This window comes from Taudactylus pleione, unplaced genomic scaffold (genome assembly GCF_031769625.1).
Source record: "Taudactylus pleione unplaced genomic scaffold, aTauple2 ptg000562l, whole genome shotgun sequence".
Taxonomy (NCBI): Eukaryota; Metazoa; Chordata; class Amphibia; order Anura; family Myobatrachidae; genus Taudactylus; species Taudactylus pleione.
The window spans coordinates 2,890,972-3,033,676 of record NW_028284964.1 but is presented as its reverse complement, the minus strand read 5'-3'; the positions used below and the strand labels follow the sequence as shown (position 1 = coordinate 3,033,676).

Genomic DNA, 142,705 nt, shown 5'->3' with positions numbered 1-142,705 from the left:
GGGAATCTCAGTATGTCTGAGAGGGGTATAACTTTGCACCTTGGTAAAAACCTTGCTGCACTGAGGATGTAAAATGCTGGATATGAGAGGGGCTGTGTCCTAACTGAAATCTAAATTGCAGTGTGGAAATAAAAGGCTGTTCAGTATTCGTGGGCTCCATGCAAAGGCAGCAGTATTTACCCTACATGCAAAAACCAATACATGTATTTGCACCCCCCATTGCAACATGGTTTGTCCAGGTACAAAGTTACTTCTTGAGCTGTATATGCTTTAAATATCCCCTTGAGAAACTTTTTTAAAGCTTTGTCTTTTTTGCAAATAAATACACCTTATACATCCGCATAAATCCCTATCCTAATATTGTGATTTTATTTATGTATTTTATTTACACATTTGTTTTTGTGAAGTACCGGTAGTTGACTTCAGCAGCTTTCTGCCAACCTGCAGGGGACGATTCAATGAACCTCGTGAGCCACCTGTATGGATTCTGCAGCTTTGGGCATTACATCATGGAAGCTCGCAGCCTTTGGAGGTGTGAGGTAGAATAAGCCTGCTGTAATTGTTTGACATGGGTGCAACGTAGTACAGTTGTTTTTTTTCAGTTTAAAGTGAGGTTGGCAATACCGCTTATTGTACTGCTGCCTTCCTTTGCTTAGCGCTGGGTACAACTTGTTTTTTCTTCCCAAGGGCAATGGGCTGACATTTTTGGAGGTGTTGCGAAATCCTCTTTTTAATGTCTCCATTCATGAAAATGCTTACAAACTGCTTTACTCCTGGTACTGCCACCCTACTGCCTAAGGTGCCTATTGGATGAATTGCAGTAAGCAGAGGTCTTTTTTTGCATGTCTGGTGGTGCGGCCCCAAATCACAACCATTTTTGAAAGGAGATCATTTACCTGCCCCCCCCCCCCCCCCCCCAAATGCTCTATCTTCAGGTTCCACTGATCAGATGGAAGTTCTCCCCCCCCCCCCCCCCATCCCAGACACCCCTACAAAATTATTCTGACATAATATAAATACTGATTCCTGCCACATAACTGCCTCCTAGAAGAACCAGCTACTTCCCGTGGTCACCTTGCTCTGCGGAATCTTTGGTGAGGATCATTGTAATTTGCAGATCCACCAGACTAGCATACGCTAAGGGGAAAGGAGACTTATGTCTTGGCTGTTAATTCATTTTCTTCGTAGGGGATGCAGGGACTACGCTGGGGTATAGGCTGGCAGGCGGATCACCAATAAGGTCTTCCAAGAATAAAGCTACCAAGGAGGTGGTGACTCCAGTGCTGCATACTTCTAAAAAAAAAAAAATGGGATTTCTGCAACTCAGGATATCCAGAAATAAGATTAACTGAGGTAGGCGCTACAGTATTGTGCGAATATACAAAGTATGTTACTGTCATTTCTCCTCAGGGTTTAGGCACACTGATCCCCGGGGCATGATGGCCTTTGTTTCACCATAACAGGTGACTTCGCCCTTTGAATCCAGTTCTTGAAAGGAACCGGCTTTGACCAACTTAACACCGGTAATGTTACAGTTTGTAGACAGGAAGTTCCATACTCCCTGTCACCGGTCTCCGCTTTCCATGGCGGAGATGCCCGGGATGCAGAGTTTTTCAACAGTCAGTCCAGGAGTTGGCGTCACGCCCTTTCAGCAGATGACCCGCTGAGACTTTGCACAGGCGTACTTGGAAGATTCTGCCATTTGCAGCCAAACTTGGGAAGAGGGTTATTGTGTGAAAACCCAGCTGATCAAGCATCAGACGATTTTCAGAATACTTTCCTTGCGCGTTTGCAATCTATACTTTCCTTTTATTCTTCCCTGCACGTGATCATGTTCTAATTACCATTTATTGGTTACCTGCATACCACTGATTGCCTCAGCATAATAACAGTTCCTAGTATTGCCAGCAGGTGGCGCTAGTGTTTTTTCTCTTATAACAGCAGCTTCAGACTGGGATCACTGCCTCAACATGAAGGATAATGTTTAGCTTTTTTTGGCCAGAGAAATCTCCGACTTCTCCTTCGGTCCCTCTATTGTTGCAGTTTTCCACGTCCTCATAGCCCACTGTGGTGTTTATGTAAAATATATCAAGCAGCAAAAAGCTATTATTTTTCTATGCTAGGTAATGCCATCTTGAGATGGCGCTACCTATACCTGGCTTTGCTGGGTCCCATCTGCGTCAAATCTAAATACACTTGCGCGGCCAGTCTGAATATTTTGGAATTACTTGTCAGCAATGTTAGGCTACAGGTGAGACCAAGAAAACCACTGCTTAGTATAAGGGTCTTTGCCAGTACTCCCAAAGGATCTCTGGATTGATAAATAGGGGGCAAACTGCATTTTGTAGCATCTACCCACCAATGATAAATAGAACCCATAATATAATATCACCTCTGTCTTTAACTGTAAAACAAGTAACTTGATATTGATTAGGGATTACTTTGAAACTACTTTTGTCTACATAATTCATTTACATTCAATTAAAAATTAGAGGCGGTAGCGTCACTGCTGTCAGTGACTCCCAGAGCGCAAAGTAGCCCCCCCATGCGCGTGCCTTTTGGCGTGCATGACCGAAAAGGGGCTTGGTCTTGCGGGGAAGAGACCAGCATTCCTTTAGATGGCAAGCTCCTCCCAGAGACTCTCCCCGCACTGCCAGCTCCTCCTCAGTGATCGGGAGCCGGGCGCTGCACAATAAATCACAGTGTAGTAACCAACTCCCAGTCACGGAGGGGGAGCCAGCATTTTGGTATCACCCCCTCGGAGAATGACACCCGGTCCGATCCGGACCCCCTTAGTGATGTCACTGATTAGAGCACATTTAATCTTATCAATATACATCACGAAGGAGACTAGAAGGTAGAGGTTGAACTAGAAGGAAAGAGATTATGTAATTGGTTTTGGACTTGTGGAGCTTTAAGTTGTGTTGGGGCATCCAAGTAACAATGGCGGATTGGTAATTAGACACATGGGATAAAAGAGAAATGGAGAGGTCAGGGAAGATGCATTTGGACATAATCTGCATAGAGTTGTTTTGGGGGCTCAATGAGGTAAGGGGTATAAAGGTTAAAAGCAGATACAATAGAGCCCTTGGGGCACCTTGGCTGATAGTATGAGTGGAGAATGTTCCAAAAGTAGAGAAAGAAAAAGATAATAAATATGCTGTGGTCAGGGCAGGTGGCAGACAAGAAGAGCAGGGAGTCACAAGCTATGGTCAGGGCAGGCAGCAGAAAAGGTGGTGAAAAACAAGCAGGCTCAAGAAACCTGCAGGTAAAGAGCGCAATGCCTGAGCAAGTTAACACTATATCAGGGCAATGAGAATGTGCTGCCGAGAGCCTAATAAATCACTTGTAACCGTGTGGTTCGTGTTTCTAAGCGCCTGAGTGCCAATGAAGGCAACCAGTGTAAAAAGTGGAAATTGGCAGAGATGTAGTGAAATGCCCCCAATCTGTTTCTGCTTCTATCCCAACCTCTGTTCACAATTCTGACACGTTCCTTTTATAGTTTTACATTCTTATTTCCTTTCTACAGAAGTGTCCGGTGTGATTAGTAAATGTACATTCCCCATAGAACGCTGCTTATTTCTAATATTTTTATTGCTGAATGTTTTTTGTGAAAAAAGGTGTGAATGTTGCTTGTGGCCACTGAATCCATGTGGTTTTTGGATTAATGCAGTGGTTCCCAAACTCAGTAAGGCCACCATAACAGTCCAGGTTTTCAGGATATCCATACTTAAGCATAGGTGACTTAATTAGTACCTCAGTCAGTTTGATTACACCTTTAAAACCTGGACTGTCATGGTGCCTTGAGGACCGAGTTTGGGAACCCCTGGATTAATAGTATTACTGAACATACTATGAAATGAGAAACTGTTGTGTGCAGAATTTGCATTCCAGAGGTTCTGTTCTCACCTGATAACGAGCAGAAGATTGATGTAATGTGATATAATTATTTATAAAAACTGGTAATAGATACCAAGGGTAGAAGTTTTATTTGTATATGAAAATACTCGTAGTATGAAATAAGGAAGTATATGTATATGAGGGAGCTTTGCCTTTTTTTTCTATAAAATAATATGCTAAAAACCTTGGACCTGTTTCTGTGCTGTATGCTAATGCTCCTGTAGAGGCGTTTTTCAGAGCTGTGGATGTGCGAAAATATGCAAATGCAGCAGTAGGCGGGACTTCTACTAAGATGTCCACCTGAGGCATCGCAGCTGTGGATATGCGAAGATATGCAAATGCAGCAGTAGGCGGGACTTCTACTACGATGTCCACCTGAGGCATCGCAGCTGTGGATTTGCGAAGATATGCAAATGCACCAGTAGGCGGGACTTCTACTAAGATGTCTACCTGAGGCATCGCAGCTGTGATTATGTGAAGATATGCAAATGCAGCAGCGGCCGGCACTTTTACTGAGACGCCCACCTGAGGCATCGCAGCTGTCAGCAACTGCGTACTACACATACACAGCATCGTACACAGCCTATGGTCACTCAGAATGGCCGCTGTAACTTGAGACACCGGAGCCATGTTAGTTGCGTAAGGGATTGCAGACGCAGGATGTGATGCCGAACGGTTGAGACACGTCTGCCTTATTAGCGGACACTCCCCATTGCCACCCCCAAGCGCTCCAAGCTTGTCAATCACCCTGCGATTAAAGACATGCAGCGTACGAGTACGGTATCGACGCATGCGCAGTGGCAAAAAAACCCGCTCTATTTGCAAAAACATCCACTGAATCAAGCCCCTTGTCCAAGTGACAGTCCAGCAAAATAGGGCGCCGGATTCAGAGTTGTACGCTAATGCCATAACTCTATGGATGCGGGAACGGAGACGCCTGAGCCATTTTTACGGCACACAGGATCGCAGCTGCAGCTTGAGACAGGTACCGAAACACCTGCGTTTTCATTACCAACACCCCGCTGCTGCCCACAAACAGTCCCTGCCTGGAAATCACTTTGTGAATAAATCCTCACTGCAAATGTCTACGAAAATGAAACTTGTGCGACTCATGCGCAGATTACGATAATCGCACAACTGCGTAAACATCGGCATTACGTCCATCTTTGAATCAGGCTTCGAGTTTTTAAGCACAAAACTGGTGCCAGCTGTTAATATTACTAGGACGTGCCCCTCTGTTTAAAACAGTAATTCACATAGAAAAACTTTCCATTAACCTTTTCAGATATTGGTCACACTAAAAAGATTTGCTAAAAGGCCCATTTATAATGTCACACTAAACTACCGTTCCTTGGATTAACTTGGGTAATTGTCCTTTTGCATCGTTCGTGTTCAGGGGGTGGGAAACCACAAGTTTGAAGAGGAAATTGTGAAAGCAGACTTGTGCGTTGGCGCAGTGTACGAAGAATAAGTTCATTGGTTAACAAAACTCAAACTATGGGAGGAGTAGGAAGCGGATAGAAACACAGAGCGCCTGATTCTGACCCGCACGCAGCTCCCTATGCATCTAGCGATTTTATTTTTTTAGCATACTGCGCACGCTCAGCAGAGAGCATACGATGTGGACGCACCTTGGCCGCTTCCCTCCATGCCTGAAATAGCCGACTGGTGTCATGAGCGTGTAACCCATGGTCTGTCCTGTGTATGAGGAGGAGATGCCTGTTTCAGTTGGATCTCTTGTATCCAGCATGGGATAGGGGAATCGGTATGATATACCACTAGACCCGTGCCCGGCTGTTGGAATCCCAACAGCGGCATCCCGGCACAGGAGGAAATCCAGATCGTCAAAGGTAAGTATATACTAACCTATTTCTACCCCTAACCCTCCCTTAGGGGTGCCTAACCCTAACCTTCCCCCCCAGTGCCTAAACCTAACCCTCCCCCCCCCCTTCCCCGCCGCCTAAACCTAAGTACCCCGAGGGGGTGCCTAACGCTAGCCCCCCCATCCCCTAGCCTAAACCTAACCTCCCGGGGGGGGTGCCTAAGCCTAAGTCCCCCCCTGGGAACCCTGAACCAAACCCCCCCTCCCCTCGGCTATCCGCGCTTGGCGCCCGGCGTACCTTCAATCGGGATGCCGGGCGTCGGTCTCCCGGCATATGTCTAATGACAGGCGTCGGCATATCGACGCCTGTCTTTAGACCCTCGCCAGGATATGACAGTCGGGAAGCCGGCTGTCGGGATTAGGTCCGCTGGCTTCCCGACTGCGCAAGTCCTGCGGCTGCTGATGGAAAAAAAAGTGGGTGGTGTCATACACCTGAATACGTCCCTATTCACTGCAGGTACACGCATTAGGAAGGGGATGCAGTCAGGAAGCCGGCGGTCGGCATTTCGACTGTCAAATCCCAGCAATGGTCTAATGATAGGCATCGAAATCTTGACGCCTATCATTATACCTAGGCCGGGAGCCCGACGCCTGGCATACCGAATGAAGGTAAGCCGGGTGGCGGATGCAAACTTGCACGGGGGGGACTTAGGGTTAGGCACCCCCCCCGGGAGGGTTAGGGAAAGGGGGCGTTAGGGTTAGGCAACCCACGGGGGGAGGTTAGGGTTATGCACCCCACCCCCAGGAAACTTAGGTTTAAGCTGCGGTGATGGGGGGGGGGTTAGGTTTAGGCACTTACGAGGAGGGTTAGGGTTAGGTACTAGAGGGGAAGGTTAGGGGGTGGAGAGGGTTAATTATACTTACCTTTTTTAGCTGTCGGGATCTTCACTGCTGCCGGTCTTCCGGTATCGGGATTTGAGCCGCCGGACATATCGATCCCTTGGGAAGCCCACAATAATCTTACTGATGTTTGTAAAAAAAAAAAAAGCCAGTGACCCAGCAGCAGACAGGACTGTACTTATCGTGATCTGTCATTGCATTAAGCAGATTCAGAAACAATATCTGCCATTGTTAGCAATCTTTGCTCACCCTGGAACTCCTACAGTTACAGGTCCTGACCTGGAAGCAGTTGCACACGTCGGGGCTGAGTCACACACAAACGCGAGCGTGGCAGCGTGTATTGGCGGTCGCCCGTCTGCAGCTTTTTTCCTATGGGCTACAAACATCTGTGTGGCCAAATGTGCAAGGACTGACATGCACGCTTCTAGTGCCCACACACGCTGAAATATCGTTTGGTGCTTCCTTATACGCCATCGAAACTTGCACCAGCCCTATGACAGTCGCAGTTTCTCCGTCTGACCATCACCTGATCCTGCGCCTGTGCGGACGCGAACACAACCACTTGCATTGCATGTCCCATAATACGCTAATTTTTGCGTGCACTACTAGCCACCACCCAGGAGGCATGCGCATGCATCTGAGACGTACTGTGTTCGGCGTTGGCAGAACAAATTTGGATGCATAGAGAAGGAATTTCGGTGGGCATGTCTGAGAGGTAACAGGGAGGGGGGGGGTGGCTAGCCAGAGGCGGGAGTGTGACGGGCATGTCGTGACCAGTGACTGCTTCTTTTTTCACAGTTGCGCCGGCGGCCATGTTCAGACGGATATTCTGAGCAACCATAGGCCTGCTCTAATGTCCGATGGTGCGAGCCATGTGCGTCCAATGATGCGGCTTGTTACGCAAAGAGGCTGACTAGAGCCGCAGCCGGTTGGCATCTCTGTACGAAATTCCATTGACTGCGGCATAAGCATAAATTTGCAGTCGCGCTGCGTAAAAAGACGCAGTCATATCGGCTTTAGCATCTGCCTGTGAATCAGGCCCACTGTCTGAATCGATCGCCTTTGTGCATAGACGCCGTGTAACGCATACGCCGTAGGGGTTTCCAAAACTTTTCGCGCATGCACATTTGCAAATACTGTAATGGCACAATTACGTGAACAATCGGCAGCTGTGTGTGACTCAGGTTCAGGCCCTTGTTGAGCTTTAGGGCCCATCTCAGGCCATCGTCGACTTAACTTACAGAGCTGCTTCCATCACTTCTCTAAAAATCCCTTCTCATCTTACTCATCACAGCTGCCAGAACCCTCATCTGTAGCAAACCACACCGTTTCCTCTGCATCGCTGCCTAGGCCACAGCGGCTGACGTCATATGTCAGCTATAGAAGTGTTTCTAATTAGGAACATACTAATAGGTCCATCTGGGATTCCTGTATCACATTTAAATCCCCCCCAAGAGTATATCTGACACCTATATAATGGCGGTGATCTCACAACCCCAGCTCTTGTGTATAACGATCATTTTGTTATGCAGTCTAGCAGCGAATGTTAATACTGGAAACTGTACTGTTTGTACTTTGCAGACTCCTACTGTACCTTCTTTATAACCCCCTACTATATACATAACACAGTCCTGCCTCCCCTTACCCAGCCGTGTCTAGCAGGGTTTATATTGGCCTGTCTTGATGTAGCCACTAATGAATATTTAAATAAAATCAAATTAAATACAGTTATTCCCTTCTTGCATTAAGAGTCTGAATTCATCCATGCCTACACTCCCGGAACGGCCAGGAGGTTCCAGAAAATCGGGTGGCACTCCCGGCCGCCTGGAGGAGTGGGCAAGTCGCCCTGCCGGCTGCCTCCCACCGGTGGAGCTGTTGATGCAATTTGCACTGAATCGCGTCATCACGGCCCTGCCCCCTGCTGCACAATGCCAGTAATCTGGACATTGTGTAGCGGGGTTGGGGGACGCGTTCGCACAGTTATGCCCCCAAGCTCGTTTCTCCTCCCAGGGGGCAGCTAGATTGTCGGAAAGTACAGTATGCCTGAATTAGTAGTGGACGCAGTTTGCCGATGTTTTTTGTACCGCACATGCGTCCGATTGTCACTGCGCATGCATCCTGATGGTTACTGCCAGGGGACGCATAACGAAATTTGTTGCAGAATTTTTGTTGCCGCCCCCCGACTAGAGATAGAGCCCTCCGCAGCGGGAGGGGGGCGGTGACTTAATTCGCGCTGAATCGTGTCATCGTGGCCCCGCCCCCTGTTTCACAATGCCGTTATTTTTGGCATTGTAAAGAGGGGGTGGGGCCATGATAATCCGATCGTGCAGCCCCAACCCCCAATGTGGCATCATTACCTGGCCACGCCCCCCGCTGTGCGCAGACATTCTGCGGGAATCGCGTCACCGCCCACCCTGCGCGGGTTTCTATTAGTAGTCCGGGGGGTCAGGCGGACTGCGTTTTTCGAGGGGGGCGGGAGTGGCACACGATATTCAGGAGGCTCCCGGACAAGTCGGGAGGGTGGGCAAGCCTGATTAACGTCCACCTCTAAACCAGGGCCTATATTATGTTTGGGTTACCTATGACTGCAGGAGATATTTGTCTCTTTAACCGATCAATGAAAAAAAAAATACCAGCCACAAAACGCTAAGTGCTTGTGTGGGACACTCTCATTCCCACACTGCAATTGCACACGTCATTTCAGGAGAGGTCTGGTCTTGTCTGCACTGAGTAATGGAATTCCCGAGGTGAATCATCCTGACGTACTCATGCATGGAGCTTCCCCGTGAACACAATGATCCTAACACTGGAAGCAGGGATAATGTATTCATTTGCGGAAACTGGAAAGATGAAACTGAAATGAGCACATGTGGCTGTACATGAAAGCTCGCACTTCATAGTGTTATTACTGTACGGTATGCCGATTATTTCCTGCTCCCCTCTCCCCCATCCAGTATAAGCACATTTGAAACCATTAATAAAATAACATTGTTACATTACAGGGAACTATTCTCAAAATGATTCTCCCCACTGGCATGGTTCCGCTCTGACTATAATGGTGCATACACACGGTCAGATTTGTCAGATGAACGATTTGAACGATTTTACCAAAGTTTTGAACGATTTGAACGATTGAACGATTTTTGACTGCATTAAAATGAATGGAATCGTCCAAGTCTGACTGCAAACACATCAGATGTCAGATATCGTTATCTGACAAACGGGAACGCGCATCGTTGATCGTCCATCGTTCAGGCATGTCAGATATGTCAGATTTTCCTTCAGATATGAACGGCTGAACGATTATTAAATCGTTATCGTTCATATCTGAAGGAAAAATCTGACCGTGTGTATGCACCATATAACATACTTGCCTACTTTTGAAAGAGCATTTCAGGGAGATTGTGAAAGCAGCACCTATGAGTGCGGCGGTAAAGTGGGCGTGTCCTGCTACATCTGAGAGGCGTGTCATAAACCTGATGGGTGCAGGGTGTGCAGTGCACATAGGCCACTGGGTCCAGATGGGCTCACACCGCACCGATACATATTTATTATACTTACCTCTCCGGAGTCCCGCGTCAGCTGGTTCTGCCTACTGAAAGCACTGGGAAAATGGCGTGGGGGCCATTTTTCCAGTGATTCGCGCATACGCACTAGAGATGTCATCAGGAACATGGGGCCTGATTCATTACGGATCTCAACTGCGAATACGCACGCAATCGGACGATTGTTGCATTCTTCGCATGCATCGCAGCACGCGTGCGCAAATTAGCCACTGCGATCACAGAGACTACGCAGACCCATGGCAGAGTGACTGACAGGAAGTGCCGTTTGGGGGGTGGTGACGGGGAGAAGGTGTGGTCAGCAAAACGCAGGCGTGCCAGTGTGCTCGAATGCCGTTGCATGGGCGTGCACAAATTATCCACTGCGATGCCCTACGCAGCTCGAGTACACAGTGCGTGCGTGGAAGTTAGCAATTCCTGGGTAAGGTCAGACCTTGTGCAAGTGTGCGTGAGGCTGCGATGGTACACGATGTTACCGATGGTTTCACAATCTTGCTAAACAATACTGATGTGTGTGAGGTAATGTGGGCGTCCTTAAGTAGTGCTGCGACGGCATAGCGATCGCAATGGATTAGCATATCATCGCAGTCAGACTGCGTGCGTAATTGCAGCCGCGAACGCAGTTGCGATCTGTAATGAATCAGGCCCATAGTGCGGATGTCATATTTCCAGAGAACTGATCTGGCACAAAGCCATGTTCTACTGTGCTGCTGGAGAGGAGGGGCCCTGTATGGAGGCTGCACACGGGCCCCCTCCTCTCTTAAAACGCCCCTTGTATTGTTATCATGTTTTGCCTGCATTGCCTTCAGTGACTACTCAAGGTGGCTATGTGGCACAGGTGGGATGGCCCATATCTACAAGGGTAACTAGGCCGTCCCTGTCCCACTTATGTAATTTGGCAGCTTATGATTGGTCATCCCGTTTCAGGGTGAAGACTGGGTGGTGACCTAAAGTGATCGCAAAAAGAGGAGGTGGCATGGGCGTGTTATAGGAGTTTGTGGGCATGTTATAGGAGTGTGTGGGCGTGTTATAGGAGTTTGTGGGCGTGTTATAGGAGTGTGTGGGCGTGTTATAGGAGTGTGTGGGTGTGTTATAGGAGTGTGTGGGCGTGTTTCGGCATGCGGCTGCATTCTCTTTCGCAGCACCGCAGCCGCGGTGGCCACATTTTGAAAAAGTTACAAGGGAGTCTGTGTGCAGGGCCAACAGAAATCTTGGGGCCTGGCATACTCATATTTTTGGGGCCCCTCGTCCCTTCCCAGTAGGTTCAGGACATGCAGGTTGGCCACTGTGTCTCATAGCCTCGGCCCCTGTGTCTGTAAGCCTCAAACCCAGCCCCTGTGCCTCACAACCCCAGCCCCAGTGTCTCACAACCCCAGCCCCAGAGTCTCACTGCCCCAGCCCCAGAGTCTCACTGCCCCAGCCCTAGAGTCTCACAGCCCTAGAGTCTCAGCCCCAGTGTCTCACAGCCCCCTTTAATCTCACAGCCCCAGTGTCTCACAACCCCAGCCCCAGAGTCTCACTGCCCCAGAGTCTCACAGCCCTAGAGTCTCAGCCCCAGTGTCTCACAGCCCCCTTTAATCTCACAGCCCCAGTGTCTCACAGCCCCATCCCCAGAGTCTCACAGCCCAAGCATCTCACAGCCCCAGCCCCAGAGTCTCACAGCCACCACAACCACCGCCCGACCCGTCCTTTTATCCCCAGCCGCCATTTACCTGCAGCCTGCTCCTGTTCCCTGGCGGCTCGGACGCACCTCCTCTCTGACCCAGCGGCGGTGGCCCCTTGCAATATCGGGCCCGGTACATGTGTGCCCTTTGTCGTCCCCCCCCCCCCCCCTGTCGCCGGGCCTGGCTGTGTGCCAGGCAGGTTCTGATGTCGGAGTCGATGTTGTGGCCGATGGTACGCCGATGGCAGAGCGACCGGATCCATCAATGCAGCTGAGCATTGCTCACATACTGTGTGCAAAGTGGGCGACGCAGGGTTACCTCAGTCCATTGCATGAACGTACACAAGAGGAATGCTGACGCTGACGTTTACATATTTTCGCTCTTGTGAAGCCGAGAGAAATCGCAGCCGTGCATGAACAGCGTGCACCACTGAATCAAATCGAGAGAACCACAAAAAAAAAAAAAAACGCAATAAAATGACTGATTTGCGCCACTGAGTCTGAGCTGATCTCGTTTCGATCACTGATCAGGCTGACGCCTTACGGAGAATGTTACACCGATATGTAACTCTACTTTTCCTCGTGTAGTTTATAGTTGCCTTTGGACTTTTTTACAAGCTGAAATAAAAAGTGAAGTATCATTTTTGCGCTATATTGCATAACTGCACAGTGAGTCAGAAAGGGCTGAAGGCCAGAGAGATACGTCTGGCGGCCAACAGCAGGGGAAGCTTTATGGGAAAAGTGACAGAATGAAGGCATGTGACTTGGGGTTAACCCTTTCGCTGCAGGGATCGGCTCTCTACAAAACACGGAGTAATAAAGAGAGGAAGCACGGTGCAGCACTATATAACTACATTGCTTTTAAAGGGGACTTAAATTCAGTATTTATATTCTAGGACCCTAGAAGGGTGACAATGACAGTTCTTTCTCAGTATAGGTGACCGATTATCCGCAGATTTGTAATCCTATTGGTTGGACATTTATAAATGCTTTTCCACGGGGGAGTAGAAATCGTGGCATTATCCACTACAACCAATCAGATGTTTTCTTTCATTTAGTATATTGCACTAGAAAACTGACACTTCTATGTGATATTGTTTTGTGTTTTTTCTTTTTTTTTTACCTAGTCCAGTGCTGGGACAGTGACCTGATTCAGTGATCTACGCAACCCCCGTTGATTTACGTACATGTCCGATGGTGTTAGATCTGTGGATAACCAGATGCCGTGCTGCTCATGTGCAGATCTCGTTCTGCAAAATCGCATGCGGTGTCCCCCAAGCAGCAGGATGGCTGGCCTGCAGCGGCTGTGTTGGGGCGTGGACAGAATGGCGACGGGCAGCATGTGTCTGCATCTTCCGATGCAGCTGTAGTGATCCCGGCAGCATGAAAACACCGGCTGTTCTGAGTAACCTGAGGGTCACTCAGATGAGCGATGTTCACGCAGATGATGGGATGCTGCATCTCTGGACGCAGCATCGGATGAGAGAAGCTGTCAGGAGGCGTCTATTCACACAAGACGCCTCCTGTGGCATTATTATACTATTGCATAGCCGCTGTGTACAAATAAAGGCTTGCTGACATCTTGGCAGCCCCCTTTCAGGACAAGCAGGGGGGGCGTTGTGCGGTAGAGGGGGGCATGGCCATGAATACTACCCAGCAATGGGTTCCGCCCCCGCTATACAATGCTGATATTTTCGTCATTGTGAAGCAGGGGTCGGGCCACGATGACGAGATTCAGCGCAAATCAATTCAGTTGAGATCGGAGCACCCATTACCATTATATGATCTTGCGGACATGCTGAGGATTTTGTATGTCTGGCAGATGGATAATTACTGCTCACAGCAATACACCGTTCAATTCTCTGCCCAATCACCTGATTATCGTGCTGATAACGGGTGATCGTGCTGATAACTGTACAGCCCATGCCCAGCTTTAGCAATGTGCATCAATTCAACTTGACTTAGTGGTCACTAAAATGATGTACAGTAGCTTTGTTCTTCCTGCCCACACTTCCTGCCCCTACACCAGTGCTCAGACCGTCAGGGCTGGGTTACTAACACAGGGCAAATGTGCAGTAACAAACAGCAATCAAGAGCCTGATTCAGCAGTGTAAGCAATGGAGATCACGGACGCAGATCGAGCGATTGTTTGCCATCGCGCATGTGTATATGCCACACACTGCGTGCGTGCAGCGATCGCATTGTAACTGCAGATGCACAGATTAACCCATCGCAAAGTGACAGGCTATCAGCATGGGGATGTGGAGGTGGTTATCGGAAGAACGCAGGCGTATCTCTCCGTTTGAACGCCGTTTCATAGGCGTGTATAAATTAGCCACAGCGATTGCATGCGCAGCAGGAGAGCCGTCGGCGTGCGACGAGACTTGCAGTGTATGCGGCTGGCCAGACCTGGTGTAAATGCTGCATGACTGTATGATGTGCGCCGATGGTACCGATGTTTACGCAGAAGAGCGACATTGGACGGATGTGAGAAGGCAGCAGTGGGCGCCTTTACGGCGGCTGAGCTTTGGCAGGCATTAGCATATTTTAGCAGCTGCGATCCGTTGGCGATTGCAGTTGCGATTGCATTTGAGGCCGCTGCTGAATCAGGCCCTACGTTTCCATTGATGTAGTTGCACAATGAAGGCGAATGTCTTATTTGCTACTGAGGACCGTCAATTAGACCCTGTAAAAGAGCCATGATCTAAACACTGTTTAATTACGTCGCACAGCCGGGAACAAAAGAAATCGACATCAAAGTATCAGCCCTGTTCCTGTCTGACGGCTGAGTAATCCCTGGCGCTTAAGAAGGGACGTATCCTAAATGTAGGCTACTAGAGGCAAGTATGTGCTTGTTCTGGAAATGTTTCTCTTCCAGGAACTGTGTAAGCAGTGATCCGTGGAACTCACAGTAATAGCTCTCAGGTGCACCTGCCAATACCCTACGGTCCAGGGGAATGTGCAGAAAAGGTGCAACTGGATGGAAGGAATCTTTGATGTTTAGAGGACAGATATAGAGTTGAACGTATGCCGGTTTGTGGAGCTTAACTTACGTGTTTTTGCGGAGCTTGTCTTACGTGTTTTTGCACTGTTCCGGAATGAAGCGTATACAAATAAGGGTGATGCAGAGTTAGATTACTAGATGTCAGTCGCACCTACACTTGCAAATTGAGGGGTTTAATGTGGCATTCTCACGTAGACAATGTTCAGCTTGTCGATGGAAGTGCGAGTTATGCAGAGTCGTGAGGAAGTACAGATGGCCGCCACCCATCGATGGTTAACAACCGCTGACGGTTTGCATTTGGTGGTCGATAATTTTTCCATTGATAGTGGAGATCCAATGGTTCTCCATCATTGATGGCTGAGTAGGCACTGCCCTGTCCTACTCCCTTAACTAATTGGCCCATGGGTTAGGACCGACCCATTCAGTCTGGCCCCCCTTCTCTGATTGGCGAGTTCTCAAACTCGGTCCTCAGGATCCCACACAGTTAATGTTTTCCAGGTCACCCAGCAGGTGCACAGGTGTAATCATTATTCACTGACACATTTTAAAAGAGCCACAGATGGAGCTAATTATTTCACTTGTGATTCTGTGAGGAGAGGTGGAAAACATTCACTTTTGGGGTCCTGAGGACCGAGTTTGAGAACCTGTGGTATATACCATCTCGTGTGCATATCTAATGCACAGTGGGTCTGATTGATGCAGAGGAGCACGTAATGTCGATGCCAAGCTGACGACTGCTGTTTTCAGTCGACGCATGCCCCTACCTGTGCATGCGCCCCATCAGCGCTTTTTTGCGCCCTGTGCCAGCCACGCCCCCTGAGTGCATGACATCATGTGGAGGGCCGCCAGCTTCGGGAATTACAGCGCTGCAGCAGCGATTCTGGCTGCAGGGTGCCGCACATCATTCCAGAAACCGACAATGCTACAGCAGCGATATGAGCACCTGGTTTCAATCGTCTCCCGCTCCACTGCGCATGTGTCGACTTTTCCTAACTTTTTTTTTTACTGAGCACGCACATTCCTTTCCTAACGCCCTAACAGTGCATGCACCAAAATAATATCGATCTTAGATAAGATTAATCTTCTGCATACCTCCCATCATTCGGGAAGTGTGTAGAGGAACATTGGGCCTGAAGAGACGCAACCTAAAAAGGGCAGCTTTGCTATACAGGGGACGTGGCTTTGTGACACACACGAGGGCGGATTGGCCATAGACCTCACCTGGAGTTTTCCCGGTGGGACGGACTGTTCTGGGGCCACTGACATTTTGCTGTTTTTTTTTTTCAATATGTGACCCGACCCACCTAACGTGAGCTGGCCCTGGCATATTAATGGCTGAAGCCGACATGATTTGTTCATGGTGATTTGTACTCCCTTGGCTCCCCGCTGGTGGCGTCAGGTGCTGGAAAGTAGGGATGTGAGGTGAGCGGCACAGGCAGCGTCTCCAAGCAGGGCTCTAACACACACACTGACTGCCTATCTGCCTGTGGATCTATTCTGTGGATCTTGGTATTGGTATTAAACATAGAAACAAAGAATTTGACGGCAGATAAGAACCACTTGGCCCATCTAGTCTGCCCTTTAAATTACGCCAGGGTATATATAGGCAGGCAGACTGGAAGTATGGTAGGTTATAGGCTGGCAGCGTATGTGTTCCCCTCTCTGCCCTTAAAGGACTTCGTCAAACTTTAAGGCACCTCTGGTGCTGGGTGCCCTCTACTCCTGGTAATCCAACTCCTGTAGTGTCTGCAAATACGTGTGCACAAGTTGCGACTCCTGTTGTTAGCGCAGAGGGAGGCAGCCCCTTGGGCACCCACTGCTGAGGGTTACCTATAGTAAGGTCAGCCTCCTGGGCACTCATGCCGGGAGGTACCAACACTGCATTCAGCTCCCTTGGCACTTACTGCTGAAGGGTGTACCTACACTGGGACTAGCCCTCTAGGCATTCACTGCTAAAGGGGGCACCTACACTGAGGCCAGCTCCTTCGGCACTCACTGCTAAAGGGGATACCTACCAGTGGCGGGCTGGGCCGGGGGGCAGGGTGCCATGTGCCCCCCGGGCTGCAGCGTCATGCGGGCCGCAGGCAGTCTGTGTCACTGTGACACAGACTGCACCGCGTGTGTAACGCTGACCGGACGGAGTTCGGTCAGCGCTACACAAGTGACAAATACACAGCCGCCGGCTCCGGCAGCTGTGTGTTTGTTTTGATCAGCAGCCAATGAGTCTGTCAGACTCTCATTAGCTGCTGCTGCACCCACTGCAGGAGACGCTCCATCTTCCGGAACCCGCAGTGGGCAATGGGAGAGGCATCATGACGTCATATGACGTCTCTCCCATAATGCAGAGCGGCCCGACCCGGGAAGGACAGACGGAGGAGCGGATAGCGACGGCGGGAGCGGGGATTCAGGTAAGTGTGTTTTTTTTTTGTTTTTTTTTACTACGTGTTCTACTGGGGGGGGAGGCTGGCACTACAAGGGGGAGACCACTACTGGGGGCATCACAAGGGGGGAACCACTACTGGAGGCACTGCAAGGGGGAGACTGCTACTAATGGGGGCAATACAAGGGGGGGACTACTACTACTGGGGGCACTACAAGAGGGAGACCTCTACTGGGGGTACTACAAGGGGGAGATCACTACTGGGGGTACTACAGGGGGGAGGGCACTACAAGGGGGGAACCACTACTGGGGATTATAACTGGGGGCACTTCAAGGGGGGGACTACAATTACAAGGGGGGACTACTACTAGGGGCACTACAAGGGGAGGGGACAACTACTAGGGGCACTGCATAGGGGGGATCACTACTGGGGGCACTACTGGAGGCCTGCATAAGGGGGTCCTCTCCTGGGGCACGGGGGCACTGCATATGGGCACCACGCTGGGGCTGTTCCTAATCTTTATTTTTACTTTACATTAATCCCATATGGACCCGCCTCCTCCCTGGAACACTTGAGGGGGGGGGGGGCGCCATAGCACGCACGTTCTTCGTGCACCCTGGCTACACACTACCCCTCTGCCAGGGCCGCCTGCATGCATTTGCCCCCCAGGCTAAAAGTTGGCAGCCAGCCCCTGATACCTACCCTGTGGTTAGCTCCCTGGGTACTCTCTGCTGAGTGGGCACCTACAGTGGGGCAGATTGGCCATAACTTCACCAGTAATTCCCAGTGTACTGTTTTGTGTTATTTTGGATATACTGTAAATAATATTTTGACGCTGCCCAGTGGTGTAACTTCCCTATGTGCAGCCATTCAAATAGGCCACATAACACAGTCTGCACTTACTGTGTACTGTGTAAATGTCTCTGCCCCCTCCAGGCACACGGGCTGAAGTTCCACCACTTGCCCTGCCCCCTTTGAAGAATAAGCTGCCGAAACAGTCTTGCTACTCCTACCCATGGCTGACAGGCAGGGCCGAATTAAGGGCTAAATGAGCCTGGGGCTGTAAATGTTCAATGGCTTATATTGAGAAGGGGCGAATCTGTGACCTGTACCATGTGGGTGTGACCAGTGCTGTGTGGGTGTGACCAGTGCTGTGGGTGTGGCCAGTGCTGTGTGGGTGTGGCCACCCCCTACACTCTCAGCCCCACTGTCTCCCTAAATACATAAAAATAGAAAAATTGCAGAATTTTGTGGGAAAAAAAATATAAAAAAAAACATTTTAATACTTGAGCTTTTAGGCCGCCTATTTGATGCAGCTGGACATAATGATGATGGGCCTATTTTTATGTGAAGGCCTGGAGCTGTAGCTACATCTATTCCACTGTTAATCTGACCCTGCTGACAGGAGGAGAACAACCGCCCCAAGTCCAGCAGCTGGGAAACTCCCTCTCAGAGAGGGAAGTCCCATCTACTTGGTTATACCCCTTTCACATCGCAAAAATAACCCGGGATAATGTGCAGTGTGAACGCATAATGAAACAAGTTCTCGGGTCGAGCAATTTGGCATTTCAACCCTGCAATTGAGCAGGTTTGAACACGGAAACAAGTCGGGTTGAAGTGCAGTGTGAACAGGCCCTACCCGGTTATCCAACCCGGGACTCAGCAAACAACTCTGATTGGATGTTCCTGGGTCTCACTTGATGATGTCAGCACCTGGATGCTCAATTTAATGTGTGGCAGTCTCTGGAATGATCTCTGTAGTTTATGTTGGTAACCAAGCTGGTCTCTATACCATACTTGCCTACTTTCCCGATTCGTCCGGGAGCCGGATGAAAATCGGGTGCCGCTCCCCCCAGCCCCTCCCCGGAAAACTAAGCAAGCCTCCCAGATGGCCGCTGCAACCCCCCCGCAATTTCTAGACAAACCCCCACAGCGGGGAGGAGGCGATGACGCGGATCGCATCATCATAGCCCGCCCCCCCTGCTTCACAATGCTGATAATCTTAGCATTGTGTAGCGGGGACAGGGCCAAAATGACACGATTCAGTAGACACGCCCCATGCACCGCCTCCATTACCGGGTAATATGCCCATACACGAGCCCCCTATGCAGCGCCACGCCACCCCGGAGGGGGCTGCCAGAATGTCGACAAGCATGCTCTATACTTGTGGAGGTGACTGAGATGCTCTCTGTACCATATGGTGATCACTGGGATCAGGGGTGTGGCAAGACCTATGGGGGCCCCATAGCAAATTTTCCAAAGCCCCCCCGTGCAAATTATTTAGCAGTTTATCCAGTTTGTTTGTAAATTATCTAATATTTAAACTACCTGCCTACTTAGCTGACATGCAGGATTAAATGAATGGTGAATAGCATATAGTAAGAATTATAAACAAACAAAAAAACTATATATATATATATATATATATATATATATATATATATATATATATATATATATAGTCTCCCTAATCCTAAATGTTTATAATATAACATGATATATAAGAAGGCTACGATTCACTTTTAATCAGCTAGTGAGGAGAGATGGAGGCAAAGACAGCTGAGCCGGTAACAGCAGATGCCCTGCAGCAACACTCAGAGGCAGTCTGGGCCCAAAAGTAGCCCATTATCTGCACCTACTGACTGAGATCTGCTGCAAAATTGGACAGGTGCATAGGCATATACTGGGTGAATCTGGGTGAAGGTCTCCAGTAGGATTGTGTCAACAGTCTGGTCTGGAGTTGGATCCTCAGAGGATTGGACAAGTGTGCATCCATCGTAAATCATGCAGTCATATCAGATGAATAATTTGCTTTATCCATTATAAAATGGAGGTAGGTGTCTGAAGAGGTAAGGGTGACATGCCAAAATTTGTTATAAAGTACATACCTACAGATGTTATTCAGATTCTTTTTCTAAAGAGGTGCTGCTGTTCAGGACCTTATTGGAAGATATAATCCAAAATTCTTATCAGTAGTCGTTATCCAAAGTTGCTTAAATTAAGTAAGAACTACTCAGAGATTATCAATGTAGGACAAAATGTCACCACAAAATGGCTGCCAGTTGCTGGGCATCCTTTATATAGGTCTGTGAACTGCATTGTGACATCACTATGCATGCAGGCAGCAGCTAGAGATGGCTGTAGCTTGGATCAGCTCTGGGCCCAGATGCAGGGGCGTATTTATAATGGGTGCAGGGTGTACGGGTCTAGGGGGCCCACACCGCACACCCTGCACCCCTGGTCTCATACTTACCTGTCCGCCGGCTCAGCGCTACAGAGCAGCAAAAATCACTGGGAAAATGGCGACGGACATTTTCCCGGTGACTCATGCATACGTAGTACTGCTGTCCCCGGGAAAACGGCACAGGCGCCATTTTCCCAGGGAACCACGCATGCGCAGTAGATTCTGGCACTAAGCCAGAATCTACTCCACCGCTGGACCGCCAGAGAGAGAGGAGGTCCCGCACTGAGGGCCTGATTCAGACCCGGACGCTATTTGCGGCCGCTCGCTGGCTAAAAGGGGCCGGCTATTTAAATCATGCGCTCGCACTGCGTCGCGTAAAGCCGCCCACTAAGTAATAGCGAGCGGCCGCACTATGCGCTCGCGCCTGTATAATGATGCCCCTTTGCCACTCGCAACACACGTCATCTCCGCCAGTTGTAGGATTAATCGGGAACATTGAGAGCCATCGGAGCTGCTCACAGCGCTTGTGGTAGCCTTTTCCCACCACAACATTGCGAGCAGTTCAGTCTAAAATACAACCCAGTCACGTGTGTAATGACGCTACTTTGCTAATTATGCACACCCATTAAACGCCGTTCTGACGGTCGGGCATGCCTGCGTTTGCACATCCACACCCCCGTTTACAAGCACCTTCCCCTGTTACAACCCAAAAACGGCACTATCTGTCACTCAAAATAGCGTCCCAACTGCGGGCTACGGGTGAGCACTTTCCCATTGCAATGACTGGTTCGCGCACGCGCATTGAGAATCATACGCATGCGCAGATTGCGAAAAATCGCTCAATGCGAGCGAGCGCAGCATAGCGTCCGGGTCTGAATCAGGCCCTGAGTCTGCACACGGGCCTCCTCCTCTCTTAAAACGCCCCTGCCCAGATACCCTGTACCCTGGTGAGAATAGAAAAGCCGGGCTCAGGAGATGGCAGTGTAACTCAGTGCAGGGAATGGGTTGGGCCCCAGAGGCGGACTGGGCCCAGTAGCAGCTGCACTCTCCGCACCTACTATAGCTATGCCGTTGATTGGGATGCTGTTTGTGCTGTATGGCAGGCACAAAGATGCTCTCTGTATTGTATGGCTGACAAACTGGCCATTTGCTAGCACCACTTATGCTTGTGCTGGGGCACCTACAATTTAAATTTGAATGAGGCCACTCTCGGAATTTTTTCCAGCTCCACTTTAAGTTCCCAATCCGTCCTTGGACACACTGGGACCACCGATTGGCCGACCCTACTCCGAATTCAGAAGTATGTAGAGTGGGGAAACTATTATAAAGCTCGTATTAACCTGTAACTTTAGGTGAGTACTGGCACCATTTTGCTAAGAAAAAAACCCCCATTGCCTGTATGTATATATAATTGTCCATCCCCACCCCATGCCCTAGTACACCACTGTAATGCGGAGGAACACAGTGGGTGCGGTATTAGGTAGGTATTAGGTAAAACTACAACTCCCATGAGTATCACACAGCTCTGCCGGCAGCTAAGGCTCATGGGAGTTGTAGTTCCTTCACACTTGGAGCTTTGGTAGTTGCTTGGAGAGTTCAAAGCCCACTGTTACTGAATGTCCGGGAAGACCGCAGTATTATGTACTATCATGAGTTTTTATTATCCGCCTCTACAGCCCTGAGTCCTCACAGCAGGGCGGGTCACTGACTCCTGTGTGCTTAGTGTGTCCCTCCGCCTAACACGCCGTGACTAGTTTGCGGAAGGGAATTGGGCCGCCAGGGGGCGCTGCGCTGCCCGGAGAACTGTCAGTCTGTCAGTGCCAGCCAGGCTGGTGGGGCAGAGAGGCGGCTGCGGGCTATGGTGTAGGGCACAAGCCGGCGTATGGAGAAGCGGAAGATGGAGTGCCCGGCGCTGCCTCCGGGCTGGAAGAAGGAGGAGGTCATTAGGAAGTCCGGGCTGAGCGCAGGGAAGAGCGATGTCTACTACTTCAGGTACTAGGATGGCAGTGGCTGGGTGTCATGTACTGGGCTAGTAGTGGCTGGGTGTCAGGTACTGTTCTGGCAGTGGCTGGGTATCAGGTACTGGGCTGGCAATGACTGGGTGTCAGGTACTGGGCTGGCAGTGACTGGGTGTCAGGTACTGGGCTGGCAGTGGCTGGGTATCAGGTACTGGGCTGGCAGTGACTGGGTGTCAGGTACTGGGCTGGCAGTGGCTGGGTGTCAGGTACTGGGCTGGCAGTGGCTGGGTGTCAGGTACTGGGCTGGCAGTGACTGGGTGTCAGGTACTGGGCTGGCAGTGGCTGGGTGTCAGGTACTGGTCTGGCAGTGGCTGGGTGTCAGGTACTGGTCTGGCAGTGACTGGGTGTCAGGTACTGGGCTGGCAGTGACTGGGTGTCAGGTACTGGGCTGGCAGTGACTGGGTGTCAGGTACTGGGCTGGTACCGGCAGGTTATCGGGTACTTTGTTGTCACCGGCTGGGTATCAGAGACTGGGCTGTCACCATGGCAGGTTATCAGGTACTGGGCTGGTACCGGCTGGGTCTCAATACTGGGTTGTCAATGGCTAGGTACCAGGGACTAGGCTGACACCGGCTGGGTAACAGATACTGGACTGGCATTGACTGGGTTACTTGTGCTGGCATACAGTACTTGTCATGGGAATGGGGATACTCTATTCTGCAGAAGATTTAGGGACTGTCTATGTTTATGGTAGGAAAAGTGGGGTGCCGAGGTAAAGTAGGTGCAATAAATGTTGAGGGTGCTGTTTCTCAGATCAGCGCTCGGGGTGCCTTGTGTGGGGGGGGGGGTCCTGAACTGTGTCTCAGAAAACAGGCTAGGGCAGTGGTAGCCAACCCTGGTCCTCAAGAGCTACCAACGGTGCATGTTTTGTAGGTCTCCTCACAGAATCACAAGTGATATAATTAGCTCCACCTGTGGATCTTTCCAAATGTGTTAGTTAGTAATGAATACACCTGTGCACCTGCTAGGTGGTCTGGAAAACGTGAACTGTTGGTAGCTTACGAGGTCCGAGGTTGGCTACCCCTGGGCTAGGGGGTCTGTGACGCCCTGTGGCAGGTCAGAGCTGGGGCGCTGTCTGTCAGTACAGAAATGGGGGCGCTGCAGTGCTCTGTGGCAGGGGAGAGCTAGAAGGCACTGTGTGGCAGATTAAATATGGGGGCACTAGCACTGTGTAGCAGACAAGAGCTGGGGGTGCTGTATGGCAGATAAGCGCTGTGGGCGCTGCAGTAATGTGTGGCAAGGAACAGTGAGGGGTGCTGAGTGGCTGAGGAGAACTAGAGATGCTGTGTGCCAGGGGAGAGCAGGGGCGCTGTATGGCAGGGGAGAGCTGGGGGCACTGTGTAAAAAGCAGTGGATGCTTTGGTAGTGCTGGGGGGTTCGTGGTGCTCTGTGGCAGGGGAGAGCTTGTGGGGCAGCCTCGCTCTGGCAGTTAGTGACCGTTTGGGGGAGGCAACAGGATGTGCCGGCAAAAAAACGCAGACCTGTTACGGATGTTTTTGGGGCGTGTCTGCGACCCCACGCGCAGATAAAGTAGTTCCGACGCCTCATTGCAGACGGCCATTCTGCATGACAGTAGGGCTCCTTGGATGACCGAGTATCGAATGATCTGCAATGCAGGCTGCCTATTTGTACGCACTCGCTTGGATCTGCGAGGCCGCCGGTGGACGTCCCAATACATTTCCCAGCCGGCTACAGCAGGGCTTTACAAATTTTTCTAAAATCTAGGAGCCATGATGAAAGTGTAGGAGCCAAATCACTGTCCCCCCAAAACAAATTTACAGGAGTGAGTGAGGAGCACAGCTCTGTGTGTTATACACACTATACTAGTCCAGAAAATGATCACAGTTGATTGGATACAGTAAAATGGAGGCTCCCTCACTGCTCTGCACAGGGCCCCTGCTCCACCCTCCAGTAATAACTGACCTCATTTCACATAAAACAATGGTGCAAGAAAGTACAAACCCCCCTCCCCTCATGGTCACACCACTATCCCTCTGAAGTCGCTCCACAATCCCTGGCCACGCATAGACCCTACTACCGGAGAGCTCTATTCAGCCAGAGATAGGAGACAGTAGACCAGTGATTCCCAACCTCGTTCCTAAAGGCACACTAACAGTCCTGGATTTAGTTATATCCATAATTGTGCTCAGATGGTTAAATCAAAATAACTGAGACACTAATTAAGTCACTTATGCTCAAGTATGGCTATCTATAAAACCTGGACTGTTAGTGTGCCTTGAGGACCGTGGTTGGGAACCCCTGCAGTAGACAGACGGGACGTACAGGAGGATCAGCATAGACTGGAACAGACAGCAGTGATCCGAGCAGGCCAGGATGGAGAGGAGTCGTCAGCGCAGGCCGCGATGGACACGGGCACAGCAGTTACCGCAGGCGACGCTCAACACATTCACTCCTGTGCATGAAATGAACACCGCAATACTATAGGCACAAATCTCCGCCAGAGCTGATGAGGATCTGCTTCCTCCCTCACTGCAAAATCTGGTAGCCATGGCGACCTGGCCCCCGGGATTTGTTGAGCCCTGGGCTACAGCATTAGCATATATTGTGTGGGATTGGAGTTGCGAGTGCATTAGCTTACATCTGTGCATCAGGCCCAGTGGTCACACTGTGTATCGCTGTATATAAAATTCAGAGTTGCATAAAATTGGATTAAAAAAAATAAAATAAAAATCAAAAATTGATTTATTTGATTGAAATCAGACTTTTTGGGATTTGAATGTTTTTTTTTTTATAATTTTTTTTTTTTAAGTAAACGTTTTTTAAACGTTTATTTAAAAAAAAATGTGATAAAAAATCCTATTTAAATCAAATAAATCCAGTTTTTAATTAAAAAAAATAATAATTTTTACGCACCCCTGAAATAAATGTACTAGCATCACAGTCTGTGAATTAGTCATCCAGTGTGGTGTTGGACAGAAGAGCACGCTGAGAGACGGAAGAGCTTCCACTGATTTAGAACCTATGCTCTAAGTGAAAGGGTATATTTTAGGGTTATAGAGTATATTCCTGAGGAATATGTAGGATGGTAACACATTACAGCCACCCATATACTGGTCGATCCGGCTGCTTCGCCCGAATAGTGGGCGTCTGCATCTCTGTCTTATTCCCTCCTACTCGTACAAAGAAATGTATGGCTAAATCTAAACATTTTCTTTGATCTAACGCTGCTATATTTGTGCGTTTGAACACTTGTCACATATACAGTCAGATGCAGTAATTGTTCATCACATCTACCGTCCATCTCGTTGTGTCTTTGGCTCATACACACATCAGATTTTAGCCTGGATAGATGGTGGGGCTTTTTACGCAAAACGGCAGATTAGCGCCGCAGCCGGAGGGCGTTTCTGTACGAATTCCATCGGCCGCGGCATTAGCATTCACCTCAGAATCAGGCCCTCAGTCTTTATCAGTGAAGTGACTGATTTATAATAGCATTATGTGTACTTACTTGACTTGTACATTTAACACAAAGCGTTGGGTCAGTGCATTTATAGTATAAAAAGTAACAGCAAAGTGTCCTCTCCGTTATTTTTTAAAATTTTTATTTTGTCTGAAAATCAGTGTTATACATGTACGCCGCAGATTTTGTACAAATGTAATACTAGACACAGTGGATCCATAACCAGGCAAGGGGAGGTTTACTGATTAGATATTTAAAGCACTAAGGGGGTCATTCAGACCCGGTCGTTAGCGCCGATGCGCTCGGACCGGGTCGATGGCCCCCCACAGAGCATGCGCACGACGGCGCCGGCGCCGTCGTGCGCATGCGTGAGACCCGCTACGACCGACAGCGCCGGTCGTAGCGGGTCTCGATCCAAAGGGGGCGAGCTGTCGATGTTGATTGACAGCTCGCCCCGTTTGGAAGGCGGGCCGGGGGGGTGGCAGCCCAAACGGAGGCTTTCCCATGGGAACGCCTACCATTTGGGGGCGGCCCCACTGACCTCACTAGTGATGTCAGTGGAGAGCTTCCGGCTCAGACAGAGCCAGAAGCTCTCCGGGGCTTACGACAAGGGAGACCCTACCCTAGGGTCTCGTCGTAAGCCCAGATGGTCGCGATGGTCTGTGACCATCGCGACCATCACCGGAGCGGTCGTTAGAGCTGTGGGTGTTAACCCACAGCCTAACGACCGCAACAGAGGCGGGCGGTCAGGATGCAAGTGGCCGCCCATTCTGAGCGACCGCTTGCATCTTCCGACCGCCTCTGAATGAGGCCCTAAGTCCACGTTAAAGGGCTTTTTTTTTGTTTTAAATAGAAAAAAAAGAACCTAACTTGTTCTTAGCTGTCCTCCTAAAAATCATTATCTCCTTTTCAAAATCTCTATGTGGGTTGCAAAATATGGCTTCCATTACAAAGAGACATAGGCTGACGGGTCTCGGCATGTTATGTAGTGTTCCCGCTAGGCTGTTTTAGTGGGGCACCTTCGTAAGTGCTGGACATGCCCCCCCAAGAGTGACAAATTGGGGGTGTGTCACAAGGACTACACCCCCTTTCAGGAGTAGCCCTTTCCACACCTCAGCACCCTGCCCCGCCAACGGTCTATCATGTAATGGCAGTGGGCATGTTACAGAGCCGAGAGATCTCAGAGGAGTGTCCCAAAGCATCTCTGCTCAATAGGTTGTATGTCATGTGACTGTGGCTGCCATGGTAGTCCACGATGCGGCAGAATTGTAAAACTTTAAATAGCAGCCTGGAGAAACCAAACAAGGGAAACATTGTAAATACTAGCATTCTTCTTGTAACCTACCAAAGTGATCTATGTTAGAAACACATTTTTTTTTTTCCCGCCTAAATATATCACTGTGACGTGGGAGGATCTGTAACCTGCACACAGTGGACAGGCATCCATTTTGTCAGCTGAACCAATATTCCTCACAATGCAGTCTAATCCATTCCCAAGGGACCGGTCATACGAGACAGGAAATGGCGCTGGCTTCAGCTGTACATATAACTGGTTACTATGGTAGTAAAGAGAGAATTTTTTTTATTTTGTTGGCACCTCTTTGGGATACAGGCAAAAACAAGGGAGGTTTTCCGGCCTGGATAACCCGCATAGTATTAGCGCAAGAGGTTCCGAAGCGCCGTCGCAGCTAATATGAATAATTGAATCTGCCCCCTCCATTTATTTTCAGGGTGGTATGAGCAGCACATTTACAATATAGTACTACAGATCAGATCAGTGAATTGAAATAAATATATTAATTATTATTATTATTACCTTTTCTATGATGCCACATAGCAATAACGTACAGAATTACATGGGTATACCGTGAACACTATAGACAGATACAGGCCAGAAATAAATGACCACAGATAGGTAATTACAACCACAAAATGCATAATTACGTAACAAATCTTGAGGAGAGGGGGCCCTGCTCGTGAGAGCTTACTTTCAAAATATTTATATTTATTTTTTATGTGTACTAATCTGGCCATTTAGTACTATGCACGCTACAAATCAAAGGTGTACTGTGGCGTGAAAATGGTAATTCATAGCGACACGCCTAGCAATTTTTTTTTTTTTTTTTGTTCTTGATCACCTAGGGAGGGGGCGGATAATGTGTTATGTTTGTGATTCAACTGCTGCTATTAGGAGAGAAATTGTTAATGATCTTATTCCCCCAGCTACTTGTGCAACAAAGGCTGTGCATTGCAACATGTGCTGGGATAATTGTATACTGCAATCATAGATGCGGGTGTATGAGTTATTAGCAGCTATTCGATAACCCTTATGGTAATAGCACCTGTAACTCCATGATATAGAAACTGAATGGCAAATTGTTACTGTGCCAGTGATGGTGATAGCAGAAATGGGCAGTAGCACCTGGCCACCCCTTAGTTTAACGTGCAGTAAATTGACTTAAGTTAATTTGTGATTGGTTGTGTCGATGCTCATTTGTGATTGGTTGCTATGAGTTCCCGCTCATTTGTTATAGTTGCCATGGGTCCAAGCATATGAATAAGGAAATGCAGTCTACAGATGTATCCTCGTACCCCCAGCCTTAATACGCCAAGCAGCGCGCGACCTGGCACGAGTGCAAACGACAAGCCGCTTTACGGGACTGCACTGATCAGCTTGATATGCGACACTTGTATATCTGTGTGCGGCGACTGAATCTGTATACGAAGCACAATGGAACTTGGTGTTGAAAAAAAGCTATGGCTGCTGCATTGTAGCACTTCGTATACAGACTCGGGGCCTGATTCAGACCTGCTCGCCAGCGCTATGCGCTCGCAAGCGGGTCGATTGTTAGGCAGTGCGCACGCTCGCCCCGGAGCGAGCGCACAAAGCACTCGCTCCGGCGCTTTCATCCAAAAGGGGCGGCTGTCGATGTTGATCGACAGCTCGCCCCGTTGTGGAAGGCGGGGCAGGGGGGGGGTGGCTGGGCAAACGGAGGCGTTCCTGCAGGAACGCCTGCCATTTGTGGGCGGCCCTACTGACATCACTCTATTAGAGCAGGAAGTCCACTGGGGCTTGCGGCAACGAGACCCTACCGCAAGGGTCTCGTCGCAAGCCTGATGGTCGCGATGGTCTTGACCATCACGACCATCACCTGGCCGCTCACATGAGTTGTGGGTGGTAACCCACAGCTATGCGAGCGGCCAAGAGGCCGCAACTAAAAAAAGCGCCTCTGAATCAGGGCCTCTGCACTTTATTCAGAGTCGGTCGTGAGCGAGCGCCTCTGAATCAGGGCCTCAGGACCTTATTCAGAGTCGGTCGCGAGCGCCGATGTGCTCGTAACCGACTTGATTGTTAGGGCTGCGCACGCGCAGCGGCCGCACTGCGCACGTGCAAGCCCCGGAGCGACAGAGAAACTGTCGCTCTGGTGCTCGCTACCAAAGGGGCGGCTGTCGATGTTGATCGACAGCTGCTCCCGTTTGGTAGGCGGGCCGGGGGGTGGTTTCCAAAACGGAGGCGTTCCTTTACGAACGCTAGCCGTTTTGTGGGCGGCCGCACTGACATCATCAGTGATGTCAGTGGGGAGCTTCCTGCTCCATCAGAGCAGAAAGCTCCCTGGAGCTTACGAGTGCCCAGACCCAACCTTAGGGTCTGCTCGTAAGCCCCGATGGTGATCACCATCGCGACCATCAACCTGTTCGGTCGGGTGGTAACCCACAGCTTAACGATCGACAAGGAGGCGGCCGTTCAGGATGCAAGCGGCCGCCCTGATTCAGGGCGACCGCTTGCAACTAACGACCGCCTCTGAATGAGGTCCTCAGTCCCAGTCGCACACAGATATACAAGTCTCACATATCAAATGAATCAGTATAGACTCCTGGAGCAGTTTTTCACACCTGTTTGTGACTAGGGCCCATATTCAGTTAGAGCCGAAAAGTCAGAAAAGTTTTGCCTGTCCGACTTTCTGCCTCTTTCGCCTGTTTCAGAGGCGAAAACTTTTCTTGCGCGTCCCCACTTTTCGCCCTATTGAATTCCTAAACACGCGAAATCTGCGAATGCGGAACAGGCGGAAAGTACTGTCAGAATTGGGGAAATCAGTCTGTACCCCCCCAAAAAATGCAGTAACATAGGGAATCAATGTAGATGTGTGCTAATAGCCCTAATAAAAGTGTTTGGGGTACTTAAGTAGTTTAAATTGCTTCTTATTAGAGTCTTTGTAAAAGTGGTGAAGAATGGCATAAAGCTGTATTTTTTGGAGAATATAAGTAGTCCTGTCAAATTTGGGGTACTTGAAAATGGGTGCTAGCTTATTTATATGTCTCTAAAGTGAACTTTTTAAAAAACTTCAAACTCACCTGCAATCCTAAAAACACCTGACCCATCCTTGCAGACCCCCAAGAAGTCTATTTAGCTAGTTTTTATATTGTCCCCCCACTTTTTACTTTTTCGGCCCCAAAACGAAAGTACTTTTTTCGGTGTGTTCCGAGGTAATTTAATTTTTTTTTATGATTTGTCCTTTGGGGGGGGGGGGGCTGTCCCGAGAGTTCTGAGTCGTTTCCCCACGTTTGCACCCCAAAATAACGATTTTGCACTTTTTTTCACCTGCTATTCATAGGAGATACTTTTCCGCCTATTACAATGCATCGAGTTTCCTCTTAGGCGAAATCCTCCTGGAATTGAATATGGAGATACTTTGGAAACAGGCGGAAAAAGTCCGAATCCGCGGAAACTTTTCGCCAAACGGCACTTTTTGCTTCTAATTGAATACGGCCCTAAAATGCATTTTCGGGCGAATAGACTCAGCGCAAACCGAGCCACACGGGACCTGGCACGCTGAGAAGGGCTGTTTGGCACGATGGCAGCAATGGTGTATGAGGACACATCTGTACTAAATGCTGATATACAAATGTCCGTATAAACACGTCTTCCGGAGTACCGGCGTGGTGTGGTGACAGTATTGTGTATAACGTGATGGTACCGGCTCTATTACAGATGTGCTGACATAGGGCCTGATTCAGAGCCACTCGTAAGCGGCAGCTCGTTCGCTCTGAGCGATGTTTGCCCAACTGCGCATGCGTACGGATCGTTATACGCATGCGCGAACCAGTCAGTGCGGCCGAAATTCATGTGCTCGCAAAATAGCGAATGCCTGCTAATTTGAGTGACAGAAAGAGGCGTATGTGGGTGGTAACAGGGGAAGGTGCTTGAAAACGGGGAGTGGAGATCCGATCGCAGGCGTGCTTAAAGGTCAAAACGGGCGTTTTATGGGTGTGCATAATTAATACAGCAGCGTCATTGACCACGTCACTGGGTTTTTTTATAGGCAGAACTGCTCGCAAAATTGTGGTAGCAAAAACCAACCACAAGAATAGCGAGCAGCTCATACGCTGGTCGATGTACTCGATTAATCTAAAAAATAGCGGACATGACGTAGGATGCGAGCGGCCAGGGGGCGTAGTTTCCTAAAAAACGACCGCAAGTTTTATACGCTCGTTCAGACCTAGAGGTGTGAACAGACCGCAAACAGCGAACGGTTCATTTGAATAGCCACCCCTATTTTCTGGACGAGCGAGCGCTAATTGCGTCCGGCTCTGAATCAGGCCCATAGTTACCTCTTTGTTGTATATGTGTTTGTGTTCCCTCTGCTGTGCTTTCTGCGCCTGGTATGGGGGCACTAAGTCTCATTATAATGCAGGGTTGCAATGTTGGGCAGTTATGTAGCAAGACCCTCGTAAGGTTGTCCAGGCAGCATTGAGTAGTTCATCCATATGGCCTCCATGGCCGATCTGTATTGGGCCCTGGACATGATATCGCTTTAAAAAATAAAAATCTGTCCCTACATGTTTGTTACTAACCTTTTTAAGGGTCTTGGGGGCCGATCCAGCGTCACGTGCTGCTGCGACTGCTTTAGTGTCTCTTGTAGTAGTCACGTAATGCTAGTGTCAGCCCTTCGCCTTGCGTGCGCCTGAATGTGCAAGACTGAGATGCTCGCTATGTGCGTCTTTAGACGCCACCATGGGACGCACCTCGGAGACTTGCATCAGCCCCTATGCCCAGTGCCGATTCTTCATCAGAGTATGGCCTCCAGTGTCAGCTATTAAGCGTCTGAGTTTGCCACCAGTTCAGCGTCATTGGCAAGTCCCTCCTATAACACGCCCATTGGCACGTCACTCCTATAACACGCCCATAAGACGTTACATCTCCGTGTGTCTGAATAACCACCGCCCAGTTAGTGTTCACTCTAGCTCCGGCGGCAGGCAGGGCACCGGAGCTAGATAAGGCACTGCCGTGGGCGCACTCGAAAAAGGGTCGTGGCCATGGAAAAGGGGCCGTGTCTATAAGACGCGTCCCCTTTTCGTCACTCTTGGGGGCGTGCCTGGTACTTGCGGACACACTGGGCAGCCCCCAAGCGCTACTGACAGGGAAAATAGATGTCGGGCGCATGCACTCGGTGTCTATTCACCGGTGGTGACCGGGTCACCGCACATTTCCCGAGACGCATGTGCCCTGATGGTTACCGCTCTAAGACGCAGATTGAAATTGTGCACAGAGAGATGGATTGTCGGGGGGGGGGGGGGGGGCATTTCATGGAGGTAACAGCCGCTGACGCGTCGCGGTTAGAGACTGCGTCCAAAGACCCAATTACACTGACACTGGCGACCATGTTCATACGGAGATTCTGCGCCTGGTGCAATCTCTGACGGTGCACCTTCATACGCACAGAGATGTATTAGTGCCGGCAGCTGGTGGGCGTCTCAGTAGGAAACCATCGGCCACGGCCTTAGCATAAAGACACAGTAGTGGCAAAAGCCACAGTCCACCTCTGAATAAATGCGAGAGACCATTACATTCCATTATGTGCATGAACAAGGAGAGTCAGGTGTCATCAAAGGGATTTGCAGCTCCTACTTTAATTACAGGAACTGGATATCCCCACCTGGGGTCGGGCAGTTGTTTTAGATGGGGTGCCACTTGGCAGGTTTTGGTCAACACTCGGGGGCTGCATGCAACCGTTTCAGATACCTGTCATGGCTCCCTCATTGCGTGATGACTCTGGCTCCCCCAGGCAGTTTCGGAGTGGGGTGTTGGTGAGTGCACTGCTCATTGCGGCTTGCAGCCCGTGGAGGTGAGGGCAGGCATGAGCTGCCATAATTGATGTTCCTGTATGTGCGCAGCACACATGTAGCAAAGCTGCTCGCGTGTAATTGAATCTGCCTCTAAGGTGTTTCTCCATCGCATGCTCCAACCAACTGTAGGAGACGTAAATGTGTTACCCATCTAGAGCCCAGATTCTAGATCTGTTGGAGCAAGCAGCAAGCGCGCAGTGCCATGGTAACCTGTGGATCTTGGGGCGATTCCAGCAATGCTGCCATAACCACGCCCGGTTAATCATTAAAGTTTAGTTGATCGTCTCATTCCAATAAACTTTATCAGTTTCATCCCAATTAGCATGCGGTGCTGTAGTAAGAGCTTGCGGCTTCCTGTTGGTCCAGTGGTCAGGACCTGGTCTGGCAGACATGCAGTATTTTGCTGGATAACACTTTTGAGTAGCTGAATGAACTGGGACCTGTACACAGCAACATTGTATCCCCAGGAGGAACTGAGTGCAGCACCCAGGGCCACTAAGGCTGGGTACACACTAGGCAACCCGCCAATGTACGAGGGAACAATATATTGGGCGGTTGGTACACACTGCACGATCCGGTGAATGACCGCCCGATATATCGCTCACCTGTACCATTCACCCTCCTGGCTTCGGCAGCCGGGCCGCTCTTTTTCTAGAAAATCGCAGGCATGTCTGACCGTTTAAACGCCGTTGCATGGACGTGCATAAATTAGCCATTGCGATCTCCTTCGCACGTGTCAGGAGAGCCGCGGTGTTTGAGGCACGTCAGACAGGACTCAGAGGTTGCGTGGTGCCCAATCTGTATCGATGTTACCAATGTTTATGCGGATGCACGTCATTGGATGGATATGAGAAAGCAGCAGTGGGCCTTCCTATGCTCGGGGAAGCTTTGGAGACATTAGCATATTTTCGCAATTGCGATCAGTAAGACAGCGTCTCCGGCATACATGCATAGACCCATGCGGCTGACCACTATAATGTACGGGTGCGGTATAAAAGAGCGACAATAAGAAAAGGACGACCGTCAATAGGTAGACACCAAATGGCAGAGACAAAAGGTCGACTGACAAAAAGTTGACAGTGCAAAAGGTTGGACAGGGTTAAAAGGTCAACAGAGTCAAATGGTTGCCAAAAAATGGTCGACACATTTTAATTTTTTTTTGTAATTTAACCCTAACTCTTCCACTAGTGCCTAACCCTAACTGTCCCGACCGATGAGGCAGATGAGTCTAGCCAGATGAGGCACCCTGCTAGAATAGCACCCTGCAGCCAGAATCCATGCAGCAGTGCCGCCTGGAGCGTCCTTAGGATGCTTCAGACAGTCACACCACTGCCCTTACAGCTCCCTGAAGCATATGCTTCGGGCATTGCTGTAATCACCGGCGGTTGTGGCCCCGCCCCTTGTGACATCACATGGAGGGGGCATGGCCTGCACCAGGCCCGCAAATAATGTTATATATCAAAATGGCCCTCGGCAGAAAAAAGGTTCCCCACCCTTGCCCTAGTGCCTAACCCGAACATTCAACACTGGCAGCCTAACCCTCCCCCTAGTGCCTAACCCTAACCGTCCCCTCCGGCAGTCTAACCCTAACCCTCCCCCTAGTGCCTAACCCTAAGCCTCCCCCTAGTGCCTAACCCTAACCGTCCCCTCCGGCAGTCTAACCCTAAGCCTCCCCCTCGTGCCTAACCCTAACCGCCCCCTCCGGCAGTCTAACCCTCCCCCTAGTGCCTAACCTAAACTGTCCCCTCTGGCAGCCTAACCCTAACCGCCCCCTTCGGCAGTCTAACCCTAACCCTCCCCCTAGTGCCTAACCCTAAGCCTCCCCCTAGTGCCTAACCCTAACCGTCCCCTCCGGCAGTCTAACCCTAACCTTCCCCCTAGTGCCTAACCCTAACCGTCCCCTCCGGCAGTCTAACCCTAACCCTCCCCCTAGTGCCTAACCCTAACCGTCCCCTCTGGCAGCCTAACCCTCACCCTCCTACAAATGCCTAACACTAACCATAAAAAACACATTGACTATTTTTTGGTGTCAACCACGTTTACCTGTGGAGCCTTTGTCCCTGACGAACTATTGCATGTCCACCATCTGGTGTCCACCTATTGACTGTCCACCTACTGATTGTTAAACTTCTATCCGGATATCATAATGTCCAATCTGTGCATACTGTGGGATATATTTACTAAAGGTCAATTTGTAATTGATTTCATATCAATCAACATTGATGTTGAGTTTCTGGGGCTAAATCACACATTTTCTGACAGCCAATTTTTTTATTTGTATTTTTAAGGGGGGAATTCAATTGTTTGTGCCGGTGACTTTCATTTCTGCTTACACCTTCCAGGGGTGAAAGAGTCAATTGTTTTGGGGCGCCCCGACCAGGACTTTAGACGGGTTTAGCCGCTATACAAGGTTAAACCGTTTCTATATGGACGCGATAATGGGTGCCCAAAACAATTCAATTGCTCCCACGGACCCCCATTAATTATCCTGGGGCTCAAAACAATTGAGTTACCCTCTGTTTTTTCAAATGTATGATTTAGCCCCAGAAACACAAAATCAACCTTTAGTAAATTTACCCCTGTATGTCTGATAGCAGATCCCAGGAGCCAATGTGACTTAAATTCCCTGCTGGCACCTAACATTTCGTAGCATTCCATGGATGCGTGTGGCATGGCGGTCTGTCTCCTCCCCCTCTGACAGCCATCATACAGGTCATGTGATCCGGCTGTGTGGTTGTATCTGGTACGATCACATGACCCGACCATTTGCAGCGTTCGCCTTAACCTTTAATTCAAAGGAGCATCAATTTTACTTTTGTCATTACTAATTTTGTAGCGCCACCTCCAAATACATAGCCCTGTACAGAGAAAATGTGTTATTCTATTTGTTTTTGGAGTGTGGGAGGAAACCCACACAAACACAAGGGAAACATACAAACTCCGCACAGATAGGGCCATGGTCGGGAATCAAATTCCTCATGAGGAAGCAATGCTAACCACTTTGCTACTGTGTAGTATGTCACCAGCAGGTAATTAGTACTTTTTGCTATTTAATTCAACAGATGTTGCTAAGCTACACATTGAGGGGTATTCAATATGAAACGTTAACTTCACTGTCGAAGTTAACGTTTCATATCGGAGTTTTTACCTGTGTTAAAGTATCGGGCGCGCGCCCGCTTATCCCCGTATTCAATATAAAATTAACGAAGACGGGAGCCTCCGAAGTTGGATTTGCGTAAAGTTACGAATTTTTCCTTAAAAAAATTGTAAGACCCCCCTAAAGTTGTAAAAACATGGGGGATCACTATGGGTCCCCCCGTTTTAGCCTTTAAATGAAAGTCGGGGATTTAAATAGCCGCAGCAGATGTTTTTTCCCGACATTGAAGAAGTGATGCAGAAGAGCACTTAGGTTACTTTTTTCGTTTTTTTAAGTGGTCAGATCAAATTTGGGGTACATGAAAATGGGTACTAGCATATTTTTAAGTCCCTAAAGTAAGTTTTTAAAAATTCTGCAATTGTGCACCTGCCGCTATAAATCTATTCTAGAATACACCTGCCGCATACATGCAGAATAGCCCTGAACCTATTTCCCTATTGTTATACAATTTTTTCCCATTTTTTTTTTTTTCACCCCAATTTTTAATTAAATTTTTTGGGGTGTCCCTATTTTTTTTTTTTAAAACTTTTTTTGACACAGTTCTTTTTTTAAATGTCATTCCCAGGGGTGCAGGCTATTTGTTTTAAGCCTGCACCCCTAAACCCCAATTCTGCACTTTTTTTCGACACCTATTCAATGGGGAAAAGTTATCCCCGTTTTTTATCAAAGACTTTTCAAAACTGCGATAAGTCTTTGAAATTGAATACGGTGTAAAAGTAAAACCTCCGATAATGACGTCATAGCTCCGATACTAACGCAAAAAAGATGTTTTCGCTTCCATATTGAATACCCCTCTATAGTATTTGCAATATTAAGGCCTTTGGTGAATGGTGTATTGTTTGGAATGTTTCATTATTTGTTTAATTCAAAGCAAAGTTGTTAGTTGTTTTATTTGTTTTTTCTGTGTGTGTCACTTCCTGTGCTCAATAGACACCCTCGTTGTCTTGCAGAATAGAAATTTGAATGTGTGGCTGGCTAGATTACAATTTTTTTAATATGCTTACGGGCAATACACCGCTCTAAGCTTGTTTGGTGGTTTGTGTAGCCGCGATCTTACATCTTAAAAACGATTGCGTTGTTTTCTGTCACTTTGTGACTTCATAAAACACGGTGCTGCAGATATTTTGTTTGACTTCGTGTGAAGTGGCTGAATTAATTCTTCCATAAACTGGGGTGAAGTTAATGTATAACCAGAAATATTAAAGTGCACCTGTCACCTACACCATTACATAGTTTGTAGGGTTGAAGAAATCTTCTTGAGTTCAACCTCTCGTGGATTCTGATTGTGTTTTCCACAGAGGAGGCGGCCATTTTTATGGGTTTGTCCAATATTCACGAGAAAACCTTGTGACATCACCAAGGCAGTTTGGGGGGTAGTGCCGTGTATACATGACTCCCAGCGTTTTCTCAAGCAATGTAGGGACAAAATAGGCCCCATTTCTGATCCCTGCAATACCTGCCCACATTTCACACAAAGCATGGCCTAAATTGAGGGCAGACTAGATGGGCCAAGCACTGCCCTTCCAGGTTACCAAACGAGGGTCATTCACAGATGCTAACGTTACTGCTAGGCTTCTTTTGCGGGATGTAGGGCCCCTTTTCCAGCGCCCTGCTGGGATTGCCACGCGGACAGCCTACAGAGCTGTCTCAGCTCTTCCCGGCTGCATGTCTCCCCCTGCGAGTGAATAGATGACGTGCGCATGCGCACGGCATCTTTTCACACTGCAGGAGAACTTGGGGGGTCTCTGTGAGTGCTGGGCACGCCCCTTACAGTAATGAAAAGGGGGCGCATCTTAAGGTCACGCCCCTTTTTCAAATGCGCGTGCAGTAAAATGCCCCTGACTGAGAGCCGCCCTACAAGGAACACTAGTTGCCACTAGGACAGGGCCACCTAGTGGCCGTAATACAGGGTGAGCCACTGTAAAACCAGTAGGGTACCACTAATATGGTAAGGAAAGAAAACCAAGAAACTACTGTAGTACAGATATGTTCTTGCTCATCTAGCCTCAATACGCCATACGGCGCGATTTGCCTGGAGTGAGTGAGTCGCCAAGTCCCGTGCAAGTCTGCTAGCGTCGGGCATCTTTTTTTATTGAAAATCAGACAAGGCTGCACCAGCACACTGTGCTGATTAATTTGATATGTGACACTTTTATATCGAGTGTGCAACTGAGTCTGTATATGGAGCTTAGCGTTGACAAAAGACGCGGCATCGTAGCACTTCGCATGCTAATTGAGAGTCTCATTCGAACACAGATATACACGTGTCTCATATCATATCATCAGCAAAGTCTCCAGGTGTGTCCTAGTCACATCACTTTGTGACTTAACCACTTTTTCTGCAAAGAAAGACGCAAAAAAGTTTCCCTGCGCTAGCAGAGTCTCACAAGACTAGGCGTGCCAAGAGGGGCTGCTTGGCGCGACTGCAGGAAAGATGAGTGAGGACACATCTGTATTTACTTTTAGCCACCAACAGTTAGACACCTACATTAGCCACCAACAGTTAGACACCTACATTAGCCACCAACAGTTGCGTTACGGGCTTGAGTCGGTTCATTTTTAAGTGGCTCAACCTGTATGATGATAAATGCCTGAATGCCTGTCTGCTACTAGGAAGAGCGCAGACAAGCCCCTAGATGAAGTGTGCAGAGAGCGCAGCCTGTAATTCTCAAAACTCCGTCCTCATTCTCCCCCTGCCTGTTGGGAAAGGCTCATACCCTTTTTCCACTGCCGCAATAACCCAGGTTATTGCCAGGTCTACACGGGTTGTGGCTTAGTGGAAAAGGGTCCATGAAAAATAACCTGGGTGGAGTGACCTGGGAATCTGAAACTGGTCGCTACCAGAGTCGGACCCCGGAATGGCCCAGGTAACGGTGCTGTGTAAACGGCATGACCCGGGTCACACCTGAAACGAACCAATTAGGTGCCCTCAGACATCATTTCCAAACGTCCACTGTAACGCCGGAAGACCCGGGTCCAGTGTAACACCCGACTCAGACCCGTGGTCAGTCTGTGGTCAGTGTCTGTGGAGCCAGTTTTTGGTGGAAAAGGGGTATCAGTCTGTCCATGTGCTGGGACCTCTCTGCCGGCTGGGGTCGAGTAGGAGGGGCCGTGTGCTGTGAACTCTCTGCCGGCCAGGGTCAAGCAGGAGGGGCCGTGTGCTGTGAACTCCTTGCCGGCTGGGGTCGAGTAGGAGGGGCCGTGTGCTGTGAACTCTCTGCCGGCCAGGGTCAAGCAGGAGAGGCCATGTGCTGTGAACTCCTTGCCGGCTGGGGTCGAGTAGGAGGGGCCGTGTGCTGTGAACTCTCTGCCGGCGAGGTGGGTGGGGCGGCCAGGATCCTCCTTTCGGCAGGGCCGGCTCCGCAGTGTACTCTGTAAGTCCGGCCAGCCCTGGGTGCCGGGCGTTGTAAGAAAAGTACTGGGCGGAGCACCCATCAAAAAGCCCTGGGGACAATACTGTATATAATATTTTCACTTTACCATGCATTCTGGACGCCAAATTCAGATGGATCTCCGCGGCTGTGACACTGTAACGTAGCATTTCGCGTGCAGATACACCCGCAGTCACACACAGAACATAGGCAGTATGCCGCATATCATTTTATTCAGCAGAAGCTGCTTGTGTGACCTGTTCGCATCAATGTGCCAATAAGAGGCATTTGAAGGTAAACGCGCAAAAAGACGCTCGGCGCTACCGAGTCACATGGAGCTTCTGCGTTGTGTAGCGCACAGAGGATAGATGTATGTGGACATATCTGTACGCTATGCTGCAGTCACGCCAAACAGCCCCTCTCGGCACGCCAGGTCCTGTGTGACTCGGCTTGCGCCGGCCGTCATTTTCGCAATGCGACTAGGACGCACCAGGAGACTGCACTGGTTAATTTGATATGCGACACTTGTATATCTGTGTCTGAGCCTGAATTTGGACACAAAGTGCTATATGCCGTGGCTTTTTCCCACGCCAAGTTCCGTTGTGCTTCATTTACAGACTCTGGGCCTGATTCAGACCCGCTCGCAAGTGGGTCGATGGCCGGGCAGTGCGCACGCGCGAGCCCCGCAGCGAGTGAGAAATTCACTCGCTCTGGGGCTCGCTACAAACGGGGCCGCTGTCGATGTTATTCGACAACTTGCCCCGTTTTGTAGGCGGGGAGGGGGGGTGGCTGACCAAACGGAGGCATTCCCGAAGGAACGTCTGCCATTTGTGGGCGGCCCTACTGACATCACGAGTGATGTCAGTAGTGAGCTTCCTGCTCTATTTGAGCAGGAAGCTCACTGGGGCTTGTGGGAACGAGACCCTGCCACAAGGGTCTCGTCGCAAGCCCGATGGTCGCGACCATCACCTCTCCGCTCGCAAAAGCTGTGGGTAGTCACCCACAACTTAACGAGCAGCCAGGAGGGCGGGTGGAAAAAAAAAAAAAAGCGTCCGCCCTGATTCAGAGCGCGCGCTCTCTTTTTGCGAGCGCCTCTGAATCAGGCCCTCAGTGACCCATTCATAGATATACAAGTGTCTCATGTTAAATGAATCGGCGCAGTCTCTCGGTGCGTCTTTGTTGCTTCACATTGCTGCCAAGACGCATTTTCAGCCGAAAAGGACGCTCGGCACAAGCAGAGCTGCACAGGACCTGGCGCATCACACACGCCTGGCGTCTCACACCGCATGGCGTAATGAGGCTAGCTAGGTGCATGAGGACACATCTGTGTTTAACAATTATGTATATAGACTATATAATTCTCATGAATTTATATCCAGTTAACCAGGTATTTTAAAGTATGCTAAACTAGTGTACGGGGAGAGAGTCGCTGCAGTACATGTGGCACTCGCACGAGATGATTTTACCATGACATGTCAGTACCGCGCCTTAGGGCAGAGAGCCGTGTCAGTGATCTGTGTGACGTGTCTATGAGTAATACTGTGGCCTGGCTCAGGGCAGTGTGTGCCTGGGAAATATACGAGCACACGCAGCACGTACGACAGTAAATGCTTGTGCAAATGTGGCAGGGCTGGTGTGAAAACTGTGACACTCTCTTCCCTGTGACTAAGAGCTGAGTCCTGTCTCTGGCAAGCGCATACTAATGAGTCCTGTCCCCGCAGAAGGTTCCCTCTGTCTGCCGGACGATCATTACCAGGGACGTCGGCTACATGTGGCTGTGTCGTCTGTCCTAGAGCTCGTGGTCTTTGCATGTATAGCTTAAGATGCCCAGCCGAAGCATGTCCTTAGATCTGCAGAGGTGGACACAGGATATTGGGAAATACAAATATATGTTGCAAGAATGTAGAAATACTGAGAGCCTGTGCAAAGTGGCACGGTGCCCTTAGCAGATGCCAGTCACTGGTGGGATTACTATTCCTCCCTCGCTGCAGAGGGCAATGCAGTGGCTCATCTAGCAACGCGCTGTATGGGCATCGCTGAGAGGTCTCAAAGGCAATACTGAAAAAGAAAACCCAAATGAGTGGAAAAAAGACGTCTGAATGGCAGGACCACCAGTTCAGTGAGCAATTTGGGTTCAGAGACTGGGAGATGTACGAATCCTTGGAGAGTGATAAAGTACCAACCAATCAGCTCCTGTCATTAATCAAACACCACCTGTAAAGTGGCAGTTAGGAGCTGATTGGTTGGTACTTTATCACTCTCCAAGGCTTTTTATATCTAACCCCCCAATGTCCAAGGGTTACACTGAACAGCTGAATGAAGTTCAGAGAATGTCTACCGGCACTAGCTGACTCCACTGGATGGTATGGAGAGGAAGGTGCTTTCATTCTTCATTTCCACCATAATTGTGTAACAAGCAATTAAATAGGAAGATTTTGGTAGGGATGTGAAGGCTCGGATAGGTTCGAATTTGCACGCCGAGTTCGGATTTTTCCCTCCAAAAAACGGGACTCAGAAAGAGGCAAAACGTCATCTTGCATGGACGAACATCATCATTCCTGTACTTTGAGGGAAAAATCCGAACTCTGCGTGCAAATTCGAGCCTATCCGAGCCTGCACATCCCTAGAAAATGGGTGTAAACACGTCTTCTTTTTTTTTTCAGACGGATATTTTGCACCACGGATAGGGCTGATGCAAGTTTAGTAATTGTTATTATTATTATCCTTTATTTATATGGTGCCACAAGGGGATTGCAGCACCTGACAGAGGATATAAACAGAACAGTATGAAGAAAAACAATAAAGAAGTGACTTGCAGCACAGAACATTGCAGGTCAAACATTGCTGCATCGGCTGTCATAGTACCCAAATAAGCACCCAAAGATTTGGTGCTGCTGTTAGCACTGGGAGGAGATGATGGTATAAGTGAGGGAATGATAAGCTCATGAGGGAAGAGGGCCCTGATTAGGAAAGCTTAAGGCCCTACACACTAGACGGTAGCTTGAGCGATTTTACCGATTCCGATGCATCGGAATGGCAAATAGTTCATATCGTCCAGTGGGTACGCACGATGCCGACGCACGCTCCCACGGGTCGTCTGTCACATCCTCAGACCTTTTGTACATGCAGAAAAATCTGAGGATGTAGCTAGCAATGCCATACTGCGGGGTGCAGCATGGCCCCCGCTACACCCTGGCCTTCGCTCCGCCGCTGCCGGCATCAGCTAGTGTGTATGGACTTTGCGATGCCGGCACCCCCGCCCAGGTCCTGTCGCTCACAAGATCGTGCTGGGTACTCATCGTCTAATGTGTACCCAGCTTTACAGTGTAAAGGGGAGGGGGCATGCAGACGGGAGAGACAGTGAGCATGGAGCAGTGGATTAGGATGAGAGCTTTGATAAAGAAGTGGGGTCTCAAGAACCCATTTAAAGCTTTGTAGAGAGGCAGAGAGTCTGCTAGGGGGAGGGAGACAGTGGTGGGGAACAGCACGGGCATCTTGGAGGCGGGAGTGGGAGGAAGTAATTAGTTGGCAGGGGAGGTGGCGCTCATTTGTAGAGCGAAGCGGGTGGGCGGGAACATGATAGGGTAGATAAGGTCATAGATGTAAATAAGAGAGGATTGGGTGAGGGCTTTGTAAGTGAGTGTGAGGAATTTGAATTGGATTCTGAAGGGGAGACCGTGTAGGGCTTGTAGGAGAGTGGAGGCCGTGTAGGGCTTGTAGGAGAGTGGGGGCAGACATAATGAGCTTGGAGAGGAAGATGATCCAGGCAGCAGCATTGAGGACAGATTGGAGCCGAGAGAGGTGTGGGACAGGGAGGCCAGATAATGATGACAGCTGTGAAAGCAAGCGTACAGATGAGGGAGAACCGACTGCAGAAATACATACAAATACTGGCAAACGTATACATTTAGTTCTGTGCATACAATGCAGTAGCAATTACAGCTGACTTGTGTTCTGGATTAGTCCCAGTGTGTAGTGGTTGGGCCTCCGTACCGTCACTAGTCCTTAAGTTGATTTATAGGCGGCATTCACATATATTACTGTGGCCCATAAAATCTCTGCCACCACTGGACGTAGGTAAAAGGAGCACTGTGGACATTCCTGCTGAATACAAAGCTACTCTTGGATTTCTGTTGATAAAGCCCAAGGCCCGGCCTGGATAATTTACAACAATTATTAAATCAGCAGTTATTGTTCCCGTATTGTGTGGCCAGAACTGGATATAGAGTTGCAGGCACCTCTGTACGCACTTTACAGCACCAGTGAGTCAATGACATCATCAATATGTCGCGCAACAGTGTCCACTGTCTCCATTCGTCCCACCAATTGTTGACTAAAAGTTTACTTGTATGTTGGCACCAGTGAATCCATTTGCCACCTTGCCAACCTGGTGATCATTTTTTGTACATTGTTCTCAGCACCCAAGGGGTGTATTTACTAAAGTGCGGGTTCTTAGAAGTGGAGATGTTGCCCCTAGCAACCAATCAGATTCTAGCTATTATCTTCTACAAGGTGCTAGATGAATGTTAAGTCGAATCTGATTGCTATGGGCAACATCTGCACTTATAAAAACTCGCACTTTAATAAATTTGCTCCCAGATCTCTGTTTGGTCTTGGTGCCAGCGGCCACCATAATCCCCGGTATAAATATAAAGTGCAGACCGCACAGTTTTTTTTATATAGTGAGTAACTATAAAGCATTTGGCAGACAGATTACATAAATGACTTTCTTCCCAGTGGCCCTAATAGAATGCGACTTGACAAATTATATATAGCGTTCCCGCTAGGCTGTTCTAGCGCGGCGCGGCGCCCTGCCCTCCAGAAGGAGGGCAAAAAGCGCCCTGCCCTAACAGCCTGCGGGAGCCGTCTTCACCCGCAGGTCGCAGTGTCCCGCGGGTGAAGAAATGTGCAGTGACCCGGTCACCGCCGGAGAATAGACGCCAGGCGCATGCGCCCAGCATCTATTCTCCCTGTCTGCAGTGCTTGGGGGCTGCCCGGCGTGTCCGTAAGTGCCAGGCACGCCCCCAAGAGTGTCGAAAAGGGGATGCGTCTTATAGACACCCCCCCTTTTTGATGACCACGCCCCCTTGGTCGCGCGCGCACTCACGAACGTGCCCTCTCTAGCTCCGGCGCCCTGCTTCACGCCGGAGCTAGAGTGAACACTATATATAGACAGGCAAATAAAAGCCTATAAGGGGTTTACATGATTAAACATTAACATCAGGAGGTGTGGCCTTGAATTTTGAGGGACCCAGGCTGCTTCCAGTACTTAATGAACCAGATGTGTCATAAAGGCTATTATTTTGGGAGCTATAAATTTGAACCTCTGCGTAAAGATGCTTACAGTTGCAGGACTCGTTCCTGAAGCTAAGTCCCCGCTCTCTTTTAAAGAACTCTACTAAAGTATTTTCTTTTTTCTAGTCCAAGCGGTAAGAAGTTCAGAAGCAAGCCTCAGTTGGCCAGGTACCTGGGGAACTCTGTTGACCTCAACAGTTTTGACTTCAGAACGGGAAAGATGATGCCCAGTAAATTGCAGAAGAACAAACAGAGACTAAGAAATGACCCTCTCAATCAAACAAAGGTTTGTTAGAAGCTCCAATGACCTTTTTGCAGTTCTACAAAAAGCTCTTTCTAGCCTGAAAATGATGATAAAGTACCCTATCTGTGACACTATGTGGCGATGGCAATCTCCACATAACCACAGGAATTTGTAAAACCACAAAAATAAAAAAAAAAGAAAAGGAAAAAAAGTTGACAATAACTTCGGTAACTGGCTTATTTTCCAGGAAATACTGATTATGTCTCACCAAGCCACGCTGCCTTTGGATTTGACCTCCAGATCAGCTGAGGGCTATTGATTGTAGCTGAGAATTGTACGTTGCCGGTGAAGCATTCACCAGAAAACAAGTCCACACTATTACAATTAACGGTGAGGTCTATTGAGGTTCCCTTGAGGGAATATTCAGAAGTGAGTGGAATACTGTACATCAAGCAAGGCAGCAGCAGCAGTAGTGTCTGTTGGTTTCGCTGACTTGTGGTTTCTATTATTCCATCCACATTTGAATCCTCTGGGAGCTCAGATGAAGATAAAGCTCTGGGACCAGATGTCATAGATATCAATATCAAATAACTGACAGTTTTTTCTTTTTTACAAATTATTTTTTGAAAAGTGTTTTCGCTAATTATACCCGCCCTCCAATCGTATGGGCCAATAAGGACATTCATGCAATACTCGCTGGGTAACATTAGTCAGATAAGACTCGCCAAAGGAGAACCGTAAAAGCAGTCTCACTAGAGCGCTCTTGATGCCGGGGGATGACCTGCGATAACACAGACCTGACTTTTAGACAAAACTTTTCATTATGGAGAAGCTTATGTAGGAATTATATTTACAGGGAAAGTATGTTTTTTTTTTACTTGAACTGTTGGTCTATTTTGTCATATCACTATACAATATTAATCAATTGATTATATAAACTGTTTCGTTCCCTGTAGCGAACTACCTTAACAACCGCATTCATTTCCGAGAACAAGTGCCAGACTTTAGTGGAATACTGGTAAGCCTCTAGAACAGGCCTGGTCAACCTGTGGCTCTACAGTTATTGTGAAAATATCAGCATACCCTCCCACCGATCAGCTGGTAAAGCATGCTGGCACTTGTAGTTTCACAACAGCGGGAGAGCCACAGGTTGGTCAGGCCATCTGTGTAGAGCCTGTCACTGAGTAGTACGTGTGACATAAACTGTCTCTTCTATTGGGTGAGCTGCTGTTTTTATCCTATTGAGTGGTGTTGTCTAAACGCAATCGGATGTGATTACGGTGTGATGGACTTCTTTAGGCCTTTTACCAAGAATAGTTATGGAGCTAGCTGGGTAGGCGGCATTTATAAGTTCTTTCTGAGTCAACTTTTTTTTTTTTTATTATTGCCAAAATTGCCTCTATAAATGAAATATAATAAATTAATGTATTACATAGGTGCTAAAAATTAAATGTATTATGTTTTATTTTACTGTTAGTGGTTTTATTGGTTGCAGTGTTGGGTGCTCTGGTTCATAGCACTTTGCATGTTTTTTTTTTAAGTGACGGTCTATCAATGTGCATGATTGTTCAAAAAGGTCTGTAAGCCTTGGCCTATGTCTTTTGGTTATGGGCTATCGTGTAGCACCCGAGATATATATATATATATATCTGTTTAAGAATATTAGTCCTCCCTTTTTGTCTGGTGTTGATAAAGTACGAAGTTTTTCCGGAAATAATATGCACTTGACTCGCTGGGTGCAGTACCTGCTAACATCTGCTAGGTGGCGATATGCATCATGGTGTCAGAACATTGCAGTCAGCACAAATTTTGGCCTCTATTAACCCCAATACTAGATCCAATCCTTTCCCGGCAATAGAGAGAGGAAAATATGGGCATCTAGTGTTGTCTTCATACTTCTCTGCAGAGTAACCCTGCAAAACTCCAACCAGCTGCCTGTGACATGTCCCAGTCTGTTCACAGGATGCAGCAGTCTGAAACTGGTGCGTATGGAATTCAGGACGTGTGACCAGTGAGTGTGGTTATCGTCAGGGTGTTATGCCAGCGTGAGCATAGTTACTGTAATGAAACGGAGCAGTAGCACTGAGACAACCTCTTTACAGTTGGGGAATAAATATCGAACTTAGAACTATTGCTAGGCACCTACCCCAGCTGCTATTACTACAGCTATTAATTGTATAACTATTTGCATTCCTACCTAAACTCCTCCTAATGCGCCCTAATGGCGTGCTAATGTCATGTGTGCCCCCCCCCACAAGTACATCCCACACTCCCACACCCTCTCACTCCACTCTGCTGTGTGGAATGGCGCTCGATTACGAGGGAGGGACTATAATATGAAATCCAAAACACGCGAGATCCGACTCCGGGAAAATGACGTTTTGCCTCGTTTTGGGATCCGAGACTGATCCACTCATAACCACTAAGTTCCGGTGTGTTCGGTTTCCGGGGATACTGAACCGCTTCTACTTTATACGCCCAATAGAGCCTGCGATTTAGTTACTGAATTGCGCAGGTTCTGCATTCTGAAAGCTAAAAGAGGTAACGCTTCGGACATTTACATTTCACTTTCCACAGTGTGTGATTATTTGTAACATAGGGATAAATTAACATTGGAGCTGTTCCGTTCCCAATGACAAATTTTGGGGGTACTGTAATGTTATGTTGGGGGTATTCTAATATGCGTTCCAACCCATGGCTCAGGCTGTCGCACCCTGACGGAGCAACAACTGAATTGTTCTGTTGGGCGTCTTAAAAAAAAAAAAAAAAGCCGCCGGCAAAACCTTTGAATCGCCCCCATTGTAATTAGCGGCAGAGTACTGCACCTTAAGTGTGTAAGTAACTTGTAAATGTAATGTGGGCTGTGCAGATTACAGGGAAATCAAGTACATTTCCCTCTGCTGTCTGGCGTTTTAGCTTTAATTTGCTAACTACTTTTTTTGGGGGCGAGAGACTGCCGCGGTCTGTGAGCTTTCTGCTGGCGCACGTCTGCATCCTCAGGGGACAGAATTGTGATGTCACACATTACACCCCACCCCCCTCCGCACACACATTGATTTCGAGACCAAGCTGTCCTGCAAAACAGCACAGTGTTCTTTTTTATAGTACATTATAAGAAGGTATGGATGGCAGGGTACAGACGCGTCCACTACAAGTCGCGTTAAACATAACGCGTGAGCGCCATGCGACTCGGTAGCGCCGAGCATCTTTTCGGGCAAGTTTTTACTTTCAAATGGATCTTATTGGCAAAGCCATGTGGATAGGACGCACAAGCAACTTCTGCTAATGAAAAAAAGTTGCACGATTAGACGCTCATCGCCATCGAGTCGCGCTGTTTAACCCGCAAAGAAGTAAGATGTGGACACATCTGTATGTCCAGGGATTTGCAGGTCTGCTGTTCCTATGTCTTGCTAGGTAAAGCTAATTAAATATAATTTTTAATTGCGATAAGTGTGTGTGTGTGTTTATGTATAAGTGAATTAGGAATAGAGGACCCCATTTAACTGCTTTCAGATTGTTAAAGCCTCCTTTGCCGTCCTTCTCTGTCTCCTGTAGCAAGCTCACGCCTGTAATAGACCTGGGTGTTCTGTGACAGCCGGAAGGTCCAGCTCTGTGCCCAGTTCTGTAACACTGTGTAGGGTGCTAGGATTCTGTGTGGGACGTCTGGGGTGGACCTTTGTATAAAGTACACATATTTGGCATAACTCTGATATGTTACTATAATCGGGGGGAGAGTAAGCTGATTGCATTTTGAGATAAATATAACGGGTAGCACAAATAGTGTAACTTTAAAAAAAGAAAAACTTGGGCATGAGTCATGGAAAAGGGATTTTTTTTTTTGTTTTGCACTTTAATGAAATGTCCACAAAAGATTTATTTTTCCTCACTTTGATCAAAACAATATAAAATTCACTTCGGTATAAAAAGGAGAAAAAAAAAATCCATTCCTGGCAAAACACGTGACTAGCCCAGGGGGCGGAGTTGAAGGAAGCCGCCTGTCACACATGTATTTAAAATCTGCATCTCCACAGGAACGAATGACCTCTTCCAGCTATTGGTTCTCTGGGCCTGGTTCAGAGATGGCCGGATTTGCAGAGGCGCACACAAGCGGCTGCGCACATCCGTCCATCTCGGAGGCAAACGCAGAAGGTGGTGCCAGACACCTCCTTGCTGCATTTGCGATTCCGACGTCGCAGGCTGGGATCACCATCGCGACCGCCGGCTGCTGGTCACTTAAGAGGCCAGGAATCTGCGTCCACCGACGCAGACCCTGGCCTCGTCCCTCCCGTAAAGCGGGGGGCCAACATGCCCCCGTTTCCGGGAACGAGATCCCGAGATCGCAGGACCCGTTCTCCACATGCAGACCCGGAAACATTGGAGATATACGTTCATCATCGGATAAGGCTCTCTGTTAGGAGATCTTTTCCCTGTGGGGAGACCGAAGACTTTCCCTCAGCTCCCAGTCTCCACCAGTCAGGGCCAGATTCTGCTGTGTTGTATGGATTTCTCTTGCTGCTGTTCCCTGGCAGGCGATCAGCCTTTCAGCTGGTTGCGTAGTAAGATCACTTTCTACATCTCTATGCTGAATACACTCTTCCCTTCCGGTGAGCGTAGCAGTGCCAGTGTGCGGTCAGGACATCTGTAGCTCATGCATTCCTTCCATGTTTTTGCAGCCTTGGTGTAAGTTATGTACCGTGGTATTGTCTGGTTCCGTACCGCTGGGAAAGCATAGCTGAACATGGGGGTTCTCCCACGGCCGTGCGCATAGGAATTGTTGGAGCAAAATAAATAAAACCTGCACACATGGTGTCCTGCAGAATCCTGTGTCTGAGGGGGCAGCACATGTCAGGCAATCATTTCTATATAGCGCACGCATATTACGCTGCAACTTAGTCACCTCCATGCCCGCCACAGTGGAGCTTACAATCTATATTCCCTATCACATGGGTGCACACACACATACAGTACTAGGGTTATTTTTTTACCAGAAGCCAACGAATCTACCAGCATATTATTTGGAGTGTGGGAGGAAACATGGGTAGAATATACCAACTCCACAGATACCTTTTTAGCTCACCACCTTGGGGCTTTGAGGCTGTGATGCTAACCACTACACCAACCGTGCTGCACACGTCTGTACAATGGGCCTGGTTCAGTACGGATTGCAATTGCAGCTGTGAAAATAGGCCAATGCTTGCCAAAGCTCAGCCGGCATCAAGACGCCCACTTCTGCTTTCTCATTTCCGTCCACTGTCGCTCTTCTGCATAAACATCGGTACCATCGACTCACATCGACTACTCGCGCTGCATTTACACCAGCTCTAACCAGCCGCAGGCTCTGCAAGTCTCCTCGCACGCAGTGGGTTCTCAGACTGCGTATGTCATATCAGCAGCTAATTTATGCACGCCCAAGCGACGGTGTTTATTGGATAGGCACGCCTGTGTTTCTCCGACCACCACAGCGGAACGCTCACAGCTTATCACTCGCTCTGCACCGGATTCCTCTGGGTGTGCGTAATTGCAACGCGATTGCAGCGCACGCGTAGTGCGGCTTCTATGCACGCGCGCAATGGCTAACAATCGCTCGATCTGCGTACGTAGTTCCATTTGCGATCGCTGCTGAAGCGGGCACGACGGCTGGCACTCAGCTTCCAGATATGTTCTATGTCTTTACAATGGTGTTGTAACCTTCCCTAGAATCGTGCCTCTATAGAATGCGTATTCTTGTTTGGAATGCTTCCGTAGTCATGTTTTTATTATTTTATGTTTTAAGTCTATCATGCTGTGCTCTGTATTGCCCAGAACGTGAGAGAAGTAGCTTAGAAAATGACAGATACTGGTTAAATGAGCAGGCACTAAGCTATACACTGCTTAGTGCTCACAGTACAGGAAGCCGTTTAGCGGGCTGATTACTCACAAGAATGTAATGTATCAGGGTCTAGTGACATTACCGAGTTATGAGGCGCTTTCTGCTTCATGCCTCCGTAATGCCTCTAGTTCCTAGGTTGTTGTTACAGGGAACTGGTGTTTGTATGACTGTATGGGGTAACTCAATTGTTTTCTCACGCCTGTAAATAGGCCCCCGACAAGATCTATTTAATTGTTTATGATAATGGGTGAGAGAGTGCCGTGGATGCCCATTACTTATCGCACAATTGGCGCCCAAAAGCAGCGGGTTTAGATGCGTAGAGCGTCTAAACGCACGAAAAGTAATGGGGGCGTGCTGCCCAAACTGAAGTTTGAGCGCGCAAAAGCCTGTCTTTCAGGAAGGTACAAGCAGAAATAACTTTAGACAGGAGAGTGGGTGCCCCCAAAAAATCTAATTCCCCCCTATGTATCATTTTCCTGCTACCTCATATATGTTTTTACATTGCTCTTTCTTTATATTATCGTCGCTTATACCTGTGATCGTTTTTTATTTAAAGAATAAAAAGCTTTACAAAACCCCAAAACATTCACACCAAAAACATTGTTTGCTCCGATGTCCAATGATCGATATAAATGGGCTTCTTGCATGGTTTACTACTGGCTCTTCTCTAAACACAAATGTCCTCCCCGTGTTAAAATGCAACGCCTGTGTTGATTTACATGGGCCGTGTACTAAGATGCCATATACAGTCACTGTGTCGGCTTTCAGAATGTCGACAGCAAAAGGTCAACATCGATTATGTCAATACGGTTATAATTGCCAACATTGACAGAGTGTCTGCAACGGAAATGTCCACATTGTCATCATGTCGACATGTCCAGGAGGCTTAGGCTCAGTACACACTTAGCGACTCGCCAAGGCGACACCCGACGGTGCCGATGAACAATATATGGGGCAGTTGGTACACACTGCACGATCCCGGTGAACGACCGTCTAATACAGTGTTGGCTAACCTTGACACTCCAGCTGTTGTGGAACTATATATCCCAGCATGCCCTGCCACAGTTTTAGCATGCCCTAATAGCAAAACTGTAGCAGTGCATGATGGACTATGTAGTTCCATAACAGCCGGAGTGTCAAGGTTAGCCAACACTGGTCTAATATATTGCTCACCGGCACCATTGACCTTGCCGGCGTCGGCAGCTGGTTCGCTCCATCGGCTGTGCATGCAGGCCGATGGAATGACCCTGATGAATGACCTGCGGGTGGCGCGCATAGTGGGTACGCACTAGACTATGTGCTCGATATGTCGTCCCGAGCCGCTGGGTCGGACGACATGTTGTCTATTGCGTAACCGCCTTTAGGGTTAGGGTTATGGTTAGGGATACAATCGGAACAAAAGTATCATGTCAACGTGCTAACAATGTCGATATAACATCCGTTTCAGCATGTCGACATTATGAAAATATTGACATTGTGTTTGTCGACTAGACATACCACACCCCTATGCCGCGGTGGTTTTGTTAAATGCGTCCTGGAGCCAGGCTGCAGTGCGGGATTCATAGCCGCGTCGCTGGGATTCCTGGTACTACCCCTGCTTGCGCCAGTCTTTGCAGCTGCTACCCACCAGTGCTGCTTTGGTTCTGTGTGTTAGTAATGTGGGGAGGGGGGTGCGCTCTGTGCCTGCTGTTGTATCACTTCCTCATTATGTAAATGACAAGTTTATGAAGTGTGGAAAGGACCACACATGAGTGCTCTCCCTTGTCAACCAGTGCTGTCTGGCATAATTACTATATATATCTTGGTCTTTTAATTACAGTTTTTAAAGACAATCGGGTGACTTATTGTCTGGGCATCATATTTTTATTTGCCTTTTTGTTGTGTTTTCTACTTCTTGTGTTATGGTCCTTTTATCATTCAAAACCAAACGAAATCCGTGTCACTTGTAGTTTGTCGCCATGGTTACCTATGTCGCCATATAACGTTCGTTTGGGACGACCTAACTGTCATATATCAGTAACTTTTCTTCTTCATGAGTTTTCAACAGGCAATTTCAGGCAACAGCCTTTTTTTTTAATTTATTTTATTTTTTTTCCAACTATCCGGTGTTACTCCAGCCGATTGTAGTACACAGCATCAGGATTATTTATTAGGTACAATATTTTTTTTTTCCATGCATTATCTATTAACGATTTCGACTCTAGCAAGGGACAATCAAATTATATATTTAAAGTTCTGCCAGCATAGACCTAGCGATCATTTTATACGTACAGTAAAGCAAGGAAGAAAGAGGCTATTACTGGGTTAGATGAGGTAAATGTATATGTATTATTCATGTTTCAGGCATTAGAAATACATTGAAATGTCATTCATTTTTGTTTTCTTCTATTATTAGGGTAAATCAGACTTGAACACGTCCTTACCGATTCGCCAGACTGCTTCCATCTTCAAGCAACCAGTTACCAAAATAACCAACCACCCCAATAACAAAGTGAAATCCGATCCCCAACGCGTCATCGAGCAGCCTCGCCAGGTAAGGAGATTGTATACGGCGACGTAGCTCCCCTAAAACAAGAGACCCTATACGTCTGCCTCCTACCTGCCTTCCTGACAATCAGGCTTCCCGGTGCTTCCATCATCCATCCCCAGGCTGCAAATTCCATGTTGTAGGTGGGCTATGCTGGTCTTTGGAATGTGATTGGGTACCTGGGAATGAAATATAATGAGTTCCCCCCGGGTCATTGCAGGAAGACAGAGGCCGGCATTAGAACGTGCTGCTGCCATTTTTAGGGGGACGTAGATCAATAAATGGATAAAGGGAAGCTCTTGCCAAATATAGTGTTGTGTGGAATCTTATTGGATTGGCATTTGTTCCATGAGAAGGAAATGCATACCGTCTAGCTGTATAACGTCATTATCCTCCTGCATTCTTAGTATGTTACCTTGTTGCAGCCTATAGGTGGCGCCGAAGCTGGCAACAGAACATGCATGGAATTATTTCAGCAGTAAATACAGGGCCTGTTGCTAGGTTGAACGGACAGGGCGTTCTCATAAAGACAAAGTTCAGTGAGGGTGTGCCGACACAGCTGCTGCCTACGTAAGCATAAATACACCTGTGTGCAGACAGATCATTTTGGAACATGTATAGTCTGGTGCAAGTGCATACTGGTGACAAGTATCAAACCAAGAGTACGGCTTTCGGGCGGGTACAGTGGAAGATGCATAAAACATACCTGCGAAAATACATTTATTTAATTTTTTTTTCCGTGCACATGAATCTGGATCACATACGCCCGATATCAGGCCTGCTCTGGCCACTACAGTTTTCTGTTCCACAAGTGAAATAAGTTATTGTCGATTCTTTCTTTTAGCACAGTTTTAAAACACATTGTGATGGGGTGTGCTACTCCGGTTGCTGGGGGCCTGCGCATGCACAGGACCCGTTCTGCGCATGTGCATTGTCGCTCGCAGTTTCCCCAAGCTGATTGAGTGCGGAGCACGGGCGTGGTTGGCCTGAGTGCCAGGAAACAGGGACGTGGTTGGCCTGCTTACCAGGAAACGGGAACGTGGTTGGCCTGTGTGCCAGGAAACAGGGATGTGGTTGGCCTGCTTGCCAGGAAACTGGGACGTAGTTGGCCTGCGTGCCAGGAAACAGGGACGTGGTTGGCCTGCACACCAGGAAACGGGGACGTGGTTGGCCTGCGTGTCAGGAAACAGGGACGTGGTTGGCCTGCGTGTCAGGAAACAGGGACGTGGTTGGCCTGCGTGCCAGGAAACAGGGACGTGGTTGGCCTGCGTGCCAGGAAACAGGGACGTGGTTGGGCTGCGTGACAGGAAACAGGAACGTGGTTGGCCTGCGTGCCAGGAAGCAGGCACGTGGTTGGCCTGCGTGCCAGGAAGCAGGGAACGTGGTTGGCCTGCGTGACAGGAAATGGGAACGTGGTTGGCCTGCGTGCCAGGAAATGGGAACGTGGTTGGCCTGCATACCAGGAAACGTGAACGTGGTTGGCCTGCGTGCTAGGAAACGGGAACGTGGTTGCCCTGCGTGTCAGGAAACGGGACGTGGTTGGCCTGCGTGCCAGGAAATGGGGGCGTATAGCATGTGCTTTATGGTCTTTTTCTTCACCACCCACTTCAGGAAAGATGATCTAATTGAAGATAATCTTGGGCCATTTTACCTTGCGAATTGTTTCCCTAGATTTGATCTGGATCTCACTGTTTCATAATGTATTTTGGTTCAAAATTTTAACAAGTGTAACACCAAAACACTTCAACACTTTTATAACAATTAAAACATTTTTGGTAAGCAATTAGATGTGCTCTGTTGTGAATAAATTATTCTGGTACAATCTGTACCTATTTACCCTTAAAGGAAGACGCCCCTTATTAAGGGGAAACTCCAAATATGATTGTAAGGGAAATGTAACTTTAATAAATTACTGTATCATGCAGCTTTAATACAGTGAAAAACATATAACATATAAAATGTACAAATAGGAGCAAAAGAATCAGATGGCTCATACCATTAATGGCCTGTGGAGTGCGCAAAAGATGGCTGAAATCGCCACAGGCGAGTTGGCTACACACCACAAGGCTTGCCTGGTCAAACAATGAGTCCTTAGTACATCCGATTTAGTCCAGTAAGTCCAGTCATGGTGTCCCACACTTATGCATTAATGGTAAGAGCCATCTTATTCTTTTGCTCCTATTTTTTTTTTATTGTTTTCAAAATTTTAAAGAAAGATTTATGAAAAAAAAAAAAAAGTATAATAATCTTGGACCAGTGATGTCAGATTTTAGCGGTCTTCATGCGATCAGACTACCCAAGGCTTCCAACTGGTTGCTAAGGGATACAGCACATGTTCTTCGAGCACCATTGTATTAAATGTAGTCTATTCAGTCTAAAGATATTAATGCAGATTTCAGAGAAATCCTGCAGCTGGAATAAAATCTCCACCCTGGATGCTGTAAATAAATGATTTAATGGCATCCCTGACTATACTCCGTTAGTTATACCCAACCTAGCGACAGTGTGTAGTTGAGTTTTCAACAAGCAATTTCAGGCAGTCCTATTTGGTCTATCATTAGTGATTCCAGTACACTGTAGTCCCCGGCATAGTGATTTTAATCTAAGGGCACCAACCTTTTTATATGTTTGTCTGCTAGATGAGCTGGGAGTGGAAGCCCCAATCTGCTATTGACGTTGGCTGAATCTTGTGGTTTACCAGAAAAAGACCTGCCGGAAGCAGCAGCGTTATACACACGCTCTCTGATCTCTGCTCTTGTGGTAGATAAAGTATCACTGTAGAGGCCAAAGTTCTTTTTATCATAAGTCGCTGGCAGTCACCCTGATCAGACCAGCCTCTGCCAAATGGCATTAGCTCATTAATTCCCCCACTATTAATTACTCCATACGAAAAATCTAGAAATTCAATTGTGACTGTCGATACCAAAAATTGTAATTGCAAGAGTTTACTATTTATTTAGCGTTTATTTGTATAGTGCCAGCATGTTCTGTTGTGGTTTAAAATTGGGAACAAACCAATAATACAACTGGACTGAGTCATTGCAGACCGATAGAGCGGTAACAGGGCGGTATGTGTGTGTAGGAAGAGAACATACAGTATGTAAAGTTATGTGTGGACTGTGTAGAGGGTTACTAGTTGGGTAGAATAGTCTATGGAGGTTATGTGGGTGGTTCTGGAATATGATGAGCTGCCCAATGTTTTCAGGGAACACTTGAAGATTTGGAGACTAGAAGAAAGTCTTGTGCGAGGGAGGGTATTCCACAGAGTGGGTGCAGCCGATCCGTGAATAGGAGCAGGTAATGCATGTGGTTGGGAGATGCAGATCTTAGACAGAGTGGAGAAGTTTTGTCTGCAGAATTAAAACAGCAATTCTATTACGCCGTGGTGCACTTCAAACTGTGCCCATCACCTACCCACAGTAGATACAGATTGTGTGGTCTGAATCAATATTCGTTGAATGTAGCCCGTCCTTTTTACTAGTAGCCAGTGACAGTACTTGGGGAGTTAGTGGCTCACTAGACAGGCTGCATATTGCCTGTATGTATAATTTAAAATGAATAAATAAATAAAAAGTATCAAACTTGTAAAATGCTGTTTTATTGCTGCAGGTGTTTAATGCTGTCATCCAAACACTGTGCATCAGTGACATCTGGAGGCCAAATGAAGGCACTGCACTTCATTTAAAGCAATTGTATGAAAAAAGCAAATTACATTATATATAAAAGGAAAATGTTCACTTTACGCAACCTGTTTAAAACTATTTTTATGCCACTACGTGGTAATATCTATTTAATAAGTGAAAAGCGTGTCTGTCTGTCTGTTTGTATGTCCTCTATGCACGGCCAGAGTTTTGGACCTATATCCACCAAATTTGGCATGGTGGTGTAGCTTGACCAGGAGTAGGTTAATGCCTAGTATTGAACTTCATCAAGGTCACACTATCCCTAAAAATGGGGACACACTTACAATACACAGGTTCCAGGGCTGGTTCCAGTGGAAATTGGCAGTCTACCAAAAACCTGTGAGAAAGCTACAAAAGTATAATTTTAACCTCAGTCTGAGCAACTTGATGACTCATGCAAGTTCATAATCAATCCAGAGCCTCTGTGTTTGCATACAAGGGCGTAACTAGAATTTTGTGGGCCACATAGCAGGATCTTAAAAGCCCCCCATCCCCGAGTTAAAAAACCCCCATACATTTGCCCCTCACAGAGCCAATTCATGTTATGCCACACAGACCCCATTCAGGTTATGCCACACAGACCACATTCACGTTATGCCACGCAGTACTACACAGTAATGCCCCTTACACCTTATACCACACAGTAATGCCCTTTACAGATAATGCCACATAGTAGAAGTTCCCCAATATAACACATCTTACCCTACAATAGTAGTGCCCCTTACACATTATGCCCCTCCCCCAGCAACTCCCCTCCCTGTGTCCCTCTATCAGCCTCTCGCCTGCCCCTGTGTGCCATCAGCAGGTCTGGATTTGGAGCCGGGCCGCCAGCTAATTACAGCCGGTGCGCCGGCAGGCAGCGGCAGACATGGACTGTGCCGGCGCAGTTTGAATCTGGTGACAGTTCGTGAGCTCCGATTGCCTCGTGTCAGGCGGCGCTGTCTCTCCATAACTGGCTGCCAGTGTGCCAGCTGCAATCAGCTGGCGGGCCAGTACCAAATCAACATCGCTGACTGGTCCGGCCCACCTTGTGTGCGTGATTGGGTGCAGGGGGAGCGGCGGGCCACAGAGGCAGCTCGGGCACCATAGTAGCCGCATCCCTTGCAGTGTTCTCCCCAAGCTGTTTTATTGTGGGTGCACCACCTGGCAAGAATCAGCCTACCACCCGACACTTTGGGAGCCTGCAAGTGGAGACAGTATCTGGGAGCTGTATAAAAAGGACCAGATCCTACAGAATTTGCAGCTTTTGCATAATCAGACGACTGGGCCTCTCATAAGAAGAGAATTAATATATAAAATGTTCTTTCAAATGTAAAATGTTATAAGGTCAGTGTTTAAAACTCTTTATTATTGCGAATGCCCCACCCGGCTACTTCTTGATGCCACTCGGCTGGAAAAAAATTCTGGGGAGAACACTGCCTTGCACCCACAGTAGTTACGCCACTGTTTGCATGCATGTTAGCAGTGGGATCCTTTCCAGGATCAATGGAATGGGGTTATAGGCGAGGACAATGGAAACAAATAAAGGCTGCAGGTGTACTTCAGGGTCAAGTTTTCAACCCGGGCAACGCCGGATGTCCCAGCTAGTTAGCAATAAAGCGAGGACATGCACTGAAAGGAGGGTAAACTGGCATTTGCGTATTACAGCCGCTGCAGCACCACAAAAAATTGCTACCGTGGCGGCAACTGCGCCCACCTCTCAGTCAGGCTCAGAATGGAAGTTGCTTGATCAATTTATTGGCCCATATTTATTGGTTAATCCGGACAAGAAAAATGTCCCCAGGGCACTGCGATTATTGGACGGCTGTGCATGCAAACGGTCGCACTGCGCACTCGCCAAGGTACCTTAGCAATGCCGCTCACGGTGAAGATTTCCAGTGATTGACGTCCAGAGACTGTTACGGGGAGTGGCGGTAAAAAACACAGGCATGCTGCTACCGTTTTCGGGGCACATCTCAGCCTACAACTGCGATCTCATACGTAGATAAAGTGGTTGCGACGTCTCCATTCACGCAAACATTCTCCGCGACCAGGGTTACTCAGATGGGCGATAGCGAATGATTTGCGACGGCGTCTGTGTATGTGTATGCAGTTGATTCATTTGCGATGGCCATGGTGGGTGTTTCAATACATATCCCTGCGCCTGCGATATTTGCAGGATTTCCTACAGCAGCTGCCTTACGGGATTGCAGATAGTCGCGTGTTTCTAACTCACCTGACGGCACCCCAGGGTCCTCCAATATGGCACTACAAGGATCAGCATTGCTGTGGCTGATGGCTGACCATATGTTTGCAAATGTATGTAACAGAGTCCTCTGCATTTTATTAGTAAGTAGGATACCGGTTTCTTTTGCTGGCTCATTGCAGTGTTCTGGGGGGGATTTGTTTTGTGATTTCTCATGCAGTGGCGTCACAAGGGGGGTGCGGTCCGCACCCGGGTGTCACCCGCCGAGGGGTGACACCAGGGTGCATACTGACACTCCCCCACAGTGACAGGAGCCGGGTGCTGCACTGTGAGGGAGACGGCACTGCAACACCATGCAGTCAGAACGCACCCCTTGCACCCCCTTTGGTAATATTAGAAACGGGGATTCGGGCTGTGAGGCCACGCCCCCATCCCACGATGCCACACCCTCTTTTCGGGACACGCACGGCTTCGGCCCGCTCACAATGTCCCTCCCCGCCACGGGGAGGGACGCCTCTGAGTAACTGTGTGCTCGGACACACCATGGTGCAATACAAGGGGGCAAATACATATGTTTTTGCATGCAGGGTAAATACTGGCTGCTTTTGCATGTAGCCCACAATGCTGGACAGCTTAATTTTTTTTATTTTTAAACAGCAATTTGGATAACCGGACGCTGCGTTAGCATAAAGACACAAGCGTGACAGTGTCCAAAAAAGAGTCTGTGACCACTCGAGACTCAGGCCTTTAGGTTGTAAGGCTTGATGCGCCCAAATTGTTTATTACTCTGGGAAGACGTATGTTCTGAGCATATCGCGGGCAAATTCATGCAAGATACGCTGCTCAAAAAGGCGGCCGTTCAATTCTGCATCAGCCTGTTACCGTTAGAGACTTATAGTTGGGGACTAAGGGGTAGATTTACTAAAGATTCTAAAACAGACAAGTGGTGGTGTTGCCCATAGCAACAAATCGGATTCTAGCTATCATTTCTCTAACACAGAACCTGATTGGTTGCTATGGGCAACATCACCACGTGTCTGTTTTAGAAGCTGTAGTAAATATACCCCTAATTCTCCATGTTCCCTGACTATTTAAAGACTTAGGGGTATATTTACTACAGTGAGAGTTTTTAGAAGTGGAGATGTTGCCCATAGCAACCAATCAGATTCTAGCTGTTATATTTTAGAAGGTTCTAGTTAAATGTTAAGTAAAATCTGATTGGTTGCTATGAGCAACATCTCCACTTCTAAAAACTCTCACTTTAGTAAATTTACCCATTAAAGTTTGTCTACCTCAAACATACTCTTTACCCAGTGTAGATGCTCTCAGTCTCAGGTTGTTCGCTCTGTGTACAGGCTACGAATAGAACTCTCACTCCCTCCATACAAGATACTATCTGTCTCTCCTCTGCCTCCTGTGTCATTGTGTGGGTGAAAACGTATAGCCATTTAAGGGCTTTTGTACAAAGCTGTTCACTGCTCCCCTGGTAAGTGCGCTCTGTGCTGCGTTCACAGCTTTCAAAGTGCCATCAGTACACAATCGGATAGTTCTGAATGGACCAGAGCCCACGCATGTCCTGTTCTGTTCCATTCAGTATGTACTGTGAGCACTAGGTTACACTTTCCTCAGAGATCATTGAGCCCCATTTGTTGTGGCAATTGTGCTGCGTTCAGCAAGTGTTGAACCTGGATCAAACCGAAGGCATGTACAAGCAAAGTCTGGTGCCACGTGCTCCTAGGCCACGGAATCAGTATGAATTACCGCCGGACGTTAGCCCGGCGGTTGAAATCTCGACGCCGGCAGCCCGTTGGGTGAAAATCCTGACAGTGCAGGTAAGTATACTATACCTACCCCTCTCCCCCTCCTAACCCCTAACCCTCCCTTAGGGGTGCCTAACCCTAACCTCCCCCCATAGTGCCTAACCCTAACCTCCCCCCATATTGCCTAACCCTAACCCCCTCCCCGCACCCTAAACCTAACCCTCCCAGAGGTGTGGGGGGGGTGCCTAACAGTCCCCGGGGGGGGGGGGTTTGACGAAACCCTAAGTCCCCCCGGGGGTCCATAAACCTAACCCCCACACCCCCGCCTACGTGTATACTCACCACCGGCTGAGGACAATCGGCTTGGCGTCCGGCGTTGGGATTGACATAGGCGTCGGTATTTCGACGCATATGTTAAATCCCCTGCTCCGGGATTACAGTGTCGGGATTGCATGGCCTCATAGCTACTTGCCTAGGCCACATCCCGAGATGTATAAGTGTGACAGCATCATCACCCCAGCATAAGGACTGCAAGAATAGGAGAATACAGGCCTGATTTAAGATTTGGTAATGGAGAACGCTAGTGTATGGGCCCCTTTATTCCCAAATCTGAATCGGGCCCACTGTCATTGTGGTGCACGTTAATACACTGACCACACATTTACAGAGCCCTGGCACAGCGCTGCGATGGGAATATGATTAGCTTACACGCTGTTTGTGTGACGTCTTGGTTGTTCTGTAAGTTATTGAGACACTTTGCTTAAGTGATCAGGTAAAGTAAAACAGAGACTCCTGAAGGTTCTTGGAAAATAAATCTCTCTATTTTATTTTAGCTTTTCTGGGAGAAGAGACTAGAGGGACTATGTGCATCAGATGTAACGGAACACGTAATAAAATCAATGGAACTTCCTAAGGGCCTGCAAGGTATGACTCTAGCACAGCCAAGTATATATGGCTATACTATAAATAGAATGTTACATTCTATGCTGGTTTGGAGCTAATGCATTATCTTCTATAGTGATACAGATGTGTCCGCATACACCTGTACTGTATTCGCCATGTGGCTAGTTGTTCCTCAGTTTTGCACCTTAGCCTGCTTATCGTGTAATGGGTACTTGGGGTTAGAGTTTTTTGCGCAAATGAAGACCTTGGTGCGCTAAATGGGGCTGTTCGGTGCGATCTGAGGATAGCTATATGTGGACACATCTGTAGCACTTAAATACAGATGCGTCCACATTCATCTATCCTCCTTGCGCTACAAGTCGCGTTAGACATAACGTGCGCGCCGTGCGACCCGGTAGCGCTGAGCGTCTTTTTGTGCAACATTTTCCCTTCAAATGCGTCTTATCTGCACAGCAATTCGTATAGGACGCACAAGCAGCTTGTGATGATTCCAGTGATATGCGGCACGGCTATATTCTGTGTGCGACTGCGGGTGTATATGATGCGATACAGTGTCACAGCCGCTGTCACTGTAACGCAGCATTTCTCATGCAGATACACCCGCAGTCGCACACAGAATACAGGCACGCCGCGTATCTTTTTAATCAGCAGAAGCTGCTCGTGCGTCCTATTCGCATCGCTTTGCGAATAAGACGCCTTTGAAGGGAAAAAGTTGCACGAAAAGGCGCTCTGCGCTACCGAGTCATGTCAGTGCATGGTGCGACTAGAAGGGCTGTATAACACGCAAGGGGGCTGGATGTATGAGGACACATCTCTGTATGTCACTGCGTTGTTGAGTTGAGGAGATATGTCTATACAGATATAGAGGAAATACATGGGGAGAGTGTCTTGCTCACTAGAGCTTACAATCTATAGTACAGACAGGAAGTGCTGCACAAGTTACACTAACTCACAGCAGTGGGATCGCATCTCCGGCGGTTCAAATCCCGACGCCAGAAGATCGGCAGTGAAGATCCCGACATAACCCCCCCCCCCAACCCTCTCTTAGGGGTGCCTAACCCTAACCTCCTCCTGTAAGTGCCTAAATCCACCCCCCCCTTCCCCGCAGCCTAACCCTAACCTCCCCCTGGGGGTGCATAACCCCCCCCTTACACTAGCCTAACCCTCCCGGGGGGGGGGGGAGGGGAAGTGGTGTGCCTAAGTCTCCCTTGGGAGTTTTGCTATTAAGGAATGCTAAAACTCTGGCAAGGCATGCTGGAACTTGTAGTTTCACAACAGCTGGAGTGCCACAGGTTGGCCAGGGCCTGGTCTAAGGTAGCGGCTGAAACGACACAAAGTCGGCGCTGCTGCTGAAGGAGTGTGGGCAGAAGCATCGGCCAGAAGGGGCGGCAGCGCGCACACACTTCACTTTTTGTCCGATATTGCACCATCGAATCTAATGATAATTAAACTGCGCATAAAACATGATCCTTCAGATGCGACCAGTTTTCTTCCGATTAAAGCGCGATCGAAGGTGCGTACACACTCTTAAGGTATCTCATGTACAGGTGGGGGTATGAAAGAACGGCCTGACGATTGTATAGGTGTGTACCTAGCGTCACAGTCGTGCAGCATGATCAGCAGATAATTGGGTGTAGTGGTCCCTTTCACAAAGGTGGCAATCCTGGATGAAAGCACGCAATATCGCCGCAGTAAAGATATTTTTTTCAACAAGATAATATACCGTGTACATATTTGTTAGATTTTCAGATGTTCGTAACCAGATGTTCTGATGGTTTGTTTGCACTGAAATGTGAAGCGAGATGATTTGCAGAGTGTAAATGTAAAGGGCGCCTCTTCCTGTGCGGGAGTCTGTTGTTGCTGTAACGCTCTGACGCTCTGATGTGGGATGTGGGATGTGTGACGTCAGATGTGTGATGTGGGATGTGTGATGTGTGACGTCAGATGTGTGATGTGGGATGTGTGACGTCAGATGTGTGATGTGGGCTGCCTCATTATCCTGCATACAAGTGAGCTCACCCGAGACACTGCTCATCCTGCGCAGGTTACTGCTTCACTTATTCAGTGATGGAGCTATATTACACCAATAACAGCAATATTATCTAATCATTCCTTGGTGTCTCTTCTGCATCTTTTCATGAGGAATACACCTTGTGTCTGTACTTTATACATGAAAATACAATGAAATATATGTTCCCGTTATGTTCATGCAGTACAACATGCCGCAGACACGGGATGCAGTCAGGAAGCCGACGGTCGAAATGCCGACTGCCGGCTTCCCGACTGTCATATCCCAGCAAGGTACTAATGACAGGCGTCGAAATCCTCACTCCTGTCATTAGACCTACGCCGGGTGCCCGGCATGTCGAACGAAGGTAAGCCGGGCGCTGGGTGTGGACAGCCGCTCGCGTGCGGGGGGGGGAAGCCCAGCACTTCCGTAACTTGTGGACACACCCCAAGTGTGACGAATTAGGAGCCTGCCACAAGGACACGCCCCCACCCTGATCAGTCACATCTCCTTTTCGGGTGTGCACACCTCTTCAGTGCGCGCAGAAGATGCCTTCCCCGCGAGTCTGCACCCTGCCCTCCCTGATTTCTAGCGGGAACACTACAGTATTGTGGAAATATCAGCACTTTACGTTTTTTTCTAGAAATTACCTGATTAGTTGTTTTTTTTATGATTTTCTCGTCAAGAACTAAAGTCCCTTATGTTATTTATCACTAGCTGGGACATCCGGCGTTGCCCGGGTTGAAGACTGGCCCCTGAAGTTCACCTGCAGCCTTTTTTTGTTTACATTGTTCTCACCTATAACCTGGATAACTATGCAAATGAGGAGTAAATGACAGTGCAGGCAGCGTATTCTCATACTGTTTGGAAAGGGGTATGTCAGGAGCAGAGTGACTTACAGAACAGAAATCAGTATAGCTTCCAGTTCAGAAAGTGGTGATTCAGCTGCGATAGCTGTAATATGGTAATGCAGCAGGAGGCGTAACCCACCTGCATGCATTACTGATCCGTGCTGCGTCCAAAGACGCAGCATCGAATCCTCTACGATACACTTTGCTGACTGAGTGACCGTGAGGTCATGCAAGCCGGCTCCCGCAGATGAGTAAAAAAGGCCAGGAAATCTCTGTCAGCCGACGTAGATCCTGGCCTGCCCACTCCCCCCCTTCCCAATGGCGTCAACAAGCCTCCGTTTTTGGAAAACTGAGACCATTGCCGCCCCCTCCCCACCCAGAAGTGGCAGCAGAATGTAATTCACTGACAGTCTGCTGTCGGACTGCGCACGGGATTGCAGTACAGGTCAGGCGCATGCGTATATTCCGGATAAACTTGAATCTGCGTGATCCTTGCCACTGCGTCCGCAGCTGAATCGCCCCCTGAAATCACTCTGCAGACCAACATTGAAGACCATGTCTAGCAGGGCAGTCATCAGGGCGGGAATGCCGGGACTTCTTGGGCAAAAGGAGGACTGCCTGCAGTGGCACTGTGTGGCTGCGATCAATCTCCCCTTTTGTTTGTGGTCTCCGTATGCTAAGCTTTGCCAAGATCGAAGATTGTGGATTGATTATGATGTCTGCCACAGTCTGAATGTATTGAGTACTGAGCTGCTCATGAGCCTGCCAGACACTGTGTGACAGTGTGTGCATGAAGCCAGCCCCAGAACCTTTGTAATTTAAGAGTGTCCCAGTTTTATGGTAGTGTGTGACAATGTGTGGCCCTTAAGAAGTTCAAACCTAGGCAAAAACCTAATCTTGGTCAAACTGTACCACCATGCCAATTTTGTGGAAAAAGATACAAAACTCTGGCCGTGAGTAAAGGACAAAAGAACACACACACACTTACTTGCTTATTATATTGAGAAATGGCTTAGCAGATCTTACTGTTCATTTCACTGGAGGAAACATGAGAGCTACCGAACTGGAGAATCAGAGTATAACCAGGGAGGTGCAAAGCTTCTCGGCACCATATGTAAAACTTCAACCTACTGCCGTACAATCACCCCCCTGACACACACACACACTTTAGCACTACAAAAACACACCTCCCAACTCCCCAGGGAGTGATGCCCCCCCAGATCCCGGCGTCCTAGGCAGCTGCCTAATAGTTGAGCCAGCCCTGAGTATAAGATCTCTTACATAACGTGCCATTGCAGGTCATTATTACCAGAACAATGGAGCTTATTCAGAGGCGGCGATGTTTTGCCAGTGCGCATGCGCACAAGGGAGCCGGCTCCCTCGTGCGCATGCGTGAGACCCGCTACGACCGACAGCGCTGGTCGTAGCGGGTCTCTTTCCAATGGGGGCGAGCTGTCGATGTTGATTGACAGCTCGCCCCGTTTGGAAGGCGGGCCGGGGGGGGTGACAGCCCAAACGGAGGCCCCACTGACATCACTAGTGATGTCAGTGGAGAGCTTCCGGCTCAGACAGAGCCAGAAGCTCTCCGGGGCTTACGACAAGGGAGACCCTACCCTAGGGTCTCTTCGTAAGCCCCGATGGTCGCAATGGTCTCTGACCATCGCGACCATCACCCAAGCGGTCTTTAGAGCTGTGGGTGTTAACCCACAGCCTAACGACCGCAACAGAGGCGGGCGGTCAGGATGCAAGTGGCCGCCCAGTTTCTGAGTGACCGCTTGCATCCTCCGACCGCCTCTGAATGAATCCCAATGTCTTCTGTATTTCCTCTTGATAAGTAAAACATGGATGCACTCCTATTTGAGACGTTTGGTTTGACATTCATGTTGTTCTTATAATAGCAGGATGAGATGGTCGGGTTGGCTGCTGCTGAGTTACTATTGACAGGGAAGATTTTTTAATAAGGATCAAAAACTAAAATAGATTTTAATAGCAAAATATACATTTTATGTTGTGAATGGTGAAATAGATATAAATATATATAAATTAGACTTTATCAACACATAAAATATACCTCACTAGGAATCTGCTCTTGTCAGCTAATTATAAGTCACCACTGGTCCTGAATTCCTGGTCCTAAATCCAGATATGCTGTATATTTGCTATCTAAAGCTGGGCACACACCTAATGTTGCATACACACGGTCAGATATGTCAGATGAACGATTGAACGATCAGATGAACGATTGAACGATTTTCCCAACGATTTGATCGATTTGAACGATTTCAGACAGTATTAAAATGAATGGAATCGTCCAAATCTGACTGCAAACACATCAGATGTCAGATATCGTTATCTGACAATCGGGAACGCGCATCGTTCATCGTTGCTGGCTCACAAGTCAGATTTTCTTTCAGATATGAACGATTTTTAAAATCGTTATCGTTCAGATCTGACAGAAAATCTGACCGTGTGTATGCACCATGACGGATATATCTGCAGATGATGGTTGTTCATACACACTGAACAACCAGCATCTGGCCGCGGCCTCCGCTGCAAGTGTACGGGCGGTCGGCCGATCGCCCGTACACACAGCACGATGAGCAGATATAGCTGCCATCGGCTGTGCAGCAGAGCCGACGCGATATGTCTGTGTACAACGCCATTCACAGACATATCGCTGGTACACACTGGCTGACGGGCACACAATATATTGGCCGATCAGTTGATAGCCCAATATATCTGCCAGTGTGTACCCAGCATAACTCCATTATTTATTTATTTTAATTAGTAATGTTACGTAACGACACAATTCTAATGACTATTTTGCTGTAATGAAACCATTTGTTTTGGATGACATGTTCCGTGAAGGAAGTGACCAGTGTATGCTATTAAAACAGACATTTAATGCAAATGTATCTTTAGTTGTTTTTTTTGTTTTTTTTGTTTTATTCTTGTTTTGCATTTTGATAGCCTACAGTATTCTATATCCAATTCACCCCACTAGGGGCCAGGAAATACACGATAAATAAAAGGGTGAGGATCCGAGTGGTATTTTCCAGTGGTGCTCACCCTTGTTCAGCTGGGACCACCCCAAAAAGGACTCTCTTTGTATAACGTTTGGCATATCTGGCTAACTGGGATGCGGTGAGGATCCTGACCAGCGGGATACATTTTGCCAGCCTCCAGCATCGGAGGCTTGCAAAATCCCGACATAACTTGGGTTCCCGACGCGGGATCCCGACAGACGGCGTTCCAATCATAAGGACACCGCGGAAAGGTGAGTATCAGCCGCAGGGGGTGGGGGGGAGACTTGGTGTAGGCTCCCCGGGGGGAGGTTAGGGTTAGGCTCCGGGCAGGGGGTTAGGTTCAGGCACCACGGGGGGGGGGTTTAGGGTTAGGCACTAAGGGGGAGGGTTAGGCACTATGGGGGGAGGGTTAGGTTTAGGCACTTACCGGGAGAGTTAGGATGCAGTGTAGGAAGGGTTAGTATTAGGGTACAGGAAAGGAGGTTTACGGGGTAAATTGGACGGGGGAACATTACTAACCGTTCCCCTGTTGGGATTTGAACCATCGGGTTGCTGCTGTCAGTATAGCCAGCATCCCGTCCATCGGTATTTCCGATTGCGGCTACTGTAACTGTGTCCCAATAAATAGGTTCTGGGATCCTCCTGACCCACAGCTGGCGCTCCTCCTGGCCTAATGTAGGCTTGTTCAATAATGTGGAAATATTTGTAAGGTGCTTAGAACATAACAACCACACAAAAATATATATAGGTGGTAAATAAATAAAAAAATCTTCCTTTATAGCTGTTTACTTACATACTCCAATGTTAACCACAGTTTAAGCAGCTCCACTCTGGTTGGTCTAAAATCAGCAGAATCTATAGATGTAGTTCAGCATCAGAAATGGAAGAGGAGGGGGATCCGGTCTCGCACACAAGATTGTGACCTCCAATATACGGCCCCGCTGAATACAATGTTGGTAATGGGGAGCCGCGCTGGTTCATTGTGCAGCGGCGGCCGGCGTCTAGCTCACCCGTGCTGTCAGTCCATACTGGGATATGCAGCAGATAGGAACAGTCAATCACACAGCCGCAATGTTCAATATTGTGACTTTTCCATCACTTTCGACACTTTCTTACACTCTGCGCTTTTTATTCTGTTCTGCGCAGTTGCAGAGCCGAGTAGTAAATATGTTTTTTTTTTTTTTTTTCCCCCTTGTAGGTGTTGGTCCAGGCTATAGCGAGAACACTCTTCTTTCCGCCATTGCCAGCGCGCTGCACACTAGTTCTGCACCAATCACAGGCCAGCTGTCTGCAGCGGTGGAGAAAAACCCGTCCGTTTGGCTGAACACCTCACAACCGCTCTGCAAAGCTTTTATCGTCACAGATGAGGACATCCGGTGAGTGACTGCGCTTCCTGAGGTGTATGTACCCACTTTGTCCCATGCAGGGGTGGAGAGGCTTAAATATCCGCTGATGCGTACCCAAGGAGGTCAGTGAGGCTTCTGGGACTGCTAGCGGAAACTAATCACAAGTCTCCCAATTGAATAGGTTATTCCAACAGGGAGGTCAGTTCATTGTCCTGAAAGTAGTACAATTCTATAAGACGTATAATAATAAGTAACCTCCCTTTTATCTCTAGTTCAGCGCCACGGGTCCCAAGTCATCTGTAATAATTAATAAGTGGCTTTCAGGTCACCCCCAAAAATTATTTGTTCTGAACAGTAAAGATTACAAATAAGCACCCTCAAGATGGAAATGGAGAAAACTGCAACAAAAATTAAGTTAAAAACCAATATTCTCTTCTATATTTTAACCTTAAAGCAACTATTCCAACTATAATGACTAACCCAGACAGTCTTCTCCTCTGCACCTTGCAATATAATGAACCTTTTTAGTGTCTGCTATAAGCTTTTATTATATATAGGGTAGCTGTGCACAGGCCCTATCATAGAATTAAGTAGTTATGGTTAGCCTATCTATATAGCAAGCCTATTGAACATTACATGTGCAGGCTATCCGTCCCATCTATATCCTTATCTCCTCCAATCCATAAATAATTTATTCCCTATGCACTTTAGCCATTACTTGAGTGCACCCAATTTGGCTGCCCAACCCTCAACATCCTCCTGTTTCCGTACCACTTCTGTGTCTATTTTATTACCATGTTTTGCAAATGTAAAGTGCTTTGTATCTTACTACACGAAAAGCTCTAAATAAATCAAATATTATTGCCATAGTGAGCAAAATATGTCCATGTCTACTGCAGTTACACCACTAGAGGGCATCTTTGAGTAGTTCACGATGCAGCTAAACCGCAATGTAATTGTGGATCTTATATAGTCCAGTTGCTAAAACATTGCTCTTTGTTTCTTTTACATGTAAACTGCAGATGTGTCCCCATACACTATTGCCGCAGTCGCGCCAAACAGCCTTTTCCTGCGTGACTCGGAGCCCTCTAAGCGTCTTTATCATGTCCTTGTCACTAAAACGTGCGTCTTATTCGCAACGCGATGTGAGAGAACTGCTTTGTGAGGCTGCATGGTCTAAGTACGTATGCAACACTTGTATATCTGTGTGCGAGACTAAAGCTGTATATATGTTATGGAGCAGCCACCGTGGCTTTTTGTCACCACGCCAAGTTCCATTGCACAGATTCAGACTCAGTCGCACGCAGACGTTCAAGTGTCGCATTTCAAGAGAATCGGTGCAGTCTCCTGAAGAGGTTTTGAGTGTAAAAGACGCTACAGCACTTGGCGCTGGTCACTCGTGCGTGGCGTATTGAAGTTAGGCGTATGAGGATACATCTGTACATCACTGCAAAACTGTACTATAATAATCGTCTACTGTATCTGTTCTTAGCGGAATTTAGGCACACATCCACTAGGCGATATTAATGTGCTCATTAATCGTGCACCGTAATGTCGGAAACGACCAGAGATGCGCGCTCCCGCTGGCCGTTTCCGACATCGATCATAGCCCGAACATGCCGGTCAATCTGCCGATAACGACAGATTGACTATGTTCGGCGATGAGGGAGGGTGCCTACACTGAGCGACTGATCGTTCAGCGTAGGCACTGCAGGGGATGGGGAACGACGGTGCGATTACGATGTTGTAATCGTACTGTCTATCCCTAGTCGCCTATTGGATGTGCGGCTTGAGAGTTTCTCGGAAAGGCGTTTCTGCTTCACGAGTTGCTGGTCAGATGTGTCTATAGTACCGTGTGACCGAGCACTGCAGTCGGACGTTGGAGGTGGGTGGATGGTATTGGGTTGTAGGGATTGGTACATCTGGTTTGTTCCCCTCCTCTGTATTGGGTAGATGAATTGCTGCAATGACAGTGGGTCCTTATTATTTAGGAAATAAGCTTCTTTCCTTACATGCTGTGTCCTCTGCTACCACGCAACACACGGGTCAGCCTTATTCTTAATGTTTCTCAGCTCTTCCCTCCCTGCTAACCTACGCACGCCATGACCCTACTGTTCAGCTGTGAGCGCCATAATCACCCAGTTGTGGATGAGCCACATGGCCGAACCAGCTCACCTTTGGGGAGAGATGCTGGCAAGGCTGGCAAGGCGGCTGACAGGTTCCACTTTGCTCCTTCACTTGTTTTGTAATGACGACTGTTTCTGCCGCACCAGCGTCTTTCCATAAAGGCCCGAGATCTCCGTATAAAACATAGAACCCATCTTTACTCTTGGTAGTTGTTTTTGTACGCATATACAGCTTTGTATAATCTCCTTTAGAAGCAGATGTCTTTTATGTCTGCGTGCTGTTCCTCTGTACAAACTGTTATGTTAGTGATCAGTCTCCTGTAGCCAGAGATTTGTGTAGGGAATCTCGGGGGCATTGGCGCAGTGGTTCCGTCAGTGGCTCCTGTATACAACGGTTGGCAGATTTATACCGCTTGAAGACAAGGAATCCGGCTGTATTACATATAAACACCGGTGGAATTGAAAAAGTTTTATGTCCGATGAGCTGAGAGGACAATAAAGAGGCTGTAAAAATGCTTTTGGGTTGAAGGTAAAAATCTCCCATGTGTCATCTAAATAAAGAGATTCTGTTAAAGTAAATATATATTTTCTGTGTCAGCCAAAAGTTCTCTTCCAAAAAGAGCACCGCGTTTTATACGGCATTGGAAATTTGCTGTAAGAGCAGATTTTACACGTGCGTGAAATAATATCATAGTCTGATATTGTAATAAACACCTGGGTAACAAAAACTAAGAACAAACTACAATGTGTTTGATTGGTAAGTGGTTGGGGAGTTTACAGAATGTATTTATTGTTTTTCATTTAATAAATGCGCCCATTCTTGAAGCCCAAGTGTGCGTCGTACTCGGAACTCGAACATACAGATGTGACCTCACACACCTAGCCGCAGTACGCTATGCAGTGCGAGACGCCTGGCGTAAATGAGCCACCAGGTCCTGTGCGACTAAGCTTATGCCAAATACCTGTCTCCGCGTCTACCCAAAAATGCGTTCGCTCCACGAGATTGCACTGATTAATCTGATATGCGACACTTGTATATCTGTGTGCGACTGAATCTGTGTATCAAGCACATCGGACCTTGGCGTGGAAGAAAGCAGCGATCGCTTCATCGTAGCACTTCGTATATAGAATCAGACTCATTCGCACACAGATATACAGTGTCGCATATAAAATGAATCGGTGCAGTCTCGTGAAGTGATTAGTCGCATCCAATTGCGACAGACAGGACCTGGCGCACTGGGAAGGGCTGTTTGGCGCGACTGCAGCAGTAGTATATGAGGACGCCTCTGTAAGCGTGTAATGTTTGTCACGCCTGGAATAGGTTACAGCAGCTCATTTATATCCAGGCTGGAAAGGATTCTGCCAAACTCGAGCCCGAATGTGAACCATGATTTGCACATAAAATATAAATTACCTCCATATTTTTTTAAAATAAATAATTACACTGTTTAACCACATTCTTATTTCTACTATACGTGTATATCATTTGGCGATCCCGTCTCATTCCTGCGCATTAAAGAAATAACATTATCCTGTGCAATAAAATTCCAGAAAAAAACAAAAAATCAACTTTCATATTGGCCAAAGCCCAATCATCATGGCAGCGCCCAAATCTTGCTTTCCAAAAATGAATCTCAAAGATTTGGTTTTTTTTGCAGACTAAAGCTGGCCACACATCTAAAGATTATCTGTCCAACCAGCCAACTAGTTGATTGGTTGGAATGAAAATCTGGTAACGTATGGGAGTAACTGATGATCAGCAATTTGCTCCTAAATGCCAGAAAACAGATGAAAATGGCCATCAGACAAGTTTGAACAAATTGTTTAGCTCAAACATTTAACAAACAGTTTTTGTCCATTTTCCGGCGTTTGGGAGCAAATTGCTGATCATCAGTTACTCCCATACATTACCAGATTTTCATTCCAACCAATCAACTAGTTGGCTGGTTGGACAGATCTTTAGGTGTGTGGCCAGCTTAAAGCTGGCCACACACTAGACCAACTTTCATCCAATCATCCAACTAGTTGATTGGTTGGAATGAAAATCTGGTAACGTATGGGAGTAACTGATGATCAGCAATTTGCTCCTAAATGACAGAAAACAGATGAAAATGGTCGTCAGACAAGTTTGTTAAATGTTTGATCTAAACAATTTGTTCCAACAACAGTTTTTGTCCGTTTTCTGGCGTTTGGGAGCAAATTGCTGATTGTCATTTGCTTTCATACCTTACCAGATTTTCATTCCAACCAATCAACTAGTTTGCCGGTTGGACAGATGATCTTTAGATGTGTGGCCAGCTTTAGGGACGAATTCAATTAGCCGCGAAAAGTGGCGTTTGGAGAAAAGTTCTCTCCGATTTGCACTTTTTGCCGGTTTTCAAAGTATCTCCATATTCAATTCCCTGGAGTTTTTGCCAACAAAAGGCAGGAGGAAAGAAGTGTAAAATCCAAATTTTGGGTTACAAATGTGGGAACTTGGGGCCTAATTCAGGCTTGCAAGCGGGTCGATGGTCCCCCACTGCGCATGCGCCGCCTCCAGCATGCGCATGCGCGAGACCCGTCCTGAAACGGCAGCTCCGTCGCAACGGGCCTCGCTACAAGACAGGGCGGCTGTCGATGTTGATTGACAGCTCGCCCCGTTTTGTAGGCGGGGAGAGGGGGTGGCTGCACAAACGCAGATGTTCCCTTAGGAATGCCTGGCGTTTGTGGGCGGCCCTACTGACATCACTCGTGATGTCAGTAGTGGACTTCCTGCTCTATTAGAGCAGGAAGTCCACTCGGGCTTGCGAGTGCTGATGCCCAACCACAGGGTCTCCTCGCAAGCCCGATGGTCGTGATAATCGCGACCATCGCCAGGCTGCCCGCAAAAGCTGTGGGTGGTCACCCACAGCATAGCGAGCGGCCTGGAGGCCGAAAAAAAACAAAATAAACCCGCCCTGATTCAGAGCGAGCACTTACAAACAGCGAGCGCCTCTGAATCAGGGCGTTGGTTCAGAACCCTTTGGACACCCTCCCCCCCACCCTAATGACTAATAGGGCAAAAAAAAGTAACAAAAATTACTTAATTCACCCCAAAAAAGTGGGGGCCTGGTACTTTGGGGGGCTATATGGATGGGGCAGGTGTTTTTGGGATTGCACGAGGCAGCAGCAGGTGTATTTTAAAACTTCACTTTAGAGACTTCAAAATATGCTAGTACCCATTTTCATGTACCCCAAATTAAATTTTTCACAAAAGAAATCTCTTTCTATAATTGTTCAGCACGTTATAAGCATATAACAGCCAATTCTGACACACTAAGAACACAGAGCACTATTATTAGGGCTATTAGGACACTTCTATATTGATTTCTAATGTTACTGCAGCTTTTCCTGGGGTACGGACTGATTTCTCCAAAATCTTGGGGCACTTTTCCCAGGTACGCTATTCGCCAATTTCGCGTGTTTCCGTTTTCGCGCTTGGAATTGAATATGGAGATAAGCGGGAGCGCACAGGGAAAAAGTAGCGTCTAAAAACACGCGAAGGCGGCAAAAGCATCGCGGCTCGACTTTTCGCGCCCAATTGAATTCAGCCCTTAGGGCCTGATTCAGAGTTGAACGCTAAAGCCATCGCAGCTGCAATCCCGTATGCAGCTACTGTGCAAAAATTTGCAAATGTCGCAGGCGCAGCGGAATGTACTGAGACGCCCACCCGCGGTTCTGCTCTTCCGAGCTTCTGCGTACTATGACGCAGCATAGGCCGCAGATCATTCGATCATCGCAGTTCTCCGTAACCTTACGGCTACTCGGAGCGGCCGCAAGAACTGAGACGGCGGATATATTTTTATAGCGTATGGGATAACAGAGTGTGAGAATGGTCGTGACGCGCCTGCGTTTTTTGCCACCCCTCCTTATTACCTCCCACAAACGCTCCCTGACTGTCAATCACGCTGCGAGCGACTACATTAATGTACCATGACACATGCGCGGTTTATCAATAATCGCTCCACGGCGTAATTATCGTTATGGCATATCTCTCTGAATCAGGGCCCTTAGTGGGAGATGTATCAAACCTTAGAGAGAGATATAAAGGGGGAGAATTGGTCTTTAGCTGTCTATCAGCGTTTATGTTTATCATGTATCTAGCACAGCTTACAGAATGACAGTCAGAAGCGGGTTGGTTGCTATGGGCAACGTCTCCACTTTATCTCTCTTTAAGGTTTGATACATGTTCCCCAAATTCTTTACGGACAACCTTTTTGGGAGCTAGAGTAAGGCATCAGAATGGTCCCATCCGTTATTATATCATCTGTTACAGCAGAGCCATGGTTCTATTACAGCACAGATCCTTATACTAGTTAGTAAATACTCACATTCCTCTTCAGTTCACCTATACAAATACCTTAAAGAACTTTTGTGCCTCAAATGTTTGATACTTAGTTACTTATGCTGGCCATACACGCTGCAATTATCGGGACGATCCGCCCGATATCGGCGGATCGCCGCGATAATTGTAGCGTGGGGGGGGTGACTGAGGGTTAAATATTGCTCGGTCGGGCATGCTGGATTGTCCAGCATGCCCGTCCGATGCGATATTTACCCGGTAACTGTCGGCCGCATCGGGCAGTGTATGCCCAGCGCGGCCGACAGACAGACATTTCCTGTGTTCTTTCCTACGGAAGGAACAGGGAAATGTCTCCTCCCCCGGGGCGGAGCGCAGATGTCGGGCTATACACTGTGAGATTTCTCTCACAGTGTATGCCGCGGACATCTGCGGCTGGCAGCCGGCCAGATAAAATGTCTGTCGGTCTGACAGACATTTTATTTTGCCGTGTATGCCCAGCATAAGTCCAATCTACTTGTTTGTTGAAATGTTTTCATGTAAATATTGCGCTGGCAATCCCGTCAGTGCGTTATGGATCTGATCCTCAGTCAGACACAGTTGTGTCCGGCTTCTCCGTCTCGCCGCGGCTGCCCGCCTACTACCGATGTGTCCTCATACTCCTAGCCTCAATACGCCATTCAGTGGCAGGCGCCAAGACGCTCCGAGAGGTGCAGCGTAGCATCTTTTTCTTTAAGTTGTGCATCTCATTCGCATCGCAGACGCAGCGAAACACCACTCACAGTGTACTGGCGCTGCAACTTAAACTGCGCAGGAATTTGTTTGCTGAAATCGGAGAGCGCTGTCCACGTTTCCACCTCGCCTCAGAATCAGCCCCTATAGGCGAGGTGCAACACTGCACGTAGTTGTAGTCTCAGTATTCCTGCAAATGCACACTACGGAATATATTTATTGTGGTACTTTGCTCCTGTATTACGGTTACCCCTGATTCGCCCAGGACAGTGTAAGCGCAGCGGTTTACGTAAACGTCTGCGCTCATTAGTGTGGTGTGCGCGGAATGGGCAGCGCTGCCAATCCCGCGTGAAGATGCTGTGATGTTGTGCTGCCAAGAATCCAGCCTTGTCCCCAAAGTCACAGCAGCATCTCTGAGTGACTGATCTCTCTGTCTCTGCGGGCTGTGAAATGTCTTGTCTGGACCACTGTGTTATAGATCAAGGTTCTGGACGGAAATAAAGTATCAACCAATCAGCTCCTAACTGTCATTTTTCAAACACAGCCTCTAACATGACAGTTAGGTGCTGATTGGTTGGTACTTATCTTTCTCCATTTCATCTCTCTCCAAGGCTTCGGAGCTCTTTCAGACCCGATCGCTAAGCAGCGGCCGCTCGCTATTGCCGATAACCGCACATCTGCGCATGCATATTGTTCGCAATGTGCGTGCACAAGCCAGTCTTAGCGACTGGGAATCCAGCGCTCGTTGCACACAGACTGGCCGCCACTTTGAGTGACAGCGCCGTTTGTGGGTGGTAACAGGGGAAGGTGCTTGTGAATGGGGGAGTGGATGTGCGAATGCAGGCGTGTCTGTCAGAACGGAGTTTAATGGGTGTGCATAATTAGCAAAGTAGCGTCATTGAACATGTCACTTGGTTGTTTTGTAGCCTGAACTGCTCACAGTGCTTGCGGGAGGGTAGGGTTTATCGCAAGCGCTGCGAGCAGCTCCGATGGCCCTCGATGTTCCCGATTAAATACACACTTCCTGGAGATGACGTGTGCAGCGAGTGACAGGTGGGAGGTTTTATAGCCCTGCGTACGCACACTGCCGTCACTCTCTAGGACATAAAGGACGTCCTTACACCGCAAAGTGCGATCGCTTGATTTGCATACACTGCCCCTTTTGCAAGCGAGCGGCCGCTGCATAGCGATTGGGCCTGAATGAGCTCCTTAGTGTAGGGTTTGGCCTTCGGACGGGTGTCCATCGATGGGTCCATTGGTGGTTACCATTGATGGCACACAAACCATTTATGGTAAACCATCGATGGTTTGCACCTTTCGATGGCCCCAGCTGCGGTGGGGACAGCGGGCCACAGGCCAATCAAAAACAGGGAGGGGCTTAGCCTTCACCAGGGGCGGGGCTATGCTCCATACCGTCCAGAAAAAGAAATATCGTCTCCCACTCATCCATTGATGGCAGTGAACCATTGGTCCTCTGCCATCGATGGTGAAAGTATTCGACATTGACCATAAACCATCAATGATATAGCATCAATGATGGTTGATGGCCATCCCTAGCTTAGTGAATATGCCTCTTGTAATTACAGTAGTTGCTTATTTTACAAACAACTTACTCTAATGCAAATATTTATCTCTGTAAAAAGTGAAGAATTATTCAAATTTTTTTCTATAGTAGGACATTATTAAATATATATTTAAATATATAACTTTCTATCTCAGAGGCTATTTGTCACTTAGCAGGATTATAAATATGAAATAACTGGAGTGTTTTAATGTAATGACGTCTTCTATTATTTATATAGCGCACACATATTCCGCAGCGCTAGAGAATATTTGCCCATTCACATCAGTCCATGCCCCAGTGGAGCTTACACTCTATGGGCCTGATTCAGAGCCGGACGCAATTAGCGCTCGCTCGTCCAGAAAATAGGGGTGGCTATTCAAATGAACCGTTCGCTCTTTGCGGTCTGTTCACGCCTCTAGGTCTGAACGAGCGAACAAAACTTGCGGTCGTTTTTTGGGAACATACGCCCCCTGGCCGCTCGCATCCTACGTCATGTCCGCTATTTATTAGATTAATCGAGTACATCGACCAGCGTATGAGCTGCTCGCTATTCTTGTGGTTGGTTTTTGCTACCACAATTTTGCGAGCAGTTCTGGCTATAAAATAACCCAGTGACGTGGTCAGTGACGCTGCTGTATTAATTATGCACACCCATAAAACGCCCGTTTTGACCTTTAAGCACACCTGCGTTCGGATCTCCACTCCCCGTTTTCAAGCACCTTCCCCCGTTACCACCCACATACGCCTCATTCTGTCACTCAAATTATCAGGCATTCGCTATTTTGCGAGCACATGAATTTCGACCGCACTGACTGGTTTGCGCATACGTATAACGATCCGTACGCATGCGCAGTTGGGCAAACATCGCTCGGAGCGAACGAGCGGCCGCTTACGAGCGGCCCTATGTTCCCTACCACATGCTCACACACGTACACACTAGGGTTAAATTTTGTTTTGGTGCCAATTAACCTATCAGTATATTTTTGGAGTGTGGGAGCACCCGGAGGAAACCCACGCAAGCACAGGGAGAATATACAAACTCCACACAGCTATGGTCATAGTGTGAATCAAACCCATGACCTCAGTGCTGTGAGGCAGTAATGCTAACCATTGCACCATCTGTGCTATATCCGTTTGATAAGAGCATCACATCACTACTTGTGCTATTGGGGGACTATGCTCTATCTACTGTATCTTATGCTGGGTACACACTATGCGATATGTCGTTCAATCGGCCGACGATGGCATAGTGCACCGGCAGGTGTGCACTGACAACATTTCTGTGAACGAATGTTGTTCACAGTCATATCGCATCGGCCCTGCAGCACAGCCGATGCCAATATATATCACAGCAGGGGGTATATAGCAGGTAAAGATTTAAGCAAAGCATGGTCAGGTAGTAAGCCTGGTCAGTACACAGTAGTTCAGCCAAGAGGTAGACAGAAGTAGGAGTCAGAAGAAACAAGCCAAAAAGTTAGAATCCAGTGTCTCCTTAAAAGTTCATGTGGTGAACACAGTGTAGTATCACAGAGCAATCACCTAGCACTGACTGCTAGGTGAACTTGCTATAAGTGCTAAGGGATGGAGATCTGATCACATACAGTTTATTTGGTTATGAATGTGCAATCACTCTCAAACAGCTGAGAGATGTATTAACCTGCTAACTTTCTGAAGTAAGCGGCACTTTAAATGAACGCTGTGATATCACAACATTGTCACAACTGTGTGTTGCTGCCCGGGTCACATTCAGCCCTGTCCTCACTATCAATTATAAAGTGCACCCGTTACTGTCTTCCACACACGTTTCCTGAAATACAGTGTGCTGCTGTGAGCATGCTAATCTCCTCTCAATGCTGGGTCTATCCCCTCCTACTTGGAAACACCAGAGATAAAATTTCTTGTACAAACAGATGGGATGACACAAATCAAATGCTCCTCCATAGGGAAAAGAACCCACTGTGCTTGTCTGTGTCTCATTTCAGGTCGATAAATATGTTCTAAAAGTCATGTAAGTCGGCTCACTCGGTCCTGAGGAGCTTCTCTTATAAGCCGTGTCTTATTTTTGTAGAAGACAAGAAGACCGAGTACATCATGTTCGAAAAAAACTTGAAGAGGCTCTAATGGCCGATATCCTGGCGCGCGCTGCCGAATCCGCTAATAACACAGAAATAGCTATCGGGACATAAATCTCGGGTGAGCATGTTCCCTGTATACAGTCCTGTCCTCCTTACTATACAGTCTAAGCAGATGCATGCACGCGCTTTGGACATTCGCCGCTCTCTTGCCGTTACGATGGTACTTATTAGTGCAGTGTAAGAATGAAGCTTTTCCAGTAGTTTTTGGCTGTGTGCAAAAGCATCCGGTATTGAACCTGCATGCAAACATAATAAATGTATATGCCCCCCTTTCATTGCAATGCTTCAGGTGTAAAGCTACGTTCCTAGCTACAGTATTACTGCACACAGAAGCCAATCATGTTTTGATATTCACACAGTGTCACCTTAATGCATTTACAAACTCTGGGTCTAATTCATTATGGATGGCTATTGCAATGGCGGCTGAGATTATGCACGCAGGTCTGCTGTGAAAATATGCTAATGTCTGCAATCGCAAAGCCGTCACACAGCCAGCGTAGAGACGCCCACTACTGCTATCTCATATCTGTAATACCTTGCAGTCCTTCGTATACATCGGTAACATCGGCCCGGATGCAGTCAGGAAGTAAAACTGTCGCAATGCCGACCGCCGGCTTCCCGACTGTCTAATCCCGGCAAGCTACTAATGACAGACGTCAATATCCCGATGCCTGTCAGTAGACCTACACCGGGAGCCCGACACCCGGCATACTGTTTGAAGGTAAGCCGGGCGTGGACAGCCGCAGGGGGGGGGGTTAGGTTAGGGGCTACCGGGAGGGATAGGGTTAGGCTAGGGGTAGGGGGGGGTTAGGGTTAGGCACCCCCGGGGGGAAGTTAGGGTTAGGCAACCCCCCGGGAGTCTTAGGTTTGGGCTACGGGAAAGGGGGGGTAGGGTTAGGCACTTAGGGGGGGTTTAGGGTTAGACACTTAGAGGGGAGTTTAGGGTTAGGCACTTAGAGGGGAGTTTAGGGTTAGGCACTTAGAGGGGAGTTTAGGGTTAGGCACTTAGAGGGGAGTTTAGGGTTAGGCACTTAGAGGGGAGTTTAGGGTTAGGCACTTAGAGGGGAGTTTAGGGTTAGGCACTTAGAGGGGAGGTTAGGGTTAGGCACTTAGAGGGGAGGTTAGGGTTAGGCACTTAGAGGGGAGGTTAGGGTTAGGCACTTAGAGGGGAGTTTAGGGTTAGGCACTTAGAGGGGAGTTTAGGGTTAGGCACTTAGAGGGGAGTTTAGGGTTAGGCACTTAGAGGGGAGGTTAGGGTTAGGCACTTAGAGGGGGGTTTAGGGTTAGGCACTTGGGGAGGTTAGGGTTAGGCACTTGGGGAGGTTAGGGTTAGGCACTTGGGGAGGTTAGGGTTAGGCACTTAGAGGGGAGGTTAGGGTTAGGCACTTAGAGGGGGGTTTAGGGTTAGGCAGTTGGGGAGGTTAGGGTTAGGCACTTGGGGAGGTTAGGGTTAGGCACTTAGAGGGGGGTTTAGGGTTAGGCACTTGGGGAGGTTAGGGTTAGGCACTTAGAGGGGGGTTTAGGGTTAGGCACTTAGAGGGGGGTTTAGGCTTAGGCACCCCTAAAGGAGGGTTAGGGAGGAAAATAGGGTTAGTTGTGCTTACCTTTTTTAGTTTCGGGATCTTCACCCCTTCCCGGGTTTCCGCTGTCGGGATTTGAACCATGCGGCCGGCGGTATATCGTACTGATTCCCCTCATGCACAATTACAGCAGGTCTGACCTGTCTCAGAAATCGCTAACCTCGTCACACGCCGCGTCTAATATACGCACGCCCATGCAACGGCGTTCAAACGGACTGGCACGCCTGCGTTTCTCCGACTTTTCTTCTGCGTGCCTGAATGCAGAGCGGTCGCAATGCTAATTCACGCATGCGCACTGCGATGCATACGTATGCGCAGAGCGCACCATCGACCGATCTGCGTGCGCTGTTGCAGTTGCCATCCGTAATGAAATAGGCCCTCTATTTATAGTGATGAAGGGTACGACCCCTGAACATATTACACCAATATAGTGTTCTCGTTATTAATGAAGAGCTTCACCCAAATCTTAAAATTCACTTTTCATTAGTGTTCACAAGATCCTAATGGGGTCTGGGAAAGAGGGCAGCTTAATTTTTGTATGGCTGTAAACACTATCATACTACTTGGGGTGAAGCGCTATGCGCCACAGTATGTATCAAAGACCTGTCCGTTAAATCCAAGTCTAATAAATGATGTCCAATACTTGTACTGTACATGTAAATCCTACGTTGTTCTTTTGTTTTCAGCGAACCAGAGAATGTCATGTTATAATCCTCTCTTTGTTCTCTCTCCTAGGTACAATGTCCATTTAAAAAACAAACAAACAACAATTAACCACAATTCCTCTGTCTTATACCTTACAATGAAGACTTCTGCACATTTTTTTCCTATAGCGACAATCCGATGCCTTCCTAGAATTATATTTTTTGATGTACAGATCTATATTATTATGGAAAGGAAAACAGTCTTTATTTTGTCTGACTTTTTTAAATGTAAAGCAATATTATTATTATTGTTATTATTATTAATAATTGGACTTCTGTTTTAAATATCCGGTAACGGTCAGCTGGCGTTCTGAGCACATATTTTTATTATTAATATCGGTGTAATAAACCAATGCCTCTTGAATTTCTGATTGACGTTTATATAGTTATTTCAGTTTATTTAAATCCCTTTTTATACCTCAGCTGAGAGACTTATGTACATTTAATGCCATCTTATATTTAAATTGAAAGAAAAAAATACATAAAGACCTTTATATACAAAGATCTGATTCTGTGTGTCTGATCCTTTTTATATTTACGAGTACCTGTACGTGAGTGTCGACAGTTGCACTATTGTGTATGTGTGTATATATCTTGTGGTAAAGTAGCCTTACTGCAGGTTCAGTTGATCTACGACGCCGAGGACGCGCATCGGCATCATAATCGCCACTTTTTACACGATTGGACGTTACGATCGATCGAAAACGGCCAAATTGTGTAAAAAAAAAATCGCACCGTGTATGGGCACCATTATAGTAGAAGCACGCACACTGATTCTGGTCTTCTCCACCACTGTTTTATTGTTTCCAGGATAACCACAATATAATGTCTTTTACAGAGAAGTACGTTTAAAGCCCTGTCACTTACCAACAAAGACCTACTCCCTAGTCCCCGGCCACTAACTAGCATCGGTCATACTGACACGTGGCCTGCAGAGGCCTTAAATACGCCAGATGAATCCACGCCCTCCTAAATTGACAGGCAAACCACACCCCCTCCTTGTCTTTAAAAGAGAGGCCGGATTTGGCCAGACATAGTGCGAGAGATTGATTTCAATAAGCAGGTAAAACGGATGCAGACAGGAAGCCGACGGTCGAAATCCCGGCAGGGTACTAATGACAGGCATCGAAATCCTGACGCGGGGGGGTTAGGTTAGGGGCTCCCGGGGGGGTCTTAAGGTCAGGAACCCCCCCCGGGAGGGTTAGGCTAGGGGAAGGGGGGGTTAGGCACCCCCGGGGGGAGGTTAGGCACCCCCTCGAGAGACTTAGGTTTAGGCTGCGGGAAAGGGGGGGTTAGGGATAGGCACTAGGGCGGGAGGTTAGGGTAAGGCACCCCTAAGGGAGGGATAGGGGGGGAGGGTAGGGTTAGTTGTACTTACCTAAATCCCCTGTCGGGATTTCCATTGCTGCCGGTCTGCCGGCGTCGGGATTTGAACCGGCGATCATTCATACCGATTTTGGTAAAACACCCATTTTCTGTTTTCCAGTGCAAAAATTTTCTGGGCTTGCTACTCAGCACACCTGGTTCCTTACAGAGTACTCTGCCCTTTTGCCATAATAATATTATCGCCACAAGGATTCCGCTGAATCTAACAAAGCACATAAAGAACTGAGAAGAACAAGAGAACAGTGACTTACAGTACAAGACAATGCGGGACAAGTACAAGGTGTATAAACATTGCTGCAGCAGTGGTCTTATCACTCAAATAAGTAGCAGGAGCCAAGGATTAGGTGCAGTTGTAAGGAGTATGGAGTAGAAAATACTATAAGGGAAGAAGAAGCATGAGAGGGAAGAGGGCCCTGCTCGTGAGAGCTTACATTCTAAAGGGGAGGGGGTGGTAGACTGTGATTGGCCATGCATATGTGTGTATTTTATATATATATATTATATATAGTATGTAAATGAATAATCTCAGGTTCCATTATCTCCCTTGTAATCATAGGCGAAACCAGACATTTGGTAATGGGTGGTCCCAGTTCCAACCAGAACTAATGTCACCTCCAGTGTTGCAAATAGCAAAAAAAAATTTAGATTCAGTGCATGCGCGCGTTGTAGGTGCATCCAAAAAATATGGCTATGCGTCACGAGGGGCGTAGTCACTTGAAATGGGAGCGTGTCATCATCAGTAGTGCCCCCAACTCACCACATAACCACACAATGCCACGCAGTAGTGCCCCTTATTCACATTACACCACATAGTAGGGCTCCTTATACACATTACACCACACAGTAATGCCCCTTATTCACATTACGCTACACAGTAGTACCCTTATTGCACATTTTGCCACACAGTAGTTCCCCTTATTCACATTACGCCACACAGTAATGCCCCTTATTGCACATTACGCTACACAGTAGTACCCTTATTGCACATTTTGCCACCAGCAGTACCCTTATTGCACATTATGCCACACATTAGTTCCACTTATTCACGTTATGCCACACATTAGTACCCCTTATTCACTTTGTCACACAGTAGTGCCTCATCCACATTATGACACAGTAATGTCCCTTATTCACATTATGCCAGCCACAGTATAGCCTCTTACTCACCTATTCATCTTCCTTCCTAAGGCAAGCCCCCCCCCCCCCCCCTCCCTCCCTTTTCCTCCCTCCAGCCCCTTGTGTTCCTGGGAAAAGAAACCCTGGATCCCCATTGGTCGACGGCGGCCATCTTCAAGTAGCCTTCTACGGGGGCGGCCATTTCTGTTAGCCCCTGCTACTCAGAAAGATCTCTCCTGGCTGGCAGCCACGGGGTTACAGCAGCACAGAACAGCGGTGGAGGCTAATGGGTGGTCCGGTGCACCCCCGGACCACCCCTTAGTTTTGCCTATGCCAGTAATGATGGAAGAATGGTTGGGAAATATATGTATATTGTTTAATACTTGAAAGTTAATTTTGTTATAAAACGTTAAATCTTTTATTATGCATTTTACAAGGTGTCATTATTTGCTGGAGGGAGCTAAGGAGCACTAAGACTCGTGTTCACATTCCTATTGGAAATCATTTTGGTTCTTGTAAACAATATGCTGTACCTCAGCCTGTCCCTTCCAGCTGCTTCTATCCAATAACTAGTGTACTAGTAACTCTAACAGGATGTCAGGGAATCAGCGGGTACGGGGGCCACAGTCTCTCCTGTGATGATGATCATTGGGAATACTTGTTGAAGACAAAGCTGATCTATTATATATAAGTGTTGTTTTTGTATTTTCTTATTTCCCACCTGTATATACAAGAGGAGGAGATGGCACAAGCACCATCAGATGTACCCGTCTGCAGGAGATGGCGCACTTACACCCAATCAAGATTTAGACCCGCCCCTTTTTGTGTCTCACCGCCACTCTTACCTGTCCCTTTCTAAGCAGTTATTTATATATATTATATAGCGCGTACATATTACACAGCGCTTAACAGAGAATACTTGGCCATTCACATTAGTCCTTTAATTAGTTAATGACACGTAATATAAAGTTTCTTTAGAATAGGTAAGAGGAGGTTTTTTTTACCAAATTGCTTTTTTTTTTTTTTAATAATGTACATTAACGGGGCGTGATTCTAATCTCAATAATGAGCCATCGGCAGTGTATGATTTCTGACTAAGATGTTCCAAGTTTCTACCAGATCTCTCTTTTTGTCTTGGATCCATATAGGGAGAGCTGCTTAGGGTTATTGGCCCTCATTCAGAGCCGTTCGCTATTTGCGGTCGTTCGTTTAAAAACAAGGGGTGGCTATTCAAATGATCCGTACGCACATTGCAGTCTGTTCACACCTCTAAGTCTGAACGAACGAGCAAAACATACGCTCGTTTATTTGTTAAAAACGCCCCCTGGCCGCTCGCACCATACGTCATGTCCGCTATTTATTAGATTAATCGAGTACATCGACCAGCGTATGAACTGCTCGCTATTCTTGTGGTTGGTGTTTGCTACCACAAATTTGCGAGCAGTTCTGGCTATAAAATAACCCAGTGACGTGGTCATTGACGCTGCTGTTTTAAATATACACACCCATAAAACGCCCGTTTTGACCTTTAAGCACGCCTGCGTTCGGATCTCCACTCCCCATTTTCAAGCACCTTCCCCTGTTACCACCCACATACGCCTCATTCTGTCACTCAAAATAGCAGGCACTCGCTATATAGCGTACAAACGATTTTCGGCCGCACTGACTGGTTCGCGCATGCGTACTAAAAAGCGTACGCATGCGCAGATGTGCAAACATCGCTCGGAACGAGCGTACTGCCGCTAACGAGCGGCTCTGAATGAGGGCCATTGTCTGCAGTGCACACAGGAGCTCATTCAGACCCGGTCGCTAAGCTGCGCTCTCTCGCAGTTAAACGGGATCGGGTATGCAAATTATGCGATCGCACTGTCTGGTGTAAGGACGCCCTCTATGTCTTAGAGAGCGAAGGCAGAGCGAACGCACGCCGGTATAAAGACGCCCACTTTTCTCACTTAGCACACATCATCTCCAGGAAGTGTGTGATTAATCGGAACCATCGAGAGCCATCGGAGCTGCACGCAGCGCTTGAGGTAGACCTTACCCCGCCGCAAGCACTGCAATCACTGCAGGCTGAAAAACAACCAAGTGACGCGTACAATGACGCTACTTTGCTAATTATGCACACCCATAAGACGCCGTTTTGACGGCCAGACACGCCTGCGTTCGCATCACCACTCCCCCGTTCACAAGCACCTTCCCGTTACCACCCACAAACGGCACTGTCACTCAAAGTAACGGCCAGTCTGTGTACTACGAGCGCACGATTCCCGATCGCAGTGACTGATTCGCGCACACGCATTGCGATGCGTAACCATGCGCAGTTAGCGACTATCGGCCAGCTACGAGCATCCGCATCGTAGTGAACGGGTCTGAATCGGGCCCACAGTTTTGCTGCTATTCTGAGTTATTTCTATAATAAATGTATATGAAAAGGCAGCGTTGTATATACTGTATATTGCTATATCATTTATCTCTTGTATCTCGCTTTCCATGATAACCTTCTGCTCCTTCTGCCCCGAAAAAAACCTCGCTGTTTTACGAGCGCACGATTTCCGACCGCAATGACTGTTTTGCGCACCCGCATTACGACCCATATGCATGCGCAGTTGTGCGAACATCGCTCAGAGCGAACGAGCGGCTGCTTGCGAGCGGCTCTGAATCAGGCCCAGTGTTCTATGTTAATGTCACCCTGCTTCTGACAGGCACCTCCTTGGTGCAATGCAACAAGATCTTCCTCACGATCATCTGTTCCTCCAGCATAGATCTGGACAGTAGCCTCTGACCAGAATAGCACCCCTAGTTACTGTAGTCCCAGTATCGTTCTTTTATTTCCCCCAGAATTTCCATGGTCCAGGGGGAGTGGAGAGGTTCCAGCCCACTTGGTACATGTTAGAACATACATATTCGCAAGTCCTGGGTGGATGGGTATTACATAATAACTGATGACTGCTTCACTATGACCTCATTTAGTAATTTGACCAGTGCTTCTGCTCCCTAATCTGGCTAAGACTTCCTGTAGAGTAGAATATCACATCAGTCACAGTAATAGGATAGACCCATTGTTCTTCTCCTTATACACCATCAAAACTGCCCTTGCCAAGATTACTAATGACCTCTCGCAGCCATATCCAAGGGTCATTTCTCTATTCTAGTCTTCCGAGACCTCACATCAGCATTCAACACCCTCTCCTCCTGTACGTCAACCACTTCACTGGTCTTCGTGACTCGGACCTCTTGTGATCCACCTAATCTTAAGCAACCGCTCCTTATCTGTCTCCCCCACCTAACTCCACCTCCCCTTCTCTTCCACTCAAGCTTCTGCTGTTGGCCCTCTTCTATCCCTTTACACCTTTCACCTCTGCAAGTTTATCTTCTGCCTCCAATGCTACATGTATTTAGACCGTACCAAAATGTACTTCTTCTACCCTTATCTCTCCCTTTCTATCCTCTCATGCCTCACCTGTCTGTTGGCCATCTGCTCTTGGATGTCACAACATTTTCCTAAAATCAAGTCTTTTGGGGGGAATTCAATTAACTGCGGGACTTGCTGCAGGCTTTTAAAGTGCCTGGAGCGATGCAATTACTCCACGCGGTAATCCCGTGGTAAGACCAGGGGGTGCAGATTTAATTTTGCATCTTCCTGAGGTGCGAACAGAAATCCACGTTAAGTGCACTCTTGGGGCTTATCCTGGGCAGTAATTGAATAACTCCGGACTCTTTACCTGGGAGCTGAAAGCCCACGGTAGGTCGCGCGACTAATTAAATTGTGAGGTCTCTCACCTGCTGCTGTGAGCAGCATTAAATGGATGGCACGCGCATGCATGCGGCGTGTACACATGTAGCGCTGGGAATGTTCCCGGTGTGATGAAAAAAAAGTAAAGGATAATATGTACAGAATTATTAGTGCAGGAAAATACCCTCCAGCCACAACTTACACCATAAAAGGGTTGCAATAGTAAAAAAGAATGCAAAAATGTTTTAAAAATAGAGTGTTGATGACTCACCCCTTCCGGTAACCTTTGTCCTGGCTGTATCGCATCAGCCCAGAGCTGATATGATGAGGAACTGCTCATGGCGGGTGCGCTTTGCATGCGCGAGATCTCACAAAATTGTGAAATCTCATTGTAGAGTCCAAAGGCATATGTGCAGGAGAGACTGGAGGGCGTAGTTGGGACTGGTAAGTAACACAGGGCCTGATTCAGCAAAGGAATCGGCCGATTATTGCGTACTGCCTATGCATCGCAGTGTGCGAACCAGCCATTGCGATCGGGACTGTGATTGCAGTGACTACGCAGACCCATCGCTGAGTGGTTGACAGGAATTGCCGTTTTTGGGTGGTGGGGAGGCGACAAAACACAGGCGTGCCAGTGTGTTTGGACGCCGTTGCAGGGGCGTGCATAAATTATCCACTGCGATGCCCCTGGGCGTGCGCTGAAGTTAGCAATTTCTGAGTAAGGTCTGACCTTGTGCAAGTGTGCGTGAGGGGGCGATGGTACTCCATTGTACCGATGGTTTTGCAGTCTTGCTAAGCATTACGGATGTGTGTAAGGTAAGGTGGGCGTCCTTATGTATTGCAGCGGTGGCATAGCGATAGCAAGGAATTAGCATATCATCGCAGTGAGACTGCGGGCGTAATCGCTATTGCATTTGTTCGCAGTTGCGTTCCGTAGTGAATTAGGCCCACATAGTGCTAACCTCAGGTGACAAGCGATGATAGGTTTAGCTTTTTGTTGCTTAGTGCCCCATAACTCTTTGACGTCATAACTGGCTATGGCGGCGGCGTTATACACAAGCCAAAATATGATGTCTTCATGGCCAGCCTTTTATTACAATTTATGTAAGCAGTAATAACCCCTTTTTCTGCAAAACCGCAGAAAAAAGGGGCTATCACTCCTTGATACATCTGCCCCATTGTAACAAAATATCAAAGTACTGTAGCAGACTTAGGGGTCTATTTACTAAGCAGTGTTAGGAGACAGTGAAAAGTGATAAGAAAGTGATAAGGTGCCAGCCAATCAGCTCCCAACTGCCATCTCACAGGCTGTGTTTGAAAAGTGACAGTTGGGAGCTGATTGGCTGGCACCTTATCACTTTTCACTCTGTCTCCTGCTTAGTAAATAGACCCCACAGTCCTACTATTGTCTTTTTTTTATATTTCTTTTGCACGTGAGCTAGAGGTACCAACAGGACCTTAATGCCCCACATGCTGTTACTTGGGGTGCCTTGGAAAGGGGGGACCCCTTTATTGAGGGGGGTCCCCACCTCCCCAGGGATCCCCAACCTGGGCTGACTAGCATGGGGTTCTGAATGCTTTGGCCGGGGGACCCATGAAGTGGGTACCACAACTGCGGCAATACACCCCCGCTAGAAAGAAACCCAATGCTGGTTGTAGATAATATGGGGGACCCATAGTCATTTTGTTCCCTATATTTCCACAACGAGGACCAGCTCACACAGCTGGCTGTGCTTTAAGGAGGAAGACCCCACGTAATGTTTTTTTTTTTAACACTTTAATAGCCTTAACACACAGAAGCCTTCATGGATCTCACTGATATGTGAAGGCTTCTGTCAAACCTGTACCAGCTCAGGCTAAAGCTGCATACACACGTAACGATTTTAGTAACCAACGATTTTCGTTCAGATTTTTCCTTGAAAAAGTGAACGAAAATCATTTACAAAAATCGTTGGTTATAAATTAATGAACGATTTTGTGAACGATTTTCATGAACGATGAACGATTTTTAAATCATGCATACAGTGAATGGACATCGTTCATCGTTCATTCTGTACAACATAAATGATTTTCTGAACGAAAATCGTTATGCTGGACAGTCAGAATGGACGATGAACTACAAACGGGAGCGCACATGAACGATTATCGTTCATCGTTCACCCCAAAAAAAGAACGATTTTTAAACGATTTAATGATAATGACATCGTTATCGTTAAATCGTTCAAAAAATCATTACGTGTATATGCTCCTTTATCTCGCTGGCCTGAAGCAGGTCTATTATTTTGCAAGTTTTATGTAAGTAATTCTGTGCAAGTTAAAAACTTGCACTCTTATTACATTGGCCGAGTTGTATGTTTTCCATGGGAAAACATCCGGATGCGAGCTTGGCCATTGCAAGTTGCGGGAATGCGAGAAACGTGAGTTTGCATGTTCTCACACCCTATTAAATGTGCACGTTCTAAACAAAAATGTCAGTTTAATGCTAAACTCACATTGTTTTAAAACAACCTATTACTTTTAGCCCTTAGTCTATTTCATTGTTTCCCAAACTTGGCCCTCAAGGCACCCCTAGCAGTCCATGTTTTAACAATAGCCATACTTGAGCACAGGTGACTTAATTACAGTCATTTTGATTTAACAATCTGTTCAACCATGGATACAATTAAATCCTGAACTGTAATGCTGGGCATCCACTATACAATTTTCTGTCAGATATCCTTCCAATCTGGCTGGTTGGAATGAAAACCTGGTAATGTATGGGAGCAAGTGACAGTCGATCATATGGTTTTAAACATTGAAAAAAGGACAAAAAAAATTGTTCTCAAATTTGTGTGTTTTAACCAATTTGTCTGAACAACCATTTTTGGCTATTTTCCAGTGTTTGTGAGCAAATGGACGATTGTCATTGGCTCCCATACATTACCAGGTTTTCATTCCAACCAGCCAGATTGGACAGATATCTGACAGAAAATTGTATAGTGGATGCCCAGCTTTAAGGAGCGTACACACGGTACGATAACGATATAGTTCAATGATATATCGTTCATTTTTAAGCAGTGAATGACCAACGATGCGTGTTCCCGCATGAACGATAGCGATATCTATGATCGTCCGTACATGCAGGCCAACTTGAACAATATTGTCAACTTTGCCTGTTCAGAGACGTGGCAGGATGACTTCACTGAAAGATATCTTTCAAGTCGTTGGTGGTACGATCGCACCGTGTATGCAGCCTTAGGGTGCCTTAACCACAAACTGATTTTTTCTAAAAACCGCTCAGAAATTGTCGGGTTTTTTATGAGTGAATTAGGTGAAGATCATATATTTCAACTTATTGAAAATAATTTCATGGAAAAAAAAAAAATGTCCCTGAAGAAGGCGGAAGCTGCTACGCGTTGGACTCAATCAATCAAACTACATGACCCAGCATACCCCTGACTTCCTCATCCACTCTCATCACACGCAGCTCACCGCTCCCGGCTCATACTAAGCGTCCACACAGACAGCGTAACTAGGCACGCACCCTACAACTATCTATACAAGGACGAGTCTCCTCCAGAGTGAGTAGAGCCGCCTAACAGCGGCTGTGGACGGTGCAGGACCACTTGACCTCACGGAAGCGTGGGACTCGAGCTGTCCCGTCGCTGAGTGTGATTCCGGCCAGCAGCAGAGAGCACCTCGTCCATCAACCGGAAGCCGCGCAACAGAGAGAGAAGCAAGCATCAGGAGGACAGGGTAAGTTGTCGGACCTGAGGGCACGGGACGCCTCCCCTCCAGCGTGCAATACCCGGAACATTTGTGTTTGTACTTTACGAGATCTTCACATCGATTTGAGAGAGTCACCTCTGATTAGGTATTGGTGCACATACAGTGATTGACAGCTATTTCCATTTTATTAACGTATAATATCATTAGTGCCTCAATGCACTACCCCTGGACAATTTCCCCACCTTCCGTTCAGGAAGTTAAAGCTTAATCCCATATATTTCCATACTTTTTTTCCCTTCCCCCTCATTCCCTTTCGCAATACCCCACACCACTGCAGGTACATTAGGGATGAGGTTAGCACTGTGACTATCCTGAGAACCTATTTTTTATCTGCTCCATAACATAGACCTGATTTATATTTTCAATAAATACCTTTTGTATCACCTTGGTACTAGTGCAAGGTCTTTGTTCAATCATACATTCTTTAGATCAGTGTTTCCCAACCTCGGTCCTCAAGGCACACTAACAGTCCAGGTTTTCGTGATATCCAGGTTTGAGCACAGATGGTTAAATCAAAATAACTGAGGTACTAATTAAGTCTCCTGTGCTCATGTATGGCTATCCTCAAAACCTGGACTGTTAGTGTGCCTTGAGGACCGTGGTTGGGAATCCCTGCTCTAGATTAAATAATACATCTAGTGCAGGTATTCGTGATATATTATCCATATTACAACAGTATCACTTTTTGGTAACTGTTTTCACTGCATTTTGGGATACTGTAGTGATGTTTCAGCACTCCCTAAATTATCTTGATGGAGACATTTTGATATATTTCCTATTTCACCAAGAGTGACTGCGTTGCAGAATTTACTAACGATGCACAGTAGAGCCCAATATAGGAGAGTTTTAATTTATATTCTAATTTACTATTTGCCATCTTATCCTGAGCCTTAGAAATTTGTACATTTTCTTTCTCTCTTTCAGAGGTTATCAAACTCTGTCCCCAGGACCCCACACAGGTTCCGTTTTCCAGGGCACCCAGCAGGTGCACAGGTGTAGTCATTACTCGCTGACACATTTTTAAAGATCCACAGGTGGAACAAAATTATTTCACGTGTGATTCTGTGAGGAGACCTGGAAAACATGCACTGTTTGTGGTCCTGAGGACAACGTGTGAGAACCTGTGCTTTATTTAAATAAAAATAAAGTTGCATTATAGCATTCTTCATATAAGTAGGTGTAGAAAATCTATTTTACATGAATGGACTACAGATTTTCTTTTGCACAACTAAAGGGTTCTAAGTAAAATGAGTTTATTCCTTAAATCTGTGTTGCAGTAGGTCTATTACCACTGATTAAAACATGGTACTTGCTTTTCTGTGTGATTTATTGACCACAAATAAATATAAATCAGAGGTATATATTTATTATATACCCTGCAGCGTTGGAGTTTCCATTACTGCCTGTTGAGAGAGGTCTATCCAATGGTCTACTGCTTTAGATAGATTGCAGTTGCAGCAGTAACTGCTGTAGGCTAGGGAAACTGTATTGTGCTCTGTGAAAATATATATATATATTTTTAACATTCATTTCTGTGTAAATGTATTTTATAGGCCTATAACTTGTTTAGTAGTTTATAGGGAATTAGTGTCCCTCCAGGTGCTATATAGCCTGCCCCCAACCTCCCACAGCCAGGAAGTATAAATTGATCACAGAGCAAATCAACTCTCAGCAGCGTCTGCACTGACTGAGTTAGAGATGGGCATCAGTGATCGATATGTCGAGACTATTGCCAATTAGGGGCTGATTACCAGCCGATACCGGCTATACAATATATAATAGATAATTAATTGCACTATTAGAAGAAAAAAATTCTGCTGCTTTCTGTGAACGCAGAGGGCCTCCTGAGTGCTAATTAGAGATATGGGGAAAAAATATTGGTTTGTCCCCAGCAATAATTGTGCCGTATCGATCCGCGGACAACCGATCATCCAACCCTAGACTGGTCAGTAGGGAGAAGGCATTGCGGTGGCACCTGCTGCTACTGACAAGCCCTCATGGGTGTGACCAAGTTGGGTGGGGACAATGTAGGTGGTATTGTCTAAAGCAGTGTTCTCAAATTCAATCGTCAGGGAGCACTAAAAGTGCATGTTTTCCAGGTCTCACAAAATCACAAGTGAAATAATTAGCTGTGAATCTTTTAAAATGTGTCAGTAATGAACACGGGTTGGGCACAGGATGCCTGCACTTGGGATTCCAGCGGTCAGAATCCTGATGCCGGCTTCCTGTCGGTAAGCAGGGCCGGATTAATGGGGGGGCGACAGGGGCGATCGTCCCTGGGCCCCCACACTTAAAGGGCCCCCACACTTAAAGGGCCCCCACACCCGTCGACGTTAACGTGCGCCGGAGGAGACGGAACCAATTCCGCCTCCTCCGGGCCACCTCAGCCCGGCGCCGCAGAGAGGGTCAATTTACCGGGCGCCCGCTGGTAACCAGCGTGCACCCAGCTCTCTCCTCTCAGCAGCAGCCGAAGTTGGAGCTCACTCGAGAGCTCCGACTTCCGGCTCACGCAGTGTGCACTGTGGGAGAGACATGACGTCTCTCCCATAGTGCAGAGGAGCAGCCGAGCGGACCGGACGGCAGCAGCGGACGTGGGAGCGGGGTTTAAGGTAAGTATTAGGTTTTTTTTTTGTGTGTGTGTGCAATCAGCTTTATTACTGGGGGCAATACGCGGGGGGACATTAATACGGGGGGCAATGCTCAGGGGGCATTACTACTGGGGCAATGCTCGAGGGGCATTACTACTGGGGGCAATGCTCGGGGGAGCATTACTACTGGGGACAATGCTTGTGGGGCATTACTACTGGGGGCAATTCTCAGGGGGGCATTACTATTGGGGGCTCTACTTGGGTGCGGTGCATTACTACTGGGGCACTACCACAGGGGGCACTATTACAGAAGGAGCATTACTATTGGGGGCACTAATACAGGGCCACTACTACTGGGGGTATTTATACAGAGGGCACTACCACAGGGGGCATTACTACTGGGGGGGTATTACTATTCGGGGCTCTACCACTGGGGGCATTTATAAAGGGGACATTACTATTCGGGGCACTACAATAGGGGCATAACTACTGGAGACATGACTACAGGTGGCACTTCTAATGGGGGTATTGAATAGGCACTGCATAAGTGGCACCACTCCTGGGGGCACTACTACTCTGGGCTCTACATATAGGACACTACTACTGTGAGCACTGACATTACTGTAGCCTCTGCATAAGGTCCCCATTGTGCATGCCCCCAGTTTGTCCACATTTAATAGGGGCCCCCACATGTTTGTTGCCCAGGGGCCCCCACAGACCTTAATCCGGCCCTGTCGGTAAGTATCCTAACCCTAAACTTCACCCTAACTCCCCGCAGCCTAAACCTAACCCTCCCCCTGTAGCATAAACATAGCCTTCCCCCCCCGCAGCCTAAACCTAACCTTCCCCCCCCTGCAGCCTAACCCTCCCCCCTCCAGTGCCTAAACCTTACCCTGCCCCTGGTGCCTACCCCTAACCCTCCGCCTATCCTCAGTACTAATTGTCGGAAGCCGGCGGTCGGGTAGTTGGTGCTGGGAATCTGACTAGTAATACTATTATTATTATGTTCTCAGGGGCAAATGCAGGATTTTCAAAGGGGGGGACTCATATATATATATATATATATATATATATATGTATATATGAGTACACACATATATACACACGCACATATATACACACACTCACTCACACACACTTACCATGCAGCAGCTGCAGGTTGGAGATGGAGACGGGACCAGGCACCCTTGCGGCAATATGCTGCGATTCGCGGGTCAGTTGGGAGGGGGCGGAGCCAAATGATGCAATTCTAATTATATTGCATCATATTGGCCCCGCCTCCTCCCTGTTGACCCGCAAATTGCTGCATTTTGCCCCGAGGGGCAGGGCTTAATAACATGGCGGTGCTTGCTCTCCCCTCTGTCTAGGGGGATTTCTGGGTACTCAGAAACCTCCTCTGTGTGCGCTACTGGTTCTATAAAAAAAAGAAACGGTGAATACAAATGTACATTGTCCCTGTAAATTAGAGACAGTTGGTAAGTATGCAGCTGGTTTAGTGAAACTTTTACTTGGCTCTCAACTTACTGTCTGTACCTTACATTTTACATTTACATTTTTCATTTCATCCCTATAGTCTAATACTGTGCATCTGTTCATCGCTCTGATTATCTGCAACACAGAAGAAAGACCAATCCCAGGTCCTCATCTCCGGCTAAGCCGAAGCATCCAATCTAAGTTTTGCATCAAAGAACCAGCTTTTTCCCTGACCTGCCTGCGCCATCACGATGTAGAAAAACTGCATGGAAAGTTTTATGTGTCTGTAGCTGTAGGTCAGTATCAAAGTGGGGCCTTTGTCAGGAGCAGATGGTAACCGCGAAACCCTGAGTCTTCGGCTACTAAAACGTCTGTGCTTAAATGTTTGTAGTCAAATCTAACTGTGAATTATAATTAGCATTTCGGACAGCGGCGAGTAATCCTACTGTATGCTGCGGAGCTACCTCAAATAACGACCATGAGAAGAAAAAAAAAAGGTTTTCATGTCGTTGTGGCAGTTTATATTTGTATTCCACCAGAAAAGAGTTGTGATATTCTTTACACTATTACAGTTCTTTGTGATTAAACATTGCCATTGCAAAAATATATTTGGCCTCCAGATGGCAGCGTAATCTAACACTTTTTTTTTCTTTCTAGAAGTACCTAATTCTGAATGATGAGAGATGTTAAGATTTCAATCACACCATGTTCTTTGCAGGTTAGAGTAGTTTTCACCCATAGACAAGAATCATTTCCTCTTCATGTTTTTTTTTTTTTTTTAATTATTATTATTATTAGATTTTATTGTTCTATTAAACACATCTGTTAAGTAAGGACATATATTAATATTGAACGCCATTAGTCGATGGCACCCTCCAGTTTTAAAGTCTTTTATTTTGCAATCTGCAGTTTTGGATCTTGAATTTCTTCCCATTTGTCACGGACTTACTTGGTTTCCAGCAGCGCTGTAAAATCCCTCCCTGTAGTGTCTTGATTTATAATCCTTATACCCTTTAATTTCTTTGATTGCCGCATGTATTTTAGAAGACAGAAAATATAACCTATAAAGCAATTTCAGGGTTTTGTTCACTTGTTATAAAAAGAGATGAAGAACTGACGGACAGGCTGGTTCTGGGAGGGTTTGCTGTCGATAATAGTTGCTTTTTTCTCAAATAACGGATTTTTAGAAATCTGCAGAATAATCTTTTGTTGCATTCCCATTTTCTGCAAATGACGCACCTCCTGTCCTCTGCAGCGTAACGCACCACATTTGTAAATTAAATAAATAAGGATCCGCATAACCAGATTTTGTTATCGCCACAATCCCTATTCAGTATACAATCTTGGGTTTGGTATATTAAGTTGACCTTCATTATGCCGACATGAGAATGTTCATGAATTGTCGACATGGTAAAAATAGTGACACTGTTCTTTTCAGGTCTATGCCTAACTCTAACACTAATCCCAAACCTAACCCTTATCCCTTACATTCTGCCTGTGACACAATTCACCTCCAGTGCTTGTCTGTATGTATAATATTCCCCTAATCATTAAACTGTTTGTCAGTGCTCCTCACAGTGGCTGTAGATTATGTGATTATGGGGGGGATGTATCATTACTAAAACTTAGAGATGTGCGCCAACCCCTGTGTTTTGATTTTGGTTCTAGTTCATCATCGTGTTTGTATTTTGCCAAAACCGAACCCTTACAGGCTTAGGTAAAATCACATAATTTGGGCCTGTTTTTATTTCTACACTTTTATTACCCTCAATATCATTAATTTCCAGTAAATTTTGACCACCTCACAGCTCACAATATTGTTTTTACCAATATTGGCCAAAGGCTACAGCGAGCTGGCTGGCTAAACTCAGCGACAGAGCAGCGGCATAAATGCACAGCAGTTTAAAATAATATATTATACATATATAGGACATCTATGAAACATTGCCACACAGCAGTGGCAGACAGGATGTCAGTTTAATAAACTATACGAGCCCAGAGAAACAATTTTTAAATTAACCAAGAACTAGATCAGAGGCCTAAGGGCAATACAGGGAAATGGAGGTGGCATATGAGGTGGAAGGCAAGTAAAGCATTGATTGATCAATCATTTGATTGATTAAGAAAATTAAATTTGAGATGTGGGGCAAACTTTTAAAATCAAACATCCAAATGTCAGTTTACTTTTCATGTAATGCAATTGCAAACTGATCCACAGGCCTCAGGAGTAAGGACAATACAAGAGATTCAAATGGACTTGCGAGAGACAGAAGACCGTCACAAATGCACCCCAAAAAAACAGTATTGTACATTGTACAATAAAAACAATATAAAGTATAAATATAAAGTATAAACAATACAATATTATTTGAGTGATTTGATTAATTGATAAAAAAAAATTGACACCTGGACTACATTAAAATCGACATTCTATTTTGCAGCAATTGAGAAGAGAAGAAAAGACAAGATTAATTGATTGATTGATTAATTAGTTAAAACATCTGAGACAAGGCCATAAAACAATACAATTTTTTTTATAGTATACCTGGTAGCAAGAGAATCTGGCCATACTATCCCCCCCTCCACACCACTGAAGTACATTTATGAGGTGCATTTATCACCACATAATTTCTGTTAAAAAAAAATGTGTTGCAAATTAGTAAGGTGCTATGGCATTAATTAAATAAATAAAAATAAAAATGTTTGTCGTATATGCAAAAAAGACAGCCACCAATGCCCCAAACAGAGCAGATTACAAAGGAAAGAGGTGCAAGATAGAATTGTCCTGGGGATGTTCCACCAACCATTATGTTGTATATTAAAAAGGACATGCAAAATTTAACAAAGACTTCAGCAACAGGGACTGCCACTTTTGTGACTGAAGTGCTTGATTTGTTTAGCCCCCCATAAAACAAGCTACTAATGGGCTTAATGCAGCAGCTAACAGTGTTGTTAATGACTGGCTTAAGGCAGCTATCAGTGTTGTTAATGGTCTTTACAGCGGCAAGATGACATCATCCTCAACCTCATCAGTGTTAACATCTTAATACAATATTAACTCATCCCCGCTGGAATCCACCATTACAGTGGTCTCTGCACTTTGATGTAATTGACGGAAAAGGTCTTCATTTTTATAAACCTCATCTTTTCCACATTTTGAGGAAGTAGCATCCTATGCCAATCACTCACAAGGTTCCCGGCTGTAAAATTCTTTCCGGGTACACAAAGGGAGGTTGGGCAACTCAACTAAAGCAAAGCGAGTTTGTATAAGGGCCTCCAAATTGCCTTTTTTTCCTCCCAGTATTCAAAGGGACTGTCTAACATGCTAATTTATACTCTGTCATTAAATGTCATTCTATGAATGGTTACCATATTAGATTGAATTGCGGTAGAGGTGTCACAAATTTTGGGCAATTTATTTAGACCTGACCAGATGTCAAAATGTTGTGTCACTCTGGTGAGCTGTTTTGAATCATTTTCATCACCAATCGGTCTCCATAGGGAAAGCCTAGAACTTTATCTACATCTAAGTCCAACATACTTGGCGGAATTGCTTCATTTCATCTCCTCTTTCAGCAGTCTAATTAAGGGAATCACCTGACTCAAGCTTGCTGTATCTGAACTCACTTCATAAGTTACTACTATGAATAGCTTCAGCACCTTGCATAACACAGAAAGCATACTCTACTGTGCTGGACTAAGGGACTTTACACCTCCTCTCCCTATGTCATGGCTTGTTGTGTAGGTTTGGATGATTTGTTGCTGTTCCTCCATTCGCTGAAGCATGTAAAGGGTAAAATTCCACCTAATTGCTACCTCTTGCTTCAGTCAGTGGCATGGCAAACTGAACTGGTCTTACAGATGCTACAATCTTCTACATGGCATTTGTTAGATGTTGCTGCTGTTCCTGCTGCTGAAGGCAATACACCAACCCAGTGGGCTGTCACAGTCATGTAATCTTTAGTTTGATCAGTACCATTTATCCACATATCTGTGGTTAAGTGGATAGTGGGCAGAATGGCATTTTGTAGAAGAATAATTAGGTTTTATGAACATCCTGGTACAGGCGAGGAATAGGTTTTCTGGTAAATGGAATCGAGATGGAATTAGGTAGCGGGGACACATGACCTCAATTAACTGTCTAAAACCAGATGCCTTAATGGTGGATTTTGGATGCAGATCTAATATCACCAAAGCCATCATGGCTTCAGTGATCCACTGTGCAACTGGGATGCAGCTGTCATACTTGCTTTCTCTTGCAAATGATTATTTCACAGTTACTTTTTTTTTTTTAAACTACTAGTAGTCTTCTTAGTCCCCTTCTGGGATAAACATTCACCCCCAGTAACAGCAGGCCTAGCACTCAAGAATTCTTCTAAGGAATCCTGGATAGGGGAGGAGTCAGCCTTAGCAAATTGGATGCAGGATTACCTACAATCACTAATGAGATTGATGAAGGTGTTGGCGATGGAGATTGCTTCCTGTCAATCACTCTGCGATCGGTTTGCATAGTCACTGCGATCGCAGTCCCGATCGCAGTGGCTGGTTCACGCACATGCACTATGATGCATATGTATGCACAGAAGGCAATGTTAGACTGCACTGATTTGTCTGTTTTATTTTTGACACCTTCTAGACTCTGAGGGGTATATTTATTTAGTCTTTAGAAGTGGAGATGTTGCCCATAGCTACCAATAAATTCTAGCTGTTATCCTCTAGAAGGTAATGATAAAAATAGGTTCGGATGATTGGCGCTACTATCCTTATGTGGTCTTATAAATGAACCGAAAGAAGGTGCAGCCTGGAATAATCGGAACTTTCAACAGAGATCGGATATAAAGATAGTTTTTTGTATAGGAGTATTCCGGCGCTCCCAAGGATCAGTGTTATTTTGGGGAGAAAAAGATAATGTAAAAAAATATAGTGTAAATCTGTGATAAAAACCAAAACAGAAAGTATATAGGCATATACTCACCCTTTATAGGTGAGATCAGTACAATGGACACAAATCAACACCGTGGTCCTACGGTGGTTGCAATAGCAACGATGAATCGATTTGGATGGGTCTCAAATCCTGACAGTAGTCGTTCTGTTAAGAAAATAAAACATGCCTCCATAGTGCAAATCGGTTGTCATTAAGTCAGAATAATAGTAAACAATATCCTGCTCACCTTATTCCAATTGCATAAGCACCTTAGACATTCATTTTAAATCCCGATGTCCGTCGGTAATGAAAAAATACAAGATGCAAGCGGCCGCCCTCAATCAGAGCAACCGCTTGCATCTAACGAGCGGGTCTTAACGAGACCCACAATGCTTGGAGAATAATGTTACTGAACAATGATGTGCAGAATCAGTATTAGAAGTAGAGATGTGCGCCGACCCTCGTGTTTTGGTTTTGGTTTTGGATCTACCCTGGTTTTGGATCTGGATTGGTTTTGCCAAAACCTCACCTCTGTGTTTTGTTTTCGTGTTTTGGTTGATCTGGATTTTTTCTTAAAAAAATCATAAAAACAGCTAAAATCACATAAAATGGGCCTATTTTTCTACAGTATAATTAACCTCAATAACATTTAGTAATTTCCAATCAATTTTGACCACCTCACAATATTATTTGCTTCATCTAGTTAAGGCCAAAAGTGACACAGTGAGCGGCACTAACATGTGGCAGTTCAGTTTCTAATTTCCAACACGGATACAGGGTCTCATTCAGACCCGCTTGCAAGCGCCGATGCGCTCCCAAGTGGGTCGATGTAGAGGCCCTGCGCACGCACAGCAGGGCCTCTACATTGGGGCTTACCACAAAAGGGGCGGCTGTCGATGGTGATCGACAGCTCGCACCATTTTGTAGGCGGGGCGGGGGGGTGGCTTGCCAAATGGAGGCGACCATCGGGGCTTGCGCCAGACGAAACCTCACCACAAGGGTCTCGTCGCAAGCCCCGATGGTCGCGATGGTCTTGACCATCGCGACCATCAACCTGGCCGCTCACTAAAGCTGTGGGTGGTCACCCACAGCTTAGCAAGCGGCCAGGAGGCCGGCTCATTTTAGCCATGTGGCCGCCCTCATTCAGAGCGAGCGCTCGCATTTTGCGAGTGCCTCTGAATGAGGTCCACAGTGTTATACAGTGTGGGTTGGATACACCAATAGTGCACTTACTGTGACAGCAGTGTCGGCAGAGCGGGGTTGCTGACGGTGTCCTCAGTACATGGAGTGGCAGTGCTGCGGTGCTGGCAGTGTCCTTAGTGAAGGGTACTGGTGATGTCAGCAGTGTGGGGGTGCCAGCGGTGTCTTAGTGTAGGTTTGCTGGCTGTGTCGGCAGTGCAGGGGTGCCAGCGGTGTCTTAGTGCAGGTTTGCTGGCTGTGTTGGCAGTGCAGGGGTGCCAGCGGTGTCTTAGTGCAGGTTTGCTGGCTGTGTCTTAGTGCAGGTTTGCTGGCTGTGTCGGCAGTGCAGGGGTGCCAGCGGTGTCTTAGTGCAGGTTTGCTGGCTGTGTTGGCAGTGCAAGGGTGTCTTAGTGCAGGTTTGCTGGCTGTGTCGGCAGTGCAGGGGTGCCAGCGGTGTCTTAGTGCAAGTTTGCTGGCTGTGTAGGCAGTCCAGGGGTGCCAGTGGTGTCTTAGTGCAGGTTTGCTGGCTGTGTTGGCAGTGCTGGGGTGCCAGCGGTGTCTTAGTGAAGGTTTGCTGGCTGTGTCGGCAGTGCGGGGGTGCCAGCGATGTCTTTAGTGCAGGTTTGCTGGCTGTGTCAGCAGTGCAGGGGTGCCAGCGGTGTCTTTAGTGCAGGTTTGCCGGCTGTATCTTAGTGCAGGTTTCCTGGCTGTGTCGGCAGTGTGGGGGTGCCAGCGTTGCCTTTAGTGCAGGTTTGCCGGCTGTGTAGGCAGTGCGGGGGTGCCAGCGGTGTCCTCATTGCAGGTTTGCTGACTTTGTCGGCAGTGCAGGGGTGTTCTCAATGCAGGGTGCCAGCGATGTCCTCAGTGCAGGTTTGCTGACTGTGTCGGCAGTGCAGGGGTGCTGGTGGTGTCTTCACTGTGGGAGTGTCGGCAGTGTGGGGGTCGCTGACGGTGTCCTCAGTACATTGGGCAGCAGTGCAGGAGTGTAGGCAGCGGTGGTGTCGGCAGTGGGGGATGCTGCCAGTGGAAGTGCCGGCAGTGTCGGCAGCGGGGGGCACCGGCGGGGGGGGCACCGGCGGTGTCAGGCAGCGGGGTGTGGTGGGCGCCATCTTTTTTCCCTCACTTGTAGTGTTTTCAATGGGCTTAACGCTGATTGGCTGAGAGCCGTGACAGACGGCTCTCTCAGCCAATCAACGTTAAGCCCGCTGAAAACAAAACCTTGCAACTCGACAGAGGGGTTGCAAGGTTTTGCCTCGGGTCAGGCAGGGAGATCTGAGCTGTGCTCGGATCACCACGGATCCCCGAAATTCGGGTGGGTCCAGTTCTCAGGAAACCACACCCGCTCATCTCTAATTAGAAGGCAACAGAGGGGCTGACCCTGCATCAGCCGTGAAGTGGCTGTGTTTGTGTGATACTGGAGGAGCTGGATTTCCTACTCTATACTAATGCAAGATACCTGTGACTACAAGAGGTAAGCCGCTTCTCCCACTGTTTTTCTGTCCGCAGCCGCCATCCCCAGAATCGGCATGTGCACCAATCCAATGCTAGGTGCAATGATCCGTCTGACACAGACGCCCCATCTCTGTACGCACGACTCAGAATAGCATGGAACTAATGCTAAACACCCGTGACACTCCCACAAGACAGAGTAGCTCCGTGTAATCGCATTTTCGTCAACCAGTTCCCGGCCCAAAACAACCATTTCATGGAAAGACTGATCTGCCCAACTCAGAATCGGCCAGAGATTCATAAAAATGCGCAAATTTGCCTGCGCTGTATGTAGAACTCCCTGTCTGCGTCTGTGCAAAGAGGTTCGTACGACCTAGAATCTGCCCCGGAGAATATAATGATGAGATAATTAATAACTGTGTGTTTGCTTTGAATAGTATTGCAGTTAAATAGTATTGCTGTTAAATAGTATTGCTGTTAAATAGTGTTGCCGTTGAATAGTGTTGTCGTTAAATAATGTTGCTGTTGAATAGTATTGCCATTGAATAGTATTGCCATTGAATAATGTTGCCATTGAATAGTGTTGCCATTGAATAATGTTGCCATTGAATAGTGTTGCCATTGAATAGTATTGCCATTTAAAAAGGTTGCTGTTAAATAATGTTGCCATTGAATAGTGTTGCCATTGAATAGTGTTGCCATTGAATAATGTTGCCATTGAATAGTGTTGCCATTGAATAGTGTTGCCATTGAATAATGTTGCCATTGAATAGTGTTGCCATTGAATAATGTTGCCATTGAATAGTGTTGCCATTGAATAGTGCTGCCATTGAATAATGTTGCCATTAAATAATGTTGCCAATGAATAATGTTGCCATTGAATAATGTTGCAGTTGAATAGTGTTGCCATTGAATAGTGTTGCCATTGAATAGTGTTGCCATTGAATAGTGTTGCCATTGAATAATGTTGCCATTGAATAATGTTGCCATTGAATAATGTTGCAGTTGAATAGTGTTGCAGTTGAATAGTGTTGCCATTGAATAGTGTTGCCATTGAATAATGTTGCCATTGAATAGTGTTGCCATTGAATAATGTTGCCATTGAATAGTGTTGCCATTGAATAATGTTGCCATTGAATAGTGTTGCCATTGAATAGTGCTGCCATTGAATAATGTTGCCATTAAATAGTGTTGCCATTGAATAATGTTGCCATTGAATAATGTTGCAGTTGAATAGTGTTGCCGTTGAATATTATTGCCGTTGGGTAGTGTTCCCGTTTTAAATTTGCAAGCCGCATAGTTAGTAAATTTACCTCTTAGTATTTCTGACATATGTCTGTGACATATTTGAGAGACAAAACTGGATCTTGCAAGAAGGGGAAGAGGCATAAGTCACATCGTTCGCAAACACAAAAGAAACATAAGGGCCCAAGTGCAATAGTCTGCGATTTGCGGCCACTGAGACAGCCGCTAGATTTAAAGTGGCATTTAATTTAAAAGCAAAATCAACCTGGTTCTGCCTTAAAACAGATTGTTGCTTCAAATATAGTGGCTACACTATCGTGCTAAAATGGTGTTGGTGCCTGGGGGCTATTACATTTGGGCCATGATGACAAAAATGTCATAGAAAAGTAACTACAAATACATAAACAAATTTTTGATTTCAGTTTTTATAGTTTTCTTTTGAGACCCCAAAAATACCCTTTGAAAGCACCTGTGTAAATCCCCCACCCACACCGTTAACAGATGTATAGCTTTTCAAACTGCATTCCCAGTTGGAGTAAAGCGTAGGCCGCAATGTGCGCCCGCATTGTGGCAGAATACTACATCTACCATCATGCACCATGTCCGCACGCATAACGGTTGCACTAAACAGCATCTGTCTCTCCCCTGCCGTGACAATATCATTAAGCTGCGGCCGTGTTGAGCCGGTTGCTGTTTGAAGCCTGCCCGCACAGGGCTGACACTTGCAGAAAAGGTAACACAGAATGGAGTGTCAGGAGGAAGCAGGCATGTCAGATAATCTGACATATTGGGCCTGATTGTGAGTTGGACCTTTCCGCAGATACGGATCCATCTCGTGGATTTCAGCAGACCAGTGCATACGAATTGATCAGTCCATGAATGGACCACACTTTCAGGAAAATGGGCGGTAACTGAGTGGCGACCTTGTGATTGCACGGAACTGTTTTGTATCATGACAGTGTTGTGGGCGCATTTGCCAACTTCCTTGCCCAATTGTACCATGGAGACGGATATGGGACGTCTGTTTCAGCCAGATCTTTTGCACCCAAAATGTGGCTGGTGGTAAGTCCCATTACTAATGATGACAGCTGCGGCTTTGTACGTAAAAACAGTGGGTGGGATAGGCTTCCACATGCAGCTGCACGGATTTTTAGCAAACACGGGTGGATTCTGCCATTAGCATAACCTAGTAAGCAGTCTGCATCGGTCATACGGAAAAGCGGCCTCAGTTGCATCTGACTGAGGGGCCCATTTATCAAAGAGCTTTATCATACGCAACAAGTTTTAAAACTCCTTGCGTATGATAATGGTGCTCCACCCAATCAGTTCCTAACCGTCATCTGTTTGAAAAAGGACAGCTGAGAGCTGATTGGCTGGAGCACCATATATCATACGCAACGAGTTTTAAAACTCGTTGCGTATGATAAAACTCGTTGATAAATGGTCCCTTAGAGAATCAGCCCCAGTGTTGTCTGTTACATAGAGCCTATAACACTATACAGGATTCCCCCATAGGGTGACAGGCAGGGGTCTGTCTTCTAACCTACAGCTCACAGCTGACCTGTCAGATTTAATTGTAGCCACTTATCCTTTACAATCATCCTCCATAATTCATATCCGCGCTACAACCTCCACTTATAAGATCAATGTTGTCACTTTGATTGTAATAGTCTATATAATTGAGTCTTTATAGTCTCTATAATTTAATATTGTTATTCTTGGTAGAACACGTTGATTTATTCTGTATAGATGGGAAATGATGGAATTTGGTGCCGCGATGCTTTGTAGTGAGGAGGGATACACAGGCATAGTTTTGCTGTAGGATAACCTGGTTCCTTATTGTACATTAATACGAGAGTACTAGATTTGCCTGCTCATAGATGTTGAATCTGAAAATCCCCCCCAGTCTGCGCCTGCAGCAATGTATATTTTAGTAGAAGTGTTACAATATTTCCAGTCTGTCTTTTCGTGCACAATATTTGCAATGCTGCCATGTACGGGAAAAGCGTCCACTCTTCACTAATCACAATTCCAGAAAACGGCGCCCGCCGCCAGTTCCGTGACTCCGTAGTCTTCACAAAGATGGATTTCAACACTTTTGGATGTTTCCTGTAATTCAGAGTTATGAATCTAAATCCTTCTCAGTTCAGTAACCTTAGGACTGAGAACAAATTGAAAATGAGGATTCAGGCCTGCCAAGAGTCTTAAGGGGATACATATGGGGTTGTCTGAAACAAAAGTTTAATGAATGCAGCTATCTGACGCACAGAACGACACAAAAACCTTCACCTTGGCGTTGGGCAAAAAAAAAAAAAAAATGATGAATCTGAAACGTTCGTTTTAATTTCACAGAATGACAGACACAAAAAAATATTATTCCATTTAAGCCATTCAATCATCCTTCGTGTAGGATCATTTAATTGTTTCCTAGAAATTAAGAAACGTGTTTGAAATATATATTATCATCGTTGTCAGTGGGAAGAATGCTCAATGTGTAGCTTTGGGGCAAAATCCAGTGTAAAGTACAACAACACGACACGTGTTACAATGATCATCTTTTTCATACCTGTTAAAAAATCCAGCTATCCTGAAAATTCCCTAGAAACATACGGCAGCAGGTGGTCACATTGAAATGTAATTGGGAAATGCAGTTCTATGAGAGGACTTTACCTGATTCTCGAATCCCGATAACCAGGATGCCGATCGTAAGTATAGCGGGGCATGTTAGGTCTTAGCCTTAGGGAGGGGGGTTAGGTTTAGGTGTCATGGGGGGGTAGGGTTAGGATAGGAGAGGGGAGGTTAAGGTAGAGGTGCATACACACGGAACGACATATCGTTACAATATGAACGATAATGATATCGTTCAACGATATATTGTTCATATCGTTCCGTTTGTATGCAATGAACGATCAACGATGCGCGGTCCCGATGGACAATAACAATATTGTCCATCGGGCATGCATGCAGGCCAATCTGGATGATATCATTAATTTTCTATACAGGAGAACGATCGTTGGAGAAATCTTTGGTGTGTGGATGAACAATATCGTTCAACCAGCACACCAGGAATTTCAAGGGAGATCGTTCAGCTATATCGTTTGCTGAACAGATCGTCCCGTGTGTACCCAGCATTATGTACCCCGGGGGTGGGTTAGGCAACAAGGGGGGGGGGTTAGGTTTAGGCACTAAGGGGAAGGGTTAGGTTTAGGCACTAACTGGGAGGGTCTGGATGAGAGGTGGGGAGGGTTAGTGTTACGATGTAGGATTAGAGGAAGAACATCCTTACCAGACCCTTGTCGGGATTCTGAGCATTGGGATGCCGCTATCGGTATATTGACAGCAGACATCACGAGTGCTGGGATTTCATACTGATTCTATTATATAGATATAGCTATGTCACACCAGGGATCAGCCGCAGTCTCTGGCACACCAGATGCAGAATGGCGTACGCGCCCATTGTCTGGTTTTGTCATACTATTTTTTATTTGGTCATCATTTGATGTTGGTTTCTACTTTCTAATTTGTGAAAGTGTCATATTCAGGTTGTAAATGGTTATTATTATGTGTACACAAACGCGGCTATCTTTGTATTTAGCAGAGCAGACAATGGCTTGTTGCTGGGTACGTATTATTTTGTCTTCTAACTGAACTCCTAGAACTCCATCTAAACCCACATTCCTAGTTCTAGGTGGATTTATCCCGCTTTGTTTCAAGTTTTTGGGCCCGATTCCGTCTCTGCATTTTTTGGTCGGTCGCCCGGCTGCGACTGTATGCAAATGCCGCTATAAAGTCCTTCCTTGGTGTCCATCCGTGTGTGCAAGGACTGAAACACCCACTTTCTGTTGATGCGTGTGTACTATTATGGCCGGGATGTACTAAGGTTCCGCCAGTCACCGCAACCTTACTAATCACATATGTACTAACATATGCGATTAGTATCGCAAAGGACAGCTCTTGCGATAAGAGCTGCCCTTTGCGAAGTACCCGACGCCGGGTGATGAGGTCTCCGTGGGACCCCGCCCCCTCCAAGCCCCGGGAGCTTCCTGCTGGTAACCTGTGCAGGAAGCCCCGGGGTCCTCCTCCCTGCTCCCGGAAGAAGCTTAGGAGGAGGCGGATTACCCAGGAGGAGCACAGGCTGGCGACCCTGGACAGCAGGTGAGTGGGGTTAGCGCTGGGCAACGGCGAGGCAGAGAGGCAGCGGCGAACCGGCGGAAGCAAGGTGCGGTAAGAAGCCCATAGGCTTCTATAGGGTAACGTTTTTCTGGCGTTACCCTATGCACCGATAAAAGTATGTCTGGGCCTTAGTACATATGGAAATGCGGTAAAAACCCAGTTTTCGGGGTTTTTACAGCATTTTCCCTTTAGTAGATCCCGGCCTATGTGAAGTACACAAGATGGTGAAAAGCAGATACTAGCGGAAAGAACTATTGGAACACACCGGCTGGACAGACTTAAACCAGGAGCCCTGGTTTATTTATAGTTTACAGTAATAGTACAGCCGTACCCACAGATACACATATGGGTAAGGGAGGTGGAGCGGAGCACACAGCGGACCAGCCGGTCATGTATGTAGGCACTGGCAGCTGGATTTGTAGAATCCCCCACAGTGCTAAGTGGTACACCGCTGTGTACCACCATGGCGCTCCAACACAGTAAGACAAGATGGTGCCGCGCATGCACAGACTAGGATACGGTGGCCATCTTGGTTAGGTATGACCAAAATGCTTCAGGTTTAAAACAAAATGGGAGGAAGAGAAGTAGTGCACCCTGTATTCCAACTCTGTATATGCTGAAATACCAATTGGTGCATCCTTGTACGCCACTATCGGTCACACCATCACAAATACGCACGCATCTTGTGCTGTGTACACCTCAACATATGGCGTAAACACCTTAATGAGATATTTTTAAATGTAATATTTTTTTAGTGAGAATTACTAAGTTCCCAAATAATTCTAACACAATACCATAGGGCTGTGAAGCAGCTTAATTAATCATTGCACCACTGTACTGCAGTGGCGCACTTAGGGGGTATATCTGGATGCCCAGAAACCCCCAGGCTCGGATCCTTACCTCCTGATGCCAGTCTTCACTCGTTGAAAATTTAGACACGCTCTTTAACCACTTTTCAGTCATCGTAGCGGCGCAGTGTTGACGATTACTGTACACATGGCCCCACCTTCCGACATGCAAGGCGTGACCCAGGCTGGACTTCTTCCAAGTCATGGGCAAATCTATGTGTGCCATACTATTGTGCTTCACCTGGATTTTACTGGTATTGAGTGTTTAGGTTTTAATACTAGTTGCTTTTTGATGAATAGTTAATTTATAATATATTTTAATTTGGTAAACCATGACTAATATTTATGTATGTGATAAAAACTATTTTAACCTCTATTTGCTACAGGAAGAAACAGAATGTTAGGTATTAACTTTACCTTTGAAATTATAATAGTATTTGAAGGTCATTATTAATCTCTGGCTAATATCATAGAAGCAGATTGATGTGTCTGCAGTACAGTTATTATGACAATAAAACATAATGTTATATCTATGCTGTTAGCGCTGCACTGTTTATCTTTTGCCTGAGTGTGGTCTTGATTCAGAGATAAACGCGAATCCTGTCACGACTGCGTCTTTGTACCCAGCGGCTGTGCGAAAATATGTAAATGTTGCAGCTGCCAGGATTTTTATTGAGACGCCCACCGCTGGCTTTGCAAATCCAAGTGTCTGTGGGGCCTATTCATCAAACGATAAATGGGCCGGTAACCATGCGGACACACTAGTTTCCGCATTTTTAAGTTACCGGGCCATTCATCATTAGGGGTCCCATCGGACCCCCCTGGTATTCAGTAAACTCCGAAAACTGAAAGTTTTCAGAGTTTGCTGCCAAGAACAAGTGCCATCTTCAGACGGTGCTTGTTCTCGGATCCTCGCTCCTTCCTATGAGAAGGAGTTCCGGGGATGCGAAGAGGGATCCTCACCAGCTCCCCGGCGGCTGTGCGCATGCGTGACCCAAAGTTGCCGGGATGATAGGGAGCAAGTAAGTAATGCAGCTTTAGAAGTAGCTGCGATACTTTCCACAGGGACAACTGCTTTTCGGAGCAGTTGTCCCCTCACCAGAGCAATGATGAATTGCTCCGGTGTCAGGCTTCCCCCGCTGCGAGTTGGATACTAAAGTATCCATTGCAGCAAGTTCTAAACTTCATCATCGGAGGCCATACAGCCTTCGATGATGAATAGGCCCCTGTGTACTAAATGCAGCATCGGCCGCGGATCAGTCCATTATGAAAGTTCGGAGTAACCCTATGATTACACAGAACGGCCATCAGAACTGAGACGCAGGATCCTTCGCAGCTGCATATGACATCACAGTTGCAGTCTGAAACCCCCCCCCAGAACGGTCACAACACGTCCCATTACCTGACTGTCAATCAGTTTGCAAATAAAACCTCTATGCCTCCGCCATTTGCCAGACCATCGCGGCACATGCACTGTGCGTCTGCGACACATGTGCAGTAGAAAAACTTTGGGCATTTGCAAAAACATCGGCTGTGGCTCCCATCTTTAAATCAGACCCTGCGTCATCAATTAATGATATAAAATAAAACTATTGTGAGGTCCCAACTTTGAGGGAAAAAACAATAGATGTTGCATCCTTATTTTCCCATTTACTTTCTCTGTGTATGCAGCCTGTGCCCACGTTGCGCCCAGTAATGACCATATTTTCATTGTAAATTCTGCAGGTGCGCCAAGGAATTTGTTCTTTATGTGTACCCCTCTCCAAATAGAAAGTATGGTGGTCGCTCACATCAGCTTAATGATATTGCTCAGGTGCTTGTAAAGGGCGGGGTTTATACTGAACCACAGAAAAAAGAAGATTCCCTCCAGCTCACTGCAGCAATATTAGCAAAAATACTTGAATCCTACATGATAATAGAAATTCAGAGGTATTGGTTGCATACATTTGCAAATATATGATTAAGCGCCGGGCCAGCGTCAAGGCTCCTCTATACCGGCGTCCCTAACATTAAGGGGTTCACGTCCGAGGCGCAGAGCAGCCCAAAAGAACCCAACCAAGGACCATGCCCAGGGCATCACACGAAAAATGTCAGAAAGGTGATAGTGAAGTGTAAAGTATAGATGTGTCAAGATAATCAATAAGTGTTAATATAATAAGAAAGAATTAAAATTACATAAATAATAAACAAATGGAAAGGTGATGAAAAAATATCTATGTGAATTAAGTGGTGATGCCCTGAAAAAGACCCAGCCAGAGCCACTCCGGGGGCCACACACCCAAACGCTCATGCTAGGTGAGTCAGCTCTCAGCTTATACATGTGCTGTTATCATGCAGTACATTAATTGTAATTATATAACCCAGAGTGGGTGCTACTATTTTGTAGCAATAATTATTTTGGGGTGAGCGGTTGGTCGTGGGGCCCCCGGAGTGGGTCTGACTGGGCCTTTTTCAGGGCATCACCACTTAATTCACATAGATATTTTTTCATCACCTTTCCATTTGTTTGTTTATTATTTATGTAATTTTAATTCTTTCTTATTATATTAACACTTATTGATTATCTTGACACATCTATACTTTACACTTCACTATCACCTTTCTTCCATATTTCGTGTGATGCCCTGGGAGTGGTCCTTGGCTGGGTTCTTTTGGGCTGCTCTGCGCCTTGGACGTGAACCCCTTAATGTTAGGGACGCCGGTATAGAGGAGCCTTGACGCTGGCCCGGCGCTTAATCATATATTTGCAAATGTATGCAACCAATACCTCTGAATTTCTATTATCATGTAGGATTCAAGTATTTTTGCTAATATTGCTGCAGTGTGCTGGAGGGAATCTTCTTTTTTCGGTATGTACCCCTCTCCCTCAGTTTCTTCATGTTTGTATGTGCCCCTCTTCTTTTTTGTGTGTGTTTCTGTCCATTTCTTTACCATTCTTTGGTGTTTTATTTATGAAGCATCGGTTTGTAAAACCCGACATTTCTGTTCGTGTTTATGCCCGATATTTCGAGGGCGGTGCTTTTACTAGCCGTGGCTTGCTAGTACAAGCACTGCCCTTTTTAAAATCGAGCATGAACATGAGCAGAAGTGTCGGGTTTTACAAACCGACACTTTGTAAATAATCCCCTTTGTGTGTATGTCTGTCTTCTTTAGCGCTCTTAGCCTTCTTGTACGGTGCTGCAGTTATTTTGTGGCGCTATGATTAAAAGATAATAGTAATATGTATCCTGTACTTGGGGGGCTTCCAGTTGTCCTGAACTCCAGCTGTGCTCAAAATACCCCATTTTCATATCCGCAAAGGCACAGTTGCAATTTTAATTTATTAAACATATTTCTTAACCTGCAAGCGGATGATTCAATAGTTTTTTAAGATGTGCTTATTAATGGGCGCTCAATGTTGGAATTCAATTCTTGTTGGGAGACCATTAATTATTGCACTTATCGCACCCACTTAGACCGGGTTTAGCTGCGTAAAATGGCTAAACCCGTCTAAAGTCCTGGTTAGGGCGCCCAAACGGTAGTAGTGTTACTAGTTTGTTACTCCCAGCCTGAGTTGGCTATAACAGAAGAGGTATTACCACAGTACTAATACCACAACAATACTTTCTAAATAGGCTTCTGATTCAAACATTTGGAATCCCACCTAGAGAAATCCTGCGTTTGCCCCTGGTGCTGCCCTGTTTATTGCAGTCATTTATTGCACCCTGGTCCAGTCTGCCAATTCTGCTATATCTGCCTGGCTCATCAATATAATGTATATTTTAAAATCACTCACTGACAAAGATACAAGATGCAAAAAAAGGTGCAACACATAGCCCTTACAGAGTTAGTTCAACTACAGTATATGTCAGTATTAATGCTCAAATACCAACTCTTAGGAGCCAGCAGCAACTTTTAAGAGGTGGTCTAATGAAACTTCAGGATGTGGTCTAATGAATCTCCAGGAGGTGGTCTAATGAACCTTCAGGAGGTGGTCTAATGAACTTCCAGGAGTTGGTCTAATGAACTTCCAGGAGGTGGTCTAATGAACTTCCAGGATGTGGTCTAATGAACCTTCAGGAGGTGGTCTAATGAACCTTAAGAAGGTGGTCTAATGAACCTCCAGGAGGTAGTCCAATAAACTTCCAGGAGGTGGTCTAATGAACCTTCAGGAGGTGGTCTAATGAACCTTAAGGAGGTGGTCTAATGAAAATATATTGCAATACAATTTCATGACATGCTGGGCCTAATTCTGAGTTGCACGCAGGTCCGACTGCTAATGCGCTTATCGGCCCCTCTGCTAGAGCCACCGTCATCACAGTTATCGGCACTTACACATCACCCATGCTGCGCTCAAGAGATTCGCCTGAAACAGGCGTCTCATCGGGGTACGCACAACTCAGGATATGGTGTAGCCATGAGGTGGCTCTCTTCCCTGCACATTGCCCAGTTGCCGCCAAGTTGAAATCCGGAAGTGCCCATTTCAAGGATGGAGAGATATGGACGTCTGACTCAGAATCACTCAGAGAGACACAAAGATGCATATGTTCGCTATGGTGCATTGCGCAGTTTTCTAAAACCCGCTAGATGCAGTGGCATACGGAACAGTGTAGGATCCAGGGGATTTTTACCCCAGTGCCTCTTTGCCCCATTGCACTCGAGTTTCAGCCCAACTGCCCCGCTTCCTCCCTCACTATCTGATTGTTTTTTCAAGAAAAAAATCAACATCATTAAATGGGAAGTTTGTGTCTCTCCCCAATCTACCCTCAGGTCATATCCCCCTGTAAATGACGTTGAAGTCTCTGAATTCATCTCATCCTCCCACTCCACTATCTGCCCCCATGACCTTATTCACTTTTAACCCTAACATTTTCCCGGCGTTCTGCGCATGCGCAGTAGACTCCGGGCACACTCTAGTGCCCGGAGTCTACTAAGGGTCCGGTGGCTGGCCAGCCGCATCAGTCTGCCACCGGGCAGAGAGGAGGGGGCCCCGCATGGGGAGTGCACACGGGCCCCCTCCTTTCTGAAGACGCCCCTGGTCCTTTTCGTAACAGTGACAGGACTGCACATGCGTGACCTACAGGTCACGCATGCGCACAAGAGCCCCAACGTCCGGCGGAAGGCTTCCATAGGGAAGGAGCAGGCTGCGATCCACAAGCGGGAGCATTACCCATCTGAAGATGGCGAATGCTCCTACAGTCAAGCTCTGAAAATATTTTATTTTTGGAGCTTGAAGAATTTCTGTCCCTGTACTAGTGTATGGGGACAGCGGGCCATTCCACAAAAGGAAAGTAAGCAGGAAATATCTGTGTTTCTAGTGTATGGGGACAGCGGGCCATTCCGGGAGAGAAAGGTAAGTAGGAGATATCTGTGATACTAGTGTATGGGGACAGCGGCCATTCTGGGAGAGGAAGGTAAGCAGGAGATATCTGTGATACTAGTGTATGGGGACAGCGGGCCATTCCGCAAAAGGAAGGTAAGTAGGAGATATCTGTGATACTAGTGTATAGAGACAGCGGCCATTACGCAAAAGGAAGGTAAGTAGGAGATATCTGTGATACTAGTATATGGGGACAGCGGGCCATTCCGGGAAAGGAAGGTAAGTAGGAGATATCTGTGATACTGGTCTATGGGGACAGCGGGCCATTCCGCAAGATGAAGGTAAGTAGGAGATATCTGTGATACTAGAGTATGGAGACAGCGGTCCAGTACGCAAGAGGAAGGTAAGTAGGAGATATCTGTGATACTAGTGTATGGGGAGAGCGGGCCATTCCGCAAGATGAAGGTAAGTAGGAGATATCTGTGATACTAGTGTATGGGGAGAGCGGGCCATTCCGCAAGATGAAGGTAAGTAGGAGATATCTGTGATACTAGTGTATGGGGAGAGCGGGCCATTCTGCAAAAGGAAGGTAAGTAGGAGATATCTGTGATACCAGTGTATGGGGACAGCAGGCCATTCCGCAGGAGGAAGGTAAGTAGGATATATCTGTGATACTAGTGTATGGGGACAGCGGACCATTCCGCAAAAGGAAGGTAAGTAGGAGATATCTGTGATACTAGTGTATGGGGAGAGCGGGCCATTCCAGGAGAGAAAGGTAAGTAGGAGATATCTGTGATACCAGTGTATGGGGACAGCAGGCCATTCCGCAGGAGGAAGGTAAGCAGGAGATATCTGTGATACTAGTGTATGCAGGGGCATTTCTAGAGAGGAGGGGGCCCGAGTGCAGTCTCCGACACGGGCCCCCTCCTCTCCGCCCGGCGTCCGGCAGCGCACTTTGCTGTGCGCGGCCAGCGCCTGAGTTATAGACTCTGAGCACTAGAGTGCGCCCAGAGTCTATAATGTATGCACAGGTCACCGGGAAAATGGCCACGGCGGCCATTTTCCCTGTACTGCTCATGCGCAAACAATGGCCATTTTGCAGTCGTTTTACAGCGCTGGACCCCCACGCTGACGTGGGACTATGGAGAGGTAAGTAATATTATGGGTACAGGGTGTGTGGTGCAGGGCCCCCCTCGACCCAGGGGCCCGTGTTCCCCGCACACCCTGCACCCATTATAGATACGCCCCTGAGTGTATGGGGACAGCGGGCCATTCTGCAAAAGGAAGGTAAGTAGGAAATATCTGTGATATTAGTGTATGGGGACAGTGGGCCATTCTGCAAGTGGAAGGTAAGCAGGAGATATCTGTGATACTAGTGTATGGGGACAGCGGGCCATTCCGCAAAAGGAAGGTAAGTAGGAGATATCTGTGATACTAGTGTATAGAGACAGCGGCCATTACGCAAAAGGAAGGTAAGTAGGAGATATCTGTGATACTAGTATATGGGGACAGCGGGCCATTCCGGGAAAGGAAGGTAAGTAGGAGATATCTGTGATACTGGTCTATGGGGACAGCGGGCCATTCCGCAAGATGAAGGTAAGTAGGAGATATCTGTGATACTAGAGTATGGAGACAGCGGTCCAGTACGCAAGAGGAAGGTAAGTAGGAGATATCTGTGATACTAGTGTATGGGGAGAGCGGGCCATTCCGCAAGATGAAGGTAAGTAGGAGATATCTGTGATACTAGTGTATGGGGAGAGCGGGCCATTCCGCAAGATGAAGGTAAGTAGGAGATATCTGTGATACTAGTGTATGGGGAGAGCGGGCCATTCCGCAAAAGGAAGGTAAGTAGGAGATATCTGTGATACCAGTGTATGGGGACAGCAGGCCATTCCGCAGGAGGAAGGTAAGTAGGATATATCTGTGATACTAGTGTATGGGGACAGCGGACCATTCCGCAAAAGGAAGGTAAGTAGGAGATATCTGTGATACTAGTGTATGGGGAGAGCGGGCCATTCCGGGAGAGAAAGGTAAGTAGGAGATATCTGTGATACTAGTGTATGGGGACAGCGGACCATTCCGCAAAAGGAAGGTAAGTAGGAGATATCTGTGATACTAGTGTATGGGGAGAGCGGGCCATTCCGGGAGAGAAAGGTAAGTAGGATATATCTGTGATACTAGTGTATGGGGACAGCGGACCATTCCGCAAAAGGAAGGTAAGTAGGAGATATCTGTGATACTAGTGTATGGGGAGAGCGGGCCATTCCAGGAGAGAAAGGTAAGTAGGAGATATCTGTGATACTAGTGTATGGGGACAGCAGGCCATTCCGCAGGAGGAAGGTAAGCAGGAGATATCTGTGATACTAGTGTATGCAGGGGCATTTCTAGAGAGGAGGGGGCCCGAGTGCAGTCTCCGACACGGGCCCCCTCCTCTCCGCCCGGCGTCCGGCAGCGCACTTTGCTGTGCGCGGCCAGCGCCTGAGTTATAGACTCTGAGCACTAGAGTGCGCCCAGAGTCTATAATGTATGCACAGGTCACCGGGAAAATGGCCACGGCGGCCATTTTCCCTGTACTGCTCATGCGCAAACAATGGCCATTTTGCAGTCGTTTTACAGCGCTGGACCCCCACGCTGACGTGGGACTATGGAGAGGTAAGTAATATTATGGGTACAGGGTGTGCGGTGCAGGGCCCCCCTCGACCCAGGGGCCCGTGTTCCCCGCACACCCTGCACCCATTATAGATACGCCCCTGAGTGTATGGGGACAGCGGGCCATTCTGCAAAAGGAAGGTAAGTAGGAAATATCTGTGATATTAGTGTATGGGGACAGTGGGCCATTCTGCAAGTGGAAGGTAAGCAGGAGATATCTGTGATACTAGTGTATGGGGACAGCGGGCCATTCCGCAAAAGGAAGGTAAGTAGGAGATATCTGTGATACTAGTGTATAGAGACAGCGGCCATTACGCAAAAGGAAGGTAAGTAGGAGATATCTGTGATACTAGTATATGGGGACAGCGGGCCATTCCGGGAAAGGAAGGTAAGTAGGAGATATCTGTGATACTGGTCTATGGGGACAGCGGGCCATTCCGCAAGATGAAGGTAAGTAGGAGATATCTGTGATACTAGAGTATGGAGACAGCGGTCCAGTACGCAAGAGGAAGGTAAGTAGGAGATATCTGTGATACTAGTGTATGGGGAGAGCGGGCCATTCCGCAAGATGAAGGTAAGTAGGAGATATCTGTGATACTAGTGTATGGGGAGAGCGGGCCATTCCGCAAGATGAAGGTAAGTAGGAGATATCTGTGATACTAGTGTATGGGGAGAGCGGGCCATTCCGCAAAAGGAAGGTAAGTAGGAGATATCTGTGATACCAGTGTATGGGGACAGCAGGCCATTCCGCAGGAGGAAGGTAAGTAGGATATATCTGTGATACTAGTGTATGGGGACAGCGGACCATTCCGCAAAAGGAAGGTAAGTAGGAGATATCTGTGATACTAGTGTATGGGGAGAGCGGGCCATTCCGGGAGAGAAAGGTAAGTAGGAGATATCTGTGATACTAGTGTATGGGGACAGCAGGCCATTCCGCAGGAGGAAGGTAAGCAGGAGATATCTGTGATACTAGTGTATGCAGGGGCATTTCTAGAGAGGAGGGGGCCCGAGTGCAGTCTCCGACACGGGCCCCCTCCTCTCCGCCCGGCGTCCGGCAGCGCACTTTGCTGTGCGCGGCCAGCGCCTGAGTTATAGACTCTGAGCACTAGAGTGTGCCCAGAGTCTATAATGTATGCACAGGTCACCGGGAAAATGGCCACGGTGGCCATTTTCCCTGTACTGCTCATGCGTAAACATTGGCCATTTTGCAGTCGTTTCACAGCGCTGGACCCCCACGCTGACGTGGGACTATGGAGAGGTAAGTAATATTATGGGTACAGGGTGTGCGGTGCAGGGCCCCCCTCGACCCAGGGGCCCGTGTTCCCCGCACACCCTGCACCCATTATAGATACGCCCCTGAGTGTATGGGGACAGCGGGCCATTCTGCAAAAGGAAGGTAAGTAGGAAATATCTGTGATATTAGTGTATGGGGACAGTGGGCCATTCTGCAAGTGGAAGGTAAGTAGGAAATATCTGTGATACTAGTGTATGGGGACAGCGGGCCATTCCGCAAGAGGAAGGTAAGTAGGAGACATCTGTCATATCTCCTGCTTTACCTTATTGATGAATGGCTAATACCTAATTTTTACAATTGCAGATGAAAATGTTCATTTGCACCTGCTTTTGTAAAAATTAAGTGATGATGAATAGGCCCCTATCCCCTTAAACCGGGGCACTTATTAATTACAAAGGTTCTGTGGCTGGGTGACTTGAAGCCTGCATTTCTCCTGGTTTTAATCAGGCACAGAACCTGTGGAATTCATGAGTGTCCCGGTTTAAAGGAAATAGTATGGTAAGCCTAAATACATATGTTTTTGACGTTGTCAGTGATCTTTTTCCCGCTATTAAAAAATGACATGATTCCCCTATCTAATGGTCAACTAATCATTTGTTTTTCTTGGTACGGTAAATTGCATTTCAGCTTACGTGGTCTTGTTATCTTTTGTGAATCTATTTTTCACTGTATGATTAAATAAAATATTCCATAGGACGTCTTACTGTTTACAGTCACACCTATCATGATCCAAGTAGAGAGTGGATTGTTATAGCAGAAAAGCGGGTAAGGAAGAAATCAGGACTAATGGCTCTATTTACTACAATCCGCATTTTGAAGATTGTAGTGTGATATTACCAACTGAATTCGCTTTGCGAATTTAGGCAATATCACAGGGATTTACTAAAAATCCCTTGCAGGGACAGAGCTTGCGATAAAGCTTTGCCCCTGCAAATCCCCTCTGCACACTTATCACGGTAATCACGGTATTTTCGCAAAAAATACCGTGACAAGTGCCGACGCATGCGCCGACCGAATGTTGCCGAGCCCCGCCCCCCGCTTAGCGACGGTCGGTCGTACAGTGTATCAGCGTGTGGTCTGTTTAGACCACACAGCTGATCACTGGGGCCGGCTCCGGGCTCTGCCCTGCCCGTTAGAGCGGAGCAGAAGTCCGGTAGACGGGGGAAATCCTGGATAACGCCACCTCGAGGTGGCGTTATTATCACAGGGCTTTCCCCGGTATTTTTTCACAATTTATTTTTAGTAGCTTTGGCCAGATCACATTTCCCATTACAATCATGGGAAATGCGATCTGCTTACTAAAAATAAGTGATAATTAGGGCTTGGAGTAGAATTTTACGAATTCTACTCCAATTGCCCTTTAGTAACTTTAGGTGATACTAAAATTATGTGAAAAGGGTGTGAAAACACCCCTTTTCACTTCATTTTAGTAAAAATAATGTTAATAAATAGAGCCCTAAGTATTGTGCTCGCTGGGTGTAATCAAATCTCCATCGTGTCTTTCAGCAGTTTCAGGAATTTTAATTTTCTCTTTTGTTCCTGCAAAAATTGTATTGTTTACTTCACCGGATATAATGCAAAGGCTCCCAGCCAGATCCAACGCATCACAAAGACAACATAAAATAGGTACATATCATTTAGGATTATACTCCATAGAATACACATATTGTTTCCTCAATGTGACATACAAATACCTCCCAACATCGGGCGGAGGGGGGCATGGCTACAGCAGTCAGTGTGTTGAAGTTGGTATTCCACTTTCATAAATAGGAAGGCCTACTCAGGCAGGACTGTGGCACGGTGGTTAGCATTACTACTTCACAGCATTAAAGGGCCAGGGACCTATATAATATATGCGTTCTCCCCGAATTTGCGAGGGCGTGTCTGCCGAGTGCTCCAGTTTCCTCCCACACTCCAAAAACATACTGGTTGGTTTATTGGATTCCAAGCATTTCTGTAAGGTCTGGCCGTGTTATGTCACCTTGAGATGACGATAAAGTTAAGAAGATTACGGTGGTTAATGTGCAGCCGCTATCCTTCCTGTACAGGCTACACATGGGGAACATTTTCTGGAGAAAGCCGGTGAATAGCCTCTCTGTTTGGTTCTATTGCCAGTGATGGTCTGCGCCAGCCCTTTAGGAGATGGGGAGAAGTCCTTATCTACCTTTAATGAATAGACCAACTAGTGTAGACATTGAGACATTTGCCGGTTGATTGATTTACCTAAAGTGAGAGTTTTTAGAAGTGGAGATGTTGCCCATAGCAACCAATCAGATTCTAGCTATTATCTTCTAGAAGGTGCTAGTTAAATGTTAATTAGAATCTGATTGGTTGCTATGGGCAACATCTCCACTTCTAAAAACTCTCACTTTAGTAAATATACCCCCATGTGTCTCAATCCCAACATCGCCTTCGTGTGTTCGCACCGGGCAACACATGCACCGCAGGAGTTTTGCGGGATTTTTGCACCCACGCAGAAGCAAAAAAAAAATTGCTCAGCTACGTGACTATAAACATTGCGTGCGGCTCTGAATAAGACCCACAGTGTATTAAAATAACCGGTAATATGGTAGTATATATTTGCCCATACCTTTTCCACTGTGCCCTGATTAATATTTACTTCTGATACAGAAATGACTACACCTGCAGCGTGAGATTAATACAGCATAAGTCGCCTCTATCCCTGCTGCCCGCAGCCCGGCCACACACGTAACTGATGTGTTCTCTTCTCTCTGACACAGTAGGATCTCCCAGCACTGTGATCAATCCAGGCTGCACTGTGGAATTGTCAGTGCTTTGCATAGACCCCAAGTTCAAGGACAGCACACTGGCAATAAATCCACAGTCCTCCTCATTACATCCCGCTACTGTACAGTGGCAAACGCAGGATTTCTAGAGGGGGGTTTCCAAATGCTTGAATTTAAAGCAAGTGTGGCCAGTCCACGAAGAGGGCATAATCAGCAATTAACCAGCTATAATATACATCATACGAAATATAATGTATGTAATAATTCTGAGATATACAGAACCAACAATCACATTATTCCATTATATGCGTATGTAGGGCCATCCTGCCTGAGCTGAATGTTTTTATTTCAGATGTGAGCTCCATTCCAGATAATTTCAGCAAGTTCGGGAATCTGGGGAGCAGCAGAAGAACCTAGCACTGCCCTGTACATATATGTACAGATTGGTCTCTTTATGTACTGGCTAGTTCATTATTATACAGTATTACTAATTAACCCTATCGATGGTCTATATCAGTGCACCCCTAGCAGTGCATGTTTTCCAGATCTCCTAGTTGGTGCACAGGTGTATTTATTACTGGCTCAGACATTTTAACAGATCAACAGGTGGTGCTAATTATTTAATTTGTGACACTGAGGGAATCTTAAAAAAATGCAACTTTAGTATTATATGCTATTTCTATTGTAGTCATCATGGTGTTGGCTTGGAAGGGGGGTTTCCAGGCAACCGGAACCCCCCCCTGCGTTTGCCTATGCTGTAGGTGCAGCAAGTAAAGTCAGACAAGCATTCATTCTGTCATTGAAGTGTGGAAGCAGATTTGCATTGGTTCGGTTAATGGATTGCTGTTGCAGTATTACAGTTTATTAATACTGAGACATTTACTGCAGGGTATAATGGGGAATCCACAGGACATAGGGTGTCAGCAGCGATTATGGTTACAAATATCGTTGAGCTGGAATCCCACTGACAATGACATCCCATAGGATTAGGGCCAGTAAGCAGTCAGTTTGGCTCCTGGCTATGGTTTCATGGCCGGGTTGTTTAGAGTGAGGATCCGGACACCTACTGGCCCATGAGTGTAGGACTGGACTACTCCTGGTTCTCCTGGAAGCTAGATACCAAAGGGAAAAAGACAAAAGGGTCCCTCTATCACTAATAAGACCAAATAGCGCTTATGAATTAATAATAATAAGACCAAACGTTCTGCCTGTAAAGTAATAGTGACCAAATGTTTATAAGAACTAATTGGGGTCACCCGGTATATATAATAAGAGGTATTAGTAACCACTTAGTTAATATAAGATATTCTTGTTTGTCTAATATATTTAAAAATATTTATTACCCCGTTATAGCCTATATTCTGTAGTGTAGTGCATACTCACCGACTTTAGGGGGGCTGGCGGGGGTCTTGCCTACTCTTGCGGGGTTTCCGGGAGCAGCACACGATTTTTGGGAGGCTCCCGACAGTCTCGGGAGATTAGGCAAGTATGGTGTAGTGGTAAATGTAATTACTGACCCACAATTTTTGTAATTTCTTGATTTGTTATAATCTATTGGGAGAAAAAAAAATAAATAAAACCGTAGACTTGCAGCCAATCAAAAGCTGTCTCTCATCCATCAGAGATTGGTGGAACGTCTATTAAGTCAGCAAGAGTAACAGACATTGGGGTATTTTTATCACGCGTCAGTTTTGCATTTTGCAGTGGTTTTCCAGGTCCATTTCATGGCGGCTTCTATCGGAAAACAGTAAACCCAAAGGGGCTTTTAGACTTCTAAAACCGATTGCCATCGACAGCGGGATTGAACTGACGCTCAAAACCGGTTTAGTTAATACTGTATTGTTAGACAATATATTTACTAAAGTGTTTTTTTTTTTTTTTTTAATTAAACTGCGGGTTTTCAGAAGTGGAGATGTTGCCCATAGCAACCAATCAGATTCTACTTAACATTTATCTAGCACCTGATAGAAGATAATAGCTAGAATCTGATTGGTTGTTATGTGCAACATCTCCGCTTTACAAAAACCCGCTCTTTACTAAATTTATCCCCTAGATGTAGTCGATGCCAATCGGTTTGCACTTTTGCCAAAATCGCATTTGCTTCTGACGGAAAGGAGTCTATGTATGAAACCGATATGATCCTTTTAGACTGGAGAGAGCAACTAATTATGCTTTTCAACATTAATTAAGGGTTTAACAGTGATTTCCCCGCTGTATCATTGTTTTGGAACCCTGGCGCTACCCTCTCAGCTCTGCTTTTTCCTCAGGATGGCATTATGCTTATCTGCAGAGCTTGCAATATCCAGATGCTTCTTTACAATTTGCAAAATGGAAACGCATTATATCTCTATAATAAGCGAGAAAGCATGTCTGTCTGTCCTATTTGCACTGCAGAGTTTTGGGCCAAATTTGTCTGGGTGGTGTAGTTTGATCAGGATTAGCTTTTTGCCTAGGTTTGAATTTCATCAGGGCCACACACTGTCACACAATCCCTAAAAATGGGATGTAGTTGGCATCCCGGCGTGCGGGATGGCAACGGTCTATATACCGGTGCCGGCATTTTGACAGCATCGGGATTCCAACTCCAGTATCCTGACCGCTGGCATCCCAAAGGTAAGTATTGGGAGTTAGAAGAGTGTTAGATTTAGGGTTAGGAATTAGCGTTAGGCACTAGGGGGAGGGTTGGGGTTAGGCACTAAGGGGGGACGGTTAGGTTTAGAGTGTGGTTAGGGGGAGGTTAAGTTTAGGCACTAAGGGGAAGATTAGGTTTAGGCACCGGGGAGGGAGGGTTGGGGTAGGGGTTAGGGTTAGTGGTAGTATACTTACCTACCTTTGTCAGGATTTCACTGTTGGGATGCCGTTGTCAGTATTCTGACCAGCGGCATCCCAACCGCCGGGAAATCATACCCAACCCCCTAAAAATGGGTACAGTCTTACCTTACACAGGTCCCAGGGCTGGCTCCAGTGGAAATTGTCAGCCTGCCAAAAACCTGTGTGAAAGCTACAAAAGTATAATTTTAACATCACAGTCTGAGCAAGTGTAAAATTTTATGACTCACGCAAGTTCATATTAAATCCAGAGTTAGTCCTTTTTAACGTGACCACATATATTACACCTCTTGTACACCAAAGTCCTGGGCCTGACTGGGGATTTTGAACAGGTTTCCAACCTGGATCAGATCCGGGAGAGACCCCTTTCCAAACTGCAGTGCCAACCTGGGTTATGCCCGGGTCAGCACCTTTCACCCCGGAACTGGATCTGCAGTGACCCGAGTCTTCTGGCGTTGCAGTGGATGCTTGGAGATTGTAATCTCCAAGCGCCACTAAAGCCGGCCAATCAGGTAGCATGCGGCATGAACCGGGTCCTCGTATCCCTGGTGGTGCCGTTTACGCTGCAGGGTGACATGGGAATGACCCGTGCCCAACCCTGCAAGCAACCCGTGCTGGGTCACCGGGTCACTGGACCCGAGTTGAGCAGTTTCCACTAACGAAAATCCTGGGTTGATGCGTGTCCACGAGCAAAAACCCAAGATTTCCATGTCAGTGTAAAAGGGGTATAAGTCAGCCCTCTGTTTTGCATGCAAGGGAGTAACTAGAACTTAGCAAGACCTTAAAAGCCCCTGTCAAAGCTGGATAATTGGCTAAGACAAGATCAGTTTAAAATTGAAGCGTGTGTGACGCCATCTTGCGTATGGCAGCTAGACTCCATTTTAGAAACAAGAATCTGCAAGACGCAATTTTGCGACCAGCGTCACTTTAAGTTACAACTCACGAGCTAAGAACAGATGGCAATGTTTTTGATAATCTAAATAGAATAGACAATGCACCAGAAACTGTGAGTGTTTTACATACAAATTGGAAATCCCTGTTGGCAATTGTAATATAATCCAGGCATTGATCTACACAATTGGATTTGTCTGAATTCAAACAGGTTTTAGTTTCATACCCAGACACGATGGTTTAGTTTCACAGCTGGAGGTCACATTTGCATTGCAGTATGAAACTGTGAGTGAGGAATGATATGTGTATGTATGTATGTATGTATATATATATATATATATATATAAATATGTTAAGTCCATCACAGATGGAATCTCATGCATAAACACCGCACTTTATGCACAATTGAGCTGCTAACATGACGCCCAGTAGTGAATGCACAATTATTAGCATCATGCGATTGCATCTTTCACCATTTCACATACACACATTATGCTTAAGACCCCGAATGAAAATACCGTTTAGTAGCTAAATGCGCACCCATCTGTCCCCAGTTAACTAGCGTCTTCATATCAAACCCCGAATACTCACACATTGCATATTCACACATAAGGTTTAATAAGCTTTAAAGTATATGATTTAAGTTGGTTCAGTTAGTTTAAATGCTGAGAAATAAAGATATTTGATAACTAAAGTTTTATACATGCTAAACAAGTCGTGTTTGGTTTCGTACTGATGCGTACTCTTTTTACAGTATTCCGGTGTTATCGGTGGGGAGGTCGCATCATGCATTCTCGGGTTATGGATCGCAGAGGCTACAAGCAACAAAATGTATATTTCATGAACAACTGTTAGGATGTTACAGGGGGCAGGAAGGGAAAGACACCCAGCTGTTAGAGGCAGAGAGAGTCTATTTGAACCAGCCTGTTAAATGCTTTGTAACAGATGCTTCTCCCCTGGGAACCAATGACATCAGCCGCAAACTTCTCTATTTTCCTGTCTATTCTGGGGGGTATAAATATGTGTGCTCAAACACTGGGTCTTTAGTCTTCTTGCTGAATGCTGACTGAGGGGTTTCTTGCTGATGCCTAACATCTGGTACCGGAAGCGCTGCGTATGTATACTGTACTTGAGTCTGTATAATTCCTTTGCGCCTAAATTGTGTCTGGATCAATTGCGTGTAACTGACTGTACTTTTACTTGAATAATACTTGTGCTTTGGAACCACAGATTCCAGGTCTAAGTCTTTATTTACTGTATGACTGCGTACGCAAATTAGCGTCAACCTTAGAAGGTATAGGCAGGAAGAAGGTATAGGCAGGATATTAGAAGGTACAGGCAGGGGTATATAGAGGTTCATTTTAATATCGTCACCCCCCCACAGGTAAAAAAATATATACATTTGCCCCCACACAGAGCTTATTCATGTTATGCCACACAGTAGTACCCCTTATACACATTATGCCATGCAGTAGCAGTGCCACATTTACATTATACCACACAGTAATGCCCCTTACACATTATACCACACAGTAATGCCCTTTACAGATTATGCCACATAGTAGTAGTGCCCCATATAATGCATTATTCCACACAATAGTAGTGCCCCTTACACATTATGCCCATCCCCCAGCAACTCACCTTCTCATGTCCCTCCAGCAGCCTCTCACCTCCTTATGTGTGCTATCAGCAGTCAGCAGGTATGGATTTTGTGTACGGGTCACCAGCTAATTGCAGCTGGATCACCAGCAGGCAGTAGCAACCATGGACAGACAGCATCTGCAAAATTTAAATATGGTGTCGCACTTGAGTTACTTGGAGTTCGTGGACCGGCAGCCAATCAGGAGGCACCACTGCTGATTGGCTGTCGGAACACGTGCTCTGATTGCCTCGTGACTGGCGGCGCTGTTTCTCCATGTCTGCCTGCTGGTGTGCCAGCTGCAATCAACTGGCAGGCCGGGACACATAATCAAAACCGCCACCACTCGGGCCCCCCTCAGCGGCCCTGACTGGACCGGCCCACCTTGTGTGCGTGACTGGGTGCAGAGGTAGTGGCGGCCCACAGAGGCAGCTCGGGCACCATAGTAGCCACACCCCTTGCACCCTCGACAGATAGGCCACTGTTTACATGAATGTTAGCAAACAGTGGGGTCCTTTTCAGGATCAATGGAATAGGGGTATAGGCGAAGACAATGTAAACAAATATCGGCTGCAGGTGTACTTCCGGGTCCAGTCTTCAACTCAGGCAACACCGGGCATCCCAGCTAGTTAGCAATATGCTGATGCCAGCTAAATTTATGCAGTACCTCTCCAGCAGGTACAAATTTGTTAGATATTAAGTGACAGATTCAATTAGCAATGGGGTTGTCCCTGCGAATAATTGCCGTGCCGGTCCAATTGAATTGCCAGGGATTCCTTGTGCGGGAGTCCCCACAGTCGGACCACCAGATTAATACAATCAAATCGGCCTCACGCACAGGGAAAAAAACACATTGATTCCGCGGAATCAATGTGTTTATGCGTGTATGAGTCCTGATCTTACGGCGTGGGGAAAAGGCTATTTAGGATGGCAAATAGTCGCAGGGATAGTCCCACGGCTAATTGAATCTGCCCCTAAGTATTTTGTTTGTGGGGGTGGGCTCTGTGTAAAGTGCGGATAATTGTCTGGTGAAAGATGCGCATTGTAATGAATAGATCCCCAGGGACCTCATTTTGAGTTGGACATGATGCCAGTATCGCACGCAGTTGAGTATTGAGTATCTATTCCTCTTAATCACACTGCGTAAGGGTCCAGAGTCCATTTGAACAGTCACAGTTGGGATAGTAATGTATTGAGCGTTACGGGCGGTGACTAGGAGGTGACAGGGAGATGGGTATGTGGGCGCACATGAAGGTTCATCTTATGGGCGTGCTATGGGCATGCAACATTCTAGCTATGAGATTGAAATCTGCTTTGTGTACTATTTACCAGAGTGGGCTCTGCTTTGTATACTAGCCACCAGTGAGGAATACATTGTAATTAATTACCATAATGGGCTCTGCTTTGCATACTAGCCACCGGTGAGGAATACATTGTAATTACCAGAATGGGCTCTGCTTTGTATACTAGCCACCGGTGAGGAATACATTGTAATTACCAGAATGGGCTCTGCTTTGTATACTAGCCACCGGTGAGGAATACATTGCAATTACCATAATGGGCTCTGCTTTGTATGCTAGCCACCAGTGAGGAATACATTGTAATTACCATAATGAGCTCTGCTTTGTATACTAGCCACCAATGGGGAATACATTGTAATTACCAGAAAGGGCTTTGCTTTGTATACAAGCCACCAATGGGGAATACATTGTAATTATCAGAATGGGCTTTGCTTTGTATACTAGCCACCAGTGGGGAATACATTGTAATTACCATAATAGGCTCTGCTTTGTATATTAGCAACCAGTGAGGAATACACTGTAATTACCATAATGGGCTCTGCTTTGTATACTAGCCACCAGTGAGGAATACATTGTAATTACCAGAAAGGGCTCTGCTTGGTATGCTAGCCACCGGGGAGGAACACATTGTAATTACCAGAATGGGCTCTGCTTGGTATGCTAGCCACCAGTGAGGAATACATTGTAATTACCAGAATGGACTCTGCTTGGTATGCTAGCCACCAATGGGGAATACATTGTAATTACCAGAATGGGCTCTGCTTGGTATGCTAGCCACCAGTGAGGAATACATTGTAATTACCAAATGGGCTCTGCTTGGTATGCTAGCCACCAGTGAGGAATACATTGTAATTACCAGAATGGGCTCTGCTTGGTATGCTAGCCACCAGTGGGGAATACATTGTAATTACCAGAATGGGCTCTGCTTTGTATACTAGCCACCAGTGGGGAATACATTGTAATTACCAGAATGGGCTCTGCTTGGTATGCTAGCCACCAGTGAGGAATACATTGTAATTACCAGAATGGGCTCTGCTTGGTATGCTAGCCACCAGTGGGGAATATATTGTAATTACCACAATGGGCTCTGCTTGGTATGCTAGCCACCAGTGGGGAATACATTGTAATTACCACAATGGGCTCTGCTTGGTGTACTAGCCACCAATGAGTAATACATTGTAATTAACAGAATGGGCTTTGCTTTGTATACTAGCCACCAGTAGGGAATACATTGTAATTACCAGAATGGCCTTTGCTTGGTATGCTAGCCACCAATGGGGAATACATTGTAATTACCACAATGGGCTCTGCTTGGTATGCTAGCCACCAGTGGGGAATACTTTGTAATTACCAGAGTGAAGGGTCGGAACGATGCTTACCAGAGAGGAGGACATTGGGATTTCTGATGGCAACCCAGGTACCAATGCTATATATAGAGACAGATGCAAAGTGTTAATCCTGATGGATTCTAAGATTTAAGAAAACATAAACATATACATAAATATATTAAATGAAGAATAATGTGAAACAGAAGGAAATTGAATTGTTTGGTTTCCTTTAATGTAGTTCACAAATACAATTGCCTGAATGATCGGTCACATGATGGATGTGTGAGATTCTAGGAAGACGCTATTACAACCAATGTGAATGCATTGAGCATTTCAAAGCAATATAATGAGAGCTTGATAAATTGCAGAAGAAGCAGAATTATACTGTATGTCGTCATAGGATAATTTATGTAAATATGATCTAGCAGAACGAGAAATGAATACATTATCCATATGTAATAGATATAAGTGTTTGCTGATGTAATTTGGGAGCAGTTTACTACAGTAATTGGAACTAAGCAGAGTATATTTTGTGCTTAGCACGCAACTTTTATTATGTGTATGTGAATGGGGTCTAAGCAGCACAGATAATTTCATTATATGAGTTGTTTGCAGTAGTGGTGTTGTATCCACTTGTGTGATTGTGTTAGTGAGGACAGTGCTGCAGGTGACAGGGGCAGTTACATGATGTAACAGATGGAATGGAGGCAGCAGGAAGCCACAGACTGAGAGTTATATAGTGGAAAGAACATGGTCCCCCAGCAGCACAGAGTATATCAGGAGATGAGTGATTGTGTTAGTGAGAACAGGGCTGCATGTCACAGGGGCAGTGACATGATGTGAGGAGGGGAATGGAGGCAGCAGGAGGCCACAGACTATCAATGTGAAGTTGCTGTCGAATTGATGTGGGTAGAGTGCAGAGATTTATATAGTGGAAGTAGCAGGGTCTTCCAGCAGTACAGAGTATATCAGGAGATGGGTGATGCATACCTCCCAATTGTCCCATTTTCTAGGACTGTCACAGTTGCTGACTCAGTTGCTGTGGAACTAGATGTTGCAGCATGCTTAGTCAGCCAGTTATATCTGGAGATGATGCTGGGACTTGTAGTACCACAATAGAATGAGACGTGCATTAGTCAGGTAACACAGCAGATGTCAGAGGATACAATGATACTACTGAGAGGGAAACAGAGGGGGGTTCACTGAGAGAAAGAGGGAAATGTAGGGGGGTCACTGAAAGACAGAAGGGAATGTAGGGGAGGGGGGGTTCACTGAGATAAAGAGGGAAATGTAGGGGGGTCACTGAGAAACATCATCCTCGGCCTCTCTCTCTGCTCATCACTATTTGTCTGTCACCGTCACCCTATGCCCCTACCTGTCACCATCTGCTCTCAGGGGCGCCTAGAGGAGGGGGAGAGGGTACAGATTACCCGGGCCAGGACATTACCCGGCCACCCGCAGCACACCAGTAGCCATTTTTTTCTCCATCTTTTTCTTTGTTTAAAGTCACCTTTATTAAAACTTCTGCGGTGTTGGGCGGCAGTTCGGGGGGGCAGGGTTAGCCTCGGACACCGCACTCACTGTCAGTCTGCCAGTGTTTCACTCACATCCTCCCCCGTGCTGCTGTGGAACTAGTGGTCTCGCGAGATGGTGATGACACCATCTGCCCATCACTCTCTGGCTCTCCCCATCACTCTCTGCTCATCACCTTCTGCTCCATCCGTCATCCTCAGCCACTTCCTGTCACCCACTGGCTCTGCCCATCACCCTCTGCCTCTCCCCATCACTCTCTGCTCATCACCTTCTGCCTCTCACTGTCATCCTCTGCAACTTCCTGTCTTCCTCGGCCCATTACTCTCTGCCTCTCCCCATCACTCTCTGCTCATCACCATCTGCTCTCACCGTCATCCTCAACAACTTCCTGTCACCCTCTGCTTCTGCCCATCACCCTCTGCTCATCACCCTCTGCCTCTCCCCATCACCCTCTTCATCTCCCCATCACTCTCTGCTCATCACCATCTGCCTGTCCCCATCACCCTCTTCCTCTCCCCATCACTCTCTGCTCTCAGCCACTTCCTGTCACCCTCTGACTCTCCCCATCACTCTCTGCTCATCACCCTCTTCCTCACCCCATCACTCTCTGCTCATCACCTTCTGCCTGTCACTGTCATCCTCTGCCACTTCCTGTCACCATCTGCCCATTACTCTCTGCCCCTCCCCATCACTCTGCTCATCACCTTCTGCCTCTCCGCATTACTCTCTGCCCATCACCCTCTGCCTCTCCCCATCACTCTCTGCTCATCACCTTCTGCCTCTCACTGTCATCCTCTGCAACTTCCTGTCTTCCTCGGCCCATTACTCTCTGCGTCTCCCCATCACTCTCTGCTCATCACCATCTGCTATCACCGTCATCCTCAGCAACTTCCTGTCACCCTCTGCTTCTGCCCATCACCCTCTGCCTCTCCCCATCACTCTCTGCTCATCACCTTCTGCCTCTCACTGTCATCCTCTGCAACTTCCTGTCTTCCTCGGCCCATTACTCTCTGCGTCTCCCCATCACTCTCTGCTCATCACCATCTGCTATCACCGTCATCCTCAGCAACTTCCTGTCACCCTCTGCTTCTGCCCATCACCCTCTGCTCATCACCCTCTGCCTCTCCCCATCACCCTCTTCATCTCCCCATCACTCTCTGCTCTCAGCCACTTCCTGTCACCCTCTGCCTCTCCCCATCACTCTCTGTTCATCACCATCTGCCTGTCCCCATCACCCTCTTCCTCTCCCCATCACTCTCTGCTCTCAGCCACTTCCTGTCACCCTCTGACTCTCCCCATCACTCTCTGCTCATCACCCTCTGCCTCTCACCATCACTCTCTGCTCATCACCTTCTGCCTCTCACTGTCATCCTCTGCCACTTCCTGTCTTCCTCTGCCCATTACTCTCTGCCCCACCCCATCATTCTCTGCTCATCACCTTCTGCCTCTCCCCATCACCCTATGCCTCTCCCCATTACTCTCTGCTCATCACCTTCTGCCTCTCCCAATTACTCTCTGCCCATCACCCTCTGCCTATGCCCATCATTCTCTGCTCATCACCTTCTGCCTCTCACCATCATCCTATGCCTCTCCCCATTACTCACTGCTCATCACATTCTGCCTCTCCCCATCTCTGCTCATCACCTTCTGCCTCTCACTGTTATCCTCTGCCACTTCCTGTCACCCTATCCCTCTGTCCATCACCTTCTGCCTCTCACCGTCATCCTTTGCCACTTCCTGTCACCCTATGCCACTCCCCATCACTCTCTGCTCAATACCTTCTGCCTCTCACTGTCATCCTCTACCACTTCCTGTCACCATCTGCCCATCACTCTCTGCCTCTCCCCTTCACTCTCTGCCTCTCCCCATTAATCTCTGCTCATCACCTTCTGCCTCTTCCCATTACTCTCTGCCACTTCCTGTCACCCTCTACCTCTCCCCATTACTCTCTGCTCATCAACTACTGCCTCTCACCATCATCCTCAGCCACTTCCTGTCACCCTCTGCCTCTGCCCATCACTCTCTGCCTCTCCCCATCACCCTCTGCCTCTACACATCACTCTCTGCTCATCACCTTCTGCCTGTCACTGTCATCCTCTGCCACTTCCTGTCTCCCTCTGCCCATTACTCTCTGCCCCACCCCATCACTCTGCTCATCACTTTCTGCCTCTCCCCATCACTCTCTGCTCATCACCTTCTGCCTCTCACTGTCATCCTCTGCCACTTCCTGTCTTCCTCTGCCCATGACTCTCTGCCCCTCCCCATCACTCTCTGCTCATCACCTTCTGCCTCTCACTGTCATCCTCTGCCACTTCCTGTCTTCCTCTGCCCATGACTCTCTGCCCCTCCCCATCACTCTCTGCTCATCACCCTCTGCCTCTCGCCATTACTCTCTGCTGATCACCTTCTGCCTCTCCCCATTACTCTCTGCCCATCACCCTCTACCTCTCCCCATTACTCTCTGCTCATCACCTTCTGCCTCTCACCATCATCCTCAGCCACTTCCTGTCATCCTCTGCCTCTGCCCATCACTCTCTGCTTCTCCCCATCACTTTCTGCCCATCACCCTCTGCCTCTCCACATCACTCTCTGCTCATCACCTTCTGCCTCTCCCCATCACTCTCTGCTCATCACTTTCTGCCTCTCACTGTCATCCTCTGCCACTTCCTGTCTTCCTCTGCCCATGACTCTCTGCCCCTCCCCATCACTCTCTGCTCATCACCTTCTGCCTCTCACTGTCATCCTCTGCCACTTACTGTCTTCCTCTGCCCATGACTCTCTGCCCCTCCCCTTCACACTCTGCTCATCACGCTCTGCCTCTCCCCATTACTCTCTGCTCATCACCTTCTGCCTCTCCACATTGCTCTCTGCCCATCACCCTCTACCTCTGTCCATCACAATCTGCTCATCAACTTCTGCCTCTCCCCATCCTCAGCCACTTCCTGTCACCCTCGGCCTCTCCCCATTACTCTCTGCCCATCACCTTCTGCCTCTCCCCATTACTCTCTGCTCATCACCTTCTGCCTCTCACTGTCATCCTCTGCCACTTCCTGTCTTCCTCTGCCCATGACTCTCTGCCCCTCCCCATCACTCTCTGCTCATCACCTTCTGCCTCTTCCCATCACTCTCTGCTCATCACCTTCTGCAACTCACTGTCATATTCTGCCACTTCCTGTCTTCCTCTGCCCATTACTCACTGCCCCTCCCCATCACTCTTTGCCCACCACCTTCTGCCTCTCCCCATTACTCTCTGCCCATCACGCTCTGCCTCTCCCCATTACTCTCTGCTCATCACCTTCTGCCTCTCCCCATTACTCTCTGGGCATCACCCTCTACGTCTGCCCATCACTCTCTGCTCATCACCTTCTGCCTCTCCCCATCATCCTCAGCCAATTCCTGTCACCCTCTGCCTCTCCCCATTACTCTCTGCCCATCACCTTCTGCCTCTCCCCATTACTCTCTGCTCATCACCTTCTGCCTCTCCCCATCTCTGCTCATCACCTTCTGCCTCTCACTGTCATTCTCTGCCACTTCCTGTCACCCTCTGCCTCTCCCAATCACTCTTTACTCATCACCTTCTGCCTCTCACTGTCATCCTCTGCCACTTCCTGTCTCCCTCTGCCCATTACTCTCTGCCTCTCCCCATCACTCTCTGCCTCTCCCCATCACTCTCACCCTCTCCCCATTACTCTCTGCCACTTCCTGTCACCCTCTGCCTCTGCCCATCACTCTCTGCCTCTCTCCATCACTCTCTGCTCATCACCTTCTGCCTCTCACTGTCATCCTCTGTCACTTCCTGTCTCCCTCTGCCCATTACTCTCTGCCCCTACCCATCACTTTCTGCTCATCACCTTCTGCCTCTCCCTATTACTCTCTGCCCATCATCCTCTGCCTCTCCCTATTACTCTCTGCTCATCACCTTCTGCCTCTCCCCATTACTCTCTGGCCATCACCCTCTACCTCTGCCCATCACTCTCTGCTCATCACCTTCTGCCTCTCCCCATCATCCTCAGCCACTTCCGGTCACCCTCTGCCTCTCCCCATTATTCTCTGCCCATCACCTTCTGCCTCTCCCCATTACACTCTGCCTGTCACCCTCTGCCTCTCCCCATTACTCTGCTCATCACCCTCTGCCTCTCACCATCATCCTCAGCCACTTCCTGTCACCCTGTGCCTCTCCCCATTACTCTCTGTCCATCAACTTCTGCCTCTCCCCATTACTCTCTGCTAATCACCTTCTGCCTCTCACCATTACTCTCTGCCCATCGCCCTCTGCCTCTCCCCATTACTCTCTGCTCTCTATGCATCATCTTCTGCTTCTCCCCATTACTCTCTGCCCATCACCCTCTACCGCTCCCCTTTACTCTCTGCCCTTCACCCTCTGCCTCTCACCATCATCCTCAGCCACTTCCTGTCATCCACTGCCTCTGCCCATTAATCTCTGCTCATTACATTCTGCCTCTCACCATCATCCTCAGCCACGTCCTATCACCCTCTGCCTCTCCCCATCACTCTCTGTCTCTCCCATTACTCTCTGCTCATCACCTTCTGTCTCTCACTGTCACCCTCTGCCACTTCCTTTCTCCCTCTGCCCCTCCCCATCACTCTCTGCCCATCACCCTCTGCCTCTCCCCATTACTCTCTGCTCATCACCTTCTGCCTCTCCCCATTACTCTCTGCCCATCACCCTCTGCCTCTCCCATTACTCTCTGCTCATCACCCTCTGCCTCTCCCCATTACTCTCTTCCCATCACCCTCTTCCTCTCCCCATTACTCTCTGCCCAACACCCTCTGCCTCTCCCTATGACTCTCTGCCCATCACCCTCTACACCTCTGCTCATCACCTTCTGCCTCTCACTGTCATCCTCTGCCACTTCCTGTCACCCTATCCATCTGTCCATCACCTTTTGCCTCTCACCGTCATCCTTTGCCACTTCCTGTCACCCTATGCCTCTCCCCATCACTCTCTGCTCATCACCTTCTGCCTCTCACTGTCATCCTCTACCACATCCTGTCACCATCTGCCTATCACTCTCTGCCTCTCCCCATCACTCTCTGCCTCTCCCCATTAATCTCTGCTCATCACCTTCTGCCTCTTCCCATTACTCTCTGCCACTTCCTGTCACCCTCTACCTCTCCCCATTACTCTCTGCTCATCACCTTCTGCCTCTCACCATTATCCTCAGCCACTTCCTTTCACCCTATACCTCTCACCATTACTCTCTGCTCATCACCATCTGCCTCTCACCATCATCCTCAGCCACTTCCTGTCACCCTCTGTCTCTCCACATTACTCTCTGCTCATCACCTTCTGCCTGTCACTGTCATCCTCTGCCACTTCTTGTCTCCCTCTGCCCATTACTCTCTGCCCCTCCCCATCACTCTCTGCTCATCACCTTCTGCCTCTCCCCATCACTCTCTGCTCATCACCTTCTGCCTCTCACTGTCATCCTCTGCCACTTCCTGTCTTCCTCTGCCCATGAGTCTCTTCCCCTCCCCATCACTCTTTGCTTATCACCTTCTGCCTCTCCCCATCACTCTCTGCTCATCACCTTCTGCCTCACACTGTCATCCTCTGCCATTTCCTGTCTTCCTCTGCCCATGACTCTCTGCCCCTCCTGATCACCGTCGGCTCATCACCCTCTGCCTCTCCCCATTACTCTCTGCTTATCACCTTCTGCCTATCCCCATTACTCTCTGCCCATCACCCTCTGCCTCTGTCCATCACTCTCTGCTCATCACCTTCTGCCTCTCCCCATCATCCTCAGCCACTTCCTGTCACCCTCTGCCTCTCCCCATTACTTTCTGCCCATCACCTTCTGCCTCTCCCCATCTCTGTTCATCACCTTCTGCCTCTCACTGTCATCCTCTGCCACTTCCTGTCACCCTCTGCCTCTCTCAATCATTCTTTGCTCATCACCTTCTGCCTCTCACTGTCATCCTCTGCCACTTCCTGTCACCATCTGCCCACCACTCTCTGCCTCTCCCCATCACTCTCTGCCTCTCCCCATTACTCTCTGCCACTTCCTGTCACCCTCTACCTCTCCCCATTACTCTCTGCTTATCACCTTCTGCCTCTCACCATCATCCTAAGCCACTTCCTGTCACCCTCTGCCTCTGCCCATCACATCCTGCCTCTCCCCATCACTCTCTGCTCATCACCTTCTGCCTCTCCCCATCACTCTCTGCTCATCACCTTCTGCCTGTCACTGTCATCCTCTGCCACTTCCTGTCACCATCTGCCCTTTACTCTCTGCCCCTCCCCATCACTCTCTGCTCATCACCTTCTGCCTCTCCCCAGTACTCTCTGCCCATCACCCTCATCCTCTCCCCATTACTCTCTGCTCATCACCTTCTGCCTCTCACCATCATCCTCAGCCACTTCCTGTCACCCTATACCTCTCCCCATTACTCTCTGCTCATCACCTACTGCCTCTCACCATAATACTCAGCCACTTCCTGTCACCCTCTGCCTCTGCCCATCACTCTCTGCTTCTCCCCATCACTTTCTGCCCATCACCCTCTGCCTCTCCACATCACTCTCTGCTCATCAACTTCTGCCTCTCCCCAACAATCTCTGCTCATCACCTTCTGCCTCTCACTGTCATCCTCTGCCACTTCCTGTCTTCCTCTGCCCATGACTCTCTGCCCCTCCCCATCACTCTCTGCTCATCACCCTCTGCCTCTCCCCATTACTCTCTGCTCATCACCTTCTGCCTCTCCCCATTGCTCTCTGCTCATCACCTTCTGCCTCTCCCCATCATCCTCAGCCACTTCCTGTCACCCTTTGCCTCTCCCCATTACTCTCTGCCCATCACCTTCTGCCTCTCCCCATTACTCTCTGCTCATCACCTTCTGCCTCTCACTGTCATCCTCTGCCACTTCCTGTCTTCCTCTGCCCATGACTCTCTGCCCCTCCCCATCACTCTCTGCTCATCACCTTCTGCCTCTCCCCATCACTCTCTGCTCATCACCTTCTGCCTCTCACTGTCATCCTCTGCCACTTCCTGTCTTCCTCTGCCCATTACTCTCTGCCCCTCCCCATCACTCTTTGCCCACCACCTGCTGCCTCTCCCCATTACTCTCTGCCCATCACCCTCGGCCTCTCCCCATTACTCTCTGCTCATCACCTTCTGCCTCTCCCCATTACTCTCTGGCCATCACCCTTTACCTCTGCCCATCACTCTCTGCTCATCACCTTCTGCCTCTCCCCATCATCCTCAGCCACTTCCTGTCACCCTCTGCCTCTCCCCATTACTCTCTGCCCATCACCTTCTGCCTCTCCCCATTACTCTCTGCTCATCACCTTCTGCCTCTCCCCATCTCTGCTCATCACCTTCTGCCTCTCACTGTCATCCTCTGCCACTTCCTGTCACCCTCTGCCTCTCCCAATCACTTTTTGCTCATCACCTTCTGCCTCTCACTGTCATCCTCTGCCACTTCCTGTCTCCCTCTCCCCATTACTCTCTGCCACTTCCTGTCACCCTCTACCTCTCCCCATTACTCTCTGCTTATCACCTTCTGCCTCTCACCATCATCCTCAGCCACTTTGTGTCACCCTCTGCCTCTGCCGATCACTCTCTGCCTCTCCCCATCACTCTCTGCTCATCACCTTCTGCCTCTCACTGTCATCCTCTGCCACTTCCTTTCTCCCTCTGCCCATTACTCTGTGCCCCTCCCTATCACTCTCTGCTTATCACCTTCTGCCTCTCCCTATTAATCTCTGCCCATCATCCTCTGCCTCTCCCTATTACTCTCTGCTAGTCACCTTCTGCCTCACCCCTTACTCTCTGCTCTTCACCCTCTAACTCTGCCCATCACTCTCGGCTCATCACCCTCTACCTCTCCCCATCATCCTCAGCCAATTCCTGTCACCCTCTGCCTCTTCCCATTACTCTCTGCCCATCACCTTCTGCCTCTCCCCATTACTCTCTGCCCGTCACCCTCTTCCTCTCCCCATTACTCTGCTCATCACCCTCTGCCTCTCACCATCATCCTCAGCCACTTCCTGTCACCCTCTGCCTCTCCCCATTACTCTCTGCCCATCAACTTCTGCCTCTCCCCATTACTCTCTGCCCATCAACTTCTGCCTCTCCCCATTACTCTCTGCTAATCGCCCTGTGCCTCTCCCCATTAATCTCTGCTCTCTGCTCATCACCTTCTGCTTCTCCCCATTACTCTATGCCCATCACCCTCTACCTCTCCCCATTACTCTCTGCCCATCACCCTCTGCCTCTCACCATCATCCTCAGCCACTTCCTGTCACCCTCTGCCTCTGCCCATTATTATCTGCTCATTACCTTCTGCATCTCACCATCATCCTCAGCCATGTCCTATCACCCTCTACCTCTCCCCATCTCTCTCTGTCTCTCCCATTACTCTCTGCTCATCACCTTCTGCCTCTCACTGTCACCCTCTGCCACTTCCTTTCTCCCTCTGCCCATTACTCACTGCCCCTCCCCATCACTCTCTGCTCATCAACTTCTGCCTCTCCCCATTATTCTCTGCCCATCACCCTCTGCCTCTCACCATTACTCTCTGCTCATTACCTTCTGCCTCTCCCCATTACTCTCTGCCCATCACCCTCTGCCTCTCCCCATTACTCTCTGCTCATCACCTTCTGCCTCTCCCCATTACTCTCTGCCCTTCACCCTCTTCCTCTCCCCATTACTCTCTGCCCATCACCCTCTGCCTCTACCTATTACTTTCTGCCCGTCTCCCTCTACATCTCTGCTCATCACCTTCTGCCTCTCACTGTCATCCTCTGCCACTTCCTGTCACCCTATCCCTCTGTCCATCACCTTCTGCCTCTCACCGTCATCCTTTGCCACTTCCTGTCACCCTATGCCTCTCCCCATCACTCTCTGCTCATCTCCTTCTGCCTCTCACTGTCTTCCTCTACTACTTTCTGTCACCATTTGCCCATCACTCTCTGCCTCTCCCCATCTCTCTCTGCCTCTCCCCATTAATGTCTGCTCATCACCTTCTGCCTCTTCCCTTTACTCTCTGCCACTTCCTGTCACCCTTTACCTCTCCCCATTACTCTCTGCTCATCACCTTCTGCCTCTCATCATCATCCTCAGCCACTTCCTTTCACCCTATACCTCTCACCATTACTCTCTGCTCATCACCTTTTGCCTCTCACCATCATCCTCAGCCACTTCCTGTCACCCTCTGCCTCTGCCCATCACCCTCTGCCTCTCCACATCACTCTCTGCTCATCACCTTCTGCCTGTGACTGTCATCCTCTGCCACTTCTTGTCTCCCTCTGCCCATTACTCTCTGCCGATCCCCATCACCTTCTGCCTCTCCCCATCACTCTCTGCTCATCACCTTCTGCCTCTCACTGTCATTCTCTGCTACTTCTTGTCTTCCTCTGCCCATGACTCTCTCCCCCTCCCCATCACTCTCTGCTCATCACCTTCTGCCTCTCCCCATCACTCTCTGCTCATCACCTTCTGCCTCTCACTGTCATCCTCTGCCACTTCCTGGCTTCCTCTGCCCATGACTCTCTGCCCCTCCCCATCACTGTCTGCTCATCACCTTCTGCCTCTCCCCATTACTCTCTGCCCATCACCCTCTGCCTCTCCCCATTACTCTCTGCTCATCACCTTCTGCCTCTCCCCATTACTCTCTGCCGATCACCCTCTGCCTCTCCCCATTACTCTCTGCTCATCATATTCTGCCTCTCCCCATCTCTGCTCATCACCTTCTGCATCTCACTGTCATCCTGTGCCACTTCCTGTCACCCTATCCCTCTGTCCATCACCTTCTACCTCTCACCGTCATCGTTTTCCACTTCCTGTCACCCTATGCCTCTCCCCATTACTCTCTGCTCATCACCTTCTGCCTCTCACTGTCATCATCTACCACTTCCTGTCACCATCTGCCCATCACTCTCTGCCTCTCCCCATCACTCTCTGCCTCTCCATATCACTCTCTGCATCTCCCCATTACTCTCTGCCACTTCCTGTCATCCTCTACCTCTCCCCATTACTCTCTGCTTATCACCTTCTGCCTCTCACCATCATCCTCAGCCACTTCCTTTCACCCTCTGCCTCTGCCCATCGCCCTCTGCCTCTCCCCATCACTCTCTACCTCTCCCCATCACTCTCTGCTCATCACCTTCTGCCTCTCACTGTCATCCTCTGCCACTTCCTGTCTCCCTCTGCCCTTTACTCACTGCCCCTCCCCATCACTCTCTGCTCATCACCTTCTGCCTCTCCCCATTACTCTCTGCCCATCACCCTCTGCCTCTCCCCATTATTTTCTGCTCATCACCTTCTGCCTCTCCCCATTACTCTCTGCCCCTCACCCTCTGCCTCTCCCCATTACTCTCTGCTCATCACCTTCTGCCTCTCCTCATTACTCTCTGCCCATCACCCTCTACCTCTCCCCATCACCCTCTGCCTCTCCCCATTTCTCTCTGCTCATCATCTTCTGCTTCTCCCCATTACTCTCTGCCCATCACCCTCTGCCTCTCCCCATTTCTCTGTGCTCATCACCTTCTGCCTCTCCCCATTACTCTCTGCCCATCACCCTCTACCTCTCCCCATTACTCTCTGCCCATCAACCTCTGCCTCTCCCCATTACTCTCTGCTCATCACCTTCTGCCTCTCCCCATTACTCTCTGCCCATCACCCTCTACCTCTCCCCATTACTCTCTGCCCATCACCCTCTGCCTCTCACATCATCCTCAGCCACTTCCTGTCACCCTCTACCTCTCCCCATTAATCTCCGCTTATTTCCTTCTGCCTCTCACCCTCATACTCAGCCACTTCCTGTCACCCTCTGTCTCTGCCCATCACTCCCTTCCTCTCCCCATTACTCTCTGCTCATCACCCTCTGCCTCTCCCCATTACTCTCTGCTCATCACCTTCTGCCTCTCACCATCATCCACAGCCACTTCCTTTCACCCTCTGCCTCTGCCCATCACCCTCTTCCTCTC

General features: G+C 47.5%; 1 protein-coding gene across 1 annotated transcript; it reads left to right on the top strand.

Annotated features, from left to right (window-relative positions):
* Positions 1-22,103: 22,103 nt before the first annotated feature.
* On the top strand, positions 22,104-82,869 carry MBD2 (methyl-CpG binding domain protein 2). Its single transcript, XM_088453002.1, has 7 exons — positions 22,104-22,409; positions 44,931-45,090; positions 53,313-53,450; positions 61,906-61,996; positions 69,059-69,236; positions 80,015-80,139; positions 82,397-82,869. Exons 1-6 carry the CDS (start codon positions 22,300-22,302, stop codon positions 80,130-80,132), a joined length of 795 nt encoding a protein of 264 aa, XP_088309128.1. The 5' UTR covers positions 22,104-22,299; the 3' UTR covers positions 80,133-80,139; positions 82,397-82,869.
* Positions 82,870-142,705: the final 59,836 nt, after the last annotated feature.

What these genes read in the sequence shown, in the direction of transcription:
- MBD2 (XM_088453002.1), top strand. Translation starts at nt 22,300, where the DNA reads ATGGAGAAGCGGAAGATGGAGTGCCCGGCGCTGCCTCCGGGCTGGAAG. An exon ending in ACCCTCTCAATCAAACAAAG is followed by an intron (nt 45,091 to 53,312) that starts GTTTGTTAGAAG and finishes TTCTATTATTAG; the next exon opens with GGTAAATCAGACTTGAACAC. An exon ending in ACTTCCTAAGGGCCTGCAAG is followed by an intron (nt 61,997 to 69,058) that starts GTATGACTCTAG and finishes TCCCCCTTGTAG; the next exon opens with GTGTTGGTCCAGGCTATAGC.